Below are 144,179 nucleotides of genomic sequence, written 5' to 3'. Positions count from 1 at the left end.
TGAAAACATAATGGCTTTATCTGCCGTCTACAATGGCACATTTGCTGGGTCAGCAACATCCCATTTCCTTAGATTTTATGTCCAAAATCTGGAATGGCAGATATGAACAGGTCCTCACAGAGGTGGAGCAGAGAGAAATTGGGAAAGAGGCTGAATTGCTTCTGGATCAGTTCACTGTGGAAATGAACATGAAAGCAATGCAGGTAAATGGACCCAGGATTTGGGTTAAACCCAGCTGAACTGGTAACACTTCAACACAGAACTGGGAGCAGGACAGGCAACAAAAAGTGTTCAAGAGCTACAGCAGTTAAAATCATTCTCACCATAAGCTAGTATCACGTAGCCTTCATTTGTTGGGGTGCTTTGAATGCAATTTTCCTGCTTCTTGGCAGGGGGTTGGACTGGATGGCCTGCAAGGTCTCTTCCAACTCTATGATTCTATGATTCTATATCTGTGCAATTTTTCAAGACTGTGCATTTTCCTTTTTTTTTCTCACCATCCTAATTTGTTGTTCCACTTGAGAAATCCTGCTCCATTTGGGGAGCCTTTGGGGATACTCCTCCCTCCTTCATCCATGGTTTGAACAATATAAAGACCCAGAAGTAGACAGACTGGAACTCTATTACTCACCATACTAAACATACCAATGTTTACTCCCAGTCCTCTCCCAATGCTCCTGACTTCAGTGTACCAGTGCAGCACAAGCCCAACACATTTACTTTTTTGGGGTGCTGATGAAGGATGTTCCCAGGAGCAACTTACCTCCTGCAACTATATTCCCCCTGTTCAGGATTCCAGCCAGCCATTCCCTCCAAGCAAAAGATTCCATTATTTTGCCCTATTTTTCTCCCCCCATTATCACTACACACACATTCTGCAACTTCCCTGCTTCTGACGCAATGAGTCAGATAAATGAATGGCAAAAGAAGATGGCAGAGAGAAGCTCTGGTCAATTATTAGGGCTGAATGAGTTTGCGTTACAGAAAGAAATCAGATTGCTGGATCAAAGTAATTCAAATTCCCTGCTCTCAAAACCTTATCACCGAAATCCTGCTCCATTTCCTCTTGGCCTCTTGAGAGTTCATCTCACATGACCCACATGTTCAAATACTTCTTTGTAGTTATATAGTTCTTTTGATATTTGCATGTTAAAATGAAAGCTAAGATCTGTGCACTGTCACAACTGTGCACAGAATGCATAAAACTTCCCACTCCTGGCTTTCAGTCCTGAACTGGGATACTGCATTTTCTGCAGAATTTCCACACAATGTTTGTCATGTTTTCTCTGTGCATCTTGGGTGCTTCAGGCGGAGGGCTCATACCACTACCTTTAAAGTTGTTGCCATATTAATACTAACACAAATGTTTTCAGGCTCTGCCTCTATCCTCACCTTCTGCTACATGAGACAACTGGTTGAAAACTGGAGAGAGCTTTATTGGTTTGTACAAAAGAGGGAATTTCAGCAACTGTTGCTAATCATAGAAGCAAGTAACAAACAATACTTTCTGAAATTCCCTTTTCTATACAACCTTAAAAGAGACAAGAGCTCTCTTCTACTCTGGTTTCTCTTCAGATCGTATAAATCTTTCTCTTCTAATTTTCACTCTAGCAACTCTAAATTGGAAAGTGATCCTTGTTCAAAGTTATAGAGAAGCATGGCAACATATGAGAATAACTTCCTAAAATATTAACAAATAAATTTACCATGGACCCTTGGTATCGCCTCGGATTTGGTTCTAGGACGCCCTGTGGATACCAAAATCCGTGGATGCTCATGTCCGATGAAATACAATCTATCTTCTATATATTTATATATCTTATCTATATATCTTTGTATGTATGTTTGTATTGTGGGTATGCAGAAGCTTTCTGATTGGCTTCCACTTGGTTTGGGGGATGAGGGACCACAGATGATGGGATCTGCAGTACCTTCACTCTCTTCCTGAGACCACTGGAACCCCCACGAATGAAGGACATGGACCAAACTTGGCACACAGACGCCCCATGGCCCATTTTTGATCTTGAGTGAGGATGGACAATGGATGATAGGACTTGCAGTACCTTCACTCATTTTCTAATACCACTGCAACCCCCACCAGTGATGTACCATGACAAAACTTGGCACACAGAGCCCTCATGACCCACTCTACATCCTGGTTTGAAGGATGATGGACCATGGATGATGGGACTTGCATATGGGAGTTGTAGTTCACCCGCACGCACTGAACCCAGCTGATATTGGATCTAGACTAAACTTGGAAAACCGGCAAATAATGCCTTTCTCAAATAACCTGGGCACTGCCAGGTCCCAAGATAGTAGTGTAATAAAATGAAAGCATTTATATAAAATGGCAAAATCGAAGTTTGCTTGACTTTTAAAAAAATATTTCCAGGCTGTGAATGGTTGAATCTATGGATGCAGAATCTGTGCATATAGAGAGCCAACTGTGTAGTGGATTTAGCTTAAACATACAACACAATCCAGAAACAAATTATCACTTGTGGCAAAGTCTGACACAGAATAACCAACCTTTATCTGTTTACTTAAATGCCACTTTACATATTGATTATAATGCATCTTTCCTCCGTAGAGCCCTGTCTTAGTGTAAAGGGGCTCAAAGCCAAGAAGTACAAATGTGTCCCCTGAGCAATGCAATCTTTCAAATCAGGGCAAGTAATAGGTGAAGGTTCCTTGGCTAATGTAGTCTAACAGCTTGCTATGCCAGACAATGGGAATTTCTTGTTGCTGCACCATTTGTCTTACCCAGTGCCTGCCATTGTAGACAAAATGGTAGCACTGGAGCTCAGGATAGCATCTATAGCTCCCCCCTTCCTAGCATTCAACTGGCTCCCACTGACACAATATAAAGCAGATTAGGCAGGAAAATAGCAGCTGGCTCAAGGTCACCAAGGGTACCTCTACACCAGGTATGGGCAAACTTCGGCCCTCCAGGTGTTTTGGACTTCAACTCCCACAACTCCCTATCAGCTGATAGGAATTATGGAAGTTGAAGTCCAAAACACCTGGGGGGCAATGTTTGCTCATGCCTGCTCTACACTGTATAATTAATGCAGCTAGGCATCACTTTAACTGCCATGGCTCAATGCTATGGAAATCATGGGCTGTGGTTTTACAAGGTCTTTAAACTTTGCCAAAGATTGCTGGTGCCTCTTCAGACTACAACTCCCTGGATTCCATAGTACTGAACAATGCAGTTAAAAGTGCTATCAAACCACACTGATTCTATAATATAGTTCCGGTATCCTTGAACTTTAGCCCTCCAGCTGTTTTGGCCTTCAACTCTCAGAAGCCCTAGCCAGCCTGTTCAATGTCCAGGAATTCTGGGTGTTGGAAGCCCAAACAGCTGAAGCACCACAGTTTGAGGATGCCTAATGTAGATCCACCTTGAGTGAGCTCCATGTCTGCCCATTTCTGCTCAGATACTCCAGTCAACATCCTGCACAGCCTACTTCGTTTTGGGTTTGTTTTACCAAGTAAAATAAAATAAAGATCACGAGCCTCTCCTTTAATGGTTATGTCGAAAAGATTTCAGCAAGTGTTGTTGTTTGTAATACAAGCAAATCCCGTTCTGCACAGAAGCAGAAGCCCCATCTCTCATTCACTTGACATTAGCCCTGCATTGGGCCTAATCTCAGTCACTTTTGCAGGATTTTTACCATAGAAAATGTTAAGAATGAGCTTTTGGAACAGAGCTGAGTGTATTAACAGTTGTTTCATTCCAACTGGAGTAGGTCTGGAGTGCTGTAAAAGCACTCAGCAGGGAGAAAAGCACACATAATGGGATAATGTATTAGATAAAACAAACACATCTTGCAGCCAGAACAGTTAACGATTTAAAAAATAATAGTACTAAAGGGGATAGGGGACTGGACTGGGAGACATGAAAATGTGCAGTGATTCAGGTGCACCAGGTTTTGCATACAAAATCAACAAAAGGTAGAAGTTATTTTATGTTTATTGATCCCTTTTTTAAAGTGCAGGTATAAAGTAGACTGGATGAGGAAGCAAATAAAAGGTGGGGTGGAGAAAGAGAATTTGAAGTTGAAAGAAGAATGAAGAGGCATGACAGAAAACCCTAACATTGTAACCATCCCCTCTCTCCATAGTTTTGTGAAATATTTGTTTTTCTGTCTGAGAATTCTCTATACATCTCTATCCCTGGATTCCACAGGAAATAGTCGTGATAGATAAATCAGTATCCAAATATAGTTTTGAAGAGATCTATATGTTTCTTAGTACAAAAAGGGAAGAAAATCCTAAGGCACTTTTAAGACAGGTTTATTTTAGCATGAGGATCCAGAAATTACAATGCACTTGCTCATATGCCTGGAGAAAATGGCCTCCATCCACATTGCTCCTTTAGTGGGTGGCGGCCAGTTGCTAACCGGAGCAGCGCTCAGGGAGCATACAACTCCTCTGTTGTACCAACTCCACTGGCTGCCAGTTTGCTACCAGACACAATTCAAAGTGCTGGATTTAGCCAATAAAGTCCTGAACAGTTCCAGCCCAGCTTACCTGTCCTAACGTATATCTCCCTACAAACCATCTAGGAATTTAAGATTGTCTGGGGAGGCCCTGCTCTTGATCCCGCCTTCCTCGCAGGTGCATCTGGCGGGGCCTTCTCAATGGTGGCCCCTCAGCTGTGGAACTCCCTCCCTAGGAATATTAGATCACCCACTTCCCTCCTAATCTTGCAAGAAAAAAAATTAAAAACCTGGCTCTTTGAACAAGCTTTTGGAAATACAGTGCAATAGACAAACATGGAATAATGTAAGTTTGAAACATGGAATGGCCTAGACAATGCTACTGGAAAATGAGATTAACAGGAAGACATTGGTTACTATGTTTTTAATGGTTTTTATATTGTTTTATAATGTTGTTTTAAATGTTTTAACTGTATATTGTGGACTGTTATGGCATGGAATGGCTGCCAATCTTTAAGCTGCCTTGAGTCCCCTTCGGGCTTGAGAAGGGCGGGATCAAAATATCGTAAATAAATAAATAAATAAAATCCCCAATTTTGAAATGTAGCTCCCCTCCCCGCTTTAGGACAATAGTCCCATATGGAGCATGACCATTGCCTGATATCTGTATCCAAAAAGTAATCTTTGCAGATCCACTCATTCAGGTCATCCACCATAATTTCTCCTCCAGTCTTCAGAATTTTATTTTTTTTACTTTGCAATCAGGTTGAATATGTTCAATGCCTCTTGTGGGGGGAAAAGGAAACATAATACATTTATCAGAGAACAACTGTCATGGAACATATAAAAATAGCCTCCTTTAAGTTAAGTTTAGGGAATAAAGCGAATGAATCCATCCTCCATTGGGAGGGAAGTTTGGAAACCCTACTGGGAGCAAAAAGAAAAATCTTGACATTCAGAGAAACAGAAGAAAGACCTAGCGATTACTTCATGTTTTCCAGAAACAGAAGTTCATTGCCAGAATATCAGCATTTGTACCCACAAAGTTTGAGAGCATGGAGTTGAAATGGGCAACTTTTTTGTACTGAAAAACTGCAAGGAGTACTGGGTAAATGGGTCAAGCTTTGTTAGCTGGTGGTATACATGACCAAAGGCAGGGGAAATGTCTGGGTCTTGGGTTGGCAAAGTCTGCCCCTCACAATGTTGTTGGACTGCAATTCTGAGCATCAAATGAAAAAGTGTTCCTCTTCATGAGGTGGACTTCTTTCAGAAGCTTGTAGTGAGCCACAGAGCTTTCACACATACTTTCTTGACGAGGTCTTGGCTCTGTCCAAGGACACTTCCTGGATGGAGTAAGGGCTGAGCCCATCGGAGCCCATCATATGATGTAGGGATACTTCTGATGGAGCTCCATCCTGGAAGCATCCTAGGATGGAGCCCTGAGAACACAGGAGGTTTCCCATGTTCTCATTGAGTAGAATGGGGAAGCCTGGAGCAAAACCAAGTGGCAATGCTTTCTCTTGTGTAATGGGAAAAGCGGCAATGTAGGCCTTGCGGGGCAGTGGCGATGGTTTCCCCCACTGCCCATTGGATTCACCATGCTGTCTAGCGAATCTCTCCACTGTCGCTTGCTTTTTTGTCCTCAATGTGATGAGGTCCTTAGAAAGTCCCATATATAAGTATAGCTCATGTATGAGAAGGGCAGGTTTGAGGGCCAAAATTATGGATTTTGATCAGATCTGTGAGGTCGAATTCAGACTAGAACTGCAGATACGGAGGGTCCATGCCTGGCAAGCATTTATGCTAACAGCCCAATGTTTCAGATTAAAAAACACACTCACCAGGTGATGACAGCCATGGAGGTTTAATTTATGATCTGTCCAGAAAGGATGCATGTACAGCTGATGTCAAAAATGTACAAACATAATATACAATACAGAAACCTGACACCAAAATTGGGAGGTCAGATATTTGTTTTTCGTTTTCATTTCTTTTACATTTTGGAGGTGGGGGGGGGGGAGAGAGAGAGAGAGAGACTTCACTCATAGGCCCAAAGAGCCCAGGCCTACAGGTGCAGGCTTTGAGTCTGTGTACCCGGACCTGGCAGGACCTGCAGCCAAGCACCAAGTAAGGAGCACTCCTTACGTGGTGCTCAGCTGCAGGCCCTGGCAGGCCGTACACAATCCATCTGAAAGACAGGCCCACCTGCCTTTCATATCAATTGCATTTTTGTTTCAGGAGGGGCCTTTCCATTTCGTGCCATCCGAATGGATGGTATGAAAAGGAAACACAAATGAAGTAAATGGAACAAATTTTGGGCCCATGTCTATTCTTATATTGGAACTCCCAAGTGATGTTGCAGGAGACACAATGGAACTGTGTCTCCCTGGCTGCCCCGCTCTTCACTCTGTGGACTCAGAGCTGCAGGTTGTGTTGTGGTAGGCACTCCCAAATGACTATATACATTACTATATACAGCAATTCATTCATTCCCTGTTACTAGATGTGTATCTGTAAGGAATAGTTTTCTTTTTCTATCTCCCAGAAATCTCTTAAGATCCTTTAAGTGCCATTATAGAGTAACTTTTGAAAGTAAAGCTATTTGTTACACCAATGAAGTGCAGGAGGTAGGGTTTTAAGAATTATAATTCCAGAAATTAACTTTCTAAGCTTTGCATTGTGTAATAGGCAACTGAAGAAACTTTCTTTGTCAGTCTAGTGACTAGGAAGGAAACATTGGTTTAGCAGTCCCATGTGCAAGCTGCAGGACAGTTATTACTTGTGGTGACACAAAACAAAGGGGATGTCATGTTTAAAAGAACCTAACTCTGAATGCCAAACCACAAACTGCTAGAAATAAAAGATGGCACCATAGGGTGTTTTGCAAGACTTTCCACATATAGCCTTGCATTTTTAGTTTCTGGTAGGGTAATTAGCGGTACACAGGGCATCCAGAAAACAAGTTAAGAATGCCATTTCAGAAAGGTACAGACAGACGTAAAAAATTTTACTGTGCACAATTTATTTAAAATTGCCTTCAGTAGGCATTCTGAAAATGCTCATCAAGTCAACCATCCATATCCAACGATAGTTTGAAAATTATCTTGGGGAGGTATCCAAAAAGCTAATTTACCACATGCCAAGCAGTGTGCCGATGTGTAGGCATATCCTGTTGTAACCTCTCAACAATTCACTGATTCTCAGGAGCCCTCTGGCACTCATTTGCGTTTTTTATCATTTTATATAAGGGTCACTATATGATTGTGCTATTGTATATTATAGGACTTGATCATTCATGGATCTTCGTATCCATGGGGGTCTTGGAACCAAATCCCAATGGATACTGAGAGCCCATGGTATTTTTTTAAGTCCTGGAGTAAGCTCAGTGTATGAGTAACACTACAAGTTCCGGAAAAGTTCAATATAGAGTATGCCTACAGGCTAAGAGCATACCTATACCACCAGATTCTCCTTCAACCCAGTCCTCAGAGCAGAATTACCCTATTTCACTGAGTCTAGGGCACCACTGAAACTAATAAGGCACATATTTCCCCTAAATTTCCCCATTTCCTCACGAACGAGAATTATTTATTTTAGTTCCCTTTCAAAAATACATATATTTTCATTTAGCATCATATGCTCAGCATGTAATCATCATCATATCATCATCATCATGGGCTATCACTTGTGGCAGAGTATGATTGCCTTCCAAGGGTAGAGTCTTGGCAGTGGGTCCGCAAATAACTGTAGAGACTTTATCTGGATCCGCATTGCTTTTCACAGTGTGGACATACATTTTCAGACAGAAGGCTGTCCCGGCAAGCATTTGTTGATGTGCCTATGGATTTTGTGGATCACCAGCATGTGATACCCTCCCCCCAACACACACATTGTTTAGTGAAGCCAGTTAATGAAATAGTTAACTAAAAAGTTACAGTTGCACTCTAAAAGGAGTGACTTTATCACTAAAGCCATAATGTAGTCTTATCTTCATTATTGAAGAAAATTGATTAATTACAAGGTATGCATGGAAGTACCCTGCTAAAGCCCCATTGATTTAAGCAGGAAGACAAAAGACATCCCTATGTGTTCCTTGGAATCAAAAATACATTTTTAACATGTTGAGTATTGGATGATGCCTCTTTCATTTCTGAATAGAGAGTGTGTAAAATAATAACTTTTCTTCAAAGCATCTGAAAATGATCAAATGATTAGATGATACAACAGATGCACTCATTTATTTTTAAATGCTGTTGGGCTAAACACTGAAGCTCAATTAAAAATTGGTTGTGAAACAGGTCTGCTTAGATTACTGCAAGGATTTATAAACATGGCTAGAATCATGCAGTCTTTTCTTCCCTCTCTGAGAGCATGGAAAACACATTTCCAGGGTTGAACACCTAGCATCAAAGAATGTATAAAGGAATGATAAGATCCTGCCTTTTATCCAATAAGTTCCAAGTGCCATACATGGCTACAATAGGATCAGTTAGAGCAGATTGTTTTTTCTAGCTCAAGCTTTTATTGTATTGTTTACTACCAGCATTGTGCTGTAACCTGAAAGTGTGTGTCTCTAGTCCTCATATATTTAGATGCAGGTTTATGTGTGTTTATGTTGGTTTATTTTGGTACTGGTTGGTCTGTTATTTGTACTTGTATTTTGAATATGTTATGGCATAGAATGTTTGCCATTTTTTGTTGGAATCCGCCCTGAGTCCCATCGGGGAGATGTGGCAGAATACAAATAAAGATGATGATAATGATGATTACTATTACTATTATTATTCTCCAATTAAGATGCTGCTTTTAAAAACCCCAGATGGACAAAAGACAAGGAACAAAGGGGGGCTGGACAGGTTTAAAACTATTTGTAAACAAGAGCTTCTTTGTTTGGGGCTTTAACTTAGTTATGCCTGCAAATGCACCAGGGATGGTATCTATTTATCATATTGGTAGCAAGCCGAGGGTGCAGTTGTAATGTATTTGAAAAGTACTAAGTTTAAAAACTTGGCATTATTTTAAATATCCTTTGACCAGTAGCTGGCAGAGTGCCTCTGGTGTTACTTTAAGAAGGTTCTCCATTATGTATGCGACAGAGCTCAGACTGCATTGTAATAGGTGTCCTGTGGTTTGCTCTACTCCACACTCGCATGTCGTGGACTCCACTTTGTGGCCCCATTTCTTAAGGTTGGCTCTGCATCTCATGGTGCCAGAGTGCCCAGTCTTCTGTGTACCCAGGAGGGTGTCTCTCATTCAGTGTCAGCCATGGCTTGAGGTTCTGGGTTTTAGCCTGCCACTTTTTGACTCTCACTTGCTGAGGTGTTCCTGCTAATATCTCTGTAGATCTTAGAAAACGATTTCTTTATTTACGGCATTGGTGTGGTGGTTGGTATTCAAACAGGGGATGGGCCAGAGATGTCTCCTTGGTCCTTTATTTATTGGCTGCTACTTCCCAGCAGATGTCAGGTGGTACAATACCGGCTAAACAGTGTAATTTATCCAGTGGTGTAGGGCATAGACATCCTGTGATAATTCTGGTCACTCCAGAAGCGACCAGATGGGATGATGAATATCATAATTAAGCATAAACAGTTCTATGTATTGTCGAAGGCTTTCATGGCCGGAATCCATGGGTTGTTGTAGGTTTTTCCGGGCTATATGGCCATGTTCTGGAGGCAATTTTTCTCCTGACGTTTCGCCTGCATCTATGGCAAGCATCCTCAGAGGTAATGAGGTCTGTTGGAACTACGAAAAATTGGTTTATATATCTGTGGAATGACCAGGGTGAGACAAAGGACTTTTGTTTGCTGGGGCTAGCTGTGAATGTTTCAGCTGATCACCTTGATTTGCATTCAATGGCTTGGTAGCGCCTGGGGGGAATCTTTTGTTGAGGGTGATTTCATGTGCCTGTTTGTTTCCCCTCTGTTGTTTTTCTGCTGTAATTTTTGAGTTTTTTAATACTGGTAGCCAGATTTTGTTCATTTTCATGGTTTCTTCCTTTCTGTTGAAATTGTCCACATGCTTGTGGATTTCAATGGCTTCTCTGTGTAGTCTGACATGGTGGTTGTGCGAGTGGTCCAGCACTTCTGTGTTCTCAAATAATATGTTGTGTCCAGGTTGGTTCATCAGGTGCTCTGCTATGGCTGATTTCTCTGGTTGAAGTAGTCTGCAGTGCCTTTCATGTTCCTTGATGCGTGTCTGGGCGCTGCGTTTGGTGGTCCCTATGTAGACTTGTCCACAGCTGCATGATATACGGTAGACTCCTGCAGAGGTGAGAGGATCCCTCTTGTCCTTTGCTGAACGTAGCATTTGTTGGATTTTCTTGGTGGGTCTGTAAGTGGTTTGTATGTTGTGTTTCATCAGTTTCCCTATGCGGTCAGTGGTTCCCTTGATGTATGGCAGGAACACTTTTCCTCTGGGTGGATCTTCATCTTTACTCTCGTGGCTTGTTCTTGGTCTTGCAGCTCTTCTGATGTCTGAGGTGGAGTATCCATTGGCCTGTAGAGCCCAGTTTAGGTGGTTCAGACCTCATTACCTCTGAGGATGCTTGCCATAGATGCAGGCGAAACGTCAGGAGAAAAATTGCCTCCAGAACATGGCCATATAGCCCGGAAAAATCTACAACAACCCATAAACAGTTCTATTTGCAATTGTGTGCAACACAACTCTGGAGGTATCTTATTGAATGAGAATGCCAATATGTCTCCAGTTTCAAATAATATATTCAGAAGAACCAGAAGAATTTGCCCAATGGGAGTTAAAAGGAAGTAAGGTGAAAGGAACAAGGAGTACAGAAAATGTGTCACTTTTGTCATCCTACATCTGTCCTCAAGGGCTGGATCTAGTGAGATTCCAAGAAGTTCTGAAAAGCACCAAGGATCTGTAACCTTCAGGCACTTCAGGGAAAGTTGACAGCACTCAGCTCAGCTCCGCTCCACACAAAATCTGAGCCTTGAAATAATAGCGGCACCTGCAGGATGAAAACACAATGTTGCTGTGAAATGAAATAGGATACATGCTCTCTGATTTTCTTCAAAATGAAGGAGCAAAGCTGGAGCTGGATGGCAGAGGCGGAAATGATGCTCTCCCCTGGATTCTCTCCCCAGTTTTATTTGTTAAGGGGAGAGAATTCACTGGAAAAAGAAAAACTGAAATTCCCAAGTGAATGACTTGCTGCAGAGAAACAGGCTCCTAAAAAGAGAATTTCATACAGCTGAGGGAGAACTAAGAAAAGCCTGAGAGAACAAAATGAAATCAGCCGGCAGGGGACACTAAAAATAAATGAATGGATGGACTCTGATGGAGAAGAGAAGTGAATTTAGGTTACACAATGGATATGGAGGAACAGAAAAATAAAACCTGCACAGTTATAAAGGTGATCTTGAATTTTCAGAGCAAACCACAAAGTGAAAAAGTATATCCCCTGCAAGAATTTGTTGCACAATTTATGTCTGTTTTAGGAGCTAGCAGCAGGCAATCATCCAGCCAAGAATGGCGCCATAAGGAAAGTAGTCAAGCCCTAGGGGCTTCAAAAATTGCAAATCTAAACCCTTTCTTGTCTTTTCCTTGCCAAAAGGTAGCATAATGTGCAGAGGCGGCCCTAGGTAATTTTCAACAGTAAGCAAACACTATTTTGCCCCCCCCCCCGCCCCGCCCAACCAATCACTGATATATATTTTCTGTTTGTCATGGGAGTTCTGTGTGCCATATTTGGTTCAATTCCATCATTGGTGGAGTTCAGAATGCTCTTTGATTGTAGGTGAACTATACATCCCAGTAACTACAACTCGCATATGTCAAGGTCTATTTTCCCCCAAGAGCGCTTCAAGAGTGCCCCTGGGCAAAATGAACTATACTGCAAATGCTTACTTTGCGTAATGGGTTGAGCCGCCTCTGATAATGTGTAATGTGCATCTCTACAGATCAAACTGGATAATATGTTAGCCAACTCCTCCTTTTCATTTCATTTTTTGTAAAAAAAAAAAATGGCAGGGGTGCTTCCTAAGTGGAAGAAGATAGTTTGTAATTGCATGGGATCTTTCTCACATTTTTTCATTTAATGTGCTTTGTTTTGTGATTAGTGAAGAATATGCAGTTGGCCCTCCATATCCATATGTTCTGCACCCATTGCGGAAACTAGCTACATATTTTGAGGGGGGGGAAATCCGAAAAGCAAACCTAGATTTTGCCATGCACCAAGCATGAGACTGATGTGTAGGCATACCCAAATGCCATTGCACAGATTCTCAGGCTCTCTCTGTCATTCATTTGAGTTGCTTGCTAATTTACATAAGATATGCCATTTTATTACACTATTGTATATAATGGAACTTCATTATCAACAAATCCATGAAGGATTCTGTAAACAAATCCCAGCAAAAACCATGGTCCTGCTGTATCTTTGAGGCAATCTCCTTGTGGAAGCAGAAAAGATTGAATCATAGACTTAGCTGGAATTTATACTGTAACATTAAGGCAGTTTGGCACCACAGGGTCTTAAGCCTTTTCTGACAAAGAGTGCCTCACCAAAACTACAGCTCCCATGATATCATAGCACTGAGTCATAGCAGTCAAAGTGATGTCAAACTACATTAATTCTACAGTGCAGATACATCTATATCTAGTTTATATCCTATTAAAGGAGGTGTGTGTTCACTAAGGAGAAGTTTTTCTCAATTATAATGCCCGTATTATGGATTGATTGATTGTTTGTTTGTTTGTTACAATGGAGCCCTCCAAGGTCTTCTTGGGGCTACAGTTGGCTGGCTCTGTTTTAACTGATGGGAAAAATCAGAAAACACAGCCAGGAACAACATGATCCTGAGGCATTACAAACCCAGAGTTAAATTTTTGGGCTACACTGTCCCACAATCCCTATCCTGCATTGCCAAGTAATTTTTAAAGCTTTCCCATAGAGGCAGCAAATGTGTTCTCCTCATTGTAAATGCCCACACTTTGAACCAATACCACATTGGGAGTGCAGTCTCCTACATCATAGACTTTAGCCTCTTGAGGAGGATTTTTGCTCTGAGTTCCACTATTGTCATAAGGAGATTAAAGTAATTCAAAGTCAACCCAAACACATTTCATCGTATTCCCAGCAGTCCAAAATGTGCCATCATCTACTCAGGCACATATAATCATGGCTAGGCAGACAAACAGCCGATAAAAACCATCAGAAAGCTGGCAAGACTAACTACAGGACAGTTCTCATCAGAAAACGATAGTTTTATCTCCAGCAATGTCACAATGGGGCTGTGATTAAAGACAGTACAGCTGGTGGGCGCAGACGATGATGGATTCTTCTCTGTTCCAGGCTGCGCTCGCAAAACTAAATGGTACAAGGCCAGCATGCAGTTCCAAAACTAATTTCACCCTTGTAATGCTAATGTGGGAGAGCAAAAGAAGAAGATCTACTTTCATGTAAGTTCAAAAATTGATTAACCTACAAAACAGTTTACCGTTTGTCTTGCACATAAATAGCTGCAAGGTGGCAGAATGGTAATTCTGCAGGGCAAGGACTTGTCAAGACTGTCCTTGTAGCCATGCTACCAGAATATAGTCAGCTGTGTAGATTTGTGTTTCAACAAGCCACTTCTAACAATTTTAATCCATACCAGGAGCAACAAAACCCTCCTATTCAACATCTCCAGCAACTGATATAAAGAGGCATGATGCTTCTGGTATTGGAAGGGACACATTCATCATTAGTAGTAGCCACAACCATAGTAGCCACAACGTTCTTCAACTGTCCAAATTGGCAAATATCACTGTGTCTTGTTATAACAAAATTTAGATACCATGGCTAACTCACTGCATACAACACTTGATCCAAATTCAGCCATCCCAAATGCCTCATTTCTAACTGTGGGCTATTGGCATTGATACTGCAATTCAGCCCAGAAAGACCTTCTGTATAAACAGATCAACAACATCTGCTAGTGTGTCAATACTATCAAGCAGAAAGATGCTTTTTGTACTTGATAGACCAATTTCAGTGGGCAACAAGTAGAAAAACATGTGAGTAACAAATACATGCTCAGGGAGTGCTTTGATTATGTTTTTCCTGCATGGCAGAAGGGGTTGGACTGGGTGGTTTCTGGAGCTTTTGCTATTATTGCTGCTATTGTTGTTGTTATTATTATTATTATTGATTTATTTGTACATAACAACATAGCACACATGTATATTAAATCCAAGTGTCTGGGGTTCGTCTCAATATCAGGCTCTTCCCAAATGCCTAGGGTATTAGAGGTGGTTATTATTACTACTACTACTACTACTACTACTACTACAAAGGCTGGGTGGCTATCTGTTGGGGGTGCTTTGTGCATTTTCTGCATAGCAGAAGAGGGTTGGACTGGATGACCCCTAGGGTCTTCCACTACAATACTGTTAAGTTTATATTGCTTAAAATAGTTCTTCATTTTAAATATTGTGTTGTTCTTTTTTTTCTTTTGCACTGTGTGAATTATTTCATTCAAACACTCTCCATCCATCTGCCACTGACACGGCCCATGCCTGATATATATACATTATATATAATATAATATATAAACATTTGTTGCTTCAAAACTTTTGCTTCAAAAGGGCTCCGTGGCTCAAAAAGGCTGAGAACTCCTGGTCTAGATGATTTTCTAGCACAGATGTTATAATAACAACAACAATAATAATAAAAGTTTATTTTTAATCCACCCTCTCTCCACGAAGGGACTCAGGGAGGCTTCCAACCATAAACATGAAACTGGCAAACATTCAATGCCATCAAAAAACATTAATACATTTATACATATAATTAAAACAAGATAAAAGACATTGGCTAAAAGAATGAGTCAAACAGTCAAGCATCAAGGAACATACAGTCAGACAGTTAAAACTATATAAGATGTAAAAATAAAGTTCTTCAATAAATTACAATAGAACAATCATTGTCAGCTTCATCCATAAAAGAGTCAGGGATGTTAGTCATCCTCCTCTCTATGATCAATGGCTCTTCCTCAGATTTCGGAGGTCCTAATAAAAAACACTGCTTTGAGTGGGTTTTTTTAAATATATGTTTTTATTGCCGACACAGGTAGAATAATATCATTTCTGAATACATATCAAATATTGTTTTTATAGTGTTCTTATCCTTAGCTATTCCACCTTTATCTCCCCTCTCCCCCTCCCCTCTCTCCCCCTTCCCCCACCCTCTGGGAATAGTACTTTTCTTCAATCAAATATTATTTTAATTGAACAGTTGTGGAAAGAGAATGGTTCAGCTCTTTATATCTATTCTTTTCCTTTGACTTTATCTATCTATCTATCTATCTATCAGTCTTACCCATTTTTAAACCCAGGTCTTCTTGATTCAGCATGATGTATATTTGGCTCTTCTTTCAGAGATGTAGTTCTAAAGCATAAAGTCTGCTAGGTAACCATACCATTTTTTTAACTTCCCACTTTCTATGGTCTTTCCACCCCAAGGCCACAGTTGCTTGGGCGGCAACTATCGTGTATTTTATAACCCCCCCCCCCCCCCCAAAGCTTTGATGTTTTTGTTCTTGTCTAATTTCTTGTCTAATTTCTGGGTGAAAATTTCTTTTTTATTCAAAACCAATTTATGCCCTATCAATTCTTCCATTTCCTTTTTTATTTTATTATAAAAAATCTTGTACTCTATTGCATTCCCACCACATATGTATATAGAAGCCAATTTTTCCACAACCAATTTTGTGGTTGTTTAGTTATGTGCGCTAGTTTAATTAGGGTTCTGTACCATTTAATCAGTGTTTCCCTTTGTGTTTCTCTAATCCTTATATACTTGATATTTTTGATTGAATTGATCCAGTGTTCACTGTCCAAATCATTGTTATTTAGATCCCCTTTCCATATCTCTGCCAATGTTTGTTTCAAATTATATTGAATTCCAAATAATTTCTTGTATATGAACCCCATCAGGCCTTTCTCCTGATGAGGTTTATATACAAGAAATTAGTTGTAATTCAATATAATTTGAAACTGATTTGAGTGTTGAACTAGGATGCTGGGAAACCAGAGTTCAAATCTCAACCCTAAAATCCTATTGTGATACTTTGGGCAAGTCACATACTCTCAGCTTCAAAGAATGGCAAAGGCAAGACCCCCGCTGAACAGATTTTGCCAAAAGGGTGCTGTGATAGATTTGTCATGGGTTACATAATATGACTTGAAGACACATAACAATAAATAAAAAACATGACCCTAGTCCATATCTGATCACTGCACCTGAAGAAGTGGGTTAATATCCACCAAAACTGATAGTGAAATAAACAATCTCAAGGATCCTTCCTCCGAACAACTGCATTTCCCTTTTGATATTGGGACTGAATAACACAGCTATTTCTTTGAATACAGCATAAGGAAGGGGTGGTAGAGGTATAGACCAATTCCGTTATGGCAATGGCCTTTTGACCTGCCTACATCTTCCACTTAGTTAACAGAAAACTGTCATGGATATATTTCTCTGGTCTGGTGCTGCACCCAAGAGGAAGTACATTTCCTGTATTTCTGTTATGTCTGTAAAATCGTTTTTGTCTGGCATTTCTATTAAAAAGACTGGGAGTGTTAGATTACGTTATGTCATTTATTACATTTCTATCCGGCCTTTCCCCCAGTGATCTCAAGGTCACAGGCACAAATGCTTCCAGCCAAACGCTGACCAAAGGCAGATTTGCTTTCCTTCAGTGAGGTTGCTATATCATCTCCATTTGGACCATGCCCAGGCCAAGACCCATTGTCTCTGATGGATGTGAATTGGATTATTGCTTTGAGACCAAAGAGGCCTTAGAGATGTCAATGCATTCTGCTCCATCACATCTAAATAATGACATACTGCCATCCTTCCTCTACCCATTAGAATGTGTCAGTCCTCAGCAGAGGACTCTGCGGTTGTCAGACCAGCATTTTTTCCAAGCATTAAATTATAAAGCAACACACAGAGTTAACTTGCAGTGTTCCTCTCCAGGACTACCAGACCAGAGAAAAGGCAAGCAATTATTATCAAGGGTAATAATTACAGCCAGAGTAGATTATTGATGCAGCAAGGAGAAAAAGGGCAAATGATATTTAAATATCTACAGGGCTTGTTTCTCCCTACCAGGACAGCTCAGCTCATCCTAATTTCAATAAAGAGGAGAAAGAAACCATCCAAACTGGAAGATCATAGGTTATGCTGCCAGCCATGTAGCCAAGCCAGAAATGGGGGAAACAACACTACATTTCAGGAGGTAAATGACAAAAACACACATTTTGTTAACAAGATGGTATTTTACGAGCTAATTAAATGTAAGAAAGACAGCAACAGCATCTGGCAAGTGACATATATATATATATTTAGTTAAAGAATGTGAAAAGTTGGATAGAAAACTGCTTGTTTAGTGTTAGAACTCAAAGATGTTGAATAAAATCAATATGCACAGTTAATATATCAACTCGGGTGATAAGTTTTATGTGGGTTCATTGTTTACTGTTTAGACTGGGTTCTTTTTAGAAGGAAATCACAAGAGGTTTGTGGGGTTTTGTAATATGTAATAACATTTACAGCATTGGTTCTCAATCTGTGGGTCCCCAAGTGTTTTGGACTACAACTCGCAGAAATCCCAGCCAATTTACCAGCTGTTAGGATCTCTGGGAGTTGAAGGCCAAAACATCTGGGGATACACGAGTTGAGAACTACTAATTTACAGGATGAGCATGTGTGGTTTTGCAGCATTTCCCTAAAGCAGTGTTTCTCAATCTGGGGTCAGGACCCCTGTGTGGTCATGAGGAGGTGTCAGAGGGGTTGCCAAAGACCATCAGAAAACACAGTTGGTCTGTTGTTGTTCATGGGGGTTCTGTGTGGGATGTTTGGCCCAATTCTATCATTGGTGGGGTTCAGAATGCTCTTTGATTGTAGGTGAACTATAAATCCCAGCAACTACAACTTCCAAATGTCAAGTTCTATTCTCTCCCAAACTCCACATTCAGGCATATTGAGTATTTGTGCCAAGTTTGGTCCAGATCCATCATTGTTTGAGTCCACAGTGCTCTCTGGGTACAGGTGAACTACAATTCCAAAACTCAAGGTGATTGCCCACCAATACCTTCCAGTATTTTCTGTTGGTCATGGGAGTTCTGTGTGCCAAGTTTGGTGATATTCCATCGTTGGTGGAGTTCAGAATGCTCTTGATTGGACGTTAACTACAAATCCCAGCAACTACAACTCCCAGATTACCAAATCAACCCCCCCCCCCCAGCCCCACCAGTATTCCAATTTGGGCATTGAGTATTTGTGCCAAATTTGGTCCAGGGAATGAAAATATATCCTGCATATCAGATATTTACATTATAATTCATAACAGTAGCAGAATAACAGTTATGAAGTAGCAACAAAAATAATGTTATGGTTGGGGGTCACCACAACATGAGGAACTGTATTAAAGGGATGTGGCATTAGGAAGGCTGAGAAACACTGCCCTAAAGATATCACATCCTATCTGATCTTGGAAGCTAACCAAGGCCAGTACATAGCTGAGAGACCACCAACAATTACCAGGTCCTGTAACCTAGATTTAAAAGAAAGGAGCTGGAAAAACCACCTCTGAGTTTTCCTTGCCTAAGAAAATCCTATGAAATTAATAAATTGCCCTAGGCAACAGGCTACTTGAAGGCATATAATCAACAAACACAGCATTAAACACTGATACAAATCACAATGTTCATCATTTCCCACATTAGATTGAATTTTTAAATGAATATTAATGACCAAAAAGTTACAACAATGCAGGATAATTAATCAGGGTGTTAAGCAAAATTAGCAATTTTGGATGCATTTCAGACTCGTAATGTACTCAGTCATAATTTCAGAATCAACACAATTATTTCTACAGCTCATGAGAATATATGTGTGGGATGAGGGATTGTGGTGTCGGAATGGGAGAAGAGTCCAGGATTGTATCACCTTCTCCTCCATCCAAATGATGCCTGGGTCCTGCTTACAACACAGAGCAGAATGGCTAAACTACAAAACCCAACAAGTTCCAAACACATTTAATTGGAAAAGGATCATAATTAAATCACGAGGAATATGCTTTGATTAGAAAGAGCTCAAAATTCAATTAACTAGTCCCCTTTTTTAAATAACAAAAAAGGAGCAAGGAATTTGTACTACGAAAGACCTCAATTGTTTGCCAGGAAAAATAGATAACACTTGGATAGACAGACTAATGGTCCAGTTCCTTATCCAGCAGCTTATTATGTTTTTAATGGTTTCATCTTTCACCAAAAAATACTTTCAGCGTCTGCGAAAGCTTTTGCGATATGCAAGATTTCAGTTCACGGCAGTGTTGTTTAGATTCATATTATAACCTCCTCTTTATTGGACCCCTCCCTTTGCTTTGCTTACAACTGACTGGTCATCAGTACTTCTTCCATGTATTCTCTTTCTTTCATTTTAACCTTGAGATTGGCACTTTCCTAAGCTGAATAAGAAAATACTCATTTGGAAAAGCAGGCAAACTTCTTAAAAGCAATTTTCTGTGTGTGGAGTGGAGACAAGCTCAGTGCTTGAACCTATTATAGACCGATAAGGTCAGCATCCCTTTAAGTCCGCACCAGCATCTGTGACGCAGTCCTCTGCGCTTCTATTACAGGAAGCGTCATTTTATAGCCTTGCAGCAGTAGGAACGTTTTAATACGCAAGCTTCGAGTATCCAAATTGGCACAGCTGCCACCTTAACTTTCCTATTGCCACCTTCTGGGTTCATTTAAGGTCTCTGCCACATCATTTTCAATTACGGCAATAAATAACACTAGCAGCATCAATATACTGAAATGGAAAAGAAATGCATTAAATATCGTCTTGGCTGCTTGAGCTCTCAGATATAGAACAGTGAAGAAAACTACTAACGTATCATTATAGTACAAAATCAGACCCGCAGAACTTTACAACAAGATAATATTTAGTATCCCAACAAGATGTATTGTGTGCTAAAACTAAAATAGCTTCCCAATCATAGAATGATAGAGTTGGAAAAGATCTTGTGGGCCATCTAGTCCAACCCCCTGCCAAGAAGCAGGGAAATTGCATTCAAAGCACCCCAACAGATGGCCACCCAGCCTCTGCTTAAAAGCCTCCAAAGAAGGAGCCTCCACCATACTCTGGGGCAAAGAGTTCAACTGCAGAACAGCTCTCACATGTTCAGGTGGAATCTCCTTTCCTGTAGTTTGAAGCCATTGTCCCATGGCCTAGTCTCCAGGGCAAAAGAAAACAAGCCTGCTCTCTCCTCCCTATGACTTCCCCTCACATATTTATACATGGCTATCATATTGCCTCTCAGCCCTCTCTTCTGCAGGCTGAACATGCCCAGCTCTTTACCAACCCTGGTCTATTAAAAACAAAACAAAAAAATGACAAAAAAAAGACGTAGGAACCCTCCTCATAAACAATGTATTTTAACGGGATTAAAAAAATAATAGCAATGGGATAAAGCTGCATTTTAGTAATCTTACTGGTATACGATATGGTGCTAAGTAAGTGAGAAACAACCAAAGTATGTGAGGAAATATAACTCCAAATGGAGGAAGAATTTACCTGCAGGAGATTAAGGGTGAATCTACACTGTAGAATGAAGGCAGTTTAACACCACTTTCTCAGCCAAGGCACAATGCTGCAGAAACACGGCAGTTGCAGTTCTTTGGGGTCTTTAGCCTTCTACCCCAGAGTATTGGTGCTTCACCAAACTACAAAGCCCATAAAGATTTGCAATACAGCTGCCTTCTACACTAGAAGACTCCAGGAGGAGCGCTTTTTATGGGACATCATGATAGTTACAATTCAAGTGTAGATATACATACCCTGTATCTCCCCATACAATCCTGCCAGAGCTCTAAGATCTTCATGGGGAGGCTTTCTATCATGCCATCATCATAGGGTACATCTACGCCAGGCTTAGGCAAACTTGGGCCCTCCAAGTGTTTTGGACTTAAACTTCCACAATTCCTAAGCCTACCGGTCCAAAACACCTGGAGGGCCCAAGTTTGCCCATGCCTGATCTACACTCTAGATCTTCACTGGGGCTTTTTATTTTTCTTTTGACATTTTTGTTCACTGTTAAACTGATTTTGAAATTTTTATAGGGTTTTATTTACTTATCATGTAAGAAGTGAATTGATGGGACAGTTGTAATGTATTTAAAAAGCACAAACAATGTTAAAAACTTGGCATTATACTAAATGTCCTTTGACTAGAAACTGGCCACTTGGAGTACCTCTGGTGTTGCTATAAGTTCCTCTGTTGTGCTCAGACTGCATTGTAGTAGGTGGTCTTCTCCACACTTACATGTCATGAACTCCACTTTGTGGACCCATTTCTGAAGGTTGGCTCTGCATCTCGTGGTGCAGGAGCACAGTCTGTTCAGTGCCTTCCAAGTCACCCAGTCTTCTGTGTGCCCAGGAGGGAGTCTCTCATTCGGTATCAGCCATTGATTGAGGTTCTGTGTTTTAGCCTGCCACTTTTGGACTCTCGATTGCTGAGGTGTTCCTGCAAGTATCTCTGTAGATCTTAGGAAGCTGTTTCTTTATTTAAGGCATTGGCATGCTGGCTGATATCCGAACTGGGGATGGGCTGGAGATGTCACTGCCATGGTCCTTTCGTTATTGGCTGCTACTTCCCAGCGGATGTCATATGGTGCAATACCAACTAAACAGTGTGATTTCTCCAGGGGTGTAGGGCGCAGACACCCTGTGATAATACAACATGTCTCATTAAGGGCCATATCCACTGATTTAGTGTGGTGAGATGTGTTCCACACTAGGCATGTATATTCAACAGCAGAGTAGCGAAGTGCAAGTCTTCACTGTGTCTGGTTGTGACCCCCAGATTGTGCCAGTCAGCTTTCGTATGATATTATTTCTAGCTTGATAGTCAAGCAGTGCTTCTTGTAGGTCAGAGAACAGTCCAGGGTAACTCCTAGGTATTTGGGTATGCTGTAATGTTCCAGGGGGATCCCTTTCTAGGAAATCCTCAGAGCTCAAGATGCTTTTCTATTCTTAAGATGATAAACACATGTCTGTGTTTTAGATGGATTAAGAGTCAGCTTTTGATTCTAAAGCAGTGTTTCTCAACCTGGGGGTCATAATTCAAAGGGGTCTCCAAAGACCATCAGAAACCACAGTATTTTCTGTTGGTCAGGAAATTCTGTGTGGGAATTTTGCCCCAATTCTATTGTTGGTGGGGTTCAGAATGATCTTTGATTGTAGATGAACTATAAATCTCAGCAACTACAACTCCCAAATGACAAGATCTATTTTGCCCCAAACTCCACCAGTGTTCACATTTGGGCATATTAAGGATTCATGCCAAGTTTGATCCAGATCTATCATTCTTTGAGTCCACAGTGCTCTCCGGATGTAGGTGAACTACAACTCCAAAACTCAAGGTCAATTCCCATCAAATGCTTCCAATATTTTTTGTTCAGAGTTCTGTGTGCCAAGTTTGTTTCAATTCCATCGTTGGTGAAGTTCAAACTGCTATTTGATTGTAGGTTAACTATAAATCTCAGCAACTACAATTCCCAAATGACAAAATCAATCCAACCCCACCAGTATTCAAATTTTGGCGTATCAGGTGTTTGTGCCAAATTGGGTCCAGTGAATGAAAATACATCCTGCATATCAGATATTTACATTGCGATTCATAACAGTAGCAAAATAACAGTTATGAAGTAGCAACGAAAATAATGTTATGGTTGGGGGTTACCACAACATGAGGAACTGTATTAATAAATAATAAATAATATTAAGTCACTAGCTGTACCCACCACGTGTTGCTGTAGCTAACCATCCTCTTTTCTCCTTTCTTTCTCTTCTTCCTTCCCTCCCGATTTTCTTCCTTCCCTTTTTTCTTTCCTTCTCTCCTTCCTTCCTTCTCTTCCTCTTCCCTTTCTCCCCCCTTTCCTTTCCCTTCCCCTTTCTCCCCCTTTCTTCCTTCTCTACCAATTCTTGGACTGCAACTCCCAGCAGTCCTCCTTATCTATCTATCTATCTATCTATCTCTAATCTATCTATCTGGAGGATTGCTGGGAGTTGCAGTCCAGGAATAAGAAATTGGAAATATGCAGGGATTGGGATGCTCTCAAAGAAATCCAAGGAGAAGAAAGCTTGCAGCTTGGAAGCAGTGCATTTTGATCATCCTCCTCTCCTAAAGGGCCTGGTCTAGGGGATGTTGAGAGTTGCAGTCTGGAAGAGAGTGTGGATATGCTATCGTGTGTTTTGTTTGCCGGGGGAGTAGTTTTTGTGCATACTCTGTAGCATCTGTTTGCTTTTTTTTTTTTTTGGCCTTTTAAGTCCCTTCCACTGTGTTTTTCAGTGTTTTTATGAGTGATAGTCACTCGCTGGCCTGATAGGGGTACCGTGTCCAAATTTGGTGTCAATTAATCCAGTGGTTTTTGAGTTACGTTAATCCCACAAACGAACATGACATTTTTATTTATATAGAAGACTAGCCACAACTCCCAAATGTCAGGTTCTATTTCCCCCAAACTCAACCAGTATTCACACTTGGGCATATGGAATATTCGTGCCAAGTTTGGTCCAGATACATCATTGTTTGAGTCCAAAGCACTCTCTGTATGTAGGTGAACTACAACTCCCAAACTCAAAGTCAATGCCCACCAAACCCTTGTAGTATTTTCTGTTGGTCATGGGAGTTCTATGCCCCAAGATTGGTTCAATGCCATAATTGGTGTTCAAAAGGCACTTTGATTGTAGGTGAACTATAAATCCCAGCAACTACAACTCCCAAATGGCAAAATCAATATTTTTTGAGTGAAGGGCATACATTGGGTTGTTAGGTGTATGCTGTCCAAATTTGGTGTCAATTGGCCCACTGGTTTTTGAGTTCTGTTAATCCCACAAACGAACATTACATTTTTATTTATATAGTAGATTGCGGCATTAGGAAGGTTGAGAAACACTGTTCTAAATCTTGAGTTTTATGGGGTGATTTTGTTCCAGCAGCCCAAATTACACTAGAAAGACCATCTTAACAGCATCCACCCAAAAATCCAATTCACAATGGAAAAAGAAAATGAAGGAAGACTGCCTTTTCTAGATGTCCTAGTCATCCGCAAACCAGATCAACAATTGGGTCACACAGTCTACAGAAAACCCACACACACAGATAGATATCTACATAAAAACACCAACCATCACCCAAGTCAAAAAAGAAGCACCATTAAAGCCTTGGCAGACCGTGCAAAAAGAATCTGCGAACCCCACCTCCTCCTGTTATGGAAGCAACACTCCAAGATGAACTGAACCACCTCAACTGGGCTCTCCAGGCCAAAGGATATTCCACCTCAGACATCAGAAGAGCTGCAAGACCAAGAACAAGCCACAAGAGTCAAGATGAAGATCCACCCAGAGGAAAAGTGTTCCTGCCATACATCAAGGGAACCACTGACCGCATAGGGAAGCTGATGAGGAAACACAACATACAAACAATCTACAAACCCACCAAGAAAATCCAACAAATGCTACGTTCAGCAAAGGACAAGAGGGATCCTCTCACCTCTGCAGGAGTCTACCATTGTATACCATGCAGCTGTGGACAAGTCTACATAGGGACCACCAAACGCAGCACCCAGACACGCATCAAGGAACATGGAAGGCACTGCAGACTACTTCAACCAGAGAAGTCAGCCATAGCAGAGCACCTGATGAACCAGCCTGGACACAGCATATTATTTGAGAACACAGAAATGCTGGACCACAACAACCACCATGTCAGACTACACAGAGAAGCCATTGAAATCCACAAGCATATGGACAATTTCAACAGAAAGGAAGAGACCATGAAAATGAACAAAATCTGGCTACCAGTATTAAAAAAACTCTAAAATTACAACAGCAAAACAGCAGAGAGGAAACAACCAGGCACATCTTAACACCTCTCAACAAAAGATTTTCCCAGGCTCAGGCAGGCCTTCAAATGATAATAAAGGTGGTCAGTTGAAACATTCACACCTAGCTCCAGCAGGGAAGAGCTCCTTGCCCCACCCCAGTCATTTCACAGATATATAAACCCATTGTCCTAATTCCAACAGACCTCTGAGGATGCTTGCCATTGATGCAGGCGAAACGTCAGGAGAAATGCCTCTAGAACATGGCCCTATAGCCCGAAAAAACCCACAAGAACCTACACTAGAAAGAGCTACAGCACTGAATTGGTCCCTAATAGGAGTGACATTCCTTGAGCGTAACAGAGCAAGTAGGCCATGCTTGACAAGGATGGGCCACTGCCTTTAAATACTCCTCAGGAGCCAATGAGGCCGCGGCTCCCAGAATGCATTGCGCCAGGCCCCCTCCCTCTATTTCTCGTCGCCAATGGCAACCGCCCGCCCTTCTCGAGTTTTCAAACAAAGACGCGGCACTCAACGCGGAAGTCGCCGCCTGTGCTTTTCTGCTCCAATCAAAAGTCGCCAACGGTTCTGACGTAAGCAGCAGCCCATCAAAGTGTCGGGTTTTCCCTCTTTGAACTTCATTTCCCAGAATCCCTCATCGCTGGTCAATACAGCTGAGGCTTCTGGGAGTTGGAGTCCAAAAAGGAACCCGAAGGCCTAAATGAAGGAATGAAGGAGACCGTCCTCGCCCTCCGTGCAAGGCTTGGGCATGAATGCCTTGTTTATTCAAATCCTGCCCTTGCAGCCAACTCTATGATCCGGAAGAGGAAGCGGAAGGTGACCTTCTAGCCGCAACTTCCGCCTCTCTGTGGTTTCCAGGGCGGCCTGCTTGGGCGGTTGTTGGGGTGTCTCTTCCATGGCTTTCCGCCGCCGGGTCGAGGAGCTGGGCGCTTAATCGGAGAGTGCCGGGCGGGGGCCCAAGAGGCAGCCGAGCCGATGGAGCCCCGAATGGAGACGGAGACCTTGGAGTCGAAGATCAGTGAGTGGGAAGGGAGGCGGGTCCCCGTGGATTCAGGGCCTGGAGGGAGGATCTGGGCAGAGCTGCCCTTCTTCGCCCAGGCCGCAAGCCTGCAGTTTCCATCGCCATCTGTCTTTGCAAGCGCTTCCTCCAACTAGAGCAGGTGTTTTGGACTTCAACTCCCACAATTCCTAACAGCCGGTAGGCTGTCAGGAATTGTGGGAGTTGAAGTCCAAAACACCTGGAGGGCTGAAGTTTTCCCATGCCCGAGTATCCCCTTTTCCAGTTTTTAATGTAATATAAAACAGTTTTCTTCTGTCTCCGTGGCCATTCGCCGTCTCATTCAAGTCCATATAAAGCTGTCTTATCTATATAAATAAATAAAAATGTAATGTTTGTTTGTGAGATTAACATAACTCAAAAACCACTGGACAAATTGACACCAAATTTGGGCACAACACACTTATCAGGCCAACAAGTGACTATCATTCATAAAAACATTGAGAACATTGCAGAAGGGACTTAAAAAGCCTAAAAAGCAAAAAAACACTGCAGCACATGCACAAAAACAACAATCATCGCACATAAAAACACTGGAAAACACAGCGGAAGAGACTTAAAAAGCCTAAAAAGCAAAAAGACACTGCAGCACATGCAGAAAACCAACTCCCCCTGTTAAACAAAACAATCCAAAGCATATCCACACCCTAGACCAGGCCCTTTAGGAGAGGAGGATGACCCAAATGCACTGCTTCGAAAATGCAAGCTTTCTTCTCCTTGGATTTCTTTGAGAGCATCCCAATCCCTGTATATTTCCTATTCCTGGACTGCAACTCCAAGCAATCCCCCAGATAGATAATTAGATTAGATAAGATATGGTAGGTAAGTAGATACATCAGGAGGACTGCTGGGAGTTGCAGTCCAAGACATGGTAGAGAAGGAAGAAAGGGGAGTATGAAGAAGGGAAAGAAAAGGGAAGGAAGGGAGGAGGAAGAGAAGGAAGGAGAGCATGAAAGAAAAAATGGAAGGAAGGAAGGAGAGAAAGAGGAAGGGGAGGTTGGCCACAGCAACACGTGGTGGGTACAGCTATTGTAATATAAGACAGTTTTTTCCTGTCTCCATGGCCATTTGTTGTCTCATTCAAGTCCATATGAAGCTGTCTTATCTATCTATATAAATAAAAATGTAATGTTTGTTTGTGAGATTAACATAACTCAAAATCCACTGGACAAATTAACACCAAATTTGGACACAAGACACCTAACAACCCAATGTATGTCCTTCACTCAAAAAAAATATGATTTTGTCATTTGGAAGTTAAAGTTGCTGGGATGTATAGTTCACCTGCAACCAAAGAGCATTCTGAACCCCACCAACAATGGCATTGAACCAAATTTGGCACACAGTTCTCCCATAACTAACAGAAAATACTGAAAGGAACATGGCCATATAGCCCGGAAAAACCTACAACAACCCAGTGATCCCAGCCATGAAAGCCTTCGACAATACATTAATACTGAAAGGGTTTGGTGGGCAGTGTCCTTTGGTTTTGGAGTTGTAGTTCACCTACATCCAGAGAGCACTGTGGACTCAAACAATGATGGATCTGGACCAAACTACACAAATACTCCATATGCCCAAATGTGAACACTGGTGGAGTTTGGGGAAAATAGAATCTTGACATTTGGGAGTTGTAGTTGCTGGGATTTGTAGTTCACCTACAATCACAGAGCATTCTGAACCCCACCAACGATGGAATTGGGCCACACCTCCCACACAGAACCCCCGTGTGGGCCACAGCAACGCGTGGCAGGGGACGGTTAGTCTATATAAATAAAAATGTAATGTTTGTTTGTGAGATTAACATAACTCAAAAACCACTGGACAAATTGACACCAAATTTGGACACAAGACACTTATCAGGCCAATGAGTGACTATCTCTCATAACAACACTGAGGACACAGCAGAAGGGACTTAAAAAGCCTAAAAAGCAAAAAGACACTGCAGCACATGCAGAAAACCAACTCCCCCTGTTAAACAAAACAATCCAAAGCATATCCACACTCTCTTCTGGACTACAGCTCCCAGCATCCCCTAGACCAGGCCGTTTAGGAGAGGAGGATGACCCAAATGCACTGCTTCCAAAATGCAAGCTTTCTTCTCCTTGGATTTCTTTGAGAGCATCCTAATCCCAGCATATTTCCAATTTCCTGTTCCTGGACTGCAGCTCCCAGAAAGCCTCCAGATAGATAGATTAGATAGAGATAGGTAGGTAGGTAGATCGATCATAAGGACTACTGGGAGTTGCAGTCCAAGAATAGGGGAGAAAGAGGAAGGGAAAGAAAAGGGGGGAAGGAAGGGAAGAGATGTAAGGAAGGAGAGAAGGAAAGAAAAAAAGGGAAGGAAGGAGAAAGAAGGTGGGCCACAGCAATGTGTGGCAGGTACAACTAGTATATAAATGAAAATGTAATGTTCGTTTGTGAGATTAACATAACTCAAAAACCACTGGACAATTTGACACCAAATTTGGGCACAACACACCTATCAGGCCAACGAGTGACTATCACTCATAAAAATACTGAGAACACAGCAGAAGGGACTGAAAAAGCAAAAAGACACTGCAGCACATGCACAAAAAAGACTCCCCATGACAAACAAAACACACAATAGCATATCCACACTCTCTTCCAGACTACAGCTCCCAGCATCCCCTAGACTAGGCCCTTTAGGAGAGGAGGATGATCCAAACGCACTGCTTCCAAAATGCAAGCTTTCTTCTCCTTGGATTTCTTTGAGAGCATCCCAATCCCTGCATATTTCCAATTTCCTATTCCTGGACTGCAACTCCCTATTCCTGGACTGCAACTCCCAACTATCCTCCAGATAGATAAATAGATTAGATAGAGAAGGTTGGGCAGCAACAGCACTACATCATAGAAATGAAGGAGACCGTCCTCTCCTTCCATGCAAGGCTTTGTGGCCGTTTACGTCTTGGGCATGGATGTCCAAGATAGGTAGATAGATACATCAAGAGGACTGCTGGGAGTTGCAGTCCAAGAATTGGTAGAGAAGGAAGAAAGGGGAGAAAGAAGAAGGGAAAGAAAAGGGAAGGAAGGGAGGAGGAAGAGAAGGAAGGAGAGAATGAAAGAAAAAAGGGAAGGAAGGAAGGAGAGAAAGAGGAAGGGAAGGTTTGGCCACAGCAACACGTGGTGGGTACAGTTAGTGTAATATAAGAGTTTTTTCCTGTCTCCGTGGCCATTTGTTGTCTCATTTAAGTTCATATGAAGCTGTCTTATATTAACGAAAACCTTTTGCTGCAGTTTGTGAAATGTTATTTCTACTGGTTATCCATAATGCGTGTGGGTCTCAAGTGGACCTCTTTCTGCGGTGTCTTCATATGGTAAAGGTTTCGTCTGACATTAAGTCTAGTCGTATCCGGCTCTGGGGTGGTGGTGCTCATCTCCATTTCTGAGCCGAAGAACCAGCGTTGTCTGTAGACACCTCCAAGGTCATGTGGCCAACATGAGTGCGTGGGGTACCGTTACCTTCCCGCAGAAGTGTTACTTATTGATCTTCTCACATTTGCTTATTTTCAAACTGCTAGGTTTGCAGAAGCTAGGGCTAACAGTGGGAGCTCACCCCACTCCCCAGATTCGAACCGCCAACCTTTCAGTTAGCAAGTTTAGCAGCTCAGTGATTTAACCCATTGCACCATCAGGGGGCTCTGCTATTGTGCCTTCTTTTACAACAGCTTGTTACACCAGCTCCACTGGCTGCCTATTAGCTTCCAAGCACAATTCAAAGTGCTGGTTTTGACCTATACAGCCCTAAACAGCTCTGGCCCACTTTACCTGTCCAAACGTGTCTCTCTCTATGAACCATCAAGGACTTTAAGATCGTCTGGGGAGGCTCTGCTCTCGGTCCACCATTGCAGTCGCGTTTGGTGGGGACGAGAGACAGGGCCTTCTCCATGGTGGCCCCTCAGCAGTGGAACTCCCTCCCTAAAGAGGTTAGATCTGTCCCCTCCCTCCTGACTTTTCGCAAGACACTTCAGACTTGGCTGTGGGAGCAAGCGTTTGCAGAATAGACAGTTTTTATTGGCGTGGATGAGATTTTATTGACCACATTTTTTGGACTGATTTGGAGGATGCTTTAAACCTGGTAAACTGTGTTTAAATGTATATTTATTATCATTGTGTATATAATTGTGTATTTTATTGGTGTTTTTATATTGTTGGAAGCTGCCCTGAGTCCCTCTTCAGAGGTCAAGAATGGGACGGGATACAAATGTTCTAAATAAATAAAATAAAATAATATTAATAAACTTTCTTTTTAGCCCATCCTCTCTCCCTGGTGGAACTCCGGGTGGCTTCCAAAGGCAAAAACAGGAATAAAACAGAAGAAAACAAGCAGTTAAAGTGAACAGTTACAAATAAAGTAATAAAACAACAAAGGCTAAAAACGTGCAGTTGATTGACCCCATAAATAACAAATACCACAGACTGATAAAATCTGTATAAAAAATTGAAATATACAAATATAAAACCGTGGCTTTCCAGTAAGTTAAAGAAATGTCATCACTGTTAGCATTGTCAGTCAAGATAAAAGCAATAAAGAACTTATCATCTTCCTCCTCGCACTTGAGGTGGGGGTGGGACTGAGGGTAGGTTCCCCTCCAATGACTGCAGTGTCCAAAGTTGGTTGGTTTATTTAATAGTTGATTTATTTATTTATTTCATGTCTCAAAAGCATAGCATAAGTAAGTATAAAACTGATAAAAATAGGACCACAAGCTGCTAAATAATATTTTGACAAAACTGGGCAACAGCAGCCACATTGTCTGTGGCTTTAAACAATTCTTCCTCTGTACATGAGGCAGGGCATTGTGGACAAGCATACAGGTGTGGAATTGTTTGTTCTGCTCCACAGTCGCACAAGTTGGAGGATTCTTTTAGGTAGTGCCATTTTGCCAGGTTGTCTTTTGATCTGCCCACTCAACTTCTGAGTCTGTTCCGGGACTTCCAAGTTGCCCGTTCTTGGTTTGCCCCTGGAGGCAGACCCTCGTGGGGGACCATCCAATTGGGATTTTCTGGTTTAGCTGCCCAGAAGGGTGTTGGTTTATATGCGGGGATGCAATTAGTTTTTGAGAACTGAATCTGAAACCATTCTTTATGCAAAACACGTGCTTTCCACTAAACCGTGTTTTCTCCCGCCCAGTATGTGTGTTAGCATCCTTGCAAAAATAAGCCGCTTTTTTACTTCCTTTTCTGTTGGGTATAGTTGACAAAGGGCCGGTAGAGATGTAATATCTGTTGTTTTTTAATTCTGTGTGCAAGTAAAATCTTCTTTCATCATGGAACATTTTCTTTTTTCTCCCTCTCCATTCAGATAGAGCTACAAATCCTCTAAACAAGGACCTGGAATGGGACAGCATCAATGCTTTTTGTGATCAGCTGAATAAGGAATTAGAAGGGTCGGTATCCCAGACCCCTTTCATCACCTTAAAAAACTCCTCTTTATTAACTTTATCTGTGACTAATGCTCAAGAAGTACTGTATATACTCATGTATAAGTCAACCTCATTTATAACTTGAGGGCAGGTTATGGGGCCAAAATAAGGATTTTTATACAAGGACTTTGCAGTCATGTCAAAAGCTTGCTCAGAAGGGTTTCCTATCTTTTGTAGTAATGGTTTGGTGCTTTGAATGACTGTAGTGGGCAGGAGAGAATGTCTCCATGCATAGTTTCAGAGAATTATGGTCCTGCCCCTTAATAACATGGTTTGTATGATAATTGCTTTCAAAAGTGTGTCAAATGTTCTAGCTGTCTGTCAGCAGAAATGCCATTCCATATAAGCAGGCAGCTTAAGTTGTTTTATGCAGTGCCATTGCCTAACCTCTAGATGTCCAGTGTCACTGCTACTAGGGCTCAGCTGAAGCAGAAAGAGCAGGTGGAGGCAGCAGTTGACTTTTTTCCTAAGCTTCTAGACTGAGGTGGCAAAGTGGAGCCTGTTGCCTATATGTGGCCTCCCAGAGGACTTTTTCTTCAAAGAAGGAGGAGAGGATTGCCCTAAATGCCCTCCTATTGGATTGGGGGGGGGGGGGGGGGGATTTTAGCCATGTATTTGACTCTTCATGAGCCATTTTAAGGCCCAGAGGAGATTTTTTGAAATAAAAGTGATCTCTCAATGCTCGCTTTTAAAGAAAAGGTATCTCCTGGGTTTCAAGTGTCCTGGGTGGTAAAGCATCTTAGAAATGACCCCCAACCTGAAAGTGTTCAATGGGGGGTAGTGAAGGGTAAGTCACTCCACAATGTTTTTCTGGGGGCTAATGCAATTCCTTAGCATCCCACAATTGCTACCCTTATTGTAGACCAGGGATTCTTAAACTAAGGCCCCGGGGCCGGATACAGCCCTCCAAGGTCATTTACCCGGCCCTCGCTCAGGGTCAACCTAAGTTTGAAATGACTTGAAAGCACACAACAACAACAACAACAATCCCATCTCATCGGCCAAAAGCAGGCCCACACTTCTGACTGAATTACGAATAAGTTTATATTTGTTAAAATTGTCCTTCATTATAATTATTGTATTGTTTTTAAGTATTTTTTGTACTACAAAAATGATATGTGCAGTGTGCATACGAATTCATGTTTTTTTCCAAATTATAATCCGGCCCTCCCAACAGTTTGAGGGACTGTGACCTGGCCCTCTGTTTAAAAAGTTTGAGGACCCCTGTTCTAGACTAAAGATGGAAGCCTTAGAAGTTTCCAAGTATACTAGGCTACAACTCCAAGTAGACCAGCCATTGAAGTCAATATTGAGATATTTAATGCAGTAACATCTGGGAAGCTGTGTGTTTTCCAGTCATGTTCTAAGCCATCTCCACATTTGTTACAGAGAAATGTCAGTCAGGCTCTGTTGTGGCAGATGATTTATAAATGATTCATGAAATGCAAAAGGGAAAGCAAGATATAAGCAGTCCATTTGCCCCCACATATAGTAAAAAGTATGTTACTAGTAAAATATGAATCATTCAATAACTATTCCTGTGTCTTCCCATACAGTCCACCACTTGCAACCCGGCTCCTTGCCCACAAAATCCAATCTCCGCAAGAATGGGAAGCCATTCAGGCCCTCACGGTAAGAAGTCATAAATTGCCTTCTCCCAGTTTAACTGAAGTCTAAACTAAAATCTGAAACATTTTAACTCTTCACTTGGTTTTGTGTGTGTGTGTGTGTGTGTGTGTCAAAAGCAACTTTGGATTTGAACCACTGACCTTGAGGTCAGCAGTTCAGCCAGCACAAGGGTTTAACCCATTGCACTACTGCGGATACAATCTCCACTGGACCTAATCTTGAAATGGGCTAGAATGTGTTGAAATCAGATTAATAGCATTTTCTTCCCAGACTGAAAGCTTTCTGACCACAATTGACTTCAACCTCAGAGAAAAGATGCTGGTATCTTTTTTATGGGGTGGTTGGAATTTCAGAAAAGACATCATAGTTCTATTGTTCTTTGACTTTTTTCCTGATGATGCTTTTCACTGGCAATGCTTTCAGGAGTGATTTAAGGACCATTGGCCCATAACAGAAATGTGGGAGCAAAAAACAAAAGACTGAAATTGTATTGAATGTTATGGCTCACTTTTGGCATTCAGGACACATTATTAATCCCCGTGGATAGTAAGTAGATTTTGGGATAGGAGATTGCACTGAGTCCTTGTATTATCCAGCTGATGCCATCTAACTGAGACAAAACCTTGGTGTGGAGGTGTGCCCACGGTAGCTAATCCTGCCCTGAGTCCTAGTGGAATTACTTTTCATTAATTCCAGCCTTGGGAAATGGGAAGGATAACTTTTGAAAGACACGATAGGAGAGCTGAAAATAAGTTTGCGTGGGATCGTGTTCATTGCAATTGTGTGGGTAGACTTACTAGTTTGATTACAAAACAGCAGCGGAAGTAGAAATGGCTCACTATTGGGGCAAGCAAGGTGGAATTTGTGATGAGAATGTGAAGCTGGAGAACAGTGGTGACCAATATTTTCTCCTTGATTATTTTTGTACTTTTTTTCAAAGGAGCAGAGATTTTTCTGAAAATTGTTGCAGATATTTTATTGTTTAGTTTTTTATGTCATTATATAAATTTGTTTGAAAACATTTTGTTTAATTTATTGATGTTAGGTTCTGATGTCATTTTCATATGTTTATTTTGGATTATTCGTTAACATCGTTTTATTGAGGCGTTGAATGTGTGCCTTTTTGTATGTTGGAATCTGTCTTGAGTCCCCTGGAGGAGATAGGGTGGAATACAAATAGTTTTATTAATATTATTCTTATTATTTCTCCTTATCTGAAGAAACATGCCCAAAGTCTTCTGATATTTATGCATTGCAAGATTTTGTGCCTATGCTCTTCTTAAAAGCTGCCTCATCTTCTGTTTTACTCTGAAACAGCGATAATACAGACTTTGAATGCTTAGAATTCTTTACACACTTCTCTGCTCTATTGCCCTGTGTAGGTGCTGGAGTCCTGTATGAAAAACTGTGGCAAGCGCTTTCATGACGAAGTAGGCAAGTTCCGCTTCCTTAACGAACTTATCAAGGTGGTATCACCCAAGGTGGGTGCCATTGCTGACGTCGCAGTGTGAAAGGCGGCAGTGGGATGGCCTTTGCTAGTGATTTAAGCTGGGAGTTGTTTCTGCTGCATAGCTTCAGCAGATTATTATTAATGTTAGTAGTAGTAGTAGTAGTAGTAGTATTCCTCACTTTTTCTCTGCAGTGGAGACTCAAAGCAGCTAACAATAAAAGCCATAACAATGCGTGAATTAAAACTTAACACATAAAAATAGAGTTGAACATACATTTAGAGCAGTAGAACGCAATTTGCAGATGTTCCTTGGCTTTATGATGACAGAAGTAAGCAAGCCTTGTGGGTCTGCAACTGTTTTCTCCTGTGACCCTGCAGGAGCCATCATAGCACTTGCAAATGAAATGGGAGAAAATGGTGGGTATTTGGTAGCATCAAATTAAATTGCATACCTTGCTGTATGAGATAATTTGCCCTATAAATTTTCCATTTTGATGGGAAGCACTTAAAAGAAGCTTTCCCCCAAAGGAAGTCACAGAAATGAGCATGGGGACCATGGGACACGTTTTTCTCATGTTTGCCCTAATTCATAGTTGTGTGTGCAAGGTTGTAATATTTCCTGTCACAGTACCTATGTTTGGCTGGAGAGTGAGTTGGATTGAATTGGAGCTTTGCTTCACACTTCTGATAGTGTCATGATTGTATGTGAACAGCTGTCATTTTCCTCGCCTTCCACCCACAATCAAGGATGTGAAATTCCATTTTGTGTTTCCTCCAGAGCCTACTCCCTTGGCCTGTCCTTTTCCACTTTCAAATCCATTCATGTCTGATTCAGGTGTGTGTTTCTCTGTCCACCAGTACCTAGGAACCAGGACTCCAGAGAAAGTAAAATCCAAAATCCTGGAGCTGATGTATAGCTGGACATTAGGGCTGCCCCATGAAGTGAAGATTACAGAGGCCTATCAAATGCTGAAAAAACAAGGTAAGAGATCCTTCCTTAACCCTTGGAATAGTGACTTGGCTCCTGCCTCTCTGTATGCTGAAGCTGAAGGATGTTCCTTACCAAGTTGGGCTGACATTTGGCCTTTTTTTAATGGACAGCACCATTGTAATACAAGACCTCAAGTTAGCTATGCAAGTCTTGAAGGTGGAGTTCAGTCCTTGTTACTTACATTGTGTGCTTAACTTTCCTTCAGAACTTGACTAGCCATTTAAAAGACAGATAATTTGAATTTTGTCTATACTTATTCTTATGAAGATTGTGCAAATTGTTGCATGTCAGCAGGAGTTCACCTTGCTCACAGCACTCACCTAGAAACCAGGTGTGGTAAAAAGCATTTTATTGATAAAACACATATAAGATAGGGCCAAAGGCACCTTTATAAATAATAGGGTAAAAATCCAAGTGTTAATAAAGAAAGCAAGTCCCAAAGGCAATAGGTCAATCCAAAAAAAAGTGCTAAAACATGAATATTCATCCAGGAAACAAGAAACAAAACAAGAACATGAATCCATAGGTAAATCCATAAAGCCAGAAGCAAAACTTGACCAAGAATCTTGGACCTTGAGCTAAAGCATAAACCAGGAACAAGACAGGGGTTTCTCAATCCAGTAGCGGCATTGCTTGATCTAAAATCCTTTCAGCTTTCTCCCTAATTTAAGGGCTGTAAAACATGCTTTCCTTTGACCTTGAGAGGCCCGCTTCTGCCTCTCTTTCCCATGGCTTTTCTTGAACTTGAATTTCTGCCCCCTCAGAAGCAGCCTGGTATCTCTGTCTAAGGCAGCTGCTTCCTTGGATGAGCTAATGTTATCCTCTCCTCCATGCCTATTGGCTTTCAAATCTCACACTTAGATTCATCCACAGCATCTTGCTCCAAAAACCCCTCCGTTCTTTCAGATGGAGAACCATTTTGCTCTAAGGCCCCCTCTGTCTGGACACCCACAGAACTATCAGGCCCTGCACCCCCAAACCTCTCATTAAGGGGGCAGAATAACAACACAAATAGTGCATGAGGGCATACAAAAAAAAACAACAATCTAGAACATTGCTTCTTAGAGAGTAGGTCCCAACCCCAAGTGGGAACCTCTTAGCTCAACATTGGTGTCCTGAAAACATTGACAGCAGTAAAAAGTTGTGAACGCCAGCTAGTGGCTGTTTTAGGTATTTACATGGATCTCTTATGCAGTTTTTACAGAGGACTCTGCAGAAGATGCTTCAGCTGTACTTCATGAAAGTGAAAATCATCCTGTTTAGCAAGCCTTGAAAATGCTGATTTGTTATTAGTAAATGTTTGATTTTTATACCTGTTTTAATATACTTTTATACCGGGGATCACATAAGCATTTATAGGGTGGAAAGGGGTCGCAAGTGGAAATGTTTAAGAAGCCCTGGTCTAGAAAACAAAGACTTCCCTTTCATTCATCTGTTTGAACGTTATGAGTTTTTGATGATTGCCACTTCTAACTCCCCTTACAGTCGGCGAGCAATGGAAATACCAGATGTTGTCAGACTGTAATTCCTTGTTAGAACTAGCCAGTATTGCCATTGGCTGAGGAATGTAGCGGTCGGCCACATCTGGAAGCCAGATGTTCTCCATCTTTGCTCTAGACCTTGGACTGAAATTAACAAAGCCATTTGAGAGCAGATAGGAGCAAGTTTCAGGAAGCAATTGTGAAGGGTACATTAAAAGCTGTGCTTCGTAGAGAAGGGTGTATGCTAAAATGTGAGTTATAAAAAGAAAGCTGAATTTTCTTACCGCTGGAGATTTGCTTTGCAGATCATGGAGGAAAAGTGTTCTAAAGCTTTGCTTTTCCTTGCAGGGATTGTAAAATCTGACCCAAAGTTGCCAGATGATGCACCTTTCCCATTGCCTCCTCCAAGGCCAAAGAATGTAATTTTTGATGATGAAGAGAAGTCCAAGGTATTATTATTATTATATTTATTTATACCCTGCTTTATCTCTCCCTAAGGCAGTGGTTCTCAACCTGTGGGTCCCCTGATGTTTTGGTCTTCAACGCCCAGAAATTCTACCAGCTGGTAAACTGGCTGGGATTTCTGGGAATTGAAGGCCAAACCACCTGAGAACACTTTCCTTAAGAGACTTAAAGGTAGCTTTGAATCAGATGGTAAAACTGCAACAAACTTTGCTTATGTATCAAAGCTTTATGACATTGAGGTTTCTTAATCCATCTCATCATTGGGGGGGGGGGGGAGGAGCATGCTGGGAGCACTGTTTGAGCACAATTGTTTTCAGTGTAGTTTGGATAGGACTAAGTTGTATCAACAGTGGGATAATGGGAGTTAAATCCTAGCTTATGAGAAGGTTTGGCAAAATGATTATTTTGTCCCTCATACATAGCTAGACTAATGGCTTCTCTAGTTTAATATTCTACTGGTGGCTTCAGTGAGAATAAAGCACATCAATGTGGAAGAATTTTGGATAGCTATGAAGAGGTGTTTCATTATTAGTATGGAGCCCTCGGTGGCGCAGTGGGTTAAACCCCTGTGCCGGCAGGACTGAAGACCAACAGGTCGCAAGTTCAAATCCGGGGAGAGGCGGATGAGCTCCCTCTATCAGCTCCAGCTCCTCATGCGGGGACATGAGAGAAGCCTCCCACAAGGATGATAAAAACATCAAATCATCCAGGCATCCCCTGGGCAACGTCCTTGCAGACGGCCAATTCTCTCACACCAGAAGCGACTTGCTCCTGACACGACCAAATATATATATATATACACACACACACACATATATATATTAGTATAACGTAGTTCAAACCACAGCCACTTCAAAATGGTCTCCTAGTTAAGATAAATGGCTTAATCGCTACACATGTCTACCTGAATGTTAATTAAATTGGAATGTGTAGAAGGAAATTTATTTACTATTATCATATAACAATAAAGCTACCTTGGATCCTATCCTTGGAAAAAGGCTGGGTATAAATTCAATTTACAGGCAGTCCCGAAGTTACAAATAAGATGTTCTGTAGGTTTGTTCTTAAGCTGAATTTGTATGTGAGCTGGTACAGGTACATTTTTATAAAGTATAACTCCAGCCTACATATCTATAAGCTTTAGAATATGCAATGCTTTTGACACAAAATTTAAAAAAAAAGCTTTAGATAGCATAGGGGAGGGTTAACAGCCCCATGGCATTTGTTTTGCTGTCTGTGCCCCTGTTCAGAATCTTTCACCTCACTTTCTGTCTGTGTAATAATTGGATTTTGAACAAAAAATGGCTTGTTATGGAAACAAGAACTGATGAGAAAGCTTCACTGGAGACACATTTTCCCAACTGTTCCAGAAGTGAATTTCCCTTCCAAAAAGTAGATTTATCTCACTTCCTGTTGTCTCACCCCCATTTTTAACTATGAGTCATTTGTAAGTTGGATATTTGTAATTTGTGGGTTGCCTGTACATGCATGAACACATACATTCAATTCATGTTCATTGTTTTGAATTCTAGTGTGGCTTTTCTAATTTAATTGAAATGAAGTCAGATATTAACACCTGAACAAATTTCAGTTGATATTGCCCAACAAGGCATGTTTGGGAGAACTGAAGTGCAGTTTACTAGCAGAGATACTTCCAGGATGGGAGGAAGGATCTATGTCAATCCCTTTGAATCTCTAAATGTTTGTATATATGTATTTGTAAGAAATCAGGTAAAACATAAATAGACATTTACAATGGTATACATTATTTCACTGTCCTGTCATATCTTATTGCACTTAGCACTGCCCAGTGAAGGTTGAACTTTCTTGTCTCTTCAGCATAAGATTTATTCGCTGAAAGTTTGTTGGAATAGAAAAGTTTTCAGCTGCAGTTTTGTACTTGTTCCATGCAGTCAAAGCCTTCCACTGTGAGTGGATCCCTCTCAAGCGACTTCTTTCCTTAGAGCTATGTGCTTTTACAGATGCTGGCTCGCCTTCTCAAAAGCTCCCATCCTGAGGACCTCCGGGCTGCCAACAAACTCATCAAAGAAATGGTGCAGGAGGTGAGGTTTTGTTGCAAGGAGGTTTCCCAGATTAATCAGTGTTTGTATCATTTGTATGTTACTTTTCTGTTGTGCAAAATGGGATATCTGGACTGAATTAAAAATGATGATGTGCTTGAATTTCTTACGGGCTGCAAGTGAACTCTTTTCCATTATGAGAATGAGAAGGGTGCAGTATTATAAGTTCAAAAAAAATCTTGCTGCCAAGGTGAAAGTAGATATTATCATTTTCTTATGTATTTTTGTGATATACCCCAGTCTCACAGTCATTTAGGAAGTGGTAGTTGCACATGACTGAAACCAGTCGATATTCACTTTCAGGATTAGTGTGTGTTCTTGTAAGCGAATAGCTCTGGCTTTCAGTTATGCCATGCTGGTGCGACGGGGGGGGGGGGGGGGTGTTACAGTCAAGAAAGCCTGGCTGTTTAGATTCAAGCATTCTGGCTGCTACAAAGAGCATGAAGCTAATGCAGTAGCTGTTCCCCTTCTTCCTGTTCTTTCAGGATCAAAAGCGGATGGAGAAGATCTCCAAGAGAGTAAACACCATTGAGGAAGTCAACAACAATGTCAAGCTTCTGACAGAGATGGTGACTAACTACAGCAAAGGAGAGACAACGGAGAGCAGTGAGGACCTCATGAAAGTGAGGGAAGGAGCTGTGTTAATTGTGGGAGTTAAATAGTAGTAGCAGTTCTTGTGGGAGAATTTCAAATATGTATGTGCGAAGGCATGTGCGTATCTTTCCCTCATATATAAGTTCTTCTGCTTAGATTATCATATCTGCTCTTTCATGCAGTGTGCATTCACAAGGTAGTATTCAAAAGCTTCTGGTGTGGAACTAAAGTTTCTCCCTTAACAAAGCCTCCTAAGTGATCCTGAGATTTCATTGCTCTCTGATTCTATTCTGTCTATAGTATTCAGATGCCTAGATGTATGTTGCCTTCTTTCCCTAAGCCAATGGCAGCCAAATTTATTATTTCATAATAAATTTGATCATTTTGAGGAGTTGTACAAATATGTTCTTGCCGGAATTGACTGGCAGGGCTATCCTTAGTACTTACTACTTATGCTTCCAACCTGTTGTGCATTAATGGTAAAGGTAAAGGTTGTCCCCTGACATTAAGTCCAGTCATTTCTGACTCTGGGGTGTGGTGCTCATCTCCATTTCTAAGCCGAAGAGCCAGCGTTGTCCATAGACACCTCCAAGGTTATGTGGCCAGCATGACTGCATGGAGCAGAAATTGGCATTTCTCTACCTACACTAGATGGAGCTAAATGTTATCTTTCTGTGCCTACATATCTTCAGTTAAAAAACAACACTACAAGTGTAAGATTTCAGGAAGCAAAACTTCAGAATAGGCCAAACAACTGGAAACAATAAGATGTACTTCCCATGGTTTAATTTAGGGGAAGAGCTTGCATACAACCAGCCAGATATGAAGGTTTTGTGCAGGAAATTCAAGTGCTTAATAAACTTGTGGTGTAATCCAGAAGCACAATCCATTCAGTCATTATTTGCATTCCACAAATGGGGAGCTAAAGCTGAAAGACACAACTTGCTCCTTCTGAAAAATTATATTGTTATATTGTCCCAAAAAGTAAGAAATTTGCTTTCAGTACTGAGAAGCACTTTGTGTTCTTGTCCATTCTGATTCCCCTTTCTTTTCCTTATTCTGCTTTTTAATGACGCAAAACAGGCTGATGATTCCTAACTACTTTACATCACATATATCATTAGGACAAAATGAACCCATTATTGTCTGTGTTGAATGATAACAGATACTTTTATGCCTAGCCACACATGTCATGATGATGGAATCCCATTGCCTCTCTGCTACAGGAGCTGTACCAGCGCTGTGAACGCATGAGGCCCATGCTTTTCCGGCTTGCCAGTGACACAGAGGACAACGATGAGGCACTAGGTAAATGCTCTCAGCTTCCTTCTGGTGATGACACCAGGATCCAGAGGCACAAGGCCGGTGAATACCAGTTGCAGAGGAACATAATGTACTCATGTACTATACACGAGCTTCATAAAAGCATCAAATTATACTCTGTAGTGTTGAATAATGAACAAAGTAGCCTTTGGCTTGATCCAGCATGCTTGCTGTGTTCTTATGTTGAAATCCATACCTCTTTTTAGAGCAGGCTGCTTGGATGGGTGAAACAGGATAGCTGCTAGAGTTTTCTAGGCAGTTTCACCACTCTTACATTGGTCTAGATCCTTAAAGTCTTTCTAGTCATGATGCATAGGCCTTGACAAAAGATTCTTTGTTTCATGAACAATTGCATTCAAAACATTGTTTACTAACATGTTTATATCTATTTACTTGTTTGTTCTGTATGTTAAAGGCCCATGATCTAAGCATTAAATAAGTTCAATATATTTATCTGTGTGATAAACAATAACAATAAGTATCAGAGTGATGTTCATGTGGGACATTTGGATACTCTGTGAAGCCATGTTCTTAACCTCTCTTGCAGCGGAAATTTTGCAAGCCAACGACAACTTAACACAAGTGATCAACCTCTACAAGCAGGTTGTGACGGGTGAGGAGATCAATGGTGAGACTCAGACTGTTCCTCTCCGAGGTAAGGAAATTAGGGAATGGGGATAGTTTCTCCTAAAGGGAAGGTGTGCTTGATCCTTTTCCAAGTCAGACCCTGACAGTGAGATGCTATAGGATGAAAATAGGTTCTGTACACATAATTAAAAGAAAAATCAGCATTAGGCCTTATATTACCTTGCAGCCAGAAGGCCTTAGGCTGAATTAGCCACACGCTAGTAAGGGATACAGGGTGGAACACATTACTGACTAACCTAATGGACTGGTTGCTGAGGGTCATAGTTTCCTGCCCCACAGTTCAACTTGACTATGGGTTGTGTGTCTTCCCACAGGCAGCACTTCAGCACTTTTGGATCTTTCAGGGCTGGAGATGGCAACCCCAAGTCCTTCCTATCCAGCCATACCAACCTTCTCAAGTGGTGGCTCAGCAGCTTCTGTGCCAGAGTCAAGCAGCTCGGTCTCTTTGCTGGATGATGAACTTATGTCTCTAGGTGAGTTACAAAATGGAAGACAGCTGATATGAAAGCAAAGTAAGGAATGTATCATCTCAAGTAGAAATATGTTTGCTGTTACGGAAACTACTACGAAGGTAGCTAGTTTCTCCTGCTTTGCAGACAAACAAAGTCCATGTAATCTCAAAAACATGTCTTGCTGGAGTATGTGTGATGCTCAGGTACACGACAGGCCTTTCTGCTTATCTACTTCCTTTTTCTGAACCATGCCTCACTATTAAGTGACAGTTTTGGACTACAAGTTTTGTATATGTTTCTGAATTTACTGGCTGGTTCCTTTTTAAGATTATTTCCTATATTGGAACCATCAGTGACAAATTAATCCCCCTTGTATTTGTGAAAAGAAAGTGTGCATAAAATAAAATAAAGCAAATTAACAGCTGTGGGTCATCATAAAATGACAAAATAATCCCCCTTGTATTTGTGACAAGGAAAGTGTGCACAAAATAAAATAAAACAAATTAGCACCTATGGGTCGTCATAAACCTGAATATATTGATCTACTGGTCATCTCAGGAATTCAGCCATATCTCTTTTGAGGGTGTGGTTTTTCAAGTAGGGAAAATGTTCTGGTCAATTGGTAATGCTTAGATTTGAACAGGAACCTTTTTGATGACTTATACTGGCATAACAGAGGTTTAAAATACCTTTAAATGCCTAATACAGAGATGTACAATATCTCTCTGCACATTGGCTCTCCAGCTGTGTAATGGCAGCCAGAAGGCAGCCAGGTGTAGCTTACTCAGCCAGTCCAGCTTAAATCGTAAAGTCAGGAAACGGAGCAGCCTTTGCCCCTTTCTGTTGAGTATGTTGGAGGTCCAGGAGGGCAAAGGCTGCTCCCTTCTCTGGCTGTACAAAGAGCACACAAAGAAGCTCTGCCCAGCTCCTCCCTGTAGCTGTTTGGCTGCTGGGAGAGATGTGCCCAGGACTCACCATAGCTGTGCTCTACATAGCTGTGGAAAGGGTTAGCTTTCGCTATCTCTGTCAGCACTCCAGTAGAATCTCTGCAGTTATGAAGCTATTTAGGAATACTGATTCAGGTTTTTTTTATTGCCATATACATGAAGGTGACTGTTAAATATGCCAGTGCTGTACAAAGAACTAGAAATTATAACTGATTACAGTCAGCAGATTCTACAATAGGCCCTCCACATTTGAGAGTTTATGTTTGTAGATTCAGTTATTTGCAGATTTGTTAAATAAGTTATTTCTAGGAATTTCTAGTTTTTTCCAGAGGAACTATATCATAATTTCTGCCAATCATGCTGGGGGACATAAACATTCCAAGAAAAGCCACTTCCAAATTTTAATTGTCTCCTTACTGTTAGGGTCCTGGTGTTTGGATCCTAGGTAAATGGGAAAATGCTTTCTTAAGATGTTAAGACATTGAGCTGAAATCTATCTTAACAGATGTTTGCTAGTAAAATACTGAACCATAAGGAGTAAAACAACTTCTGGACTTCAGAATAAACACACATGCAAGATTATTTAATGTAATTAGTTTCTTGAAGGTACATTTAAAAAACTCAGTTTAGATTACAAGGATATTTTTTTCCCTCATGCTTTTAGTATATTGTAACATTTTTTTTGTGGGAACAGACATTTGAATCCTAGTTTGCATCAGAGTGTAGAGCTGGAATATACTAGTTCCTAGGCTCCATAATGTCATTGTGAAAGTTATAGGCTCACTCTGCTGATGTGAGTCTAAATTCCTCAGCAGAGTGAAGATTCGGACCCTAATATCTACAGGGTGAGGCAGCATAACTTCCTTTTTTTTAAAAGCGCGCCATTCAGTCGGTTGAAGATGTAGCAGAGCGCTAGTGGTCTCGTTCGAGAGGCGGGAGTATAAAGTTTTGTCCTGACACAGTTGAGTCGCCATCAGGCGTTGGAACAGTGAGGAGCGTGCTTTTGCCGTTGAGGCCTACTTTTCGAGCGGATTTGAGTGGCCGGCCCGCTCTCCAGATTTGGCCCCATGTGATTTTTTTCTATGGGGTTTTTTGAAATCCCATGTTTATGTGAACCGTCCAAGGACCCTACAAGAATTGAAGACCAACATCCAGGAAGAAATTGCCAACATGAATGTGATGATTACAGGAATGGTAATATGGACGACGAAACTGGATCACGATTTTAGTCATGAGATGCATTGGGTTGTTATTGTTGTGTCAATATTGTGTATTATGCTTTTATAGTTTTAAATTGTATATTGTTGACTGTTGTACCTTTGTTGTAAACCGCATTGAGTCGCCTGTTAGGCTGAGAAACTGCGGTATACAAGTAAAGTAAATAAATAAATAAACATAACGCCTGTTATGCTGGCAAGAGTTTTGACAAACGCCAGAAATCGGTTTACTCAGTGTATGGAGAATGGGGGACGTCACCTACCTAATTTGATCTTCAAAACTACGTAAAACAAAACTTTAGGTATGCGTCTACATTATATTAAAAATCTGATTCATATAATGGGTTTTATTAAGTTTTGAAAAAAGGAAGTTATGCTGCCTCACCCTGTATTATATTTGCCTAAAGTAATTCAGTGGGTTTCCATGACTGAGCAGGGATTCATATCCTGGTCTCTCAGATGCCTTGTCCAACATTCAAACCATTTCATCACATCAGGACATATCTAGAATAATGGAATACTTTGTCATGCCAGCTTTTTTCATCCGCTCTAGGGCTTAATGACCCAGCAACTCCTTCAGTCCAGGGTACAGATAACAGTGGCTGGAACAGTTTCCAGGTAAGGGGCTTAATCATGGGAAAACAGTGTGAATACATTACATTGGGTGAACCTACATGTCTTTTGGATTCTGATGGAAGAGTTGAAACTGAGGCTTTGTTTGGTTTTGTAGTTCATAACACCAGGAATGTCATAAAGATTATTACATGAAGAGTAACTTTTATGAAAGAAATCCTGTAATATGTGAGGTGGTTCTCGCCATCCGCTTCATTTCCAAGCTGTTGAACTTTCAGCTGTGGAAGAAAGGAAAGATTGAAACACATGTCAGATTGCAGGAGATCGTTAAGACATCGTCATCTAGATGTTAAAGACTGCAATTTTTATTGATCATTTCCACCAACCCAACAATGCTGATTAATGGGAGCACAGTTTCTAATAATAATTATAATTATTTATTTATATTTTGCCCTTCTCACCCCGAAGGGGACTCAGGGTGGCTCACAGTACACATGCATGGCAAACACGCAATGCTGCTTTTTATAGACAATACACAGAACTGAAGGAGGTGGTTTGGTGCCATGAAAGGTTGGGCTCAAGTCCAGGGGGTGCTGTTGCTCTATCCGCTATGACGAAGAGTCGTCAAGACTTCTTCCTTTTGGTCGACCAGCATTTTCTGATCTTTTTTCTTTATGGCGTCATAAAACTCCTCCCCCGCTTTTAGCGGTATCTAATTTCTCTAATCACAGCTAATAATAATAATAATAATAACACTTTATTTGTACCCCGCTACCATTTCCCCAAGGGACTCGGTGCGGCTTACATGAGGCCGAGCCCAAATACAACAATAAAAGCAATAATAACAACAATACAAGCAATTAAAATAAAAAACATAGACAATAAAATATGCAACAATTAACAATAAGACAACACACCATTAAAAACTGTGGGAAGGCCAAATGTAAAGTTAAAATTGGAAATGATGCCGGGACCTGGGCGAAAAGGTGAAAGTGGCGTTTGTGGAAAACGTACAAGCAGACCTAATATGTAAAGTACTTTGGAGGACAAAGTGCTATGGGACAAAATAGCTAAAAATGTTTTCGAATTGTTTAGGTAAACAATGAGCTAGGTTGACAGTTGGCAGCTCATGGGGCTTCAAACTTGTAAGCTTATGGTTGATTGATCTTATAATTGCTCATGATTTACCAGCTGTTCTAAACCTCCAGCCCAACCTCCCCTACCATCTTCAGTGCAGGTGAAACAAGCCCCTTGATTTCCACCAATGATCTATGTTGGAGGGAGGAAGGAACCTACTTTCTTAGTGAAAAAAATCCAAGCATCTCTATGGGATAGCTAAGTCTCTTCTGATTGGTGCTGTCCATCTTTCTCAAAGACATAGATACAAATTGAGCTTTGCTGTCAAGACTAAGAAATAGAAAGGCCCCATTTATTTGGAATGCACATTGATTTCTGACTAATGTGACGTTGGTATACCCATGTTTTAAGCCCATGCTTTAGTTAAAAGGTGTTGTTTAAGAGCTGCAGTAAAATCTGTATCACTCCTTGGGTTTTGCAGGAACTTAGGCCTCATGCAAGTCTATGTTGGTAATGTAGAGTTCTTTGGACTCTGGGTTCCTGTGAGTTTTCCGGGCTGTATGGCCATGTTCCAGAAGTATTCTCTCCTGACGTTTTACCTGCATCTATGGCAGGAATCCTCAGAGGTTGTGAGGTTTGTTGAAGACTAGGCAAGTGGATTTATATATCTGAGGAATGTCCAGAGTGGGAGAAAGAACTCTTGTCTGTTTGAGGCAAGTGTTAATGTTACAATTGACCACCTTGATTGGCATTGAATAGCCTTGCAGCTTCAAAGCTTGGCTGCTTCCTGCCTGGGAGAATCCTTTGTTGGGAAGGGATTAGCTGGCCCTGATTGTATCTTGTCTGCAAGTCCCCTGTTTTGGGTGTTGTTCATATTTACTGTCCTGATTTTAGAGTTCTTTGTAATACTGGTTGCCAGATTTTGTTCATTTTCATGGTTCCCTCCTTTCTGTTGAAATTGTCCTCATGCTAATTGATTTCAGTGGCTACTCTGTGTAGTCTGACATGGTAGTTGCTAGAGTGGTCCAGCATTTCTGTGTTCTCAAATAATATGCTGTGTCCAGGTTAGTTCATCAGGTTCCCTGCGTTCTTTCTCCCACCTTAGACATTCCGCAGATATATAAACCCCACTTGCCTAGTCTACAACAAACCTCACAACCTCTGAGGATGCCTGCCATAGATGTGGGCGAAACGTCAGGAGAGAATACTTCTGGAACATGGCCATACAGCCTGGAAAACTCACAGCAAACCAATGATTCCAGTCATGAAAGGCTTTGACAACTCTGTACTTTCTTTAGAAAACAATCTCCTAGGCAGACTGGAGTAGTGTTGTGTGTGTGTGGTCTAGTAGCTTTTAAAATTGTTTTTTTCCCCTTCTGTTCTTTGTTGCAGTCATCTGACAGCCCTGATCTTGGTGTCCCTTCGGTGCCAGCAGCTTCCACGGGAAAAGCTGATGCTGGACCGCCAGCGCCTCCTACAGCTACAAGTGGCATGGATGACCTGGACCTGCTGGGCAAAACACTGTTGCAACAGTCTCTGCCCCCAGAGTCTCTGCAAGTCAGATGGTAGGAAATGAGGCAGGGAGTAATTCATAGGAGGGAGTAGCCCCCAGATATGGTGGGGGCCAATCTCCTTGCTCCCTTCTCTTGACATCACGTGTCTCTTGCCTGCCTTGCAGGGAGAAGCAACCTCTGCCTCGGTTAACACTGCGCGACCTCCAAAACAAAAGCACTTCCAGCCCACCCAACAAGAACACTTCCAGCCCTTCTGGGGGTACCAGCAGCACCACACCCCTCTTCCCAGGCCTGCCTCCAAACCCTCCTACCACTCTGCCCTTGGAGCAGCCAGCACCCATTGCTGTCCCTAGAGGGTTGCCAACACCTTCTGGAACCACCGTTCTCCCAACAGGCCTCCCCACTGCCAGCTCCCCACTGGAATTCTCTCTGGCGAATGTCACTGTGCCTCTGGAATCTATCAAACCAAGTGAGTTTGGCAAAGACTTGTTTGTTTGTATCTTTCCCAGTGAGTTGGAGAGTCCTACATGTCTCTTCTTCTACTCTACTTTGTTCTCATATTTGATCTGTGAGGTAGTTCGGGATGTGGAAAGGACCCAGTATGGTCCAAGGAGTTTGTTGGGCAAGTGGGCTCATTAACAAAAGACCTTCCTCATAAATGCACAGCAGAGCAACTCAACAGCAGCGTGACTCAGCACCAGTAGCCCAGAGTCATAAAAAGAACACACAGACTAGTGTTATTCCTATAGGACGCTTGTCTTTGTAGTAAAATAAGATAGTTGCACTATTTATAACAACAAGGTTTTCACAACACAAATAAAGCCCTTTATACCCCCTTCTTTGCTTCCATGCTGGCCATCTTTCTCATTCAGATAAACAGCTTCGCTCTCACAGAGCTTACTCTCACAACGAACTTATACTGAAGCTTCACACAGTAGCTTTTCACACACAGCAGCCTTTATACTGGAGCTTTATAAATGAGTCTTTACACACACTGAGGTTTACCTCACACTCCTCAGGACAACACTAGCTGTGGCCCACTAACTCTTTCAGTACTTGACTCACACATCTGCAATTAAAAATACCTAGCTAACTTTTAATATTTGTGGCAGAGTTTAATGGATCCCTCAAATCCGACTCCACTGTGCCACAATGTGCTACAGTGGTTCTGTTGTTGGCTGAATGATAGTGATACCTTGAAACATTTGGTTTGGATCAGCAATTTTGAGGCGGCAGTGCAGAATCAGCCTAAGTACAACGGCATAATGCCTCTGCCCCTTCAACCCCCTGAGATCACTGGTCCCTGAACTTGAAGCACCATCTAGAGGTTTTTAAGCTGGTGGTTCTGTCAGAAGGACAAGTTGTCATTATGCAAAAAAAGAAATGACTTGTGAAACCAAATGATGCAAAAGCAACTAGGGCAGTGGAGATCTCTTATTTTATTGTTGATAACATGGGGTGCCACTTGCCTTGCTCTATTCTGCTTCCTAATTAGAAGCTTAATAAAGTCCTCAGACTCTCCCCTCCCTAGCGCTACAAGTATTCTCTGTCAAATTTATTGAAGGAATAGATCTTGGACAGTGGGCTAGTAATTCCTCCTCACAGCAAGGGGTTGGACTGGTGAGGAATATTATTTCTTTTGTGTTCTGGGTCAGTATCACAGAAGTGGGAAAAGCTTCAAAAGTATACTAGAAGAGGTTGTCATGTGTCCCATCACAGTCTTCGATTATAACTAAGTGTGCCCTCTCCTTGGTACCATCCATGAACCAAAATCAATTGGCAAAGGTATATGATAGCAGTCTCAGTTGCTAGCTTACTTGGGTTGCATTCCTTCTGCCTGGAAAGAACTCAGAATCCAAACTTGATGTGTTCACAGATTGCAAAACATTTAACTTCCCCCAGACTTTAGCCACCAAGGTTAAGATAGAAGGAGATTATTAATTCCTTTCCTCTGTTTCAGCAGCACATTTTTATGTCTTCTTCATAATTATTACCACCAGTCTTTCAGTGGAAGTGGTTAACTGATTTAGATTGCATTAAATAGATGACTTTATAAAGACTTTTTGAACTCAGTTGTGGTCTGGAGTGGGGTGGATATAATGATCCAGAATACTGACTTTGGACAGTGAATTAGAGTTTTCATCTGAGTAAGGAACCAATCCTTTCCCTCTTGTGTTTTATGTTTCTGCTGGTATTCTCTCTAGGTAGCATCCTTCCTGTGACTGTGTATGACCAACATGGCTTCCGTGTCCTCTTTCATTTTGCCAAGGACTCTCTGCCTGACCGGCCTGATGTCTTGGTGGTGGTCATCTCCATGCTCAGCACAGCCCCCTCGCCCATCAAGAACATCATCTTTCAGTCTGCGGTGCCCAAGGTACTATCATCATTCAAGATAGCAAGCATTCGAGAATGATTAGTTCCTACTTATATATGCCCAGACCCTAGGTCACCAGATAGTACTCTCTTTTGCACCTCATCCACTTCCCTGGCCCTATGGTATGCTATTTGCACAATCCCTTGCCCAGCCCTTTTATAGCTTGGTCATGCCCATTTTAGAAATCTTGGTCATTGTTTATGTTGAACCTGCTCTGATGGAGCTCCAATGCATTGTTTTATTCTGTTATGCTTCGTATGTTTTATCTTGGTTGTATTGTATGATGCTCCTATTTTAATGTGTTTTCTTTTTTATGGGTTGTTTTTGCTTTAATGTCTTGTGGACATTTGTAAGCCTCCCCGAGCCTTATTTGTCTATTTGTCTATAACATGGTATTATTTAAAATAGTCTCTATCAATGGTGATACGGTTGCATCACCTTTGAACACACTCATAAAATCCTCTTTGGACAAACTCTTTTGGGCACATCTGTCTTTGAACATGATTTTAATCAATTCTTGCTCAACATGTATGTTTCTGAGCCTTCTCAGAATGTTGGCAGCAGTACATCCTTCTTTGATCAAGTACTCAATTGCTGCTCTTTGTTTCTACTTCATATCTATGGCAAAGCAACACTCATAGACAAGGAATATAGAGATGTATGCTTTAACAGTGAAACCATTGAATCATTCTATATGTTCTAATTTTTGCAGGTAATGAAGGTGAAGCTGCAGCCACCCTCCGGAACCGAACTCCCAGCATTCAATCCAATAATGCCCCCTGCGGCAATCACTCAAGTCCTCCTGCTTGCTAACCCACAGAAGGTAACGGCTCCCCGCTAGAAAGTAGAATAAGCTACTTCTTCTCTTAATTTTGTGTCTGTTTAACTACTGCCCCACAAGCTTTTTTCTGTGGAGTCAGGCATTCCTTGAAATGGGGGATGCAGAACTTTGGTACAGATGTTTTGGACTACAACTCCATCCCTGATTCTAGTTTCTTGAAATGGAAGACCCGGTCAAAAATGGGGAAGAAGCAGATTTGCCACAACTCAGAGTTCCAAAGCTTTGTAAGGCTAAAGAAGGGGAACCTAATTATTTTTTAGTGCCACAAGCAAAACTAAATTGTGTGGTAGTGGAGAATGGTTCCCATAACCCATGTCAGGGAATTCATTTTATCTCAGTTCCCTAACAGACCCAAATCATTCAGTATGTTGTGGTCACTTGGCTGTTTTTTGTGGCCTCTAAAGTCCCCAGCATCCCTCAGTTTATTTTGTTTAAACATCAAAATAAGGGATATGATTCTCCACTAAATCAAGGCATAAGACACACACATGTACACTTCTTATCTTAGCAAGAAAAAAGCCTCACCAGAATTTTAAAACCTAGCAACGACCTTCCATCTACTTTTAGTTTCATTGAGAGTAGTTTGTGCAATTTGCATTCAGCATTGATGATGGGAAATGGCCCCTGTATCCTCCACAGTTCACCACAAGAGGGATTCCACTTCTGCCTTAGAAGGAAGCCTCAGCAATGCCATATTTATTTATTATTTATTCATTTATTTATGTACTGTATTTATATACCACCTTTCTCACCCTTGGAGGGACTCACGTCTGTTCGCAACATACTAATGGCAAAAATTCATTGCCGACATACAGCACACAAAGAAATCATAATAACTAATTACTATATATAACTATGAACTTAAAACCAACTGAAACCATTAAACATAGACCCCTCCTGTGTCTTTAACTATTGTATGCCTTCCCTCTGACCAGGAAAAAGTGAGGCTACGATACAAGCTGACTTTCACGGTGGCAGACCGAACCTACAATGAAATGGGCGACGTGGACCAGTTCCCCTCTCCAGAATCATGGGGAAACCTCTAGTGCTGCCGGTGGTGTGCTACATCAGACGTCTAAGGATCCTGCCTTCCTGGGGCTGGCTAGTACTTTGGACTCTGCTCTCAGACTGGAAAGCTGGCAGTCAGCAGTATGCTGCGGGTGGAGGATGGCAGGCAGAAGGGAAAGAAGGGAGATGCCTGTCTTGGGGTTGGTGGGGCAGGAATGATTGAGTGAGTTGTTCTCTATTCTTCTAACTTGGTTTCTGGGCCCCTGCCCTTATCTTGATCTTCCAGCTGCACTTCCCCTTTCATGGAGTGGTGGTCATGATCAGTTGAAGCTGACTCTGAGAAGCCAGGCTCCAGGGCCCCATGCTTTCTTCTCCCAATGAAGTTATATTGGACCTTACACCTTCCCACCCACCTGCTCTTTCACACTTGAGGACAGTAGGTTGATAGTTAGGGTGAGGGCATTTGCTTTTTTCCCCAGTTTCCATCAAAACTGCACTAGGAGGCCTAGTTGGACCATTCATGCTTCAGTTCACATAGCTTGAGGCTATCATGATTTGGGTCTCTTTTGCTTATGATGTCTTTATCCCTCCAGGGCTGCATAATAGGTGCGGGCTAATGTCCCTCATGCTTACTGAGCCACAGTCAGCGGAGTACGCGACTGAGCAAATGGGATGGGCAAGAAGGGGTGGTATGTAGTGTGCCTAGTCGAAGATGCCTTACCTGAAAAGAGGTGTAGTAGCTGTATTGTGCAATTGTAAGAAGGATGTCTGGGGACAGTTCAGTCCCATACTTCCCTCTGAATGGGAGAGACAGACGGTGCAATGAGGCTGTGTTCAGAAAAATGGATTCCACTTTGTGAACTGTGTCTACTGCATTGTACAACACAAAGCTCTACTGCCTCTTGTGGATTTCAGTAGCCCAGTCTCTATGGCCCTCCAGGAAGCAACACTGGGAGGAAATGTGTTACCAGAACCGTATCTATTCCCCCTCAAATTATGGCTGCCTCCTCTTTCAGTTGCTCCCAAGAGCTGTATGGCTAGCATGGCCTCATCATGAGCAAAGTACATATGGAAATGCCCTGGAGTGAGGACTCATCGAGTTATTTGACAGCCTACTCCTCAGGAGTAACCTTTGTGGGCAAATAGTGGGCGGGACTATGGTAGAGAAGGATATTTTTACCCACATGGGTCCTGCCTCACATCTGACGGTGACAGCCTGTGTTTTGGTGGGAAGGCCTTCTGAAGTGGGATTCTCCTGCGACTGGATACCTTTACTCTCTGGTTATCTTTGCCCTCTTTTTCTCTCTCTCTAGATTTGGATCGGTTTGGTTCTTGAAACAGACTTTGTACATATATATATTTTGGTGCACATTCTTGCACATGGAAAAGGACTTTAAAATAGACTGTGTGAAATCTGCTGTACTAATGGGAAATAAAAAGGATTCTTCCCGGAAATGCATCTTAAGTTTCAGAACCAATTGAATCCTTGGTAGCATGAGGGGACCAAGGATGAACTGTATTTTGTGTATCTCCGACTTCTAAACCCGTCTTTCCCCCATTTGCAAGATTCATAACCAGGTCATAACCAGAACAAGCTTGGTAGCATGATTCAGACATCACTGTCTTGGGCACAAAACGGTTAGAATCTGTGCTCCTATTTACAAAACCAGTTCAGTGCTGAAACAAGCTGAAACTGTATGGTCTAAATCAGGGGTGTCCGTCTCATTTTCACCAAGGGCCACATCAGCCTTATGGTTGCCTTCAAATTGCCATTTGCAATAGCAAGATTATACAAATGTAACTCTGTTACCTTTGCATTTAAATCCTCATAGACCATATGTAATTGCATAGATCACATTCGGCCTGCGGGCCTTGGGTTTGATACATGTGGTCTAGATAATATAAACCTGCTGTCTATCTTTTTTTCTAATATATACAGTCTGTTATTGTTTGCGATCAGAGCAATATATGCTGCTGCTTCAGTATCATGTGTGCACAGTCTAAATTATACTACTTTAAGAAAAGGGAATGGGAATGTGTTGGTTTTCCAGGTGTCTGATTAGAAATTGCCACTGGCCAGAGAGTGTCGGAATGTTAAGAGTTGTATATCCAAAATGTTGGGAGGACAACATTTTGTAGCCTTGCTTAAACTGAAACAAGGACAAGATTCTCCAGATCTCCCGACACCCAAATCTGGGCTCCCATTTAAGCACTCAACTTCATCAGTGGTTTCCAACCTGTGGTCTGTGGACCACCAGTGGTACGCAAGAATTAAAATATGGTCCACTGTTACTACACCATTGCAATGGGAACAACTGGTCTTGCGAAACCCTCTTATAGTGCCGAGGCAACGGGGATGTCAGGAGGGGAGAGGCTGATTATCCATGAAAGATGCAACAACAAGCCTCCTGACTGCTGCTTCTCCTCCTCATCCCTCTCACTAAGTGGAGCCATTCCATGTGGCACCTGAATTGGTCTCTTCATTTTTTGGCCTGTTCCTGGTGTTATTTGGGGTGCTGATTCAGAAAATTGCATTGGATAGACCACATCAGCTCTAGATTATTAAATATGGTTTTCTGTGGGCGAGCAGATGGCGATTACTGGATGGCATATTTCTGTATCAGAAACTAGAGCTGATGTGGTCTGTCCAATGCAGTTTTCTGAATCAGCACCACAAATAACCAAACCGAATCTGAAGTTGACCAAAAACTGATTCGTAACCCTTTTGTTACTAATGTTGGAGAGTGGTCCCTAGTCAAAGTGGTCCCTGGTCAAAAAAAGGTTGGGAACCATTGCTTCAGATATTGAAATCCACATCTACTCATTTATACAGTATACTGTGGAATACACATAGTGCTAGATGTAGTTCCATGCTCGCTTCAAAACCATGCTGGAGGTCAAGAGCACTTAATATTGTGGTACTCCCCTGTGTCCCTCCCCCCCAAAAAATATAGACACTATTCTCCATTGTATAGGACAGTCCACCTAGTACACTGGAGGAATAACAACCGCATCTGCCATTTTTAGTCATTCATGATTCTGTTGCTCTCTCTCAATTCCTGTTTCAGTGCCAGGAAGATACAGGTATGCCTTTGCCAGCCACAGTTGGCCCCCATGTTCAGTTTAGTGTAGTAAGGGACTGATCTCTGAGAGCCAAGTATTTCTAAACTAGTGGAGGCTTGCAGTTGCTACGAGTGCTGCCAACGTATTCACCCTGCAAACTGTCAATTCCTTCCTCTCCTTACAGGCAGCTGAGTCTGAGCTCAAACTGCGGTCTGCTCTGTGCATGTTAATAGCCCACACTTCCTCTTCCCCGCTTCCCACTCCTTTTTTGCAGGGGCCTCTGCAGCAGTAATTGCTGCTGTGTGCCGCAGAGCTGGATAGAGCAGTGGCTGGGGGAAATGCTCTAGCAACTGGGGAGGGGGTGCAGCAAGAACAGGAGGCCCAATAGGGGCTTCATCTGGAAGACTTCATTGTGCTTCTGTCCCCCAAGTTAAAAGCTAATGTGAAGTAATGCCTGTCTTCTAAAATCCTGACAGACCAAATGTGGTTTTCAATGTTCCTGATGGCCATGCAATGCAACTCTTGCTTGAACCCAATTTGCTAGCCCTAGCTGGATAGTAAGTCAACGCATACGGAAATGCAGCAGATTCAACAGGTTTGTTCTAATGGAGCTTAGCTTAGCTTTTGGAATCCTTGGCCATAATGGAGATTGTGGAATGGCTGGTCTTCCAGGTATTGTTAGGACTACAATTCCAATGATCTGTCTCAGTTGTACAGTTAGATGTTACAGTTGGACAGCAGTCAGAGCCTTATGCCTTTCTTAATAGAGGGTTGGTTACAAAAGGAAGGTGGGAATAACCAATATAAATCCTCTAATGCAGGCATCCTCGAACTGTGGCCATCCAGCTGTTTGGGCCTTCAACTCTCAGAATTCCTGACAATTTAACAAGTTGGAGTTGGAGGCCCAAACAGCTGGAGGGCTGCAATTTCAGGATGCCGGCTCTAATGATTACACACTGTAACTGTTCATTGGCTACACTATGTTCTAAAGTTGGCAAAGTCCATTGACGACCTAACCTGATAATCATGGTAATCTATCACCGGGACCTGCATGCTGCAACTACCTTGTAAATTCTGCAATGCTGTGCCCTTTGTATTAACACAGGTTGGAAACAACACATTTCAACTACAATTTCCAGAATTCCCCATCTAGCTTGGATTTTTCTATATTAGCATGAATGGAAGCTGGGGCATCCTACACCTTAATTTTTGTAGGATGTGCCCTGAGTGAACAGCCCTGATCTAAATAAAAATTGATGATCCCCAAAAAAGAGAGCAGATAATATTTTTTCCCGCCTAGGTCTGTATTAATATGGAGAAATCCAGTGCTGCAACTACTGTTAATTTTCAATTTTTATTTCTCATTTATTTTTAATAAATTTATTTTTAATAAATTTATTTTTATTGCCTCAGCCCACCAGATCCCTGAAGATTATGTCCAATGTACAAAACTATTTAAAACACTAAATTCATGATACTAACAGCTTCTCTTTAAAAAATAGCATTGCAGACAACTAAAACAGTTTAAAAAGAGTTCTTTGCAGTAGGAGGAACAGCTGTAGCCATATCCATGCCCCAGAATTTCCTATCTCTAAAAAGTCTTGCTATAAAAGTGAAGAGTTGAGTTTGGAGACCCAGAAGGGCACCTTGGTACAAACTGATTATAATTCCATAGGGCTCTGGGGAAGCAAATGGTTTTACAGTTAAAGCCAGAAACTATAATCCTTTAGTAATGAATCAATAACAGCAGCCATAAGTCAACACAACTATTTGTCTTTGATAAATAAATCAACTCATGCTGGCTTTGTGATGCATTCGTGCTAAGGAAGAGCCTTTAAAATCTGGAACTTTAATTGCTAGATTGTGTTCCTAATTCTTGCATGGACCGTGTGATGCAAGAATGGGCAGGAGGCAGGTGTCCAGTGGTTTTGGAATTCAGTTCCCATAAACCTTGATGATTGGCCATGATGTTTGGAGTTCATGAGACCTTGAAGCCTAAAACATCTGGAACTATCTTGCAGACCAGCTGGTAAACTGCAGCGAATGGTTCTCAACCTGTGGGTCCCCAGGTGTTTTGGCCTACAACTCCCAGAAATCCGGGGCAATTTACCAGCTGTTAGGATTTCTAGGACATCCAGGGACCCACAGGTTGAGAACCACAGACTAGATAGTACTAAAGTTAGGTGGATCTCTAATTGGTTGACCAACTGAACCTAGGAAGTGCTCATCAATTGTTCTCTTCATCCTGGACAAAATTAATTACTGGGATGCTCAAGGTTCTGTTCTGGGCCTGGCATTGTTTCCATCTTTATAAATTACTTATGGAATCTAATTTACAGATAACACCAAATGGAGTGGGGGGGGGGTTAATACCGCAAAGGAGAGGATCAGTATTCAAAATTAGTTTGACCAAGTGGAGAGCTGGATCAAAACATAAATTTCAACAGAAAAAAAAATAGAATACTACATTTTGGAAGGAAAAATAAAGTGCACAAATACAAAATGGGTGACATCTGGCTTCAAAGTAGTACACATGAAAAGGGGCCTATGGAGCTCAAATCATGAGCTAAACATGAATCAACAGTGTGATTCAGTGACCAGAAACAAAATCCAAGGCAGCTCTGGCTACATCAACAGAAGCAAAGCATCCAGATTGAAGGTTGTAGTGGTGCCACTCTATTCTGCTTTAGTCAGACCTCATCTGAAATACTGTGTTCTCGGCACAACAATTTAAGAAAGATATGGACAAAATGAAGTATCCTCAGATATTTGGATTTATTACTGAATATAAGGTTTAAAAATGCTTCAGATGGGATTAAAATTTAATTTATGTTAGTAAATGAGCATGTTCATTTGCATTACAAATACAGTAGAGTCTCGCTGATCCAACATAAATAGGCCAGCAGAACATTGGATAAGTGAAAATGTTGGATAATAAGGAGGGATTAAGGAAAAGCCTATTAAACATCAAATTACATTATGATTTTACAAATGCAGAACTAAAACATTGTTTTACAACTAATGGACAAAGCAGTTCAATAAACCATAATGTTATGTAGTAATTACTGTGCATATGAATTTAGCACCAAATCATCACAATGTATTGAAACAGCTGTGGATCCGGGTGGGAGGCAGACTGCGTTGGATAATACAGAACGTTGGATGAGCGAAAGTTGGATAAGCGACTCTACAGTACCTTTGCTTTGCTTTCTCTTTGGCCTTCAAAGATGATAGCACCCAAAGATATGAAAGGCAAAAAATAATGGGCAAAAAAACCCCAAAACATTGGCTTCAGTTTAGAATTTCAGTTCTTACCAATCCCTAGCAAAATGGCCAATGATAAGGATTACTGAAACCATAATCCAGACATCTCTGGAGAGTCAAATAGTGTAGGGAATGTTATGAGGGTGTGCTTTCTGCATAAAGACCTCTAAGCCTTGCATAGTCCCAGCATGTCAACAGTTTAAGGATGGATAGAAAGTAGCAGAGCTTTCCAAAAATGTGACCTGTTCTCAAGGGTGTGTCCAAAAAGACTTGTCCAAGCCCTGCTCCATCCCCTTCTTCATTTTCCTTGTTCTTCTCCCTCCTTCTTGGATTCCGTCCATCTCTCATCTGCTATTGCTCCCTAAATTAAATTTCAAGTTCATACCTGCAGCAAACACAATAAAAACCTTACAATACTTGCATTTCTTGTAACATAAATTTCCATGGTCAGAGTCCAGTTAAATACACAAGAATGAAGGCAAATCTGGGTGTAATGTGGCTGTTATCCTGTAACTTAGTTACTTGTCAGTAATATCCAATAGACACGGTAAAGTTTACTTTGAGGAACTGTGTATAAGATTGTGTTGTCAGTACAAAACTGCATGCTTCAAACCCAAAAAAAAGGTGTTACCATAATTGTTGACACAAAGATTCACAAATTATTATTTGCAAATATTTACAGGAACTTGTAAAATTCATTGGCAAAAAACAAGTGTAGATCTCCAGAAGTTCTAAAAATATGGCCAGTTATCATTGACTACATCATGTAACATGATTTTTGTCCCTAGGTTATAAAGGTTATTTCCTATTTGCTTCTATTATATGGACGTGGAAAAGGTTTATTAAATTGCAAAAACTTTGTTTTGAAGGGCATCCTGCTCTAATTTTTCAACTAGCTGACAAGAATCTCAGGGCCCTTCCACACAGCCCTATATCCCAGAATATCAAGGCAGAAAATACCACAATATCTGCTTTGAACTGGAATATATGGCAGTGTGGACTCAGATAACCCAGTTCAAAGCAGATATTGTGAGATTTTCTGCCTTGGTATTCTGGGATATAGGGCTGTGTGGAAGGACCCTGAACCAAGTTTGTGGTATCCACAAAAAAAAAGTTTCGGGGGTAGAACAACTACTTTCAAAGTAAGTACTGCACAATTAAACAGGAAATAACACTTTCAAAACCAGGTACAGATTTATTTTTTTCAAATTGTGTTACATAGTGTTATGGGAGGTGGAGCCCAAAACATCTGAAGCTCTGCAATGGAGTCAGAGTTGCATATGTGAACCAGGTGACAGAACTAGAGTGCTTCTTTTTCAGTTTATGTTTTAGTGTATTTTTACCACCATGAAGAAATGGATATAAGCCTTTCCCATTTGTATCTACCAGATTAATTTGGTGTTAGAATTCGAAGATGTAACCATGTTAATCTCGATCAGGACACAAAGCAATTTGGAAATACAGTTGAAAGAGAAAAAGTAGATAGTATAAGTTTTCACGGACTTCTGTGTATTTTCTCAGATGCGCAGATGGGAAGTGCCTAGAAGCAGATCTTTATGATCAAATCACATGTGTAAATAGCAATGGAAATGCAAAGCTTGTGTGATGGTGATGAAGGGACAAGTTCAGTTTGAACAATGGTTGTTGGGGGATAAAGGCAGGAGGGAAGGTGTGATCTAAAGCCAAGGTAAGTAGATAACCATATTAATGGTGGAGGAAGTTAGTGTATTGCTGGTTGGAAACTAGAAAAGAGATGTGGTTGGTTGGTATTAGGTATTTTACATACCTTAGGTCGGCATCATTTGCTACTTGGGTGCCAAAATTTCATGGGTCAACCTGGGCTTTAATCTACCCCTACAACAGATGTGCACATCTTTTAGGAATTGTATTTACTGACATCATTTGCCAGTGTACCTACTGTAACTATAATATACACAAGATAAAATAGGATGGTTGCAATGTAGCCTAGAATGTGTTGCTGTGAGTTTTCCGGGCTGTATGGCCATGTTCCAGAAGCATTCTCTCCTGATGTTTCACTCACATCTATGGCAGACATTTTCAGAGGTTGTGAGGTCTGTTGGAAACTAGGCAAGAAAGGTTTGTATATCTGTGGAATGTCCATGGTAAGAGAAAGAACTCTTGTCTGTTTGAGGCAGGGGTTAATGTTGCAATTGGCCACCTTGATTAGCATTGAATAGCCTTGCAGCGTTCCCCAGGCAGGAAGAAGCAAGGCTTTGAATCTGCAAGGCTTTTAAATGCTAATCAAGGTGGCCAATTGCAGCATTCACACTTGCCTCAAGCAGACAAGACTTCTTTCTCCCACCCTGGACATTCCACAGATATATAAACCTCACTTGCCTAGTTTCCAACAGATTCCTTAACCTCTGAGAATGCCTGCCATAGATGTGGGCAAAATGTCAGGAGAGACTGCTTCTGGAACATGGCCATACAGCCCAGAAAACTCACAGCAAGCCAGTGATTCTGTCCATGAAAGCCTTCGACAACACATTAAACTAGAATGGTTTACTTTGGCATACACGGAGCTTCGCAATTTCAGTGTTTTAAACATAGCTGTCCTAAGGCAAATCTCTCCTCCTGTTTTAATTGATAGAATGTCTCTTTTCATGTGTGCTTACTTTGACCACTTCCTTGCCTTGGTTTTGCTTTAATTCTCCCACTTGTTGATATTGCATGTCATTTATCCCATCATTCATTTGCCTGTGTGGTTTCTTAGCAGGAAGACAAATTGCAAATGGCTTCTAATGGAGTAGACTGAGAAAATGGGGGAGCAGGAAGAGAGCACTGTGTTCTGCTTTCTCCAGGATCCACATCCATCACCTTAGAAGGTAAACCACCATTTTAGAAGAAGTAGGTTGCTTTCATGCACATGTACTCTGTGTCTTACCACATGATGACATTATCCCTTGACTCAGGTAAAAAACATATTTTTTTCATGAACTTGGAAAGCCTCTTAAGATGTAGTAGTGTGGGCACTGGACTGAGAGACCAGGGTTCAATTTCCCACTCTAATATGAAACCCCCACACAGTGATTTTGGCCAAATCACACATGCTTAGCCTTGGGGGAAGGCAATGGCAAACCTCATTTGAACAAATGCTGCCAATAAAATCTTGTGATAGGTTTACCACAGAAATAACTTGAAGGCACATAACAAACAAATAGATTACATTTAATTACATAAAAACTAAAAACATCACCCAAGAAAAAAGAGAAGCACAATTAAAGCCCTGGCAGACTGTGCAAAAATAATCTCCAAGCTGAACTGAACCACTGAAACTGGGCTCTACAAAGCAATGGATACTCCACCACAGAATTAGAAGACCGAGAACAAGCCACGAGAGTAAAGACAAAAGATCCACCCAGAGAAAAAGTATTCTCACATACATCAAGGGAACCACTGACCGCATAGGGAAGCTGATGAGGAAACACAACTTACAAACAATCTACAGACCCACCAAGAAAATCCAACAAATGCTACATTCAGCAAAGGACAAGAGGGATCCTCTCACCTCTGCAGGAGTCCAACGTATATCATGCAGCTGTGGATAAGTCTACATAGGGACCACCAAACACGAATCAAGGAACATGAAAGGCACTCAGACTAATTCAACCTGAGAAGTCATCCATAGCAGAGCACCTGATGAAAACCTGGACAAAGCATATTATTTGACAACACAAAAATGCTGCACCACTCTAACAACCACCATGTCAGACTACCCAGAGAAGTCACTGAAATCCACAAGCATGTGGACAATTTCAACAGAAAGGAGGAAACCATGAAAATGAACAAAATCTTTTTAAATTCATTTTTATTAAAGAAGATTGGACAAGACAAACATAAAAGTAAACAACAATAACAATAGTTGAGCGTTGTGTAGTTCCCTCTATATGTGTTAGGTCCATACATATGTATATGTGTATGGTTTCGCATATAGTATACATTAATATATCTATATATTCACCACAGTGTCAAACCTACATATAAAAAAAACCAAATAACATTCATCCACATCAGTACAATGCAATACAATACATATATTATATAGATTTCTTCTTAACTTCCTGGAAAATGAACAAAATCTGATTACCAGTATTATTATTTTTTAAAAAAACTATCTTCCTACTATCATTCAGACCCAATAATTGTTTTGCTGTATCAGTACCCTTAATTCCTGAAGAATTTAGGGCCAGAAGGAAAAAGGTAGCCAATCACTCTTTCCAGCGCACCCCTTCTATGCCATTTGGCTACCATGGTGAACAGGTCCTCAATGGATTGGTAAATTTTCAAAAGTTACCCAAGCTGGTGGTCATTTGCCACATCTTACAACAGTGTGTTTCTTGCTTATTCTACGTTCTATGATAGTTTCTCTGCTGCATTTCTCTGTTATTACTGTGAACCACAGCTTTAAAAAGTTACTGCTTGTACAACTCCTAGAATTCACAACCTCTGAGGATGCCTGCCACAGATGCAGGTGAAATGTCAGGAGGGAATGCTTCTAGAACATAGCCATATAGCCTGAAAAACCTGAGGGCTGTGCTTCAAACTTTTTCCAAGCTCATTTCTACTGCTAATCAGCTTTTTTTCTTAGATGACGCTGAAGGAGTGAGGGTGGCTCTTTCAGCACATATTTATAATTCCACACATTGAACAGAACACTCCGGAGATGGAAAAGAGGGCTGTTGAATGTGCCATTGTTTGGCAGGGTAAGCATGGAATTATGAACAGCATTCTAAGAGCCAGTTGTGATTTGAGCACTGGACTAGGACACTGGGAACCCAGGGTTTGTATCCACACTCAGTCATGGAAACCTACTGGGTGATCTTGGGCAAGTCACACTCTCTAAGCCTCAAAGGAAGCAAAGGCAAATCCGCTATGAAAAAAATCTGCCCAAAAAAAACCTATTTATTGTCAAAGGCTTTCATGGCCAGAATCACTGGGTTGCTGTGAGTTTTCCGGGCTATACTGCCATATTCCAGAAGCACTCTCCCCTAACATTTCACCTACATCTATGGCAGGCATCCTCAGAGGTTGTGAGATCTGTGGGAAACTAGGAAAATGGGGTTTATATATCTGTAGAATGTCCAGGGTGGGAGAAAGAACTCTTGTCTGTTCAAGGAAACCCTATTGGCTTTGTGATCTTTGTGTTGTTTATTCGTTTAGTTGCTTCCGACTCTTGGTGACCTCATGGACCAGCCCACACCAGAGCTCCCTGTCAGCTGTCCCCACCACCAGCTCCTTCAGAGTCAAGCCAGTCACTTCAAGGATACCATCCATCCTTCTTGCCCTTGGTTGGCCCCTCGTCCTTTTTCCTTCCATTTTCCCCAGCATCATTGTCTTCTTCAAGCTTTCCTGTCTTCTCATGATGTGGTCAAAGTACTTCATCTTTGCCTCTAATATCCTTCCCTCCAGTGAGCAGTCAGGCTTTATTTCCTGAAGTATGGACTGGTTGGATCTTCTCGCGGTCCAAGGCACTCTCAGAATTTTCCTCCATCACCACAGTTCAAAAAGTGTCTATCTTCCTTCACTCAGCCTTCCTTATGGTTCAGCTTTCGAATCCACAGGTTACTATGGGGAATACCATTGCTTTAACTATGTGGATCTTCGTTGCCAGCGTGATGTCTCTACTCTTCACTATCTCAATGAGATTGGTCATTGCTTTGGGATCATCATGTGAGAAATCACTTCAAGGCATGCAACAACAGCAATTCTAGATTTAGTATTTTGTGCTCTGCAAGCTATTACAAACTTGATAAAGTATTTTTTTTAAAGCAAGGAAAAATAATCAGGGTTCTGGTCCTTATGAGGACAGAACTGAAAGTATAACTGGCAGTGTGCCATGCAAACTCAGTAGCATAGTGAGGACTGAGCAAGATAAAACAGTGACCAGATAAGGAAGATTTCCGTACTCAGACCTCATTGTATATCTGCATTTCCTTAATGGAGAATTTTGTTTTGGTGCAGTTTTTTGTTCAAAACAGAGGATTAACAGCCTTAGAAACTGTGTGGGCAGGATGCAATTAGAGATCTTGGGAGAGTACAGGACATGAGTCTGTATAATTGTATGTTGTGTTGTTTGATGATCAGTGTTGTCACACACAAGATTAATACAAGGAAGAGACCTGGCCCAAAAGAAAGAGGGTATCCAGAGTCTACCACCCATGGTTCAGAAATTCAGTTTTAAAAATCCCAAAAGAATACACTGATTTTGCTATATATATATATAGAGAGAGAGAGAGAGAGAGAGCGCAAAATCAGCGTATTCTTTTGGGAATATATGTATGTATACACACACACACACTTGGGTATCCGGTGTTGTCCTGGTTGTTAGAAGAAGTTATTTCTGCATTTTACAAAATGTATAAGGTTGTGGATGAAGTACAACTCACATCATGCCAGGTTAACCCCCTGAAACTCCATCATCAGTGGGGTTCGGAGTGCTCTGATTGCAGGTAAACTATACATCTGAGTACCTACAACTCCCAAATGTCAAGGCCAAGTCCACCCCAGAGCCACCAGTATTCAAATGTGGGCATATTGAGTATTTTGTGCGCTAAGTTAGGTTCAGGGCCATTGTTGGTGGAGTCCAGAGTGCTCTTGGATTGCAGGTGAACTATAAATACTAGTACCCATTATGTGTATAGATAAATAATTTTACTACACAGTTGTATGCATTTGGATTTGAGCATTATACTAAATGTCCTTTGACTAGGAGCTGGCCACTTGGAGTGCCTCTGGTATCGCGGTGAGAAGGTCCTCCATTGTGCATGTGGCAGGGCTCAGATTGCATTGCAGTAGGTGGTCTGTGGTTTCTCTTCACCACACTTGCATGTCATGGACTCCATTTTGTAGACCCATTTCTTAAGGTTGGCTCTGCATCTTGTGGTGCCAGAGTGCAACCTGTTCAGCGCCTTCCAGGTTGTCCCCTCTTCTGTGTGCCCAGGAGGGAGTTTCTCATTTGGTCTCATTGTTGTTGTTTATTCATTCAGTCTCTTCCGACTCTTCGTGACCACATGGACCACCCCTTGCCAGAGCTGCCTGTCGGCCATCACCACCCACAGCTCCTTCGGAGTCAAGCCAGTTACTTCAAGGATACCATCCATCCATCTTGGCCTTGGTCAGCCCCTCTTTCTTTTTCCTTCCATTTTCCCCAGCATCATTGTCTCCTCTAAGCTTTCCTGTCATCTCAGCCTCCTTGCTTCAGCATTATAAGAGGGTTTTACGAGACTAGTTGCTCTCGTTGTCACATGGTATTGGGGACCACTGGTGGTCCGCAGACCACAGGTTGGGAACCACTGGTCTACACTGTAGCGTGAATGGAATTTGACCTCACTTTAGTGTACCCCAGTTACTTACTTACTCAGGCGATCCCTCGTAGCTCGAGGATGATTGTCTTTGAGTTGTGGTGTCTTGGCAATGGGTCTGTAAGTGGCTGTGGAGCCCTATTATTGATCTGCATGTTCTCCTGCAGTGAGGACAACAGTTTCCAGACGGCAAGCAGTCCCAGTCAGGGTTGGCTTGACTGCCTTCCTCTTGTCACATTCCTCCCTTTCACCCTCCATTCATGCCTCTTTGAATTCCGCAGCACTGCTGGTCACAGCTGACCTCCAGTTAGAGCACTCAAGAGCCAGGGCTCCCCTGTTCTCATTGTCTATTCCACTGTTTTTGAGGTTGGCTTTAAGCCCATCTTTAAATCTCTTTTCCTGTCCACCAACATTCCATTTGTGGCCCAGAACTATGGAATCCTGGGAGTTGCAGTTTGATGAAGCTCCAGCACTCTTTGGCAGAGAAGCCTGAAGACCTTGTAAAACTCCAACTCCCTGGATTCCATAGCCCCTGAGCCATGCCAGTGCAAGCGGGGTTGAAACTGCATTAATTCTCCAGCGTAGATGCACTCCTAGCTGCCGTCTGGGGAGTCATACAACCCAAGCCCAGATATGTCAGCCTGCCAATGCTGAGAAAGAGAGAAAACAAAAGTAGGAAGCAGTAAAATACTACAACCACCAGCGCTTGCAGAAGACGTCGCTTGTTCTGCCTGAGCTGCGTGTTTGCTGTCATAATATTTCCCCTTTAAGGCTCGGCCGAAGTTATTTATACTCCAAACAAAACCAAAAAAGAAGGTCTTCGATGGGGTGGTGAGAGGAACTGAGAGGAGCAGCGGGCAGAGACCTTCTTACCTGATCAGAAACAGAGAGAGAGAGAGAGAGAGAGAAAGGTGGCGGTGAGTAGAGGAGAGGGGGAGAAGGGAAGAGCAAGGAGGTGGGGAAAGGAGGAGTAGGAAGGAAGGAAGAAAGAAAGAGAAGTGGAGGGGAAGAGAAGGAAGTCGACCTGGGAGGAGGAGGAGGAGGGGAGGCAGAGGGAGGGAAACCGCAAAGAGAGAGGGAAAGGAAGGCCAGATAATGAGAAGGAAGCAAACCTGTTGAGGAGGAGGAGGAGGAGGAGGAGAGGAGGGATGGCGGCAAGAGGCGCTGCTGGCGGGCCTTAAAGGAGGGCTGGGGGAAGAAGTGGGCTGGAGCCCTTGCCGGCCGGCTGGATCCTGGTCTTGGGACGGTTCTCCTCTCTCCTTCAAGATGATGAAGAAACAGTTCAACTGGATGCGGCAGCAGCTCAGCCACCCGGGCATCGGCGGACGGTAAGAAGAAGCGCCTTGGCTTTCAGACATTCCCCAAGTTGCTCTTTTGGACTTGTGGCCTCAGCACACTCGCAAACAAATCCGCTTACAGTCCAGTTTCTGCGGCCTGCACAATTCTGTGGTTTGTAGTTTAAGGAGGAGCCTTTAACAGCCTCACTAAACTACAAAGCCCGGAATTCTGCAAGAGGCAGAAACCGCATTTTAAGTGGATTTTTTTTCCTCTAGGTGTGATTAAAAGACTCCCAGAAACCGCTACAAGTTTGTCCAATGGTCAGAGATTCTGGGAGCTGAAGCCCAAAATCGCTGAAAGAACAAAGTTTTGAAGCAGCACAGCCCTGCTTCCTCTTAGGGTGCATCTCTTGGGCCCTCCAGGTGTTTTGGACTTCAACTCCCACCATTCCTAACAGCCTCAGGCCCCTTCCTTTCCCCCCTCAGCTGCATAACCTTAAGACTTCAACTCCCACTATTCCTAACAGCTTCAGGCCCCTTCCTTTTCCTCCTCAGCCGCATAACCTTAAGACTTCAACTCCCACCATTCCTAACAGCCTCAGGCCCCTTCCTTTTCCTCCTCAACCGCTTAAGCACAAAGTTTTGAAGCAGCTTAAGCAGTACAGCCCTGCTTCCTCTTAGGGTGCATCTCTTGGGCCCTCCAAGTGTTTTGGACTTCAACTCCCTAACAACCTCGGGCCCTTTCCTTTTCCCCTTCAGTCGCTTAAGGATGTTAGGAATGGTGGGAGTTGAAGTCCAAAGCACCTGGAAGTCCCAAGTTTGCCCATGCCTCATCTACACTGTCGATTCAGAAGCTATGAAGTTTGATGCCACTTTAACTGCTTTGGCTCAATGCTATGGGATTCTGGGAGTTTCTAGTTTGGTGAGGCACCATCAAGCTTTAACAGCGAAGGCTCAAGACCATGTAAAATTACAACTAACAGGATTCTATGACATTTCCCAGTGTACCAACCTTAGAGGGAAATGACTAGAATAGGCTAATAGAGAAAAATAGAAATGAATGTATCAGCCAATCTGGTTGTTGCCTCCTGCAGAATTCTGGGGTTTGTAGTTTAGGGATGAGCCTTTAATAGCCTCACTAAACTACAAACCCCAAAATTCTGCAGGAGGCAGAAACTGGATTTTAAGTGGATTTTTTCGCTAATGTGATGAAGAGACTCCCAGAAACTGCAGTAAGTTTGTCCGATGGTCAGAAATTCTGGGAGTTGAACTCCAAAACCACAGAAAGAACAAAGCAGCAGAAGCAATACAGCCCTGCTTCTTTTGGACTTTAACTCCCAGCATTCCTAACAGCCTCAGGCCCTTTCCTTATTCCCCTCAGCCACTTAATCTTAAGGGCCTGCGGCTGTTAGGAATGGTAGGAATTGAATTCCAAAACACCTGGAGGGCCCATGCCTCATCCACACTGTCAGTTCAAAAGCTATGGAGTTTGACACCACTTTAACTGCTGTGGCTCAATGCTGTGGGATTCTGGGAGTTTGTAGTTTGGTGAGGTACCAGCATGCTTTGGCAGAGAAGGCTCAAGACCTTGTTAAATTTACAAACAATAATAGTTAATAGAAATGTACTACATGCACAGATAACAGGAATGAAGAATATAGAAAAAGAAAAATTGGTTGACAAATTAATAGCGTGTGCACAAATTGTTTTACTGAGGGTTTGGAAAGATGAAGCAAAATGGACACTGGCTAAGTATATAGTTAATATGTTAAATGTGGAAATAACCAATTGCAAATGGAGAAACATAGATAAAATTGAAAAGGTTACAACAACTAAGAGGATGTGGGAACCAGTTAGGAATTATTAGAGAATGTGCTAAGATATGGAGTAGAAAATTAAGACTGAGATTGATATTTCAAATGTAACTTCTGTAGTTTGCTGTATAAATTGCATGTAGAAGGAGGGGAAGGTGGGAGTGGGATAAAACAATAAAACATCAATAAAAATAAATATTATTAATCAAAAGACCTTGTAAAATTACAACCTGCAGGATTCTGTGACATTTAATATGGAATTGAATGTTTTTAAAGGTTTAATATGTTTTAATTTTAATCTAATCTAATTTAATTTTTTTGAATTGTATGTGTTTAAGGCATTGAATAATTGCCTCTATATAAGCCACCTTGAGGTCCCTTCAAGGTAGAGAAAGGTAGGGTATAAATAAAGTAAATAAATAAATACATTTACCAGTATAGATGTAGCTTTAGAGAGAAAAGTATAGAACAGGGGTCCTCAAACTACGGCCCGTGGGCCGGATATGGCCCTTCAAGGTCATTTACCTGGCCCACGCTCAGGGTCAACCTAAACTACTTGAAAGCACACAACAACAACAACAATCCTATTTCATCAGCCAAAAGCAGGTCCACAGTTCCCACTGAAATACTAATAAGTTTATATTTGTTAAAATTGTTCTTCATTTTAATTATTGTTTTGTTTTTAAGTGTTTTTTGCACTACAAATAAGATATGTGCAGTGTGCATAGGAATTCATTCATGTTTTTCCAAATTATAATCCGGCCCTCCAACAGTTTGAGGGACTGTGACCTGGCCCTCTGTTAAAAAAGTTTGAGGACCCCTGGTATAGAATATGGCAACCCTCTCAGCCAAGCTTGGAAGCATCCACTCCTTGGTCTGGATTTCTCTGCAGTGTCCAAGTGGGTGGTCTCTGCTTTCCAAGTTGCAACCAGAAAGCTATAGGAAGTACTGCTTCATGGCTTCCAGACCAGCAATCATTCCATGGAAGTGGATTTCATTAGAGTTTCTGAACAGCCTCCACTCTCCAGACCAGCCATGGGCAAACTACAGTCCTCCAGGTGTTATGGCCTTCCATAAACCACATCAAGGGCTAAAGTTTGTTCATGCCTGCTCCTGGCCATCTCCTTTCCATGCCACTACCCCTTAATATAGTTCCTCATGTTGTGGTGACCTCCAACCATAAAATTATTTCCGTTGATACTTCATAACTGTAATTTTGCTACTGTTATGAATCGTAATGTAAATATCTGCTATGAAGGATGTATTTTCATTCACTGGACCAAATTTGGCAGAAATACCCGATACACCCAAATTTGAATACTGGTGGGGTTGGGATTGATTTTTGTCATTTGGAAGTTGTAGTTGCTGGGCTTTATAGTTCATCTTCAATCAAAGAGCATTCTGAACTCCACCAGCGATGGAATTGAAACAATCTTGGCACACAGAATTTCCATGACCAACAGACAATAATGGAAGGGTTTGATGGGCATTAAACTTGAGTTTCGCAGTTGTAGTTCACCTACATCCAGAGAGCAGGAGGTGGGCTTTTGGTGGGAGGATTTGCCGTCTGTTTCCAAAAAGGAAGAGAAAGGCAGGTGGAGAGATCTTCAGCCTTCTCCGCCAAAGGGGTTCCTAAGACCATCAGAAGTATGTATTTTCTGATGGTTTTTGGTGAGCCCGCTGAAACCCCCCTCATGACCCCCTCATGATCCCCTCATGACCCCCCCCCCCAGGGTCCCAAACCCCAGGTTGAAAAACACTGGGCTAGAGCATGAGTAGCCTTTGGCTAGAAGTGCAAGCCAGAGAATCCCTTAGCTGTGCTATTAGACCTTGTAGGCTCCCAAAAAGTAACTTTTTCAAGTGGGTTGGATGCTGTCTCTCCTCCATTTGGACATAAGCAGTAGGAGTAAGTGGTCACTTACTAAGCTGTGCTGGTGACCACTTGAAAAGAAGCTGGTCTGTCTCATCTGACCTCACATAGGATACAGGATACAGAGTTGAGATTGGTGGGAAAATATACCAGGACCACATTTCATCTTCGTATCCTTTTGGGCAAGCTACAGAGACAGATCTTAGCTAACTCAAAAGTGAAAACCAGGCATTATGTGTCAGAAAAACTGCTTCAGCCAGTTTTTCTGCACCAAATTTTTAAAAAATTCATGATTGAGGGGTTTGAATGGTCTTGTAGCCTTCTTGTTGCTCTTGAGCCAGAAAATTGGGATGAGACCACTTGGGGATAACAGGTTGCATTTTTTCCATATCTCTTAAACTGTCTACATATTGGTTAGAAGACCATTTGGTCACCACCTCTGGTCTATGTGTTGTGAGTCTAGAGTTCCCTTAATTGTCTAACCAGCTTAAGCAATAGTAAGAGATGATGGGAGTTGTAGCCAACACCATATGTACGACCACATATTCCTTAGTTTGGTCATGGTATATCAATACTTTAACACTATTTGTAGCTGGAGTGAGCACAGTTTCCCTACAATCTGGGTCCTTTCTGTGGTGTTGTTTATTCAAGTAATCAAAATCCTGCAGTTTTGCTATCATTTAGTTTTCTTGTACTTTACAAGAGGATAAGAAATGTATTCATACCCCTGGCTATTCCAATTTGGCAGGGACAGTGCTGATTAATCTTCTGTTATTGCATTTTAATAGATTTCCCTCCCTCCCACTTTCCTCCTTTGTCCTTAGCTTTATTCAGTTGCTACAAACAGAATTGAAAGTGCAAAATTAATTTCCAGCGAATTTATTTAGCTGGGGAAAGAGGAAAGGGCAGGATCTTGTCCTTCCCTGTAAACTCAGATAAAAACAAGCTGCTGCAGCTGCTCCTGGCCTAAATAATCATACCCATTAATAACTAATCCCATATTAGCCCCAGAGTAATATTGCTGAACTACACATGTCCTAGTTTTCATCTGTCAAAATGTTGAAGGAATGGGTATTCAGTTGTGCACTCACACCTTTAGTTAATGTACTTTAGTGGTTAGACCAGGCATGGTCAAACTTTGGCCCTCCAGGTCAACTCTCACAATTCTCATGCTTGGGTTAGACTGATAAGTTTTAGCTGGAGACAATGGACTCCATTCTATGCACACTTGGGCCCTTAGTATCTACTTGCACTTAGTATCTACTTGCACTTAGTATCTACTTGCATCAATCAGCCCTTTCCTCACAACTATTTGTCTCGGCCCCCTCCCCCCTCCCGAGCCCAGAACTGTTTTACTATTTCAGACTACTGGTTGTTTGTGATGGTTGTTTTTATATTGAGTTATGCTCTTGTTTGTTTGTTTTTGTTTTATTTTGCTTTATGTTGATGTTTTTGAATTTTAATGTGTTATTTTAACTATGTTGATCGGGCTTATCCCCATGTAAGCCGCCCAGAGGCCCTTCGGGGAGATGGAGGCAGGGTATCGTGGTGATGATGATTATGATGATGATAAAGTTTTGATTTCAGGACCCCCATAGATCCCAAAATCTATGGATACTCAAGTCTCACCAGATAATACAATGGAACAGTAAAAAGGCAACCCTTATGTAGAATGGCAAAATCAGTATTTGCCTTTTGGACTCAGAATCTATGGAAAGGGAGGGTTGACTGTACTACTTTGTTGGGATGGTGGAGATCATACATATTTCTGGATATTCTCAAACTTATAAACAAGATTCATAATCTGGCACCAATTTATAATCTAGATGTGTGTACGCTAATAAGAAATGGATTGAGAGGTGTTTCATTTTTGCCAACTAGTTCAAATAGATCATGGGGAAAATCCATATAACAAGAAATAATCAGAACCAGAGAGGTAGATGTTCATTAAGTGGAGCAGAAATTGATACACTGTTGCAGTTTTTGTGTTGATTATTTAGATTGTTTAAAAGTGTTTCCCAACTAGTTTGTTATCCTTTATAACAGAGTAGTAATCCTTGGTATGGAATTTCACTCGCTGCTCTTGGGACTTTGGGTTGACTAGGATGGGGTTTGAATTCTAGTTTTCATAGCATTACAGTAGAGTCTTGCTTATCCAACATAAACGGGCCAGCAGAATGCCGAACAAATGAAAATTTCAGATAATACAGAGTTTCCTACTGTTACCTGTCCAATGCGGCACTAGACACCTAGAATACTAACAATAGGGGCTCAAAAGGTTAAGGCAAGGCAATGCCTGGGGGCTAGAGCAGCCCAGCAGGAAGTGCCCGGATGTGGAAGAGGAGCGTGGAAATCATAGAGGGAAGGAGGGAGGATGCTTCCACTTCCGGTTCTGCCTCTTTTCCCCCTTTCCTCCCTCTTCCTCATTGACTTGACTTTTTCACTTATTTTGAATGGAGATAGAGTTGGGGAGCGCTCCTTTAATTGAAGGGGAAATGCTGGAGGAAAGCCCCCCCCCTTTCCTCCAGCATTTCCCCTTCAATTAAAGGAGCGCTCCCCAACTCTATCTCCATGTCATATCTCCCCAACTCTGTCCATATCTCCCCAACTCTATCTCTATCCCCGTGTCAGATATTTGATAATATGGAACAAAAGATTCCATATTATCCGACATTTTCAAAATTTGAAGAAAAAGGCACTCTCTAACTTGGAATGTTGGATAAGTGAGACTCTACTGTATAGTGTTTTCAGTGTTTGACTATAACTCTGGAGACCAGGCTTCAAATCCTCCCTCAGCCATGAAATCCACTGGGTGACCTTGAGCAAGTCACACTTTCTCATGTGCAGAGGAAGGCAATGGCAGACCTCTATTGCCATACAAAACCTGTGATAGGTTCACTATATAAATGACTTGAAGGCACACAGCAACAACTAGATCCAGGATCTACTAGATCCAGTGGTCCATACCTATTTGCAAAGCTTGTATTTTGGCCTACAACTTTCAGATTCCTACCAGCCGGTCTTAGAGCTTTAGTTCAAATAATAACTTTGCTAGGTCGTGCTGACTAATAAGACATTACACATATACCTATCCCAGTCATCCTCTTTCCTTGCCGGTAGTGACCGGGAGCCTTCTCTCCCTACATGAGCAATTTGTTGAAATTGGTGGAAAGTTAGCAAGGGTGGATCAGTTAATTGGGAGGTGGGCATCCATAAGAGGCATATTTAATGTCTTCAACTTTTAAAACATTCCTCAGATAATTCCATACACCAGAATGTCATTCCTAGTCCCTCCACAGTTCCTCCAGCATTTCCCCTTCAATTAAAGGAGCGCTCCCCAACTCTATCTCCATTCAAAATAAGTGAAAAAGTTGATTGATTTAAAGAGCCACAATTGTTCACTCTATCCAGGGTTAAAAAAATGGTGAGAGAGATATATAAACCCATTGTCCTAATTCCAACAGACCTCACTACCTCTGAGGATGCTTGCCATAGATGCAGGCGAAACGTCAGGAGAAATGCCTCTAGAACATGGCTCTATAGCCCGAAAAAACCCACAAGAACCTAGTGATTCCAGCCATGAAAGCCTTCGACAATACATAGTCTCTCCTTGAGTTTAACATTTCCTTTGGTATTTTTACATCTTGGCTCTACTGCTTTCTTCTTCAATAGATCTGCTATAGGGAGAGAGAGCATTTGGTCCTCTACATTTTTCAGCATACAATGCCCATCAGCTATGAACAGCTTGTGGACCAATCAGAGGGATGCTTCATTTTGAAATGGTGTGAATGCCCCCAGTTCATCCGTGCTTCAGCTTCCCGTGCCTTCAACTTTACCAAATTAGCCAAGAATAAGGACTTGTGTTATTTGTAATCCATAACATCTGGATGGCCAATTCCTCATCCTTGGCCTTCTCTCTCTTTCTTCTGGAAACCCAACAAAGACACCAGCAGAAACAGGGCAGGGTTCTCAACTGAGATGCCCCAGAGCTGTTTTTCCTGTCTTCCCTGTCTAGTAGTTGTTGTCGATGTGTCAGGAGACTGGTGTTAACTCATCTCATTCCAGGAAGGGCAAGGAGGAACTTTCACAGAAAGTACAGTTACTTACCTGGGCCATTCTTCCCAGTGACTTTTAAAATAGGTCACTGTAGGAGGGACCTGTATTAACTAGATGGTTTGCTTTCAGTGTAACATACATTCCAATATTTCACTGATGAAATCTAGGACACACATAGGTAACCATTATTGGAATGTGGTCAAGATGGCTGAAGCTATGAAAGGAGAAAATATTCTAGGAGAGGCTGTTGTTTGCTTTTCCCTGAGCTTATGGTGGAGAACCAGATTCCTCTCCTTCCCCTTTTTGATGATTTTACCCCACTTGCTGTCTCTGTAGTATGTGTAGCAATACATTTAAAATAATATATCTAAAGTTGGGTGTGAGTTAAAAAAGTAAAATATGGCTTCTTAAGAGTACACTTATCAATGTGGTCATGATGACTTCCAGATAGCATTGTTTTATAGTTCACACTGGCAACGAAGATTCCCCGTAGTAACCTAAGGATGCGAGAGCTGGACCGTAAGGAAGGCTGAGCAAAGGAAGATAGTTGCTTTTGAACTGTGGTGTTGGAGGAAAATTCTGAGAGTGCCTTGGACCGTGAGAAGATCTAACCAGTCCATACTCCAGGAAATACTGCCTGACTACTCACTGGAGGGAAGGATATTAGAGGTGAAGATGAAGTCCTTTGGCCACATAATGAGAAGACAGGAAAGCTTGGAGAAGACAATGATGGTGGGGGAAATGGAAGGAAAAAGGAAGAGGGGCCGACCAAGGGCAAGATGGATGGATGTTATCCATGAAGTGACTGGCTTGATCTTAAAGGAGCTGGGGGTGGCCACGCCTGAGAAGGAACTCTGGCGTGGGCTGGTCTATGAGGTCATGAAGAGTCAGAAGCAACTGAAAGAAAAAACAACAATAGTTCTACCTCCTATATAACAGTTCCCAGAATATTTCATGGTCATTTAATTTTAATTCAGCTCTAAATAAAATAATTATATTTCCAGCAGAGTCAACAAAAAGCAGAGAAGTCAACAGATAAGCAAAGCTCTTTCTATACTCTGTGGCTCCAAATAAGTTCTAAATACAGAGCTTGGAAAAGTTATTTTTGGGAAACACAACTCCCAGAATCCCCCCATGTTGGGAAGTTTCAAAAGTATTTTTTCCAAGCTCTTTTCAAGTCTTCATAAGGGCAACTGTGGAGGGGGAGAGCAAAAGGAGCTTTTCCTTGAGAAGAGGTGCCAAAATAGAAAAGCATTTGCACATATAGTCTTCCACGATACTTTAGAGAAAATAGTAATTAACCTCACAACTTCTGAGGATGCTTGCCGTAGGGTTCTGCAATTGTGATATTTTTAAGCAAAGGAAACTCTCACAAGAAAGCTCTTAAAATTTGCATTGTTAAGTGTGTGTATTGGGGGGGGGGGATGGATCACAGTAGGGGGAAAAAAACCAACATAATGCCATTTCTGGTTTCATTTTTGGCCATTCTTTGCCATTTCCTTCACTTTTGGAGAGCTGCGGGTAGCAAGGTGATGATAAGAGCAGAACTTCTGCATTTTTCAGCAGCATTGAAGAGTGATAGGTTCACCACTCTGAGAAGTTGCAATACAAGTCATGTGCAAACCCACAATCCATATAATAGATGTAAGAGTGGTACTAATGACACTGGAGTGGTCAGAACTTAACCGGATATTCACTCAGAAAATACACAATGTGTTCTAATAATATGACAAATTCATTGCAATTTTGTGTCTGGTTTACTGGAGGAAAACAATATTTTATTAGTGGTCAGACCCCAGCAGTTAGTGACATACGTATCAGTAACATAGTGATCCTAGCCTGAGTTTCAATGTAAACTATAGAGGACCTATGCTAAGTACTTAGTCCTATTGCCAAAATAGGATGAGTACTATGGACGAATTCCTTAAATTTCAGAATAAAATCAAAAGTGGGTTCATCACCTACCTAACTGTGAACTGCTCTTCTAGATCAGCATTTCTCAACCTGGGGGTTGGGACCCCTGGGGGGGGGAGTCATGAGGGGGTTTCAGAGAGGTCGCCAAAGACCATCAAAAACATATATTTCTGATGCTCTTAGGAACCCCTTTGGCAGAGAAGGCCGAAGATCTCTTGGCTTGTCCTTCTCTTTTTTGGTAGGCAAATCCTCCCACCAAACGCCCTCCTCCACAGTGACTGGCCAGCCTCTCAGCCAAGGGGAGAGCTGTTTCTGACATGCCAAGCAGGGAGGGGATGGCAGGCGTGCTCAGCGCATACCAGTGTGGTGCGCATATGTGGGTGAGGGAGAGTGTGCGAGGCTGAAGCGAGGTTCGTGCCAACGAGTCATTTCAATGCATGGGGGTTCTGTGTGGGAAGTTTGACCCAATTCTACCATTGGTGGGGTTCAAAATGTTCTTTGATTCTAAGTAAATCAAAGCAACTACAACTCCCAAATGACAAAATCAATCCCAACCCCACCAGTATTCAAATTTGAGCACATCAGATATTTGTGCCGAATTTGATCCAGTGAATGAAATACATCCTGCACATCAGATATATGCATTGTGATTCATAACAGTTGCAAAATTACAGCTATGAAGTAGCAACAAACATAATTTTATGTTTGGGAGGTCACCACAACAGGAGGAATTGTATTAAGCATTGTGACATTAGGAAGATTGAGAACCACTGATCTAGATGTCCACAGTTCAGGGTGTCAGAGTCTCTGGATTGACACCTCTGAAGTTTCATTCTGATTATATCTAAGCTTCCATTGTGTTGTAAAAGCATAATTTTCAGGAAGGAGGTTGAGCCAAATGTTGTCAAATTTTGCCTGGGATTATTGTTGTTGTCATAAGGATACAGTTAACTAAACAATGATCTGCCATGTTCTTTCATCTTTATATAGGACAAAATAGATAACAGTAACAATGTTCTAGCAGGAAGTAGCCTCCTTTTTATGAGGAAGCTAGCTATAACATAATATGTGTGCACATTTTGTTGTGCAATCCATAACACCAAGCCTTTCTATATCAGAGCTTTTAATATCTTGTTCTGGAATCGTAGCTCCCAAAATCCCAAGAGTGCATGGCCTGTTGTAATCCAAAAATAATACTTCTAATTTCCAATCTTGTTCTTGCTATATGCAGTGAGCTTTGACTTATGACTCAAGATGTCCTATACTTAGCAACTTGGTTCAAGTATTTCAAACTCATAGCCATGTCTTCTTGGATAGAGGCAATCTATCTCAGACATAGTTATCTTCTTCTCCCACTGCCTTCAACTTTTCCCAGCATTGTCTTTACCAATGATTCATATCTTCCCATTATATGCCCTCAATACATAGCCTCTCTAGCATCACATTTCATACTGATTCTCTTCCCGACAGCTTTCCTTGTTGTCAGTCTTTCATAGTGATGGACAGAAATACGATAGTATGAATGATCCTACTTTGAGACTGAATCATATATCTGTAACACCCGAGGAGCTTATCTAATGCCTTCAGAGCTGCCTTTCCAAGTCTGCTGATGATTTCTCGACTATATATTTCTTGTTCCTGTGTACCTTCAAGTCTTGTGGTGACATTAATCTCAGAGTTTTCTTGGAAAGAGCAAGTAAAATAATATCTAGGTACAAAATATTGGATTTGGAAAGTAATGCATTAGGTACAAATCTGTATATAAACATGAAGCTTATGATATGTTTTGTTGTGTGCAGTCGGTTCTGAATCTTTGTGACCTCATGGACCAGCCCAAGCTCCTGTCACCACCCCCAGCTCCTTCAAGGTCAAGCCAGTCACTTCAAGGATAACATCCATCCATCTTGCCCTTGGTCGGCCCCTCTTCCTTTTTCCTTCTATTTTCCCCAACATCATTATCTTCTCCAAGCTTTCGTGTCTTCACATTATGTGTCCAAAGTAATTCATCTTTGCCTATAATATTTTTCCCTCCAGTGAGCAGTTGGGCATTATTTCCTGGAGTATGGGAGGTCTATGATCTTGTCACTATATGAGCGTGGGTCAATCTTTTTCAAGATGCTCCTAGGGTAAAATTGGAGACTCAACATGTATGCTTCCCTCAACATGTATGCTTTTTTATCACCTAAACCATATTTTCTGCAAAGGGAAACTACATACATCAGAGCAAGCTTGCCAAATTCAAACATACAAGAAGCAGCTGTCTTAGTATAGTTGCTTAGTATAGCTGTCTTAGTATTTGCAGTTTTGACTTCTTGGATTTATTGTTCTTTCTAGGAATCTTTAGGATCACCGGTATTTATTTATTTATTTTGAGCTTTTATAACCCGGTCTTCTCAACCTCCGAAGAGGGACTCAGGCCGGCTAACAGCATAGGATTAAAATACAATAAGATAAACCACAGTAAACATCATAATACAATAGTACAAAAATACATTAAAATACAATCATACAACTTACAAAAGGTCAGTTCGTCAGAATAAATCATAAATTCATCGCCAGTATGACTCTATAGTCAACTTCCTCCAGTGATACTGGAAGACCTAGATCAGTGACTCTCAACCTGTGAGTCCCCAGGTGTTTTGGCCTTCACCGCTTTGAGTCGCCTGAGGGCTGAGAAAAGCGGTATATAAATAAAGCAAATAATAATAATACAACTCTCAGAAATCCCAGCCAGGTTACCAGCTGTTAGGATTTCTGGGAGTTGAAGGCCAAAACATCTAGGGACCCACAGGTAGAGAACCACTGATCTAGATGTTTCTAGAAAGAACACTTCTTTAAAGAGCTCTAGGTTCTCCAATGCAATTTTTTCTTCAGCTTACAGTGAAAACTGGCCATAAAGTTATGCTGGAGAACCTAGAAATTCCTGGAGAGGTGTTCTCTTGAGTTAAAAAAGGTAGCAATTCACTGTTGTTGTTTTTCACTTTCACAGGAATCCTATGCCCCTAATCCAAGAAAATGTCAGGGATTGACTGAATTGCTAATAAAAACTGAGTCAGTATCTAGAGGCGAGATTGTCCTGCAGTCTTATGAATACATGTAATGAGGGTGGGAAGATCAAAATTCATTTGGACTTCCTCATATTCAGTAGCTACAAATGAAATGTTAGAAAGAATCATGCAAATATATACTGTTGGTCTGACTTCTCTTTTTCTCTGCCTTTTCCTCTTTTTTTCCTTAGAACCCAAGAAACTGCTGAATACTTGACTGAAGACTTGCTACAGGTGAGGCATAGTTTGATCTGTGGGCATGTGCTTACCTGTACCTGCAGACCTGGAAGGAAAGAGTATCTTGTCTTTGTGTATGTATTTTTTCTTTATGTCTGAGTCATAGGACAATGTAGGACAGAGTAATATAGTAATGGAACATGTCTTTTATGGAACAACAGGCTTTATTGTAACTGGGAGGAGCAATCCTGGGAAATCTCAAGAAACAAGCTTTAGAGAACCAGAGTTGCTTCAATATCCCCATGCCAGCTTCCCCAAATACTGTATCACAAAAACTGCCCTTGTGCTATTTTTTGTAATTTAAGGCAATACAATCCATAAAATAAAATTAAAATGGGTTATATTTCTTAAAAGTCCCTCAAAAGAAAAAGAAAAACCCTCCTGTGATGGATTCACCTTAGAGTTACCATAAGTCAAAAATGCCTTGAAGGCACATGACAACAAACAACATTTTCTAAATGTATTGTTGAAGGGTTTCATGGCCGGAATCACTGGGTTGCTGTGAGTTTTTCGGTGCAAGTGGGGTTTATATATCTGTTTTTTTTCTCCCACTCTGGACATTCCAGAGATATATAAACTCCACTTGCCTAGTTTCCAACAGACCTCACAACCTCTGAGGATGCCTGCCATAGATGCAGTTGAAATGTCAGTAGAGAATGCTTCTGGAACATGGCACTACAGCCTGGAAAACTCACAGCAATCCACAATTTGCTAATCTCGATTTTCACATGCCACATGGTGAGTCCTTAGAAAGTTTCAGTTTTTATTTCTGTAGGGATTTGTTCCGTGCATATACTCAGCTTAGGTGATATTTCTGAAGAATACCTCCTTACAATCATAATAAAAACAGCACCAACTCTTCATAAGACACAGAGAGATGGTTCTCCCTGGCAGCAGGTATAGGCCATGATGGAAAAGGAGCATATGAATTATTATGCAATTTGTTCTTTTTTTTTTTTACTCCCACTGAGGGAGACATAAGTGTGGGATTTTCTGCCTCAGGTGCCAATTAACTTGCCTGGATTGGTATACTATGCTACTTAAATCAGATAAGGGGGTGAGGGACACATTTGCTGGCAGGAAACTATGTTGGGCCAGCTCTGATCAAAAAGTATTAAGAAGTTTGATTTTATTTTTATGAAATTGAAAATGGTGAAAGAAGCATTGGGAAAACATGGGAGTCTTCCAAGTGGAAACAGTGACATCAGTCTACACACCCTCTCTGCTAAAAGAATGAGACAGGGCAACTGCAAGGTTGAAACTTCACCTGAGAACACCCACTGCCTAGGATTCCTAGAATGAAAGCTACCTCCATGGTTGTGTAAGAGAGGGGATTTCAGCAGGTGTTGCATGTCATACAACTTGATAACAAGCAATACCAGCTGAAATTAACACAACTAGGTAGCAAGCAACATCTCTTCTATGCAACCATTAAAAGTGCAGAAGTGCTGTCCAGTGTTTAGTTTGGCAGCCTCCTATTCTCCTTTCTCTTTAATGCCTAGAGTAGAATCATAGAGTTGGAAGGAACCTTGTGGACCATCCGGTCCAACCTCCTGCCAAGAAGCAGGAAAATTGCATTCAAGCGCCCCCAACAGATGGCCATCCAGCCTCCAAAGAAGGAACCTCCAACACACTTCAGGGCAAAGAGTTCCACTACTGAGCAGCTCTCACAGTCAGGAAGTTCTTCCTAATGTTCAGGTGGAATCACCTTTCCTGTAGTTTGAAGCCATTGGTTCGAGTCCTAGTCTCCAGGGCTGCAAAAAAAACTTGCTCCCTCCTCCCTATGACTTCCCCTCACATATATATATGGCCCTCATCATGTCTCCTCTCAGCCTTCTCTTCTGCAAGCTAAACATGCCCAGTTCTTTAAGCAGCTCCTCACAGGGCTTGTTCTCCAGACCCTTGTAATATTTATGTCAAAAAGAAAACTGTGAGCAGAGTTTGGGCAAGTTACTCTTCTGGACTACAAGTACCAGAATCTTCCCAACACAGGGAGGTGTAAAACATTCTTCTACCAGGATCAACTTTCCTCTGTATGTTAAAAAAGTAAAATAAATTCCTCTTTTCTTGTACCTAACAGTTTTTTTTTCCTCCATGGCCATTAATAGATTGAACAGCGAATTGAGCCAGCCAAGCGTGCAGCGCACAATGTGCACAAGAGACTTGTGGGTTGCCTCCAGGGTCAATACGGGGCAGACATGGACAAACGGGTGGTAAGTAGCAGTCCTTGTGCCTTTTTCTTACATAGATTAATACATTCAAAATATAGATTATAAGGGATTTCAGTATCTGCTAGTGAAGGTGGGAGAAATGATATAGTTTCCAACATATCATGGATATAACATTTGTACTTCAGCAACACTGGAGTGTGGTGAAGATGGGGAATTTTGCAAGTGATCATTCAAAAAAGATGGGTGAGGTACAATCCAAAATACTGGTTGGGAGATTCTGTGAGTTGTAGTGCAATGGGTTAAACCCCTGTGCCAGCAGAACTGCTGACCAACAAGTCAGCAGTTTTAATCTGGGGAGAGCGGGTTGAACTTCTTCTGTCAGCTCTAGCTCCCCATGCAGGGACATGAGAGAAGCCGCCCACAAGGATGGTAAAACATCCGGCCGTCCCCTGGGCAATGTCTTTGCAGACGACCAATTCTCTCACATCAGAAGTGACTTGCAGTTTCTCAAGTTGCTCCAGACATGAAAAAAAGAAGCCCAAAATGACTGGTAAATTCTGTAGGTTGCAATCCAAACTGTTGTCTGGGGGATTTACCCAAAGTCACTTTTGTAAGGTCTCTTTCCTAGCTCTGGGATATAACATTATCTTATCTGCTAATTGAATATTCTCATTTTCTACAGAAAAAGTTGCCCTTGATGGCATTGTCCATGACCATGGCTGAAAGCTTCAAAGAACTGGACACTGAATCTAGCCTTGGGTAAGAATCCCTTTGTTTCATGAATTAAGATCCTGTATATAAAAAGTGTTCACTTGTAGAACATAAGGAGGCAACATATATTCTGTGTTCCTGGATAGTACAGTGAGAGCAATCATATCTGTCTTTATTTTTCAAGATACCTTATTAAATGTTCCTTTCACACCACACAATTATTGCTGTGTGATTCCCGATTAACTGCCATTACTACGTGCCAGGAAATCCTGAAATTTGCAGGATTTGGGGAGAAATATTTTGAATTCGCAGCCAGGAGACTAGTGTCTCCCCAAATTACAGACCATGGGATTCCATAGGATGCTGCCATAGCCGTTGTAGTGATGCCATAATGTTGTAATGGTGCAATGTAAACAAGGTAGTATCTACCTATTTTCCAATTTGTCTACCTCTGATCCTGGTATAGAAGAATAGAAGAAAGCTGAATATAATGTTACCAGGAGAAAGGGGGATATAAGTTTTGAATTTTGCTTGACCCCATCCACAAATATTGAGCATTCACTGTATGCTCCTTCAGTGATTTTCATACTGATGGAGCAGTGAATCCGCTCTGGATTTTAGTCTGAATTTTAAAGGAACTATCCAGGTTACAGAACCCTATCCTTAAAATGTGTTCAGCAGCTGTGATTATTCAATTAAGGTCCAGATTAAAATCCAGATCAGATTTGTCACCCTACCATTTGCCACTACAATCCTTACAGGCCCATAGCCAGGATTTTGTTTCGGGGGGGGGGGGCTAATTTTTTTTCAGGGGGGGTTTTGGGGGGGTTAATTTCGGGGGGGGGGGCTGAGTCTGAGTGAAAGAGGGTCTAGCCTAGCAAACCTTTTGTATCATTACCCCAATACCCCCATGCATATGGGATATATTGAGTATGGTGATCGGATCATGATATGAATAAACATAACAGTTTAAATAATGCACCAGTAAGGCCTTTTCGCGAACCACCATGAGAATTTCGGGGGGGACTGAAGCCCCTCAAGCCACCCCCCCCCCCCCCCCCCGGCTACATGCCTGAATCCTTATCTCCTGCAATAGCAGAGAGAAATTAGCTCAATGGTATATTGATGACCATAACTCCTTCTTTGTATCTTGCTCACAGGAAGGCCTTAGAAATGAGCTGCTTTATCCAGAGCATGCTAGCAAGGATACTGGCTGAGTTTGAAATGGCCATTGAACAAGAAGTACTACAACCTTTGAACAAACTGAGTGAGGTATCCTTCAATCCTCTCCCATCTACACCTTCTTTAGCTTTCTGTTCTGACTACTCACCTCTTTCTTCCTTTTCTCGCTCATTGCTATCTGCAACAGAAATGCAACCTTTCCTAGGAAATGGACATAGGTTCCTGTGACAAAATGCTCTGCCCACACAGTAAACCTCGGACTTCTGATACAATCAAAATATCAAATTGATTCATTTGTACAGATTGATTATCCCTTATCAGAAACTCTTGGGACCAGTTTTCAGTTTAGGAGTTATTTAATGGTTGATTAATTGATTTTAGAATACCTGTATTTGCATATACATACGAGAGATATTTGAGATGGGACTCAAGTCCCAACATGGAGTTTATTTATGTTTCATATACACCTGATATACATAATCTATAGGGAATGTATACAACATTTTCAATAATTTTGTGCATGAAACAAAGTTTGTATACATTGAACTACCAGAAAGCAAAGGTGTCACTATCTCAGTCACCTATGTAGACAATTTTAGAGTATTTTGAATTTTTGAATTCTGGGTAAGGGATGCATGGCCTGTATCTGTATTGTTCCCTCCACAGACATTGCATTTTATGTATCTTGTTGGGATACTAATTTACTAGGAAAGAAATTACTCTTCGTAATGCAAAACAACATACGTACAATCATGTGAACAATTGCATTTAACTCACATAATGTCCTTTTAGAGAGATTTAAAATTGTCTTTCGATATCCATGTGGAAAAACTCCTTCCAGCAGTTCATGAAGCAAGAACACTCTCTAAACTGTCTCTCTATGTGTCTGCAAGCACATGCACAGCTCAAGCCTAAAAATATAACTGTAACCAAAACACCCAGGCTCAGCTAGCTCCCCGGGTGTGGCCCAACCAATCGGATTTGTGCCTTGCATTTTACGGTTAACACATACTAACTGATTTCTTTACATGCCCTAACAGATTTGTGTACATACACATTGGCATGGAGTTGTCTACTTAATTGCTTACAGTTATGGCAATGTATAGTTGCATGTCATTAATCAGGTCTTTATTACCAAATGACTTTTTGAGTTGTCTGAATGGACAAGATATCAAACAGAAGTTTTTTTTCCCCCAGAGCCATTTACTCCTAAGTCACTAGAGTGGAATATAAATTATTTCTCTCCTGATTAAAGCTGCTCGTACTGTTCAATACTTCGAGCATTTCCCTTGTTTAAAGTTCAAAGGCTATCACAGTATTTGTTCAAGGGATGGGGGAAGCCACCACAAATTAGATCAGGGAACTAATGGGAATAAAAAAGCAGGAATCTAAGTAACACAGCAAAATGACAGTAATATTTCATTGACCGAAAGGAGATGAGACTTGGGGCGGGGGGAGGATAAGAAGTTGTGGATTGGGTCTAAATCTTTCTTCCTGTTGTCTTCCAGGAGGAGCTGCCCATAATTCTGAAACACAAAAAGAATCTACAGAAGCTCATTTTGGACTGGAATACCATCAAGAGCCGGTACTGAGAAAGAACAGGGAGTGGTAAAGGGGGGATTTGGTATGATGACTCCCAGAAAAACAGATAGATATGGAGCTGATAGAGCTGGTATAGTGTAGTGAATTTAGGAGACCAGGGTCCAAATCCTCATTCAGCCATGAAAACCCATTGGTTCTCTCAGTCTCAGAGGAAAGAAATGACAAACACGATAGAGCCGCCAGAAGTCAGAAAGGACTTGAAGGCAGGCAACAACAAAGAGCTGATAACTTTTCTCTGACAGAGGAAAAATACTGTAGTCCTTGAAATGCCTTCATATTCAGTGATGGGGTCCATGAGAAGGCTTTTTCTATTACATCATCTCAACGATAAATATTCTGAAACGTAATGTGTGTTTACATGTGGGCTTGTGGGCTGTCACAGATGGTTTTGCCCAGGGCCAGCTGGTGAAGCTTGTGATTTTGTTTTAGTCATCTTATCTCTAAAACAAACAAAGCCAAAGAGAAAAAGGGCAAGGTAAGCCAAGTTCACTTTAGTAAGAGAGGGGGCAGGGGAAATCTTGCTCTTTCAGTACTCAATTCACATAGAAATTGAACTGAAATATGCTTGATCAAAGCAGGTGTTTTTCCAGTGGCTTTCTTCGCCGATGTGTTGTTTAGCTGTGGTGTCAAGTAAAAATCTTGTTTTACAAGAATGTCAGCACCAGATATTATCTTGTCTTCCTCTGTATTTTCACTATTGGTCTATACAAACATACAGACTAAAGGTTTAATCAGTGTCTACCTTTTCGGTTTATAATCTTTGTTTCATACGTAATAGAACTAATCCAATCCATAATAATGGCGATAAAGTTTAGAAAAGCATAACATGAAGCTCTGTTGGGTTGCTGTGAATTTTCCGGGTTGTATGGCCATGTTCCAGAAGCATTCTCTCCTGATGTTTCACCTGCATCTGTGGCAGGCATCCTCAGAGGTTGTGAGGTCTGTTGGAAACTAGGCAAGTGGGGTTTATATATCTGTGGAATGTCCAGGGTAGGAGAAAGAACTCTTGTCTGCTTGAGGTGAATGTTGCAATTGACCAGCTTGATTAGCATTTAATGGCCTTGCAACTTCAAAGCCTAGCTGGTTGCTGTCTGCGGGAATCCTTTGTTGGGAGGTGTTACCTGGCTCTGATTTATTCTTGTCTGGAATTCCCCTGTTGTTTAAGTGTTTGTCTTTATTTACTGTCCTGATTTTATAGTTTTTAAATACTGGTAGCCACTTCCCAGCAAAGGATCCTCGCAAGCAGCAACCAGCCAGGCTTTAAAGCTGCAAGGCCATTAAATGCTAGTCAAGGTGGCCAATTGCAACATTCACACTTGCCTCAAGCAGACAAGAGTTCTTTCTCTCACCCTGGACATTCACTTGCCTAGTTTCTAACAGACCTAACAGCCTCTGAGGACACCTGCTATAGATGCGGGTAAAACGTCAGGAGAGAATGGTTCTGGAACATGGTCATACAGCCCAGAGAACTCTCAGCAACCCAGTGATTCCAGCCATGAAAGCCTTCAACATAAATGAAGTTTTATGTTTTTAATCAAATTATCATTTTTTAATTTTAATTACTTTTAAAACTTTTTAATGGCTTTACATAGGAGAATATACACTATAGAATAAATTCAGTTTGGCACAATTTTAACCCATTTAGCTTTATTTATCATTGATTTAGATTTATTTAGAGGACTTATACACTGCTCTTTGGCCACAAAAGGTCTCACTCAGCTTTAGGGAATTAAAGGAGCTGTAGTTTTACAAGATATTTTGTCTTCTGTGTAAGAACATCTGGAAAGTACCAGTTTGCTGACCTTTTTCTTAACTGCTACTTTGGCTATACAGGTCACTACTATTTCCCCCAAAATGCACTTTTGACCCAAAAGAAGCAGTAGGAGAAGGCAGGTGCCTTGAAAATTATGTCTCTTGTTATTTCTGGGCATGGGATTTGAGGCTATTACTTTTTTAAAAGATTGTAACTCAAGGGGAACACATGGATAGCTTTTGAAACCATATACAACTTGGAAGTCACATTGTTCCCATAGTTGGCTTGTGCACAATCATCCCCAGGCTTTTTCTTATCAACAATCCAGTTGTACCAAACATTTAATCAATCTTTATGTCTCATATGCTGCTGCTCGCCATGAAATCAACACTCGCCATTGGTGCTTCCTTGGGAATTTGAAGTCTGAACCAAGTTGCCAAGAATTCGGGTAACAGTGCAGGGGCCGGTGCTGGTCCAGCTGCATCAGGAGCTGCCCTGAAGCTGGAGAATCTGAAGGAGGAGGAGGAAGAGATGAAGAGGAGGGTTGAACAGAGTAAGGTAAGAGTAAACCACGGCTGTCCTCTGGAGTTGGATGTTTAGATTACCCCTCTAGAAAGGGGAAGAATCTTCATATAGGAAAAACACAATAATTGGGGGAGAGAGGTGAAGAGAGAAACTAACATGTGAAATGGAAGGAAGTATGAGAAGAAATGCAGATATGATTTCACTTTCAGATTGATAGTGCTTCTGTGCTGTCAATAAAGTACAGATAGAACTTGGAGATATTCCTGATATTTTTTAATGTGATACAATTGCCAGACAGGGATGTTTCTGTGTTTGGCCCTTTATGAAGAGACTTAAGTACAATCCTCCTGACTATCCTTTGTCTAGGATGAGTACATGGCAGACCTGTATCATTTTTCAACCAAGGAAGACAGCTACGCCAAGTGTTTTATCAAAGTAAGTCAACTCCCTTATCTCTACCTTTCACCTTATTTCATTCTTGTTTGTTTTACGCCTCTGGCTTCTTTTCATAATTTAATTATAACTATTTATATAAGAGAAATACAACTGATTCATAGAATCATAGAGTTGGAAGAGACCTCATGGGCCATCCAGTCCAACCCCCTGCCAAAAAGCAGGAAAATCGCATTCAAAGCACCCCTGACAGATGACCATTCAGCTTCTGTTTAAAAGCCTCCAGAGAAGGATCTTCCACCACACTCTGGGGCAGAGAGTTCCACTGCTGAACAGCTCTCACAGTTAGGAAGTTCTTCCTAACGTTCAGGTGGAATCTCCTTTCCTGCGATTTGAAGCCATTTTTCTGTGTCCTAGTCTCAAGGGCAGCAGAAAACAAGCTTGCTCCCCCCATTGTAATTTTCTTTTTCCTTTATTGTGTATTTAACATGCCTGGCTGTGTGGGTACAATTTAGATTCCCTCCATATTCTACAGTCCAAATCCAGTTATACTTATCAAAAAAGAAAAACCATGTTAGGAAATCTAGTCTTTCATCTCCCATTAATTGCCTTTACAAATGAGGAAATATGCAATTGTTCTGCTGTCCATTTGTACATGAGTTCTATCAGCTTCTTCCATTTTACCATTAAGGAGAGCAATACTATTTTGGATGACAGGAGTAACAATCTTCTTTACTAGAAGCATCCATAATATCTAGTTTGCTTTTCTCTAAAGGCATTTCTTTCATATCACTACCCCCATCTTTTGTGCCATTATGCCACATCTCCTGAATATATAAGCCATTCTCTGGGACAAAGCTGAACAACATCAGCAGGTCTTGGCAGACAACTTTCAGCCCCAGACAACACACACTGTCCAAAATCCCTACAAATAAAAAAATAAAAAAATAAAAATGGAAAGGGCTGAAGATTAACTTTGGTTTTGAAAAACAAGGGCTTGTTTATAATAAAACAAGACAGCGAAACCCTGTAACGTATTTTAACAGTGATTTGCTACCCTGGTAGGCTTCCAGGGAAACTGAACTGGGACAAATTGTCAACCAAAATGTATCTGGGTTTGTTCTATGTGAGTTTCTTTTATTCGACAGTTGCTGGAAATTCAAGCGGAATATCACCGGAAGTCTCTGGGATCACTAGATTCTACATTAGCAGAGCTGAAGGAGACACACAGTCCAGGTATAGACCAAATTATATTCTTTTGGGGCAACATCTTGCCATGTGTTGCATAAGCAAAGGCAAAGCTGGGGGGTGTATGGGCTTGCAAATGTTACAAGTTTCCATTAGTATCTCTCATCGGGATGACTCATGGCAAAAGATGGTGGGAGTCACCGCTCATGAAATCTGGAAGTCCACGGCTTCCAAACCTTGAGTTCTGGTGTTTGGAATGTGATTGGAAGAAACAACATATCGGGTCAACAATCTGTAGGTGTTGTTTTCTTGGGGTGCCTATATGCCATCATATAGAAGGTTGCATGTTCCTTGTGTATTACACAATATGTTTGTTATTATTGTGTGCCTTTAAATCAGTGGTTCCCAACCTGTGGGTCTCCAGATGTTTTGGCCTTCAACTCCCAGAAATCCTAACAGCTAGTAAACTGGCTGGGATTTCTAAGAGTTGTAGGCCAAAACACCTGGGGACCCATAAGCTGAGAACCACTTAATGCAATTCTGAGAAAATCCTATCACATTGTTTTCTTGGCAAGATTTGTTTGGGTGGGGGTTACTTTTGCCTTCCTATGTGGCTGAGATAAAGTGACTCATCCAAGGTCACCAAATGGCTCTCAGTGGCTGAGTGCAGGTTCAAATGCTGGTTTCCAGAGTCATAATCCAGCACTCAAACCCCTAGCGGTATATTGGTTTTCCTCTATCCTGTATATGTTGGCTCTGTGTTTACAGGATGACAAATTATTCTGGGTTGGCTGCAGTTTGCCAGTATTTGGCTCATATTATGTGCACATTACAAGATGATTGGCAGCCTCTGCATATATAGAAATGCTGTAGATATAGGAAATGTGTCAGGTATTCAGACTGTCATACTGGTCGTGCTGAAGTGAGATTTACCTGATGGTCCATTCAACTTCTGGAATTGTGGGCTTTCATTTTATTTGTTCTCTGAAGCAGTGAAGCATCCTGGTTTGGTACCAGTGATATAAAAATTAATTTTGTCTGAACCCTAACCCTAACCCTTTTACTTCTCCCTTCCGTTTCGCAGACTCCCCATTCCCTACAGACCCAGGTGTGGCAAGGGTATATGGGATGCCGCTTGAAACTCACCTGAACTCTTCTGGGAGGGAGATTGCACTCCCCATCGAAGCTTGTGTCACGATGCTGCTGGCGTCAGGCATGCGGGAAGAGGTCAGTTGCGCCACTCACTGGCTGCCCAGTGCCCCCTTTGCTTTCAATCTTTTGGCTTCACCTTTGGTTTTGTCCTTTTTGTTTTCTAGGGCCTCTTCCGGTTGGCAGCTGGTGCATCTGTACTCAGGAGACTCAAATATAGTCTTGACAGTGGGTCAAGCATTCCAGAGGAATTTTATGCAGACCCTCATGCCGTGGCAGGTAGATACTTTAAACTTTTTAGACATAATGTGGCCCAAAATGTGTATGTCGCTTGTTCTCATACAGCCCTCATCCTAACTACAAAGGCCTCCTGGATAAGGAAGAGAAAGAGGGGAATTAGTGAGGTTAAGCCAGGCATGGGCAAACTTTGGCCCTCCAGGTGTTTTGGACTTCAACTCCCACAATTCCTAACAGCCTACCGGAAGACAGGTGCTTTTGAACTGTGGTGCTGGAGGAAGATTCTGAGAGTGCCTTGGACTCCAAGAAGCTCCAACCAGTCCATACTCCAGAAAAGAAATCCTGACTGCTCACAGGAGAGAAGGATATTAGAGGCAAAGATGAAGTACAGTACTTTGGCTACATAATAAGAAGACGGGAAAGCTTGGAGAATATAATTTATGGACTTATTTATTTACTGCATTCCTATGCCGCCTTTCTCACCCCAAAGGCAACTCAGGATGGCTTATGCTGGCATGATTCAATGCCACAATGAACATAAGCAAAATTAAAACAAAATTAAAAACATTTAACATACATTACAAAAACCTTGTAAAAACATTAAAAGCATAAGACACCAGTAATTTCCTATTAACTCATTAACTCCTATTAAACCGGTGAGGTTCATGAAGCTGAAGTTCAGAAATCAAGTATTTTAGCAGTACAAAAAACACTGTCAATTTTTAAGGTTGTTCACTTGGCCAAAGCATCAGCTTCCGGCTTTTGTTGTGGCACCTCACATAGCAAACATCAACAGCACCTTTTGCACTCTTTATACAGACTATAATGATGCTGGGGAAGATGGAAGGAAAAAGGAAGAGGGGCCAACCAAGGGCAAGATGGATGAATGTTATCCTTGAAGTGACTGGCTTGACTTTGAAGGAGCTGGGGGTGGCAACCATTGACAGGAAGCTCTGGCGAGGGCTGGTCCATGAGGTCTTGAAGAATTGGATTAATTAAATGAATAAACAACAACAAAATAAGCAATAAATCAATTTTATAACAATGAAATATGTTGCATCCCCATACATTTCATTATTATAATTTATGCATGTGTCTCCATATCTCTTATAATGGATTGTTTAAATCTCCAGTTTGCTAGTAAAGTTGAATTACTGTCTCACTAAATTACACGTCTAAAAAATGTGCCACCAACGTGAAATGTTTGGAAACCTCTGCTAGAGTGTGTGAGGGAAATGCCACAGGATCTTTGGTCCATCAATCAGTTTTATGCCCAGAATAGATCTTTCAAAAGGCAGAAAGTAAAATGGAAATGATTTTCATATTACTTTTTTTAAAAAGACACCCAAAGGGGACAAAAATGTAATCAAATTATGCCCCATGTGTTTCAGAGGTCATGGGTATCATTCTTCAGCCAAAAAGTGACAGTTTTTAAAAAGTAGGCTGAGTGGGCACATCTGTAAGTCATTACATAAGTCCTATGAATTGCCCCTGCCAATTGTCCAACTTTGGCTGATTCCAAATAAAACTTGTTAGTTATTTAATGAGGTTAACCATAATACTCTTTGTTCTCTTTGAGAAACTGGAGCACTTCATAGGAAAAAAAAAAGTTTTCCCAGACATCATTTCTGGGCACCACATAGCTAAGAAGCAGGTAGCATCATGTCCCAATCTCTCTCAGCCAAACGTTTGGAAATACTGTGCCATGTTTGAATTCATGTCTTTTCACTCCTATCTTAGGTGCACTGAAATGTTACCTGCGAGAACTACCCCAGCCCTTGATGAACTCGGAACTCTATGATGATTGGCTCAAAGCTGCCAGGTAAATTAGGAATGAGAAGACAAGTATTATTCTTAGAACATTTATTTATTTATTTACAACATTTCTACCCCATCTTTCTCACCCCAGAGGGGACTCAAGGCAGCTTTACATACAGGCAACAATTTGATGCCTTAAAACACAATGTACATTTAAATAATATTAAAATAGAATTTTAAAGTACATTAAAACAATCAGAATGTTTAAAAACAATACAATTCAGAGTTAAACATGTAATCCAGGCCGTTCCAATTGTCATTGCACATTGTTCCAAGGCTATCTATTGCACATTGTTCTTCTACTTAGGTTTTTTTTCGTGTCAGGAGCAACTTGAGAAACTGCAAGTTGCTTCTGGTGTGAGAGAATTGGCTGTCTGCAAAGATGTTGCCCAGGGGACGCCCAACTGTTTTACCATCCTGTGGGAGGCTTTTTTTCATATCCCCACATGAGAAGCTGGAGCTGACAGACAGGAACTCACCCCATTCCCCAGATTCGAACCACTGACCTTTTGGTTAGCAGTCCTACTGGCACAAGGGTTTAATCTAGGTGCAAAGATTATATGAACTAAACTAGCAAGCGACCTGCATTAATGACTGTAATGCAAAACGACTAGACTCTCAGCACTGGGAAATATTAATAACAAATTTATTTTCAGTTTCAAAGAGCCAGAATCTCGACTGGAATATCTCAAGGAGGTTTGTGGCCGTCTTCCCAAGCACAATTACAACAACATGAGGTATGGCAGTATTGCAAATATTGATGTAATTTTGACATTATTGCTTGGTTATGATATTATAATAGCACTATATTATTGTGGGCCTTCTTTAAAAATCACATTGGCTTAGGCTATATAAAGGTTGAGTATCTCTTATTCAGCATGCTTGGAACCAGAAGTCCTTTGGGGTTTTATTGTGGGGGTGGATTTTGGAATCCCTGTATTTGCATAATCATACTTACCGTAATGAGTTATCTTGGAGATGGGAGCAAAATCTAAACACAACATTCATTTATGTTTTTATATACCTTATACACCTAGCCTAGAGGTAATTTTCCACACAATATTAAGTTTGTGCATGAAACAATGGTAGTGTTGTAGTACAGCGTGATAGTAACGTTACTACTACTGGTAGAAGGGAGAAGAGGGCTGCGCAGGTGTTGGAGGAGGAGCAGCACCTTTTATACTGTGTTTGGCATTCTTGAGGCTTCTGGGTCTTGACAGGTACACTGAACTATTTAAAAATAAAGGTGTCACTATCTTAGCCACCCCACATGGACAATTTAATATTTTGGAATATTTTTGAGTTCCAGATAAGAATGCTCAACCTGTATATATAAAGAGAAAAAGAGAGAAGTCTACATTTATTCAGTTACTACTTCCCCATGGGGTTTTTTATATCCCTACTTAGCATGCATCCTTAGCATAGACCCAAGTGTCCTGTGGGGGAAAAATATCAAGGGAGCATTTTGCTTGTTTTACTAATTGTCATTTCCTAACAGATACTTGATCCGTTTTTTGGCCAAACTGGCTGAACAACAGGAAGTAAATAAAATGACTCCAAGCAACATTGCCATCGTCCTAGGGCCTAATCTGTTGTGGCCCCAACAGACTGAAGGGTAATGTACAGAGCTGACTGGAAGAAAAACTTGGGTTTTGTATATATTCAGTGACTGGACTCTTTGGAAATGTGGACATACATCAGTTACTTCACTCTAATGAGAATTAATGCAGTATTTCCCTTTGAGTAGGGCTCAGAAAACTGTGGCACTCCACAACAATTTTGGTAGACTCCAGTTCCCATTAGGCCCAGAGAGCTTGGCTAATGGTGATACATAATGGATTGAAATGTTGTTCAATAACATCTGGAGGGCGAAAGTCCTGTGCTGGAAATATGCCATTCCAAAAATGTGATATGATTTTTCATTTCCACCCTGATGCCCTCCAGATATTTTTGAGAACCACAATCCCAGGCTGTATGACCATATGCCATACTAACTGAGGATAATGGGAGGTGTAATGTAAAACATTACAAAGCCACCAGGTTGCTATCCAAAGCCACTTCTGGCTTTGGAAAATTCTGGCTTTGGAAACTGCAACATTCTAAAAGGCAATACAATAAAATGATGGAAGAAGTTCAACTCATCCAGTGTCTCTCTTCTAGCATAGACTTGGAAGAAATTGAAAACGTTTCCCAAGTAAAGTGTAGCAAGTCTAGTAAAAGGAATGATTATACGATGCAACACAATTTTGGTTCCTGGGTTATAAATGTCATTTCCTAATTGGCTCTATCATAAACACATGGAAAAGGTTTATTAAACTGCCAAAACTTTGGTTTTTTGTGGGACATCCTGAAGCACATTTTGCTATAGTTCTTCAATTAATATTTCATCAAGTCTCAACCAATTCAACATAGTTTGTGATGAACACAAAAATAAAGTTTCTGGAGTATAACAACTACTTTCAAAGTAAGTACCACACAATGAAACTTTCAAACCAGGAACAGAAAACTTTTCAAATTTTGGGTTGCTGTGAGTTTTCTGGGCTATATGGCCACGTTCCAGAAGCATTCTCTCCTGACGTTTCACCCACATCTATAGTAGGCATCCTTAGAGGTTATGGGATCTGTTGGAAACTAGACAGTTGAGGTTTATATATCTGTGAAATGTTCAGGGTGGGAGAAAGAACTCTTGTCTGTTTGAGGCAGATGTGAATGTTGCAATTGGCCACTTTGATTAGCATTGAATGGCCTTGCAGCTTTTCAATTTTTGTTATGTAATTTTATCTGTTGTTAAAACAAGCACCTATCAACAGGAACTAAGATCTTCCATTAAAAAAAGAGGAAGAAACTGATCGGGTTGCTATGGCCAAAAAGAAACAAACAAATATCTGACTCATTCTAATGGGGATGATACATGAAATCACAGTCTGTCATAATTACTCCTACTGTTCAATTGTTTTTCCTAAATTATAAAACTCTCTTAAGAACATAAAAACGCCATGCTGACTCAAATCAAAGGGGTTTGTCAATACAGTATTTTGTTCCTGGTGTTTCAAGTAACACACTATGGAAAACACCCAACCAGCAGGACATAGAAATAAAAGCACCCTCACAATCATCTTTCTCAACAAACTGATATTGAGAGGCATATTAAATAGGCCTTTAATGCATTTCAGTAGAGATCTATTCCCTAATGTTTTTTATCATTTACATTATTCATGTTGGCTTCTTTTTCCTAGGTCCCCAGTGCAGCTAGACATGGCATCTGTATCCTCCATTCAAGTTGTAGCCATTGTGGAACCCTTAATCCAAAATGCTGAGATACTCTTTCCAGGAGGTATCCAATTCTCTGTTGGCCTGAATTATTTTTTACAGTGTCTAGCAAGACTACGAGCAACTTATCTTCCTGCTATGGTAGAATTCAAAAACACAGCCCTGATATTCTGGTATTTACTTATTGTGTCAGAAGTGAGTTGAGGGTACAGTTAAAATGCATTTAAAACACAAAGTTTTAAAAACTTGGCATTATGCTAAATGTCTGTTGACCAGAAGCTGGCCACTTGGAATGTCTCTGGTGTCGCTGTGAGAAGGTCCTCCATTGTGCGTGTAGCAGGGCTCAGGTTGCATTGTAGTAGGTGGTGTATGGTTTGCTCTTCTCCACACTCGCATGTTGTGGACTCCACTTTGTAGCCCTATTTCTTAAGGTTAGCTCTGCATCTCATGGTACCAGAGTGCAGTCTGTTCAGCGCCTTCCAAATTGCTGTTAGTCTGATTAAGTATGCAAAAGGATCTTGTATCACCTTTGGGATTGAGTGAAATAATACGTTTTCATAAAATTTAGCATCTATCTTCAAAGGTTTCTACTACCAACTTCTTTCTCTCAGAATGCATCAACTCTGTAGAATTAATGCAATTTGACATCACTTTAACTGCCATGATTCAGTGTTATGGAATCATAGAAAAAGCCAATGGGATTTTGTCCTAAATAAAGAGGTGAATAGTGTCTAGATCCAGGGAAGTCATGCTACTCCTCTATTCTGCCTTGGTCAGACCACACTTGGAATACTGTGTCCAATTCTGGGCACCACAATTTATGGAGAATTATGACAAGCTGGAATGTGTCCAGAGGAGGGCAACTAAAATGATCAAGGGTCTGGAGAACAAGCCCTATGAGGAGCATCTTAAAGGGCTGGGCATGTTTAGCCTGAAGAAGAGAAGGCTGAGACAAGACAGGATGGCCATGTATAAATATGTGAGGGAAAGTCACAGGGAGGAGGGAGCAAGCTTGTTTTCTGCTGCCTTGGAGACTAGGACACAGAACAATGACTTCAAACGACAGGAAAGGAGATTTTGCCTGAACATTAGGAAGAACTTCCTAACTGTGAGAGCTGTTCAGCAGTGGAACTCTCCGGAGTATGGTGAAGGCTCCTTCTTTGGAAGCCTTTAGACAGAGGATGGATGGCCATCTGTTGAGGGTGATTCTTGGCAGGGGGTTGGACTGGATGGCCAACAAGGTCTCTTCCAACTCAATGAATGTATGATTCTATGAATTGTAGTCTTTAACTTTCTCTGAAAAATAGTGCTTGTTCCTCAAGAAATGACAACTCCCATGATTCCATAGCACTGAGCCATGACAGTTAAAGTGGTGTGAGATTGGATTAATTATGCAGTGTAGATGAACTCTCAGTCTCAAAAGATGCTACAAGTTTCCTTTGCATTCAGATCTGCTAGTTCAAGAAAGAATTGGAAGACTTTTTGTACTTAGAATTATTATGGGAAGTCAATTTTGTTCTGCATCCTTCTCAAGCTAGTACCCTGCAGTTCTGATGTACTATACCACTCATCATTCTGAGGTGTTATTTCTATCTGATGAAGTTTGCAATGCAGTATCTGATGGGGTCCTCAGGTTTGGGAGAACTAGTGTGCTTTGAGAATTAACAATGCACTACAATAGGGAATTTGGGTGAATTTTGCTTTCTCTAGCAATTTCCTTTGCAAGTTTATTTAGCAAGTTTCTTCTGGGGAAATAGTACATGTCAAGGCTCAGCAATTTGAATCCATTTGTAAAGGAAAACAATCAAGACTCTTATCTACAGTCAAGATAAAACCATAGAAAAGAGAAGAACATACAACTTTATATTATATCTGTTTTCAACTCCATAATGTTGGAGCTACTACTAAAAAGGTCCTGAAAGAGGTAGGTAGGTAGGTAGAAAGATTACCCATTTCTAAAACAATGTTCACACGTTCAGCATTCATCCACTTATGTAACCATCCAGTTTGAATGAATTCTTATAAAAGGTAATCTCTTGATGTTAGGTGAGTTGAATCCTATGAATTATAAAGTTCACCTGTCTCATGACTCCTAGGGATAGATAACAAAACTTGCTGCAAGAGAGGACTGGAAAATCTCAAAACGTTTTTAGCCTTAAGATTATCTAATTCATTTTTGTTCTTTTTAAAAGATATTGACTTCCATGTCTCTGGCCTGTTTACGCCACCATTAGACATCAAACAGAGTGTGATCCCCACAACAGACGAGCCCACATTTTCAGTCCTCCCTGCTGAACCTGCTTCACCATCACCCAGGGAAAGGTATGATTAAGAACATAATGATTCATTTAGAACAGTGAGATAAATCCACCATTATTAGACTTAGTAGTAGCGATTCTTCAAGTGGTGCCATCTAGCCATGCTGTGATCTTTACAAACAACAAACACATTTGACAAAATCAAATACCAAGCATTTTACATTCTAAGAACTAAACTGCATAAATTATATTAATAGATAACAGGGAACTGAACCTCATTCTCTTTCTTACTCCAAAGAAAGCATGCATAGACCTGATCCAAAGCAGCACTCTTATGAACAGGTAGTGGGGGCTGAAATCTTTAATCTACTATCATTTTCTTTATAAATCTGATGCACTAATGGAACTGAGTTTTGAAGTGAGATTGTGTTTGTTTATCTGGGAGCAGGATTTAGTATAAAAAGGGGGTACAATCTTCCCTATCGGAAGATGTTGATTCATTTCCTGTTGGCATCTAATTGGCTTTTTGGGTTGAGAAAACCGAGCCGCATAGTTCATATTTCACCCTTAAATTTTATATTACATAAAGGAAGTGCTTTTATTTGAAACAGTATCATAGGATCTAGCACAGTAACATACAATTTATTTTATTTATTTACTCTGTTTATACCCTGCCTTTCTCTACCCTGAAGGGGACTCAAGGCGGCTTACATATAGGCAATTATTAAATGCCTTAAAACACACACAATTCCTGTAACATTAACAATTAAATTTAAATTTAAATTTAAAACATATTAAACATTTAAAACATTACATTCAATATTTAACATACAATTTATCTATTCCTTTTTTTAAATGAATATACTTTTTAATGTGTCAAAAACTTTTGCACTTCATATTGTTTTAGCTACTCTGCTTTAATTTATCCTGTAAAATGCTTTGAATTCCATTTGGGAGAAAAGCACAATAACAAACAAATAAACAGCTCAGAATATCATCATCTTACAAGCCTTTCCTCCCAGTGACAGGAAAAACCCTGTTATGAGCCCAGGCCCAGCCCAAAAGGTGACCCAGATTTTCACTGAAACAGCCATTCCCTTGTCTACCCCAGTTCCTGCTGATGAACCTTCACGGAAAAGTAAGTCAGATTCTTATGGATGCTTCTGCATTCCCATTTTCCTGGAGTGGATACCATTTGTTGTCTTATCTGTTCTGGACCATATCAATGACAGCGTCATTATCAAAACTGCATTCTTTGGGAGGGGTTCCCCCTACTGTCTTCTTCTGTCTACCCATAACTGCTTTTCATTTGTAGTTGGGTTTTTTTGGGCTTTGTCAAAATTTACAGCACAATTCTTGCATGTGCATACTTATTCTCTGAGGATTTTTTAAAGGGTTAATATGTTGAATTTAGACTTAGCCATATTTAAAATAGATCTATTGAAGAAAGTGGGACACAATAGTCACAGTTAATTAAGGTCCCATAGATTTCCATGGCACTGCTCTACATGTAACTAAGGCCCCTTCTACACTACCATATAATCCAGATTATTAAAGCACATAATCCACACCATCTTATTTGAACTGGGTTATATTTATTTATTAGGGGCATTTTTGTCCCATCCTTCTCACCTCCGAAGAGGGACTCGGGACAGCTACCAACAGGCACCATTTGGTGCCGAACAATAAAAACAAAGCATAATATACATTTAGCATACATTAAAACAATTATCAATACATTAAAACAGTTCACTGTTTCACGTCATCCTCCAAATCAATCCATTGCCGTCAGCTACACTGGTAGCACACTGCCATATAATCCAGTTCAAAGCAGATAATTTGGATTTTATATGGCAGTGTAGAAAGGATCAAAGTTTGAATCCAATAGCAATTCAGCATTCATTTGGCTACCTGGAAGATTTGGGAAGTTGCAGTCCAGTTCGGAAAGTACCAGCTTAGGAGATCCGCTTGAGAGTTTCTATGTTATTGCTCATCTGCACATTCACCATTTCCCTTTTTGGTCATATGTGTTTGCTTCCAACCCTTCTCATTTTGTCCAGAAGATTGTTTTATCACAAACATGTTAATATATATACTGAGCATGAACAGCAAATGTTTCAATTGTACTTGTCAGATTACAATAGCATTTTGTTAATAGTACACAAGGGCTGTATACATAATCAGAACTTGGAAAACTGCTTTATGAACAACAGGGTCATGACTACTGGGTGACTCTGGGAGCTGGGTATTAGTAGGCCAGACCTTTAACTCAATTTGGTCAGCTTTGGACATTATTCGTGTTCAAATAAAGATTTAGGGGTGGTGAGGGGGGATATTTTAATTATCTTGACCTCAAAATGATGAGTTGCAATGTGCTGTGTGATTTTGTGCATGATTTGCCCACGAAAGCTAAATGGGAAAAGGACTTCATCCCATAGCATATAGTTAAATTGTGGGATTTGGAAGCACAAGATGTAGTGATGGCTTGCCACCATGGGCACTTTTAAAAGGGAATGGAGTTCACAGTTAATATGGATATTACATTTATAGAGGATGGGCTACTAGTCATGATGATTGAATAATCCCTGTAGTATAAGAAGGAAATATGTCTCTGTATATCAGTCATTTATAAATATAAAATAAGAGGATACTATTGCATTTGTGCCCTGCTTGTGGACTTTCCGCGCTGCCTGGATAATCGTTCTATTAACAAAATGTTCAGCTAGGTGGACCTTTAGTCTGACCTAGCAGGCCTTAGAACAGTGGTTTCCAACCATTGGACCTACAGGTGTTTTGGACTTCAATTCCCAGAAATCCCAGCCAGCTTATCAGCTGTTCGTAACTGTGGGAGCGGAAGTCCAAAACACCTGGAGGCCCAAAGGTTGGGAACCACTGCCTAAGGAAATACAAATCCCACAGCCTGAGATTGTTGCACCTTAGATGGGTACTAGTGCTGCACTATTTGTCCATTTTTGTTCTATTTAGTGCCAAAAGATTTTTGCTTAGAAGCTTTTTATGCATCTAAATTTATATTGCCTACAGATGCTGCTGTATTGCTTGGAACTTGCATTATACACTGATAGTAAAGGAGAGGGCCAAGCATTGCATTTTTGTGAAAAGAGAGACAAATGGCAAATAACAAGACCAGATTTTGAAATATTAAACTTCATGGACTATAACTTCCACAGTCTATATTTTTACATTCCCCAGAATCTCCCATATGGCATTTCTCAAAATTGGGTTCAATAGCTTTTTGGACTACAACTCCAAGAATTCCCTACCCAGTTCTGAAAAATACACCTGAGAATGAATATTGAGAAGGGAGAAACATGCATGGTGCTAAAGAGTGGTGTAGGGAAATACCTACAAGATACGTATCTCATAGATAAAGAGTAATACCTGCAGACATAAATGGTTCATAACCTGGATTTTATTCATTGTTTTCCTTTTCAGCAAAGCGTGTGGCTCCGGCAAGACCCACAGTGCCTCCCCCACCGCTAATCCAGCCTCGAACTCCTCCTCCAGTGGTCCTTCAAAATCAGCCTCCTGCCCTAGAGTCTCCCTCCATCCCCAAAGCCCTGCCTCGGAGAACAACAGGAGGATCCGTGCGCGTTCCCTCGGTGCCACCACCACTTCCACCTCAGCCAGCCAAGCGTCAGAGCCGCACCTCAGTGTCATCTGCAAAGCTTCCTCCTGAACTTACAAGCAGTGAGGCAGCTGAAGGCAAAGAGCCCCCTCCAGATGTAGAAACATCCAAAGATTGCACCTCAGTAGCAATAGAGCCTGATCAGCCATGCAATGTGGAAAGGAGCAGCTCTCCACCTACCTCTGATATGAAATCTGAGACTCTGGAAAATGAATGAGACCAAGAAGGAATTCTGGAAATCACTGTTCTGTCTGCCAATTTTAAGAAAGGTATAAGGCAGGGGTAGGGAACCTTCGGCTCTCCAGGTGTGGTGGACTTCAACTCCCACAATTCCTTGAGGCTCGTGTAAGCCTTTGGGGCAAATGCTGAGCCTCAAGGAATTGTGGGAGTTGAAGTCCACCACACCTGGAGAGCCGAAGGTTCCCTACCCCTGGTATAAGGTCTGGTGCTGTGGTGGGTACATCACGTGTGGCTGTCAACTCTTGCTGGAAGACCAATACGTTTGAAATGACTTCTGCCATTCTCCTGCTTAGAAGCCAGTATAAAGGTCTGCAATCTCCAAAAGGAAGTTCTCCCTTTCTATGTGACTCCGTTCCTTACCACCCCTTTTCCAGAGCTTGGAAAAGTTACTTTTTTATCATGAGCCTTTTCAGCAGGGGGATTCTGAAAGCTATAATCCAAAAAGATTTTGTAAACTCTGCCTTTTCTGCACTCATGAATGACACATCTTCTTTGTATGCTCCTCTCTCTCCTCATGGGAACATTTTAACCTAAAATTTGCCAAAGAGCACCTAGATACAAAGCCAAATGAACCGACAAAATTCCGGGCAAGTAATTGATTATTTTTTAATATTCGGCCAAATTAAAACTAAAAATAACCATAACATGGTCACATACACCCTGGGTATGTTGGGCCACAACTCTCACTCTGTCTAGAGATGGTGCAGTTCAGCATTATCTGTAAGGAACGAGATTACAAAAGCCTTTCCTTGATGCAAAAGTTTATTTGACTCTAAACATTCAAAAATAAGGCCTAAAGTGGGGCAGTCCTGATTTCTACTATTCAATTTACACACAATCACTTTCTTGCTAGGGACCATGCCTTTTTTTTTTCTGAAATGCAGGTTTCATTGAAACGCCATAGTATACAATCATATTGTACTATGTTCTTTGCCATATCATTTCTGTGTGTGTTTTATCTACCTTCAATTAGTTTCTGAAAAAGTTATTTTTGGACCTACAAATTACAGAATCTTTTTGTTACAGCAGCTAGGAGCCTTGCTGATTTGAAGATTCTGGGAGCTCATAGTTCAGAAAGTTCTGATTTGAAATCAAATGAGAGCTATCTTGTAGAGTTTTAATTTCTGTGAATGTGAAGCAATGTTTCTTACTTTCTACATGAGTTCTTTTTTTCTGTGGTGGGCAAACACATTCTGCAAACAATCACTCAAACAGTCATAACATCCCAATGGAAACATAGAAATATCTAGAAAGAAAGTACAGTTTGCATGATTCCTGGGAAACTGTTAAACTTCATTTACAGTGCAGATATGCGCTAAGAATTCCTTCATATCTGGTACTCTTATGACTGAAGGGATATCACTGATTTATTTTTATATATAAATGGTAAATTATTTTTTTACAGGTAGGGTCATATTTATGGCTAATGTGAAAAGGAATATGTTCCTTCATTATTTTTTTTAAAAGAAAGAATGTATTTGCTTGCATCAGGGATTTGTTTATTTCTTGTCCTCGATAAAACACTGCATAATGTAATGGATGTGGAGTTTTCTGTGGCATCTTAAAGCACAATAAAAATATTACAGCATGTTGTCAAAAATCACACCCCTCCTCACTATGTGCAACCTTAGGTGGTGATTATTTTTTCTTTAAGAGTTTGCACCTTTTTTTTTCTTTAACCCAAGCTGCAGTCTCATTACTACGAGTGGAAAATTGAAGCTAATCTGTAGATCATGCTTCTGGAAATTTACAGAAATGTCCTGTACCTATATCCTGTACCTCTTGCAAGATGTTCTGAAGTTGGGTTAGAAGCAGAACAAGCAAAGCTATAAATAGTTGTTGGCCCACATCCTTCTCTAGAACAGCAAGGGTATGCTTCTACTTTTAGAGAGAGAGAGATGTGAATTCCCTTATAAAATATACTCTCAAGATTTTGAGTTTCTTGCTTCTGGAAATTTAGGGAAATGTTCCTGTACCTATATCCTGTACCTTTTGCAAGATGTGCTAAAGTGGGTTTAGAAGCAGAACAAGCAGCTCTATAAATAGTGAACTGTTGGTCCACACCCTTCTCTAGAACAGCAAGTGTATGCTTCTACTTTTAGAGAGAAGTGGGTTTCCTTATAAATGTACTCAAAACTATCTGATTTGGAATTTCTTGCCCAAGGGAAGGAACAATGGACAGCTGGTGGGAGAAACAAATTATCATAACAATCGGGAGAGACTGGGCTAGAGCAATGTTTCTCAAATTGTTCCTCCAGGTGTTTTGGACTTCAGCTCCCAGAAATCCCAGCCAGTTTACAGCTGTTAGAAATTGTGGGAGTTGAAGTCCAAAACTTCTGGAGGAGCACAGGTTGAGAAACTCTGGTCTAGAGTATTTGGGGTTAAACCCATTTAAAACAGATTTAATTTTAGGGATGGGAAAACTTATAGTCAACTGCAGCTAGAATCACATACTTTCAAAACTGCAATGATCTAGTTCTAAGTCAATACTTTCCTTGTGAAGTTAATTCTCCAGTACCAAGGCAGTGTATGCCTATTTAATAGTGAATATGCATTTATATCTTGCAGGCTCCTCTTAGTTACTCAATCATCATCTGGAGAAAATGCTAGACTAGATATGACTTTTAGTTTGATCCTGTATTGAGTCGTCTTATGTTTCCTTAGCAAGAATCCTCACTATATTAAATGGAGCATATTCCCACTTACCAGATAAAACTATTAAGGTTTTCGACCTTTAGTTCTATGTGTAGCAGAATGGTAATTCACTAAGAATCTAAGAAAACCCCTCTTTCATCAGACCACAGACCTGTCTAGTCCAGTATGCTCTTCAAACCAGACAGATATATAATGGAAGCTCACAAGCTAAGCTTGGAAATTTCTCTCTGTGACTTCCATTCTTTCAGGGTTATTGTTGTTGTCCTCCTTCAATTTGTGTCTGGCTGGTGGTGACCCTAAGGTGAATCTATAATTACGTTTTCTTGGGAAGATTTGTTCAGAGTGCTGTTTGACTTTCCTATCAATCTGAAGATAAACTCACCCATTGGTTCTAAAAGGGATTCAAACCCCAGTGTTTGTTGTCATAGTCCAGTGCTCAGTTCTTTAGACCAGGGCTTTGCAAAGTGTACTCCGTGGAGCCCTTAGGGCTCCATGAAGCATATTGAGGAGCTCCATGGCTTCCTCCTCATCCTCCCCCTCCAAGCTTTCCCTCCTCTTTCCTGCTCCTCCCCCTCTCACCACCTCCCTTGCCACCAAAAGCCTTTCTTGCTTGCTTCCAAATCCCTATTTCACTCTCGTTGCTTGGGGGGTGCTTAGATTGGGCTTTTCCTGCATGGCAGAGGGCAGCTGAACTGAAGGTTCCTTGGATTTATGCTATTATTATTATTATTATTATTATTATTATTATTATTACAAAGGCTGGGTGGCCATCTGTTGTGGATGCTTTGATTGTGTTTTTCCTGCATGGATGACCCCTGGGATTTTCACTGTTGTTGTTGTTGTTGTCACAAAGCCTTGGTAGCCATCTATTGGAGGTGCTTTGATTGTGCTTTTCCTGCATGGTAGAAGAGGGTTGGACTGGATGATACCTGGGGTTGCTCCTATTATTATAATTATCATCATCATCATTTGAAACACAACAAGATGAGTCCACAGCAGACAAGATCACTCTAATGGCTTCTGTATTGGATCACATGTCGGACACTTCCCAAGTGTCTAGGACTGTGTGATGTATCAGCGAATAATGCATGCAGATCCCAGTAAGGTGGCCTTTTGCAGTTGGCAGATGGTAATTTTGTCAGCGCTGATTCTGTTTAAGTGCAGGCCAAAGTCTTTAGGCACTGCACCCAGTGTGCCAATCACCACTGGGACCACCTTTACTGGCTTGTGCTAGAGTCTTTGAAGTTCAATCTTTACATCCTCATATCGTGTCAGCTTTTCCAGTTATTTATTTATTTGTTTGTTTGTTTATTTACAGCTTTTATATTCCAGTTGTTTCTCTTCAATCCTGCTGGAATTGCAACATGGACGATCCATACTTTGTTTTTTAACACAATCGTGAGGTCAGGAGTATTGTGCTCCAAAACCCTATCTGTCTGAATTCGGAAGTCCCAGAGGAGTTTGACATGTTCATTTTCTGTAACTTTTTCAGGCTTGTGACCCCACCAGTTCATTGTCGCAGCAGATGGTATTTGTGGCACAAGTTCCAATTAACCATCTGAGCAACGGTGTTATGCCTCTGCTTGTAGTCTGTCTGTGTGATCTTCTTGCAGCAGCTGAGGATATGATCTATTGTTTCATCTGCTTCCTTGCAGAGTCTCACTTGGGATCTGTTGTCGACTTTTCAATTCTGGCGTTGATGGGATTTGTTCGAATGGTTTGTTCTTGGGCTGCCAGAATCGGGCCCTTTGTCTCCTTTTTCAAAGTTCCATTTGTGAGCCACATCCATGTTTTTTCTTTGTCAATTTGGTCTCAAGTTTTCCCAGGAACTGTCCATGGAGAGCCTGCTGCACTCTGGAGAAACAAGTGCCACAGGGGCAAGCAAAACCTAGCAGAGTCCATTCACAGCAAGAACGTTTTAGTCAGTCAGCTTGTCAGCAGAGTACAAACGGCAGCATCTAACCTTCTCCACACACTGTTTAGTAAACTCCACAGATTCAGTTTTCATCCCAAAAATATCAATAGGCATCCTCAAACTGTGGTCCTTCAGTTGTTTGGGCCTCCAACTCCCAGAAGCCCTAACAAGCTTGTTCAATTGTCAGGAATTCTGGGAGTTGAAGTCCAAACAGCTGGAGGGCTCAGTTCAAGGATGCCTTCTTTAGGTATTTCGTCATGACTTTCTCAGTCATTCCCCAGGTGTTATCACATGTCCATCAAAACAATAGATTCAATGCGGAGGCATTTCAATCTAACATGCTTGTGGGACCTGTATTCCAGAAAAAGGCAAAAATTATGCATCAGGCATGGGTCAACTGTCAGTTAAACAGCTCACTGGAAACCTGGTTTGAGATTAACCAGTTAGCTTTCCCTTTCCATTCAGTCCCCGCCCTCTTTTCTCATTGGCTTGTAACTGTTGCGATGCTTGCTGCTCTCAAACACATTGGTTCCCTTTTCTCCACATGCGATAGGCCGCCCAATGTGGCACACCTCCAGTTCTTTGACATCATACGCTGACAGTGTTTAGCCCGCCTCTCTGTTGCTATCCTTCTGCCAGCCAGCATGTCTGCAAGAATGTCTCTGAGAATATAGCATTTTGTATTTCCTACCTGTATTATTTTATTTGGAACTATAATATAATTAATGATCTCCAAGGGATGCTCTATAACAGGCCTGGGAAAACTTGGGCCCTCCAGGTGCTTTGGACTTCAATTCCCACAATTCCTAACAGCCTCAGACCCTTTCCTTTCCCCCCTCAGCTGGTTAAGCGGCTAAGGGAGAAAAAGAAAGGGCCTGAGGCTGTTAGGAATTGTGGGAGTTGGAGTCCAAAACACCCAGAGGGCCCAAGTTTGCCCAGGCCTGCTCTAGGTAAAGGTAAAGATTTTCCCTTGAAATTAAGTCCAATCATGTCCAACTCTGGGGGTTGGTGCTCATCTGTATTTCTAAGCCAAAGAGCCATGTGGCTGGTATGACTGCATGGAGCGCCATTACCTTCCCGCCTATTGATCTACTCACTTTTGTATGTTTTCAAACTGCTAGGTTGGCTGGCGCTGGGGCTAAAAGCAGGAGTTCATGCACTCCCTGGATTCGAGCCTCTGACTTTTCGGTTAGCAAGTTCAGAGGCTCAGTGCTTTAACTAGAAATTCCACCTGAACATTAGTAAGAACTTCCTAACCGTGAGAGTTGCTCAGCAGTGGACCGCATCTCTGTATACGAACCCACACAATCTCTTTGATCATCTGGAGACGCCCTGCTCACACTTCCATCTGCATCGCAAGTGAGAGAGAGGACCTTTTCGGTGGTGGCCCCTCGACTCTGGAACTCATTTCCTAAGGACATCAGGCATGCCCCAACTCTGGCAGTCTTTAGGAGGAGCTTGAAGATGTGGTTGTTCCAGTGTGCCTTCCCAGAATAATGGTCCCATAGCACTTTGTCCTCCAAAGCACTTTATATTTAGGTCTGCTCGCATGTTCCCACAAACCGCCCCATCCCTTTTTCGCCCATGTCCAGCATTATTTTTTAATCTTTTAATTTTAATTATATTTGGCCTACCCATAGATTTTAAAGTGTGTTGTCCTATTGATAATACTGGTGTAATTGTTTTATTGTTTTGTTGTTTTTAAATTGCTTGTATTGTTATTGTTATTGCTATTGTTATTGCATTTTGGGCTCGGCCTCATGTAAGCCGCACCGAGTCCCTTGGGGCGATGGTAGCGGGATATAAATAAAGTATTATTATTATTATTATTATAACTCTCTACCCCGGAGTGTGGTGGAGGCTCCTTCTTTGGAGGCTTTTAAGCAGAGGTTGGGTGGCCATCTGTCGGGGGTGCTTTGAATGTGATTTTCCTGCTTCTTGACGGGGTTGGACTGGATGGCCCACAAGGTCTCTTCCAACTCAATGATTCTATGAACCCACTAATGCCACTGGGGGCTCCAGGCCTGCTCTATAACCTACTAAAAGAAAGACAAAATTGAAAATGAAAAAAGCTACAACTTTTTCAAACCCTTCAGTCTTTCAGTAGCCACTCTGTAGAACAGGAGTCCTCAAACAAAGTCTCGGGGGCCGGATACGGCTCTCCAAGGTCATTTACCTGGCCCTCGCTCAGGGTCAACCTAAGTCTGAAATGACTTGAAAGCACACAACAACAAACAGGCCCACACTTCCCATTGAAATACTAGTAGTTTATATTTGTTAAAATTGTTCTTCGTGTTAATTCTTGTATTGGGTTGTTGTAGGTTTTTTCAGGCTGTATGGCCATGTTCTAGAAGCATTTTCTCCCGACGTTTCCCCTGCATCTATGGCAAGCATCCTCACAGGTAGTGAGGTCTGTTGGAACTAGGAAAAAGGGTTTATATATCTGTGGAATGACCAGGGTGAGACAAAGGACTCTTGTCTGCTGGAGCTAGGTGTGAATGTTTCAACTGACCACCTTAGTTAGCATACAATGGGCTGACAATTCTTGTATTGTTTTAAAGTGTTTTTGCACTACAAATAAGATATGTGCAGTGTGCATAGGAATTCATTCATGGTTTTTTTTTCAAATTATAATCCGGCCCTCCAACAGTTTGAGGGATTGTGACCTGGCCCTCTGTTTAAAAAGTTTGAGGACCCCTGCTGTAGAGTAACAAAAATAGAAATAACAATTATTATTATTATTTCATATATTTACCTGCCTCGAACCTTGGTGTTTATTGTTTAACTATATTGTACCCTGTATTGTCGAAGGCTTTCATGGCCGGGATCACTGGGTTGTTGTAGGTTTTTCCGGGCTATATGGCCATGTTCTGGAGGCAATTTTTCTCCTGACGTTTCGCCTGCATCTATGGCAAGCATCCTCAGAGGTAGTGAGGCGTACCCTGCTTCCAGCTCAGGCATGTAGCGGGGGGGGGGGGGGGGGGGGGAGGGGGCTCGGGGGGTTCAGCCCCCCCCCCCGAAATTCTCATGGTGGTTCGCGAAAAGGCCTTACTGGTGCATTATTTAAACTGTTATGTTTATTCATATCATGATCTGATCACCATACTCAATATATCCCATATGCATGGGGGTATTGGGGTAACAATACAAAAGGTTTGCTAGGGTAGATCCTCTTTCACTCAGACTCAGCCCCCCCCCCCGAAACTCAGCCCCCCCCCGAAAAAAATTCACCCCCCCCCCCCCCCGAAACGAAATCCTGGCTACGGGCCTGTTCCAGCTGTAAGGTTGTTTCTGTTGTTTGTTTGTTTGTTTTTTGTCGTGTCAGGAGCGACTTGAGAAACTGCAAGTCGCTTTTGGTGTGAGAGAATTGGCCGTCTGCAAGGACGTTGCCCAGGGGACGCCCGGATGATTTGATGTTTTCATCATCCTTGTGGGAGGCTTCTCTCCTGTCCCCTGTTGTTGTTATTATTCCGGGACCCCTCGCTCTCTCGGGTTGTCATGGCAACAGAGACCTTCCTTTCCTCCTTAGTGGGCGGGGACTATTTACGTCGTCTCTCCGAGCCGCCAATCACCGTCCTTCCCGCATCCCGATTGGGCGCTCAGCCTTGGCCCCGCCTATTTCGTTCCATGCGCGCGGAGGGATTGGCGCCGCTGTTTCTCCCCGCGTGCCGGGCGGCGTGCTCTGCGATTGGCTGCGCGGGGGAGCGCATGCGCGTAGGGCGCGGGAAGGCGGCGGCTGAGCGGAGGCCTGTGTGCCAGCAGCCATGGCGGGCTGCCGGCGGCTGAGCGGCGCGGGCCTGCGGGAGGTGCTGGGCGAGGCGCAAGGGGTGCTCTTCGACTGCGACGGCGTGCTGTGGGCCGGGGAGCGGGCGGTCCCCGGCGCGCCGGAACTCCTGGAGCGCCTCAGCCGGAGCGGCAAGGCCGCGCTCTTCGTCTCCAACAACAGCCGCCGCTCCGTGGCCGAGCTGGAGCGCCGCTTCTCCCGCCTGGGCTTCCGCGGCGTGCGAGGCGAGCAGGTCTTCAGCTCCGCGCTCTGCTCCGCGCTCTACCTCCGGCAGCGGCTCCTCGGCGAAGGCGGGGCCGGGGATTCCGCCTCTTCCTCCTCGTCCGCCTCGCCTCCGCTGCCAGGGCCCGGCACCGTCTACGCGTTAGGCGGGGAAGGGCTCCGCGGGGAGCTCCGCGACGCCGGCCTCCGCCTCGCCGGCCAAGAAGCGGAGGAAGGCGGGGAGGCGCTGCCCGTGCGGGCCGTGCTGGTGGGCTACGACGACCAGTTCACCTTTGCCAAACTCTCCCAGGCCTGCGCCTACCTGCGCGACCCGCAGTGCCTCCTCGTGGCCACCGACCCGGACCCCTGGCACCCGCTTAGCAGCGGGGAGCGCACCCCCGGTGAGGAAGGAGGGCTCCTGCGCATAAGCAGAGCGCCCTTGGCCTAACCAAAGGGGGGGGGGGAGCCTGCCGTTGGAAGGAAGAGGCCGCTGAGTTGGGAGGGAGGGCTTCTCAGTATAATTGTGGTTTGGACTTCAACTCCCAGCATTCCTAACGGCCTCAGTCTCTTTCCTTTTCCCCCTCAGCCGCTTAAGCGGCTGAGGGGGAAAAGGAATGGGCCTGAGGCCGTTAGGAATGCTGGGAGTTGAAGTCCAAACACCTGGAGGGCCCAAGTTTGCCAATGCATGAGCTATCTCTACTTACTCATTTGCATATGGTTTCTGATTGGCCAGCCTCAACATTCTAACATTCTTAAGCAGCTGAGGGGGGAAAGGAAGGGGCCTGAGGCTGTTAGGAAGCCCAAACACCTAGAGAGAGGGGCCAAGTTGGCCCCTGCATTAGCTATTTCTACCTACTCATTTGCATATGGTTTCTGATTGGCCAGCCCCAACGTTCTGACATTCTTAAGCAGCTGAGGGGGGAAAGGAAGGGGCCTGAGGCTCTTAGGAATGGTGGGAGTTGAAGTCCAAAACACCTAGAGAGTGGGGCCAAGTTGGCCCCTGCATGAATTATCTCTACCTACTCATTTGCATATGGTTTCTGATTGGCCAGCCTCAATGTTCTGACATTCTAAGCAGCTGGGGGGGGGGGGGGAGGAAGGGGCCTGAGGCTGTTAGGAATGGTGGGAATTGAAGTCCAAAACACCTGGAGGGCCTCATTCTGCACCCCCAGTTTATTTTTATTTTTTATTTACTATATTTGTATACCACTCTTCTCAGGGCGACTCAGAACGGTTCACAATAGCAAATACAATTCTTAAACATGATAAAAACAGTTAAGAACAATATAAAAGAATAACATTATAACAATAGACATCATCTCATCTCGTTCCCTTATAGGAGGAAGTATTGCTGAGCACAGTACACAAAAAGAGTACTCCTTGTCCTGTGCTATTCTAATAATACAATACAATGTAATATAATATATTGTAGATACATATATTTATAATATTATTATTTACTGCATTTATATACTGCCTCTCTCAGCCCGCAGTTGACTCAGTAATGTAATGCAATATAATACTAATAATAATATGATATTATAATTATATATTTATAATACATGTAATGTTACTAATAATATTACAAAATAATGGTATGGTACAATATAATATTTAGTACTGATGTTGTACTATGCTAATAATATAATATATTGTATGTGTATATATATCTTGTAAGCTGCTCTGAGTTCCCTTCGGGGTGAGAAGGGTGGCATATAAATGTCATAAATAGAGAAAGCTGGGGGAAGCCAGCTATTAGGAAGAATAGGTCTCCAGTCTGAAGCAGCTCCTTGTTACCTCAAAGGCTAGATGTGTCCAACTCTGGGGGGTGGTGCTCATCTCCATTTCTAAGTCAAAGAACTGGCGTTGTCCATAGACGCCTCCAAGGTCATGTGGCTAGCAAGACTGCATGGAGCACCATTACCTTCCTGCAGAAGCGATATCTATTGATCTACTCACATTTGCATGTTTTCGAACTGCTAGGTTGGCAGAAGCTGGACCTAACAGTGGGAGCTCATGCCACTCCCCAGATTGGAACCGACAACCTTTCGGTCAACAGTTCAGCAGTTTAACCCACTGCGACACTGGGGGCTCCCATAGAGAGAAGGTTAAAACCTGGAAAAACATCACTTCCCATGATCCCACAGCAGTAAAACTGTACATTGAAACCAAATTTAAGTTAATCCAGACACTTCTGCTTTCAAGGATTTAGTTTGTTGTTAACTGCCTTCAACTTATGGTGACCCTATTGTTGAGGAATATCAGAGGGACTGTAGAATTAATGTAGTTAGATACCACTTTCACTACCACGGCTCAATGCTAAGTACAGAAAATCTTCCAGTTCTCTTTCACACTACCAGAACTGTATGCCAAAGGATTTTGTAGCACCTTATTTACATATTTATTTATTTACTTCATTTATGCCTCGCCTTGCTCACCCGGAGGGGCCTCAGTGCGGCTTATAGAAAGATTCAATGCTGCATATGAACATAGCAATAAAAACTATACAGCTAATTAGCTCGCTGTTAGAAGAAACTACAAAATAAAGTAAGAAACAAACTCCCCAACAAAACACACACCTACACAGACACACACTCACACAAACTACAATAATAAGTGTACAAACAATCATGGATACAATTCTATGAACCTTGAAGACTAGGTGCATCTAAACTGTAGAGATAATCTAGTGTAGTAGTAGTAGTAGTAGTAACAACAACTTTATTCTTGTATCTCGCCACCATCTCCCCGAAGGGACTCAGGGCCGCTTACATAAGGTGCCTAGAACAAGATATGACACAAAACACAATATGACATACAATTGAGTAAAACATATAAACATGTAACAACAACATAAAACTCAGAATAAAACAGCGGACATCCACCAGTAGCAATAGCTAGTGTAAACATGGCAAGGCTGTAAACCATAGGGCCAGGGAATGGAAAAAGTACAGAGCTGTAACCATGGGGCGAGGGCATAGGATACAGTGCAAGGCTGCATAACAGTTTGACATCAGCACACTTTTTCAGAAAAGCTAAAGACCTTGTAAAGCTACAACTCCCATAATCCCATAGCAATTTTTATCGGAGAGTTTTATGGTCTTGATAGTTGATTTTAAATGTATGCTTTTATTTCCAGACTTTTTAACCTCACATTTCTAAGGCCACTCATACATACCTTCCATTACTTCTTGGGAAATCATCTCAAAGCTGAATACATTTTAGTGCACATAGTATTTTCTAGTGATATTAACAAAGAAGGATAGAGGATGTCATGCAGCTTTTCGATATATCAGAAAAATGTGGGCCACATTGCATGTGTTGAAATGAAAGACATGTAGCATGTGTAAGTGGAAAGCTAGGGATATAGAAAGATTTTATCTTACCATCCAAAATGCTATGTGAATTTCATTTCTTTCTTTTTTTGGTCTACATTTTCTTTTTAATGAAGCAGTATTGAATTACATAATTCCTGGGGAAGCTGGAGTTGACAGACGGGAACTCACCCCGTTCCCCAGATCAAACCGCCAATCAACTTGATTCCAAGGTCAACCCACGCTCAAGAGTGTCAAAATGAAATTGTAGTCACGAAAGTACAAAAATAATAATTTGTTGATCTACACGGATTTAGCAAGTGGGATGCAGAATGAAGTCCAAGTTAGCTCATGCCCCTTAGCTGATCAGAAAAGTCTTTTGTCACCAGTCCCCACAATAAACAAAATATTGCCTCTATGGGTTGGTGTCTTGGTTTGGATTATGGCCAACCCTGACCCCCAAGAACAAGATATATGGTTTTTCCTGGACTTTAAATCATTTGTCTCTTGTTCTGGAAGGTTCTGACACATTCTCAAACAATGGGGTGAAGACTCCTCCAAAGTAATAAAAAAATATACTTTCCTAGGCATTCCAAGATGAAAATCTTCTCTTCCCCTTCAATATAAGTTAATCTTGCTCAGGCTTCTAGAGATGCTGCAACTACTGGAATAAAAAGCATTATTAATGATGTTGTTTTACTACAGGCTTTCTTTATTAACTAGCAGATTCCAGTAGTTATGTTAAACAGAGAAAACTCATAAAATGGCTCTGCTGGCTTTGCTGGAAATTCCAATCCAACAGATGTGTTCCCTGCACTTAGTTTGTGTCTCTTATTAAAGATTAGTCTGTTGACTTATGTATGTGTGTGTTTTTTTTGTTTTTGCTTTCTCAGGGACAGGAAGCCTCACTGCTGCTGTTGAAACAGCATCCGGGCGCAAGGCAACAGTGATTGGAAAGCCAAACACATACATGTTTGAATGCATTGTGGAGCGCTTTGGTGTGGATCCATCTCGCATGCTCATGGTTGGTGACCGACTGGAGACAGACATCCTGTTTGGCAAGAACTGTGGCCTTGATACGGTCTTGACCCTGACAGGTGTCTCGCACCTAGAGGAGGCACAGGCTTACATGGCCAGCGACAGCCCTGCGGCAAAGGACCTGGTGCCTCACTACTATGTGGACAGTATTGCAGATTTGATACCAGGCCTCGATGAGTAACAGGGAGGTTTAGGTGGGCAGAGATCTTAGTCCATTCCAAACTGCCACCCAGCCCTGCTTCTGTCTCCTTCTTTCCTTGTTTCTGGGGTTCATCACATTCTAGTGTTTGGTCAAGAATGAAGAAGGGGTATTAATTCCCTATTCATTCTTCAGAATTGTTTTTTTTTTAAATTAATTTGTAATTTGCAGCTGTAAGAGAACAGGGAATCTAATGTGAACGTGTTGGATATTTACAGACCAAACCGGTATTTATTATTTTTTTTGTTTGTTTATTTATTTATTTATTCATTCATTCACTCATTCATTCCCTCCATGTCTTGGCATGATGTAGTGATTTATTTAAATTATTTTTGTTTTACAGTTGCCAGTAGTGGCCTTTTTACTATTGTCCTCTGCTTTATGTTGAAGCACAGTGGTGTGCTTAACATTGTGCTTGTGCCAAAGCTTAAACGAGGCAACATTTGTACCAGTGTTTTTTGTGTTTCTTCTATTACCACTGCCATTTCATGCCAGTATTAGGAATTCTTTCCCCAGAACTCCAGATGGGGAGAGGGAACATCAGAAGCAAGTTCAGAGAAAAAAACAACTACACTTTGGCCTCCACAGAATGCCTCTTGGGGATACTTCCAGTATCATAAGAGTACTGCTTGCCTCAAATTGACAGTTGCTGAGGCTAAGTTTTTGATGCAAGCTCCCTGTGTGGCCCTTGCTGACACTGCTTGAGATATCCTTCCATTGCAGTTTTTTTTCCCAAAGGGCTGGGCTGGAGAGAAAGTGGTCAGCTGGTTTGGTCAGATTATCAAAACCTGGAATACACCCTCTTCTAACTGTGAATGATATATAAAGGAATTTTTTTTGGTCTGTCTGGAGTGTCTTCTCAGGCAACAGTTTTTATCAGTCCCATTTATTTTCTGCTGCTGCAATGGCAAAATAAATTGCACAGGACTATTTTTGTGCCATGATGTTCTGAATTGGCTGTCACTTCATCTTAATCCTCCAGCGCTAACAGCTTCCCTTCATTCTTGTCTATGTAGAGTCAGGGACACATTATTGTTCCCTTCTCCCCTTTCCTTGGCTGGGTGAACCAATGAAACACATCAGTAAACTACTTAGTTCCTGTCTGTGCCTGATGGGATGCACCACAGCGGGAAACATGGGGCCTGAACCTTGCCCCTCCATTCTTGCGTGCTTGATGAGGTGGTCATGGCATTTATAGTGCTGTCAGTGTGCCACAGCATCCCAAAATCAGTCCTAGCTGCTTGTCTTTCTATGGTTTATGTAATTATTAAAAGTGTTTGTATAAACTATGCTGATCAGTTGTGCCAAAGTGGGTATGGTGTCTCTATGCCCACTCACTACCTGTACCTCCATGTTGTTGTGGTTTTCTGATATTTATTGTCATTCTGCATATAATAAAGTGCAGGTGCAAATTGGATTGAACTCTTATTTACTTAGTAATGTTCCTATAAAGTTAAAGGTTTCCCCTTGACATTAAGTCTAGTTATGTCCAACAGGGCGGGGGGGGGGGTGCTCATCTCCATTTCTAAGACGAAGAGCTGGCGTTGTCCATAGACGGCTCCTAGGTCATGTGGCTGGCATGACTGCATGGAGCACAGTTACCTTCCCGCCAAAGCGGTACCTATTGAGCTACTCGTATTTGCATGTTTTCAAGCTGCTACGTTGGCAGAAGCTGGGGCTAATAGCAGGAGCTCATTTTGCTCCTCTTTTGGTCAGCAAGTTCAGCAGTTCAGTGGTTTAACCCACTGCAGGCTCCTAGTGTTACTATATGCATGTTAAATACTTATAACATAAGAAATAACAATATTGTCACTAAATAATCCATCATCCCAACTCATTCAATTTTATTAAACTATGAATACGACAGAAGAAGCCAAAGTGATGTGCCTGGACTGCATACTAGCCAAGGATGACCAAGGGGGAGGTACTGGTGGTCTTTGATTTCATAAACTTGCCATTTGATACAATTGTGGAGACACTGGCAAATATGCTAGTGTTAAGCAGTATGGCAATACTGGAGTATTTTTTAAGACTTGTATTGCATGTGACCACTAAGGTTAACATCATGTTTGAGAATTGTGGGTCTCCAGATGTTGGACTGCAGTATTCAGCCTATGGCTGCCAGGACTGCTCAGATTTGTGGCCCAGCAATGTCCTAAAGTCCACATATTCCCATCTCAGTTTTACTTTTTAACTCTTACTTCATTGTAGTTCTTCCCTTCTATAAAATATCTGGAAATACAACAGCTGGATGTTCCAGAATTAAGCCTGGTTCATGTGATCATGTAGTGCGACTTGAGCAGGAAAATGACTCTGTGCCACTTGAAAGTGTCCTACTTGGGTTTGAATACAGGAAGGAAAGAGAAGTGAATTTATCTGAGAAGGAATTATGACCTCTGTAGAAGTTTCTTGCCAGGCAGTGGAACAAGGAGTTTATTTTACTGAACCCAAATGTTAGAATTCTGGAGTCTCTATAATCATATTGTGACAATGCCTCTTGTTCCCGCAAACCTGTTCTGCTGCTTTCTATAATGGAAGTTTTACAGAAGGGCTGTTTTACTGACAGTCATGAACAGTACAGTGGGATGCTTATTGAACAGCAGGTACAAGGAGCACTGAAGCATGTAGTTACACTAATGATTTTGTTGCCCTGGGGAAATTGTATTTTTCTGTCTGGAATGCTGCTGTCCAAGTATACAAAGAGTTGGGAGGGGATGCAGAAGCGCTTCTATCTCAGTTTCAGTGCCAGTTAGTATTCTGAGTAACATGAAATAGCACTGACATTAGTACTGATAAGTCATCAGATATAGTCATGGAGCAGGGCAGTGAACAATACATCTTCAGGCTCAGTTTAATGCAAATATGAAGTGTTCAGACTATTGGATTTCATTTCTGCGAAATTTGGAAGGGTTATTAAAGCTTCCAAGGCTAGTCCAGAAACTTGAAACTTTTGAACAAGGCCACTGATGAGATGGTATTAAAAGCACATCACTCATTATCCATGTTACAGACATGCACAGAATGTACAGAAGAGTTGCACATTATCCTACAACCCTGTCTTGACTACGTTTATGTTACCGGTCAACACATTCACTTTTGCATGTTATTGGTACCAGCCTCTTAATTGAAGGCTGTTAGTAAAATATTCTTTATGAACAAGGTAGAGGAGGAAGTAGTTGGACCAACCAAAAGAAAGCAGTCTTGATCTCCAGAGGCAAATGCCTGCCTTACAGAGTCTAGATGTCCCATCGCCCTACTACTGGAGGAGTGAAAGAAATAATTTGTTATCTTTGACTAAGAAGTGCAGCCAATCATTCACTGGTTAAAAGACACCATATGGAGCCCCTGGTGGCACAGTGGGTTAAACCTTTGTGCTGGCAGGACTGCTGACCGAAAGGTTGGCGGTTTGAATCTGGGGGATGGGGTGAGCTCCCGTCTGTCAACTCCAGCTTCCCATATGGGGACATGAGAGAAGCCTCCCATAGGATGGTAAAATATCTAGGTGTCCCGTGGGCAACATCCTTCCAGACAACCAATTCTCTCACACCAGAAGCGACTTACAGTTTCTCAAGTTGCTCCTGAGATGAAAAAAAAAGGCACTAGATCCTACTGTTGAAGGTCAGTTCTGGTTAGTTTGGGATGGGAGATTGCCAATATTGTGGACTAAATTTCAGAGGAATGGACTATCAAACACACTTCTGTTCCTTGCCTAAGGAAAACCTATGAAATTGATGAGATCACCGCAAGTTGGCATGTGACTTGAAGGTAAAAACATACACATTCACTGGTGACTTTCTATTTCCATGTGTTTGTCTTTAGAGAAAGATACAGTGTCTACATAGCTGTTACTCTGTTTATATCCTATTTTTCTCAAAAAGAAAATCAACTCAAGCTTACAAATTAAAATATCAGAGTAGTACACGCATAAGGAAACTGAACAAATAGTACTCTAGGGCAAAACAGCAGGTCTCTGAACATAAAAGTCTGGATAGACTGGAAGACAGAGCTTGACAGCTCCACAGGGAAGGGATTTCAAAGCTTTGTAGCTATCTCTTACATCTTTAAAGATGGTGAGATCAGAACCTCTGTTCCTCAGCCCATTTGCTCCAGGGGGTGAAGGCAGTTCTTAAGCTACTCCTGTATAATGGGAAGGCTGCCTTTCCCCCTCTTAAGCCTGGACCCCAAACATGACTATTATTTTGCTAATCTTTTAACTTCAAACCTAAATATCACCAGGCAATTGAAATGGCTCATTTCCTCATATTAATTTAATAGGCTCCCTTGTGCCAGGAAACAGATCACAGACATGACCTTCCATTCAGACTTTATTTCAGAGCCTTTTGTGGCTTTGTTTTGACTGGACATCCTGAATTCAAGTGAATGCCTTGTGCAACTAAGTAAGTTAACTCTGGTAATGCCTCAGAGGGAATCACAGTAGTCGTTCTTTCAACCACTGCAGCTTTTAAAAAATGGAGACTGCGTCATAATAGAATTTCATGTTGATTATTCTCTATGGACTTCTCTGTGTGTATGCAGCAAGGAGGGAGTCAACTTCAAATACAGTGAACATCCTCTGTGATGGAGGTAGGGCTCAATTCTATTTTGGAAAACCTTTTGAAGAGTCAAGCCAGCAGTGCATGGGATCTTAGCATTGGAAGAGACCACAAGTGCAGAATATAGGCTGAGCATTCCTCAAATGGAATCCCAAAATCTGAAATACTCCACAATCATCTACATGGTAGGAGCCCCTGGTGGTGCAATGGGTTAAACCCGGCAGGAACCCAACAGGTCAGAGGTTCGAATCTGAGGAGAGCATGGATGAGCTCCCTCTGTCAGCTCCAGCTCCCCATGCAAGGACATGAGAGAAGGTAAAACATCAAAATATCCAGGCGTCCCCTGGGCAACATCCTTGCAGATGGCCAATTCTCTCACACCAGAAGCAACTTGCAGTCTCTCAAGTTGCTACTGACACAACATAAATAAATCTACGTGGTTAGCTGAGATCCTGAAACCTTTACTTTCTGATGATTCCATGTACACAAACTTTGTTTCATGCGCTGAAATATTTTTACCTTCATGCTGTGTGTAGTACATTAATTTCCTGTTTAGATTGGGTTCCAACTCCCAAGATGTCTCATTACATACAATGCAAATATAGGTTTTCTAGATTTAAAAAAAAATCCAAAACAGTTCTTGTCTCAAAGCATCTCAGATGAGGGATATCGAATAAGTGTTGGACGTACAGTTCAAGATTGAAAAAGAAAGAATCTGTATTTGCGGAGAAGACCTGATCTTGAGTTTATTCAGGGGTGCAATTAAAGGGATCAACCCCCATATTTTAATATGTTATTCAAATCTTTGGGCACAAAGACCAAAGTATCAGACTAGAGAAGAGTCTTGCGATTTTCTGGGGGAAATGCTATTATGAATCTCATCCCATTCCCAATTTTACAAGATTGGATAAACATTAGTGTAGTAGTGGGAATATCCTATGACAGAAGGAAGCTGCATTTTCCCATCAAGAGTTTTGCGTTCTGGGAAATCTGTTTTTCTGAAATATTGGGACTTCTTTGAAGAGAAATAGTTAACTCCTCCAAAATAACCAGAAATTGGTCACACTTTAAAAAAAAAGGAAAAAAAAACACCGTTTAATTGTTTTCTCCAGTAGATGGCACTGTCATGTAGACGTTGAGAAAGTGAAAAAATCGTCCTAAAGCATTCTATTCTGCCTTGGTCAGACCTCACATGGAGTAATGTGTCCAATTCTGGGCACTGCAACAGAAGGGAGATGTTGACAAGCTGGCATGTGTCCAGAGGAGGGCGACTAAAATGATCAAGGGTCTGGAGAACAAGCCCTATGAGGAGCGGGTTAAAGAGCTTGGCATGTTTAGCCTGCAGAAGAAAAGGCTGAGAGGAGACATGATGGCCACATATAAATATGTGAGGGGAAGTCATAGGGAGGAGGGAGCAAGCTTGTTTTCTGCTGCCCTGGAGACAGGACGTGGAGCAATGGCTTCAAACTACAGGAAAGGAGATTCCACTTGAACATGAGGAAGAACTTCCTAACTGCGAGAGCTGTTCAGCAGTGGAACTCTCTGCCCCAGAATGTGGTGGAGGCTCCTTATTTGGAAACTTTTAAACAGAGGCTAGATGATCATCTGTCAAGTGTGCTTTGAATGCAATTTTCCTGCTTCATCTCAGGGGGTTGGACTGGATGGCCCATGAGGACTTTTCCAACTCAATGATTTTATGATTCTATGATCTCTAGAATGTCTTTGCGCATGAAAGAGATATAGCCTTACAATTTTAAGGTGTGGCAACCCTTTAAGTGTAATGCAAGTGTTTTTACCCAGCAGGGAACAGTAAAACACAAGGTACACTAATACATGCTAGCAATTGTTGAGAATTGATACATGGACCCTTCCAATAATGTCCTTCCATTCATTCTGCATCTGTACATATATGTGTACATGGTAATCCACGCAAACATGCACAGAATCTGAGATCAGCAGTTGGGATGCCATTTACCATTGTCCCCCACTAAATAGCCAGCTGGAAAGATTACTTTTCCAGTAGAATCCAAGAAAAATAAAATGCTGTCCTGACCGCTGAAATGCAGGCACAGATATGTAGCTCTATAAATATTTATAAAGTTTCACAAATATGCAAAGCCGTTGGGAAAGCAAAGAGAATGACTAAAATTTCACCACAAAGAGAGAGAAAAATAGGCTTGATTCTGAACCGCAAGGAAGCAAAAGGAAGAAGTGAGAGTCCAACGTTCTACTTGAATGACTCAAAGCATAGATATTATTACATTCCTAAGTACTTGTTGGCTATGCGTTACCGTTATTTATTCTTTCCACTGAGTAGCTTTCTCCATGATCAGGAAATGGACTGCCAAGTGCTTTGAACAATTTTGTAAAAAATCGTTCTTTGCCATTTCTTGTTTAGCATATGCATGCTTTTCCACATTAGACCAGAGTCTTCCAAACAGTGTGTCATGACACTGTATTAGCTGCAGTGTGTAGGTGTGTCACACAAACGTAATGAGAAATCTGAGTTTATGTGAAATAAGCAATAAATCATATAAATAATATATTTTAAATATATAAATGAAAGTTTATTGTAAAATATATTGTGCCACCCTATATTTTGTTATTAAAGTTATGTATGTGTCAGTATCTCTTATAAGAAGTTGGTTTAAGCTGTGGTTTGCTAGTCAAGTTGAATTACTGTGTCACAAAATGATGTATGTCTAGAACAGGGGTCCTCAAACTTTTTAAACAGAGGGCCAGGTCACAGTTCCTCAAACTGTTGGAGGGCCAGATTATAATTTTTTAAAAAACATGAATTCCTATGCATACTGTACATGTCTTATTTGTAGTACAAAATACACTTAAAAACAATCAAATGAAGAACAATGTTAACAAATATAAACATATTAGTATTTCAATGGGAAGCGTGGGGCTGCTTTTGGCTCATGAGATAGGATTGTTGTTGTTGTTGTTATATGCTTTCAAGTCATTTCAGACTAAGGTTGACCCTGAGCAAGGGCTGGGTAAATGACGGAGGGCCGCATCTGGCCCCCGGGCCTTAGTTTGAGGACCCCTGGTCTAGAAAGTGTGTTATCACAATGAAATGTTTGAAAACCAACTACAACTCAAAAACATTCAGGAAAAGATTCCAAAAAGCCAAAATCATAAATTCGTTCACATGCTGAGCACTGTGCGGTTGTGCAGGCATTTCCTACTATAGTCTCCCACCATTTCACAGATCTCTTTCTCTAGCAGTCGTTTTGAGTTCTTTGCAATTGTACATACAAGATTGTATACAATGGGACTTGAGCTCCTACACATGTTGATATTCACATCTCAGTGGTGGTCCAATGTACACATGTGTGTGTGTGTGTGTACATATAATAGTAATAATAGTAATAGTAATAATAATAGTAATAATAATAATAATAATAATAATGATGATGATGATAATAATAATAATAACAACAAGCAAGTGGATTCAGGTATTTGGTAAAAAGGAACATGAAGAAACCAGATACTTTTCTTTACTTCATCTATTCTGCTACCCCCCTTTTTTCTTTCCATTCTTGACCTGATACTTTTCCCGCTCAGTTTAATCTCTTCTTTTTTTGGCATTATATGCTTTTATGGAAAACCAATAAAGATTATTTTAATAATAATAATAATAATAATAATAATAATAATAATAACAACAACAACAACAACACTTTATTCATATTCCGTCCTATCTCCCCAAGGGGACTCAGGGTAGATCACAATAAGCATACATGAAAACATTAGATGTCATTTTGGATAGATGTGACAGAGACAGACAGAACAGAAAGGAGGTATGTTGTATCGATGTCCAGCTTTTTGGCGCCTTGGAGGTTGTGCTCGAATCCAGCCATAGGGGAGTGCTGTTGCTCCATCCTCTATGATGAAGAACCATCGGGACTTCCTCCTTCTTTTTGGTTGCCGGGCATTTTCTGGTCTTTTTCTTTATGCTATCGTAAAATACCTCCCTCACTTGTTTTAGGTCTCCACTTACAGTTCAAGCTGTTTTTGAACTACTTAGGTCAACAGTAAGCTGGACTGACAGTCGGAAGCTCACACTGACCCAGGGTTTCAAACTGGCAACTTTTCGGTTCATAGATCTTATCATTGCTGACCAACTGTGCAAAGCCCGACCCTACATGTCGTTTTAAGTCACCCACCAATTTATGGCAACCCCAAGCATTATACAGTACATGCAGAATCCTTACGTCAAAATTGGCTGATGAGCAAAGCAATAAACATACTAATTTCAAAGACATCTCAAGTTTGCATTCCATAATTTTTAAATGTGTTGATTGCTCAAACGACATCTTGTGGCTCCTAAAGCGATTAGTTTCAGCCTCCTGTAGAGAAATCAAGCAGTCTTGAACTCATACACTATTCATTTGCGTTACCACCCAGGGATATCTTGGTCTTGGGAAACACATCTTTATTATATATAGTCCCAAAGCCCAAAAAAAATAGTTCATTACATAAAATCATGGAATCGTTTTAAGAAAACTGATTTCAGTAACTTATAGTTACAAGTACTTAAGGTTATAGTTAGGCTTTTTAAAGGAGCTCATTATCTGCCTAAAGTAATTAAATCTTTTATTTTCATACTTTAAAAAGCTGACTTCTACACAAGATATTACCCTTGCCTATACCGTCTTCACAGCCTGTACAACACAATAACTGATTGGAACCATGTTTTACTATCATTTAATTGAGCTGTATCCTGTAACCATAAAGGCCCTGCAAAAGAAATGAAGTTATCCCTTGTCAAGTTACAATTGTAATTGTAGTTCTACTTTCATGATTGGAAAGAGCTCATTACAAGTAATTTGCTACCTATCATTAGTTACTTATGAATTCTACCAGCATCTGAAAACTTTATTCAGGCAAACATTTCTGCTCCCGTGTAATTAATTTTAAATATTAAAAAAGATATTGGGCCAGCATTACTAGAGAAGTCCTATACCTTTCACCAACTATCTTTGAACTATCTTCACCAATCATCTTTGCACAAACTTGTAAGTGCTTGATTTTTGATATCTAACTTTGTAGAACAGCGTAGTGTAGTGGTCTGAGCATTTCACTAAGTCTCTGGAGACCAGGGTTCAAATCGTCACTCAGCTATGGAAACCCACTGAGAGACCTTAAGTAAGTTGCATTCTGACAGCCTCAGAAGCACCTTGTTCTGAAAATCCCTTGAGAGGATCACCATAAGTCAGAAACAAGTTGAAAGCATGCAAACAGTAAAAACAAGAAGTATCGGCACCTTTAGACCTTACTAGACACACTTGGTAGCTGTAAGGCAGTGATTTCCAACCTTTTTTGACCAGGGACCACTTTGACCAGGGATTACGTTGACCAGGGACCACTTTGACCAGGGACCACTTTGACCAGGGACCCCTTTGACCAGGGACCACTTTGACCAGGAACCACTTTGACCAGTGACCACTTTGACCAGAGACCCCTTTGACCAGGGATCACTTTGACCAGGGACCACTTTGACCAGAGACCCCTTTGACCAGGGACCACTTTGACCAGGAACCACTTTGACTAGTAACCACTTTGACCAAGGGACCCCTTTGACCAGGGACCACTTTGACCAGGGACCACTTTGACCCGGAACCACTTTGACCAGGGACCCCTTTGACCAGGGACCCCTTTGACCAGGGACCACTTTGACCAGGGACCCCTTTGACCAGGGACCCCTTTGACCAGGGACCACTTTGACCAGGGACCACTCTCCAACATTAGTTCTGAAATATCTGGTTTTGGTCAACTTTAGATTGGTTTGGTTGTTTGGGATGCTAATTCAGAAAATTGCATCGGATAGACAACATCAGTTTTAGTTCTGATATATAACATATGCAGTCCAGTAGTTGCCCTCTGTTCGCCCACAGAAAACCATATTTAATAATCTAGAGCTGCAGACCACAGGTTGGCAACCACTGCTGTAAGGCTATAGCTGTTTTGCTGTTTTAGAGATGGGTCAAGTATGCTCCTCCAAAGGTTGATTGCATAGCTGCTCCTATGATCTGCATTTCTTACTTACTAAAGCCTTTCCCTGTGGTCCCACATGAGGGTTTCATTGTGCTATTGCCCTGCCTCATAATATCATTATAGTGGGATGTAGGGTCCAGATAAGGTGGTATTTCCCTTGTAAACTCACCCATCCTTTTGTGTCTTCCTATTTAATTATTTTTAATTGCCTTCCCCAAAAATCCATTAAGGTGGGGAGGATTGAATAGTTGGCTGCTCAACATATTTTTCTTGGTAGCATTAAAAGAAGAAACATTTAGAAGCCCATTCCGTGGGAGTCAGTGTTTAGAAGTTCTTACCCTCCACACCTGTCATATCTGCAATTAAAGGGAGAAATGCCACCCACAACTCTTTTGGTTACTATAAAATAGGAGCCATGAACTATTTTTGGCTGACCTGCTGGATCCTCACCTTCCTGACGCTGACCAGGGTAGATGCTGCTGAGAGCAAGGACACACCCTTTGCTCTGTCTTTACCTTCTGTGTGTGAGGTGAAGGAAAGCAAGGAGGAAAGCCACACACAGATCCAAGTGCTGGCTGCAGGAATTTTACTGCAGACGGCGTGTGAATTAGGAAACCTTTGCCCAACTATGCTTTCCCCATCAAGTAGAGTACAGGGTGGGTGGAACTTCCCATTGTTATCTCTGGTGAGAGTTCAGATATGATGTTGATTTTCTCATTTCTGCTCTGTTTTCAACTAGTCTAGATATGTAATCTCAAGAAATTCCATTTATTTATTTTTCTTATTTTATTAATGTTATTCATATCCCATCTTTCTCCCTATTGGGACTCTAGGCAGCTAAATTCCACACAATCTGACAACAGTTTAAAACAAAGCAAATACAAACAATTGAAAAACAATTAAATAGTGCTGTGTGGATATAAAGTTAAAATACAATTAAGACATAGAATCATAGAATCCTAGAGCTGGAAGAGACCTCATGGACCTTCCAGTCCAAACCCCTGTCAAGAAGCAGGAAAATTGCATTCAAAGCACCCCTGACAGATGGCCATCCAGCTTCTGCTTAAAAGCCTCCAAAGAAGGAGCTTCCACCACACTCTGGGGCAGAGAGTTCCACTGCTGAAAAGCTCTCACAGTGAGGAAGTTCTTCCTAATGTTCAAGTGGAATCTCCTTTCCTGTAGTTTGAAGCAATTGCTCCACGTCCCAGTTTCCAGGGCAGCAGAAAATAAAATTCTCCCTCCTCTCTATGACTTCCCCTATATGGCCCTTATCACGTCTGCTCTCAGCCTTCTCTTCTGCAGGTTAAACATGCCCAGCTCTTTAAGCTGCTCCTCATAGGGCTTGTTCTCCAGACCCTTGATCATTTTGGTTGCCCACCTCTGAACACATTCCAGCTTGTCAGCACTTCCCTTCAATTGTGGTGCCCAGAATTGGACACAGTATTCCAGAATAGAGGGGTAGCATGACTTCCCTGGATCTAGACACTATACTCTTATTTATACAGGCCAAAATCCCAGTGGCTTCTTTTTGCCACCGCACGGCATTGTTGGCTCATGTTTAACTTGTTGTCCATGAGGACTCCGAGATGTTTTTTCACGTATACTACTGTCAAGCCAGGCATCCCCCATTCTGTATCTTTGCATTTCATTTTTTCTGCCTAAGCGAAGTATCTTACATTTGTCCCTGTTTGAACTTCATTTTATTAGTTTTGGCTCATCTCTCTAATCTGTTAAGATTGTTTTGAATTCTGCTCCTATCTTCTGGAGTATTAGTTATCCCTCCCAATATGGTGTCATCTGCAAACTTGATGATTATGCCTTCTAATTCTTCGTGTAAGTCATTAATAAAGATGTTGAACAGAACCAGGATAGAACCCTGTGGCACTCCACTCGCCACTTCTTTCCAGGATGAAGGGGAAGCATTGGAGAGAATCACCCTTTGGTTTCATTCGCTTAATCAATTACAGATCCACCTAACTGTAGTTTTACCTAGCCCACATTGGACTAGTTTGTTTGCCAGAAGGTCATGGCAATAAAGACAATTAAAATTCCGTTTAAAGATTCCAATCCTGCCCAAATAAATGGTTCCCCAAGCCTTTTGTTGACCAGACTTAAACTGTTCACAGGTTGAATTAGGCCCATGGACTCGAGGTTCTTCTCAGTGGTACATATAAAAATGTATTTTTAAAATAGTAATCAACAATGACGGAAACACACTGACATCTTAGCCTGCAACCTGCCACTGTAAATGCTATGAAAGCTACATATATTATGCAGCCTGGAGAATAATTCTTTTAATGTGTTGGAGTTACTTCTTCATTCTTTACTTTCCAACCACACATAAAGCAGAGAGTGCACTTGAGGACCTGCAAGGAACTCAAATATGACATTGTTATTTCACAAAAACATGCAACTAGACACTAAAATCAAGTTTTCAGTCAACTTTGACACAGAATATTGAAATAAGGAAACACACAAAGGAATAGACTTCATACAAAAGAGTATACAAAAGTTCTATGATATTAGAAGCACTTTTAGAAGCACAACTTCATCCTCAGCCGTGATAGAAGCTGCAATAGACGAAAAATGCAAAAACCACAACGAAATTTGAGTCTTCTGCAAACTACTCACTATTTATTGCTGGTATTATATTGATTGGTATTAAGACCTCCTCTTCTTAATTGTTATATTGTATGATACCCCATATCAACAGGGACTGGGGCTAGTTCCTGTGGTTTCACTTAACCACATCCTGAAAAATGTTCTCTCTAGTCATTTCTAGGTCCCCTAGCACAATTTTCTGGTATGTCTCCATCAGAAGTTAACCATAGATTCATGCTGGAGGACCTCAAAATGCTAGAAAAATGCTCTCTCTATGTATTTTCTTGTTCTCCAGCACAATTCTATGCTATTTCTGCTAGTCATTGATCATACACTGAGGAGCTAAATGCTAGAGAAGTGTTCTCTCAAAGCATTTTCAAGATCTTTCCATTTGATTCTATGGTATGCTTCAAGCACAATGGGTTAAACTTTTGTTCTGGCAGGACTGAAGACAGACAGGTCGGAGGTTTGGAATTGGGGAGAGCGGGTTGAGCTCCCTCTATTAGCTCCAGCTTCCAATGTGGGGACATGAGAGAAGCCTCCCACAAGGATGGTAAAACATCAAAACACCCGGGCGTTCCCTGGGCAACATCCTTGCAGATGGCCAATTCTCTTACACCAGAAGCAACTTGCAGTTTCTCAAGTTGTTCCTGACATGTAAAAAGCAGAAGAATTTTATCTCAATAGTGTTTGCTGTTTTCTGCAGTTTCATAGTAAGTCCAGGAATGTACCCCCTGCAGATAGGAACATCATTCTGTACCTGTACATTTTACTCCTATTTGATACTAGCCGTCCCCTTTCATGCGTTGCTGTGGCCCAGCCTGTGTATATGTGTTTTGTGTGTATATATGTGTGTATATGCTTGCAGTGTAATAATTTTTTATTGGGGGGGGGGGGGGCTTTTTAAGTCTCTTCCATTGTGTTTTCCAGTGTTTTTATGAGTGATGGGCACTTGTTAGGTATATTGTGTTCAAATTTGGTGTCAATTTGTCCAGTGGTTTTTGAGTTATTTTAATCCCACAAATAAACATTACATTTTTATTTATATAGATAAAATAAACCAACCTACCTCCCAAACCCAAGCATTAGATAGTTGCAACCAACAGACATATCACATTGCCTAACATGTTTTAAAATGAGTCCCTCAGAAAAAGTATTTGTATAAATTTAGCAGTCATGGGATAAAAGGGTGGGTCGTCATGTGTATTAGTAGCTGACTAAAGAAATGGGAAGAAGAGTAAACAACTAAATAGACAGCGTTTGAAATGGAGACTGGACAGTGGAGTTCCTCAAGAATCTACTGGGAACAGATCTGTCTGACATCTACACAATTTGGAAAAATGGATCGACAATACAGTTGCCACAACCAATCCTTTTGGATTGTGCTCAAGTCAACTGGCATTGAACCAACTGTCTCTGAGAGGATCCATGTAACAAGAGAGTAACTCTGTCCCGAGACTGAACTTATTACCTCTTTCACTTGTAAGCCAAAGGCTGTGCTTGGCTCACACCACTCTAAAAGAATGAGCCAAACCTTTTTATAGCAAGAGGAATGGCTGTGGAGAACTGTGCAAGGAATAGGCTGGATGTGAGCCACCTTAGGGCTCATCCCAGGAGAAAGGCAGGAAGATAGACTGATGACACAGCCCAACCAAAGAAAAATTCCTTGGTGTTTTGGTTTTTAGACCTGTCCCTGGGGTTATTTGGGAGTGCTGATTCAGAAAATGGCGTTGGATAGGCCACATCAGTTCATATCTTAGATATAGTTATTATGATTTCCTATGGGCAAGCAGATGGCAACTCGTAGGCATATGTTCTGTATCTCAGAAGCTAGCACTGATGGGCGAAAACCGATGCCATTTTTAGGAACAGCAGGTCAAATATACACAGAAACAGGTTTAACATTGGAGGCACCAAAATGTGTGTTGGGCAGTGTGATAGAGAGATATTGACAAGCTGGAATGTGTCCAGAGGAGAGCGACTAAAATGATCAAGGGTCTGGAGAACAAGCCCTATGAGGAGCGGCTTAAGGAGCTGGGCATGTTTAGCCTGAAGAAGAGAAGGCTGAGAGGGGATATGATAGCCATGTATAAATATGTGAGAGGAAGCCACAGGGAGGAGGGAGCAAGCTTGTTTTCTGCTTCCCTGGAGACTAGGACGCGGAACAATGGCTTCAAACTACAAGAGAGGAGATTCCATCTGAACATGAGGAAGAACTTCCTGACTGTGAGAGCCGTTCAGCAGTGGAACTCTCTGCCCTGGAGTGTGGTGGAGGCTCCTTCTTTGGAAGCTTTTAAACAGAGGTTGGATGGCCATCTGTCAGGGGTGATTTGAATGCAATATTCCTGCTTCTTGGCAGGAGGTTGGACTGGATGGCCCATGAGGTCTCTTCCAACTCTTTGATTCTATGATTTTATGATAGACAGATGGACAGATAGACAAATGATAGATAGATGATAGATAGATAGATAGATAGATAGATAGATAGATCATCAAATATGTTTTTGAGGTTGCCCTAAATATAGAAGAGAAAGTCTGTGCTCTCGGGTGCCACAATTGCTCACACTGTAAAATGCCATTATCTAACAAAAAGGAGGAATTCATCTCTGAAGAGACTCAGGTGATGGTGCAATCCTTAGCAATAAAATTTGGGTGTATGCTTATTTTATCCTTGCTCCCTTTGAACTCTACAGAGCATTACCATTTGGTTGGGAAATGCCAAACAATCTTATCTTGAATGATGCGGCACTTGCCTCATTCTCTGTAATCTCTTCCCCCAAAATAAGGAGATCCTTGTTTGTGACACACAAAAAGGCATGTGAATCAAAAAATATTTCCCACACTCCTCCTCTAGCATCCTGCCAGAGTCTTGCACCAATGGAAGCCATCTTTTTAACATATAAAATTTATTGAGTTTTTTAAAAATTCACAATAGAAATTCCAATGAGTGGGGTATGAAGAAAGGATATAGAAAGGTGTGAGGAGAGAAAGAATAGCAAGAATATAGCCTGTGGGATATAGAGGGTGGAGAATAGAAAAGAGAGAGGAAGAAAGAAAAGAAGATAGAGGAAAGAAAAAAATGAAACGAAATATGAGATAAATTAGATAGAAAGATATAGTGTTAAGAAAAGAAAATTGGAATGTTAAAAGTATTAAGAAAAAAACCTCTTGACTTCCTGGTATCTTCGAAGATGTTTCCTCCCTTTTCCTTCTCCGTCTTTAGATTTCTTTCCTCCTTTCTCCTGCTCTTCTTTTCTCATCTGGCTTTTCAAAAGAGTTCATTCATGTTATGTTGTGTCAGAAATGTTGTGACTTGGTTCCAATTGGTCTCTTCTCTAGGAGTGCCCTTATTCTTGGATAGTAGGAATGTGAGCTTGTCCATGTTCATTATATCTTGTATTTTGTCAGCCAATCTTCTTCCTCTGGGATTTCTTCCCTTTTCCATTTTTTTACGTACGAAATTCTTGCTGCTGTCATCAAGAGGAATAGTAGTTTGTCTTTATTTCTGTCTACTTTTAAATTGTGTATTCCTAGGAGGAAGATTTCTGGTCTTTTGGGGATTTCTATTTCTAAAATTTCTTGTATATTTTTCTGAATTCTTTTCCAATTATTTTTTGCCTTGCTATATGTCCACCACATGTGGAAATATGTACCTTCTATCTCTCCACATATCCATCATTTCAAATTTGTGTTTTTGTAATATTTTCCTAATTTATGTGGGATCATATACCACCTGTGGGCCATCTTTAGCCAATTTTCTTTTAATTCCATGGCACAGGTATATATTTTTTTTGTTCCAAACTTCTTCCTATTCTTCTTTTTTAATTTTTCTTCCAATATTTTCTTTCCATCTCTTCATATATTCTTTTTCTTCCTCCTTCTACTTTACCCATTCTAATAATTCCTTATATATTTTGGTTATTAGTTTTTTTCTCCATTTGCATTATTCTGTCCCAAAAATTATCCTGTTCTGAAAATCCAATTTCTTTATCTTTTTTGAAATATTCTTTTAATTGCCAATATTGGTACCACGATACCATATTTACTTCTTGTTGAGATTTTATCCTTAATTCACCATCTTCCCTTCAAAGCCATCTTTGAAGGAGAAGCTAAACCTGTGATTCCTGTTTGACATTAATCAGGAGATGGCTGCTGATAAGAACTGATAGACATTAGTCTTGCTAGTTTAAATCGGACAAACCCAGAAATCCCATTGACATCTAGAAATGAGGAAATCTGTTGTAACCTGGCAAGCACCAGATGATTCTGAAGATGAAAATGAGGTGTCTGAACATATACATGGAAATGCTGTAGAAAATCAGGTAGATTTACAGGAGGGAGAGTTTCAGACAGGTCAGCATGACCCGGCTGACCTGGCTGATGTTGTGTATTCTAGGGAAAGCGAAACTGAGTTTCCCAAGAAGTTTCCCAAGAGAAAAGCCCTTGGGGAGACAAGAAAGCGAAGAAGTCCCTAGGGAGTGCAGATCGGAACTCAGGAGACAAGGCCTGAGAAATGGCTGACCAAGGCCTCTCAGAGGCTTCAAGATAAGGCTGATAAATCCAGGTGTCACAGATATGACTTCATGGGTGCCTGGAGGGGCTTAAATTCGCTGTTTGGAGTTAAACAATTCAAAGAAGATAACTTTGCTGTGGAGAAACAGTCTTCTGTTCATGTTGCCAAGTTTTCAATGTCAGGAGAGAATACTTCTAGAACATGGCCACACAGCCTGAAAAACCTACAACAATTCTTTGGTTCTTGTAATGTCAAGATTCTTGTTTCAGTTACTTGCTTTGTGCCCTGGAAGATTTTGCCTGCATGAGTTTCCTGTATTCATGTTCATGGAGTTTACCTTATTTAAGGGTTCATGATGCCGTAGGAAATTGGATTTGCAGAACAGGATAAGTAAACATAGGCATATTTACCAAACAAGACCAAGAAGTTTTATCCAGGATTGTAGTTATGTTCATCTGTTGCTAACAACAAAAAGTCATGTGGCACCCTTAAGTGATGTTTTTGTGGAATCTTGCAGATTCAGCCTATTTGTTCTTTTTGCCTTTCTTTATCTTTCTGGCTTCATTGTATCCCTTTTAAAAATTGAGCAACAAGTAAGGCAGACCTCCAAATCTGTTTTGTCTTCAAACTCCCTTCATTGGGCATGCTGACTGGAGAGCCTGTTAGGTGGGCATTTCATTAAAGGCATCACAATGTGGTATGACAGTTGAATATCCACTCAGATTTGCAAGAATCAAACTGAAATGGGTGTGAGAGAGATCGCTTTATGATGGGAATGGGCAACCATTACATACCATCCAAAATTTCAGAGATGAAAACTGGCCAAGCAAAATCAGACTGCAGTCAGATGGAGGACCTCCCCTGGGAATCTTTAGGGCTGGAGTTCTATGGTGGAAGAGCAATAGGGTGTGAATGCATTAAAGAACATGTCCCTAATAATTAGTTCAGTGATGGAACAAACTTTGGCCATTTCAAAAGTTTGGGACCTCTCAATTCACCATGCCAGCATTAAGTTTAAAACAACTAGTGCAGCCCAGGACAGAAAAAATGTTACTTTTTAGTCTATGTATCCCAGAATGTCTCAACCAGCATAGTGGCACATAGAGTTGTGGATTTGTAGTCCACAAAATAAATTTTCTGAGTTCTTCCCCTAAAGGACAACTTCCCCCATCACAATAGCATCAGGAACTGGCATGAGGAACTTGAAGCATTAGCAAGTGGAAGTGGAAGTTTCTTAAAGGAGGTGGCCTTACACAGAACAGTGGGATAGGCTAACACTGGGGGCCTTTCCACACAGCCATATAACCCTGAATATCAAGACAGATGAGTCAGAAATATTAAAAATTAACTATGTATTTTTAATTACAAACATATGAGTCAAGCACTGAAAGGGTTGAATGGATGCAATGACTCAGTAAAAGCTGCAGTTCTATATAAGCAGATGAGCCTATAGCTTAGTAGGCCTCTTATGTTAGTTTGCCCCAGTGGGAGAAAGGTCTCAGTCTGTGAGAAGGCCTAACAGTGTGAGGTAGGCCTTGGTCTGTGAGAGAAGCCTCTGTGTGAGGTAGACCTGAGTCTATGAGAAGGCCGAGTGTGAGAAGGTCTGGTATGAGAAACTTCAGTGAGAGGAATCACCGGGTTGAAGGCCTTGTGTATAAAGCTTGTGTGTGAAGCTCCAACGTGAAGGCTGCTGTGTGTAAAGCTACTGTGTGAAGCTCCTGTGTAAGGTTGGTGTGAGAAGAGACTCTGCAAGAGCGAAGCTGTTTATCTGCACAAGAAAGAAGCCCAGCATGGAAGCAATGAAGGAAGTATAAAGAACTTTATTTGTGCTATTGAAACTTTGTTCTTGTGAACAGTGTAACCATATTATTTTACTACAAAGAAAAGCCTCACATGGAAGAGATAATATTGGCCTGTGTGTTTTTGTTCTTTTATCACTTTGGACTACTGGTGTTGAGTCACACTGATGCTAATAAGTTACTCTGCTATACATTAATGGGGAGGGTCTTTTGTTAATAAGCCCACTCACACAACAAGATGATCCACAATATCTGCTTTGAGCTGGATTATCTGAGTCTACACTGTCATATAATCCAGTTCTATGTGGATTTTATGCAGCTGTGTGGAAAGGGGCCGTGTTAATGTTATTCCCAGAATGCCTGGGCTGCCTGTTCTGATTCTGCAAGACTATTTGGACCAGCAGCAGTCATCTCCACAAAAGGCATTTCCCTGTATTGATGCCACATGTCACTTTTGGTGTCATGGCTGGCGGTTCAGCATTCAGCATTCCAATCTCTTCCATTTGGAAGCATTCATATAATTATAGCGAAATCAATCCCAATGATAAATAGTTACCTTATGGAATTTGCTGCCAAGAGTTGTGGTGACCGCCACCAACTTGTACTGCTTTAAAGGAAAATTAAGTGAATTCATTAACAATGAGACTACTAATGGCTACTTGCCATGATAGCTATTAGCTGTACTTTCAGTATCTGAGGCAGAATGGCTCTAAATAGATTGAGCATCCCTTATCTGGAAATCCCCGGAAGCCTCTGGTGGTGCAATGCGTTAAACCCTTGTGTCGGTAGGACTGCTGACTGAAAGGACATGATAGAAGCCTCCCACAGGAAGGTAGAATATCTGAGCATCCCCTCAATTCTCTCACTCCAGAAGCAACTTGCAGTTTCTCAAGTTGCTCCTGATACACACACTCACAAATCTGGAAATCCACTATACTCCAAAATTGTCCACATGGGTGGCTGAGATAGCAACACCTTTGCTTTCTGATAGTTCAACATGCACAGAAAAAAGTGATCTGGGAAATTCAGGGCAGTGGCTTGAAGCCCAGAAAAATAGGCTTGAAGGGCACAATTTGCCTAGATTGAGGCATATTCTTTTATCAGTTTGGGCTACTGGTGGCGATATGATGATGATGATTATGATAATGATTGTCTTTTGATATTGTTATGTAGAATGTATAATGTGTTTTAACCTGCTTTTGATACTGTCTTGTGATTTTGTATTATGTAAACCGCTTTGAGTCGCCTAAGGGCTGAGAAAAGCGGTATAGAAGTAAAGTAATGTAAAGTAAAGTAAATAAATAAATATGCCACAGAGAGCATTAACATGTCATGAAAGGGTGATAACGCCTTCGTTATTTGATTTCTTGTGGTACTTTTTGTTGCCATTGGTAGAAATAGTGAGCTTGATTTCTGCCACATGAGTCAGCTAGCTTTGAATAATGTGCACTTTGATTGTGCTACTTGTTACTTTGCCTCAGCAGAAAAAAGTCTTGGGCTGACCTGGGTTACTTCTAATATTCAATGCAATAAGAAAAGATTAGGCAGTGGAGTTGATTCTCCCATCATTCATCATGTAATTCATAAAACAAAGGAATATATTTAGTTCCTAGGGTTTGGAAAAGTCAGCTTTCTGTACAGTTGGCAGGTAGATTCAAGAAATTGTTGTCCAAAATGTAACTTTCCAATTTTGAAGTAAAGCTTATTCTGGCTTAGCTAGACACGTAATCCAATTTGCTTCTTACGTACTCTTCTTAGGATGTTGTATTGTTTTTGTGTTTGTATAGGGAAAAAAGACTAAAGCTCTTTCAAATGGCCAATTTGAATGAGCTTTGAATTATTTATTTTTACAAAGCAAACCATTTTGTCCATGGTCCCCAAATGCCTGGAAACCTGAGGTGAACACTGTCCTCAAGGTAAGCAGTAAGAGAGCAAAGATAAGGATAACATTTGCAAACACAGTGAAAGCTCCCAACAGAAGCCCATGAGGTGCCCTGAATCTCAAGCCATGCAAAGCTCAGGGAGCTTCACAGAAATAGCATAACACAGCTACAGCTTGTCTTGTATGCACAAATAGGTGGCTAGACATCAGGCTCCTCCATTTCACAATCTCTAAGAGCTCACTTTGGAAGTCTGAGAACTGAGTTTGCGTGGGCTTGTCAAGCTGCAGGCAAAAACGGCTGTGGGCACACCAATGAGGGAGTGGCTGAGTGCCATGCAGCTGCGTGTGAATGGCACCCAACTCCTCAGCAATGATGTAGTCACGAAGACATGCATCCCAGCCAGAGATGCTGAGAATTTACTACTGCTGAAGCAGAAAAGGGGAATCCTTTGATATGTTTCAAATGTGGTTGCTTTTGAAGGATGCTAGAGCAAGATGCATTCACAATTCTTACCTATTAAGTAGTGTAGGAAACAGTTTTATTCAGTAGTGTAGGACACATTTTATTTAGGCAGCAGGTGTTACAAGCAACAAAGGTTTGTTCTCTAGCTACTTGAGACAAAGCAGACTGATTTGTCCAACCCACTACCAGGTTATGTCCAGTTCAAGGAGGAATTGCTATTGGGATTCTGCTTCTAACTATTACAGAAGAGATGGATCAGAAGGAGAGGGTGGGAACCTTCCCGCAGAAGTGGTACTTATTGATCTACTCATATTTGTATGTTTTCAAACTGCTAGGTTGGCAGAAGCTGAGGTTAACAGCAGGAGCAAACCCCACTCCTGGAATTCGAACAGCCAACAAGCAAGTTCTGTAGGTCAGCAGTTTAACCCGCTGCACCACCTGGGTGCCCAACAATTGAATACTGCAGGGAACCTACCTTGGATAGTATGAATAGCTCTTCCTTTTTGCAAGAGAAGAGGCACCAATGTAAGGAGTAATTATCACGTACTCAACCAGTCAAATAGTCTGTATTAAAAAGTGTCATGTTATTATTTGTCTGTAATGTTTAGAAGCTGAGATCACAACAGTAGTCTGGTAGAGTTTTCCTCTTGGTTTGCCTCAAGGAGACTAAGGCCCTTTCTACACTGCCATATAATCCAGATTATCAAAGCAGATAATCCACACTATCTGCTTTGAACTGGGTTAAATAAGTCTACACTGCCATATAATCCAGTTCAAATTTAATACTGCAGTGTAGAAGGGGTCTAAGTTCACATTACTTTTAAACAAAGCAATTCCATGTGGTGGAAGTGAAAACCCTCCTGCCAATACTTAAGGACCACCATTTTAAGGTTGCAAATGCAATAAGGTCTGACCTGTATGTGCAAATGGTCCATAGTGGAGCAGGTTACTTGATATATCGGATATACTTGTTAGCTGTCTTTCCGTAAACTATTCATTATAATTGACATTTATCTGAGATGCGTGGCAAGAGCCTGGTTTTGCCAGATGCTTTTTGCAGACCAACGTTTAGGGAGGATGAGTCACACAAGGGTGTGTCAACTTAGCTAGCCCTGAATCCCAGGATATGAGTCTGATGCAAGACTGATGCAAGTCAGACAAGGCAAGGAGACATTGGGCACCAGTGGAAAGAATACCACTCCTGACTAGGAGTATAACAGTATGGCCTCTTTTGTGGGGCAAAGAGTGGCTTTCCATCTGTTTTGGCTCCCTTGGTTTCTTTTTCATATTCAGAACATTATTGTAAATACACCTTCATTCTGCTCTGTGGCTTTCTCTGCTGCCAAATCTAGTTCCTAAAAAGCTGAGGATAGGGACATTCATTCATTCCATAGTGGAGTGAGGTGTTCCTCTCTTGCTGACATTGTATTCTTCCAGGTGAACTGTTTCTTCTTCCACATTGGAAGTCATCAGTCTATTCAAATTACTTTGTTTTCCCCAAGACCTACTGCCTTCTGTAACTATCCCAGTTTGGCTAATTCTGGGGCCAATTTGTCTGCAAGAATGTCAAAGAATTATAGAGGGCTACCGAGTGTATTCCTGCCATGTAGAAATATACAAAGCATTTCTGACACTGCCAAGCCAACAGGATTTGTGTTGTTGAAGGCTTTCATGGCCAGAATCACTCAACCTCCGAGATGCCTGCCATAGATGTGGGTGAAATGTCAGGAGAGAATGCTTCTGGAACATGGCCATACAGCCCGGAAAACTCACCATAACACCAACCCACCAATAGGATTTTTTTCTATTTTTAGTATTTTCCTAAATATATTTCCATGAGAAAAGAAAACAGGGTGTTGAATTGTTGATATATCGACAGTCCTATGCCCATGCCTTTTTAATGATGTGGGATAATTACATAATAAATCCTCATTTGGAAGATCCCAGGCCACCGAGTTGCTAATACCAGCCAGCAAGTTTCACCTGGAAGCTTTTGTCAGAGAATGACACCAGGCCTTTTCAGCTGTAAGGAGCCTGAAGTCAGTTGGCTTCTCTATCCAAGATACTGGAGCTGGGCATTATTCCAATATGCAGCTGGACATGTTTTGTGCTGTATGCAGGCCTGTAGCCAGGATTTTGATTTGGGGGGGGGGGGGGGGGTCTCAGTGAAAGAGGGTCTACCCTAGCAAACCTTTTGTATTGTTACCCCAATACCCCCATACATATGGGATATATTGAGCATGGTGATCAGATCATGATATGAACAAACATAACAGTTTAAACAATGCACCCCCCCCCCTCCCCGACTACATGCCTGGCTGTATGAAAAGCAAAATATTAAGTCCACAATGCTGTTATGTGTTATGTTTCAGGGACAATTCTAATATATATCAATGTCTTGGTGACAATGTCTGGTAAAAATGCAATTTTTAAAATTAATTCTCTTCTTAAAGAAAGCAATGAGCACTAGCAATTAAACTACCACTGCAAAAAAAACCCCTCTTTTTAAAACACACTGTTTTTGAAGTATCGTAGCAATTCAGAACCTTGGATGGTTAATTGAAAATTCAGGAAAAGTAAGAAATAGGAGAAGAAGACACCAAACAGTCTTAGTTTAAGGTGTGTTATCACTCCCCACCCCTTCCAGTTACTTCAGCTCACAGGGTTTCACCTCTGAGCTTTGCAAGGACTACTAAAAAGCCTTTTTGAGTAATACATCTGAAAAGGGACTTCAAGCGAAGGTCAATTGGCACTCATGCTAGAGTTGTGATTTTGGCCTGTTATAGGATGCAGTGGAAATTATTATCTTCTGCCAAATAGACTCAAACCATTTGGCTTGCTGAGATGTTCAATACAGCCAAAGTGATGGATAATTTCCCTGTACCTAGAATCCTAATAGACAACCATTTTCTAGAATGGTTTCAACTAAAGTGCACCATTCAGCAGGGATGCTCTTTATTGCTAGTTTTATGCGATGTTGTGATCTTTCGATTAACTTTGAGGATTAAGGAAATGATCGTGGAGTAAAATTAAGGCTCACTAAACATATGGTGCCTCTGTGGGATTTTTTTTCCTGTTATCAGCAGATGATGCCATTAGAGTACCCTAAGAAATTAGTGCTTAAGCTGATGGAATGGCTTATGAATTCTGGCTACATTTCAAGTTGTGCAGTTAAAGGGAGGGAGGACTTGGAATGATGGTAGAAGAGGCAAGTATCTTGCAAAGTCAACGCTCAGCAACTGCAGACATTTAAATGTAATCCAGTGGGGGTATATATATATAGAGAGAGAGAGAGAGAGAGAGAGAGAGAGAGAGAGAGGCATCCTAAGTACTCGGCTGCTGTTACATCATGAAACAATTCAGAGAAAGTTATTAATGCAGAAGAGAGTGTAATGAATGAAATTGAGAAACATTTTATATAATAGATGCTCTGAAGGAAAATTAATGCAATTAAATTGAACTGATTCTCTGTTTCACATAGAAGGCATTCTTCTGCAATACTATAATGAAGTAAGTCATTGGAATGCCCTCCCCAGAGAGATTAGGCAAGCCCCTACACTGTCCTCCTTCCATAGGGACCTGAAAACTTGGTTGTTCCAGCAAGTTTATGAGAATGATTAGTCCCTAGGCCTTCCCTTGGCCATTAGCTAGGGCCCTGCTCTGCACTTTATCCACTTCCCCGGCCCTATGATATTCTGTTGCACTAGCCCTTGCCCACCCCTTTCATAATTGGCCATACCCATTCTGTAATTCTGGCCATTGGTATTTTGAACCCATCTGATTGAGTAAACTTGAAACTGGATTTTAAATTTTTGTGATTGTTTTAGAAGGATTTTATGTTTAGGTTTTATGATGTTTAATTTTGTTGTATTGTTTTCCTTTTTGGCAATTGAACGTTTTGCCTTATGTTGGAAACCACCCTGAGTCCGCTTGGGGAGATAGGGTGGTATATAAATACAGTTTTATTATTAATATTATTTAGAAGTCCTGATTAATTTAATGAAGCTAACCTGAAGAAGTGACTGGGGTGGGAAACCTATAGTTCTCCCAATATGGTTGGGCTCTTGTTTTCCACTATAACTTGAGTCAATACAGTCAGCCCCTCCATATTCATTAGGATTAGTGATGCAGGATCCCCACAAACATGGGGAAAACTATGAATAAAAAAATCACTTCTGACAGAAGTTGACCATAGAATCACACTAGATGACTTACTGTATGTACTCAAGTATAAACCTAGTTTTTCAGCCATTTTTTTTGTTGTTGTTCATTAATTCAGTCATTTCCGACTCTTTGTGACCTCATGGACCAGAATAATAAATGTAATAATGCCAGAGCTCCCTGTTGGCCATCACCTCCTCCAGCTCCTTCAAGGTCAATCCAGTCACTTCAAGGATGCCATCCATCCATCTTGCCCTTGGTCAGCCCCTCTTCCTTTTTCCTTCCATTTTCCCCAGCATAATTGTCTTCTCTAACCTTTTCTTTCTTCTCATAATACGGCCAAAGTACTTCATCTTGGCCTCTACTATCATTCCCTCCAATGAGCAGTCGGGATTTATTTCCTGAAGTATAGACTGGTTGGATCTTCTGGCGGTCCAAGGCATATTGGCGGTCCAAGCCATTTTTTAGGCTGAAATAATACCCCTCAGCTTATATTCGAGTCAAGGTTATTTATTATTTTACTCTGGGTTTTTTTACATTTATTATTTTACTTTAATATCATTATTACATTTATTATTCTACTTTATTATTGTTATTATTATATGTATTATTTTACCCTATTTATTATTGTTATTATTACATTTATTATTTTACTCTATTATTACTGTTATTGTTACATTTCCATTATTTTATTCTATTATTATTATTAATATTAATATTATTATTTGAAACACAACAAGATGAGTCCACAGCAAACAAGATCACTGTTGGCTGTTGACTCATCTTGTTGTGTTTCAAATAATAATAAGAAGAATAGAGTAAAATAATGGAAATGTAATAATAACAGTAATAATAGAGCAAAATAATAATGTAATAATAACAATAATAAATTACTGTTATTGTATTGTCGAAGGCTTTCATGGCCGGAATCACTGGGTTGTTGTAGGTTTTTTTGAGCGATATGGGTCTAGAACATGGCTATGTTGTTCATTCGTTCAGTCGTCTCCGACTCTTCGTGACCTCATGGACCAGCCCACGCCAGAGCTTCCTGTCGGCCGTCACACCCCCAGCTCCTTCAAGGTCAGTCCAGTCACTTCAAGGATGCCATCCATCCATCTTGCCCTTGGTCGGCCCCTCTTCCTTTTGCCTTCCACTTTCCCCAGCATAATTGTCTTCTCTAGGCTTTCCTGTCTCCTCATGATGTGGCCAAAGTACTTCAACTTTGTCTCTAGTATCCTTCCCTCCAGTGAGCAGTCGGGCTCATTGGAGGGAACATGGCCATATAGCCCGAAAAAACCTACAACAATCCAATTACTGTTATTATTACATTTCCATTATTTTACTCTATTATTATTTGAAGAATATGTAAGCATGTTTACAGCAAAGAAGGTTAGAATAATGGTTTAATCAGAGTTGGACAGTCTTATCTTAAATTACAGATTTATGTAAATATTCAAAAACATTTAACCTACTGATGCCCCAATTAATGTAATTTTATTGGCATCTATTTTTATTTTGAAATTTACCAGTAGCTGCTGCATTTTCCATCCTTGACTTATACTCGAGTCAATCCATTTTCCCATCTTTTTGTGGTAAAATTAGGTGCCTTGGGTTATATTTAGGTTGGCTTATACTCAAATATATACGTTAAAGATTTTTAGACCGGTGTGCTTTTTGGAAATCTTTTGAGCCCTCCAGCATGATTCTTTAGTCACCTCCCATAGAGTCACATTGGGGGACCTAGATATTCATAGAGAGAACATAATCAAATTCAAAAAACTGGGTTGCTAATGGTCAGATTCTGTGCCAGAAATGTTTCTGCTTAAAAAAAATCATGTGCAGTTCTGTTGCAAAGATTAAGTCCTGGACTGTAAAAAATTTTCTAGCAGGAGAAAAACGGTCACACGATTAATTCTTGCCTTTGAGAACAAAATTTACAAAAATGCAATTCTTGACACACACACACACACACACACAAAAGATTACTCACACTTAGAGTTGGAAACTATTTTTCTGGCTGTACTGATTAGAACACTCTGGAATTTCTCATCTAAAGAGCCTTTCTTCTTTCTGCTCTGCTACCAAGATATTATGCACCAACATTTCTGCTAGAGGATTAATACAAAATGAGATCCATCGCTGTTGTTTCCCTAAGCATGTCGAAACTAACATGGCGGAGGAGGGACAAGAGAGACAGAAAAGAAAGAGCAGTTTGTTCTGAAGTTCTTGGAAGGATTTCAGCAATCCTTGTGATATATATTTAAAAAGGAAAAAGAAAAGCATACAAGCCCAGCAAAGCCACAAACCACAAGAGCAGGCATTTCACCAGCAGCCTGGTTTTTCTCCGCTCTACAGATTTGATTATAGAGAATTATGCTGCTTCTGCACAAAGTAACTTCTTCCTTTCTTCCCCCACTCAACTCAACTGAAGAAAAATGCTTTCCTACTGTAATGACTCATGATGAGTCATAATCCAGTCATATGCACTGGAGTGGGTACAGTTCAAGATAAGAAGAATGCAGTTGAAGAAGCTCTCCCAGCAAA

The 144,179-nt window shown here is 41.3% G+C and overlaps 2 protein-coding genes across 2 annotated transcripts; both read left to right on the top strand.

The window, feature by feature from the left end:
- Nucleotides 1-25,985: 25,985 nt before the first annotated feature.
- GGA1 (golgi associated, gamma adaptin ear containing, ARF binding protein 1) lies at nt 25,986-54,000 on the top strand. Its single transcript, XM_060777009.2, has 17 exons — nt 25,986-26,387; nt 31,756-31,840; nt 33,433-33,508; nt 34,888-34,986; nt 35,814-35,937; nt 37,776-37,876; nt 39,875-39,955; nt 40,459-40,596; nt 41,794-41,875; nt 42,438-42,545; nt 42,853-43,011; nt 45,708-45,772; nt 48,197-48,369; nt 48,483-48,787; nt 50,523-50,692; nt 51,405-51,515; nt 52,469-54,000. Exons 1-17 carry the CDS (start codon nt 26,345-26,347, stop codon nt 52,577-52,579), a joined length of 2,031 nt encoding a protein of 676 aa, XP_060632992.2. The 5' UTR covers nt 25,986-26,344; the 3' UTR covers nt 52,580-54,000.
- Nucleotides 54,001-67,115: 13,115 nt separating this feature from the next.
- Nucleotides 67,116-117,071, top strand: SH3BP1 (SH3 domain binding protein 1). The gene is made up of 20 exons (XM_067468507.1): nt 67,116-67,518; nt 80,360-80,402; nt 82,514-82,618; nt 83,259-83,335; nt 84,448-84,559; nt 85,978-86,054; nt 88,247-88,382; nt 88,716-88,784; nt 89,891-89,978; nt 91,015-91,157; nt 91,247-91,358; nt 93,057-93,138; nt 93,791-93,871; nt 94,633-94,749; nt 96,371-96,468; nt 98,597-98,726; nt 99,685-99,800; nt 102,116-102,519; nt 110,865-111,504; nt 115,311-117,071. The coding sequence occupies exons 1-20, from the start codon at nt 67,457-67,459 to the stop codon at nt 115,634-115,636; spliced, it is 3,018 nt and encodes a 1,005-aa protein (XP_067324608.1). The 5' UTR covers nt 67,116-67,456; the 3' UTR covers nt 115,637-117,071.
- The last annotated feature ends 27,108 nt before the right edge of the window (nt 117,072-144,179 follow it).

The sequence above is a fragment of the Anolis sagrei genome, chromosome 5 (genome assembly GCF_037176765.1).
Source record: "Anolis sagrei isolate rAnoSag1 chromosome 5, rAnoSag1.mat, whole genome shotgun sequence".
NCBI lineage: Eukaryota > Metazoa > Chordata > Lepidosauria > Squamata > Dactyloidae > Anolis > Anolis sagrei.
This window is presented reverse-complemented; position numbering and strand designations above follow the sequence as displayed.

Coding starts and splice junctions, on each gene's coding strand:
- GGA1 (XM_060777009.2), top strand. CDS start 26,345: ATGGAGCCCCGAATGGAGACGGAGACCTTGGAGTCGAAGATCA. Junction 39,956..40,458: donor TCAAAGAAATGGTGCAGGAG/GTGAGGTTTTGT, acceptor CTGTTCTTTCAG/GATCAAAAGCGGATGGAGAA. Junction 50,693..51,404: donor TTCAGTCTGCGGTGCCCAAG/GTACTATCATCA, acceptor TAATTTTTGCAG/GTAATGAAGGTGAAGCTGCA.
- SH3BP1 (XM_067468507.1), top strand. CDS start 67,457: ATGATGAAGAAACAGTTCAACTGGATGCGGCAGCAGCTCAGCCACCCG. Junction 88,383..88,715: donor GGAGGGTTGAACAGAGTAAG/GTAAGAGTAAAC, acceptor TCCTTTGTCTAG/GATGAGTACATGGCAGACCT. Junction 96,469..98,596: donor TGAGATACTCTTTCCAGGAG/GTATCCAATTCT, acceptor TCTTTTTAAAAG/ATATTGACTTCCATGTCTCT.